The 141,231-nt window shown below is 47.5% G+C and overlaps 1 protein-coding gene across 1 annotated transcript; it reads left to right on the top strand.

Moving 5' to 3' along the window:
* The first annotated feature begins 20,850 nt into the window (after window positions 1-20,850).
* On the top strand, window positions 20,851-105,537 carry LOC144143340 (amine oxidase [flavin-containing] B-like). Its single transcript, XM_077675108.1, has 17 exons — window positions 20,851-21,138; window positions 21,641-21,799; window positions 32,671-32,803; window positions 47,161-47,255; window positions 51,011-51,148; window positions 51,865-51,975; window positions 56,921-57,012; window positions 60,869-61,010; window positions 64,174-64,234; window positions 69,454-69,542; window positions 72,050-72,209; window positions 79,055-79,151; window positions 80,452-80,563; window positions 89,523-89,620; window positions 94,408-94,519; window positions 95,628-95,690; window positions 105,342-105,537. The coding sequence occupies exons 1-17, from the start codon at window positions 20,851-20,853 to the stop codon at window positions 105,486-105,488; spliced, it is 2,097 nt and encodes a 698-aa protein (XP_077531234.1). The 3' UTR covers window positions 105,489-105,537.
* Window positions 105,538-141,231: the final 35,694 nt, after the last annotated feature.

Below are 141,231 nucleotides of genomic sequence, written 5' to 3'. Positions count from 1 at the left end.
ATGAAAACTTTATTACACACCAGTAAAAGAAGGAACGTTAGGTGCCCCTTTCCGCATCCGTCGGCTGGTATCATTTGGGACTTGGCGGCTTCTAGGGCGAGACCGGTGATCTTCCGGTGGGCTTCGGAGGTTCAGCTGAGGAGCAGTGCCTCCCAGGATGCTACGTTTCGGTGCGGTTTCTTGTACGAAGGACAAGTCCACACCATGCGAACAAGGTCCGTTCGACACTTGCATTTCTTACAACTTGGATGGACGACTTTGGGATGCCACCCAGCAAACCACGTTACGTCGTACAGATATCCTGGAGACGTCAGCAATCGACATTGCAGATGTCCAGGCGGCGTACCGTTGGGGCCGAAATTACATATATTCAATGTTGCTACAACGGCAAAAAACCCATTTAAATCACACGAAGGATAACGTAGAATAGACCTCTCTTGGTACTTTTATATGCTGTTTACGGGACGTTACGTTAGTGGTACGTCTTATGGATATTGCAGCGGTACGCTTGCAAGACGTATATAGATGTCTGTTCTACATTGTTCTTCTGTCTTTGGCACAAGCATTAGTTTGTTATATTCCTGACTAGTGTAGGTTAGTACGGCATTGCTGAGATGAACCTGCATTGCTGAAATTTACATTCTTTACACATTATTATGGAGTTTGGCTAGCCCCCTTTCCAAGGTTGCCGACCTGTTGTGGGCATTTATACTTCAAAATCATGTCTTGCCAGCTATTCAGCACTGTTTGCTATTACTTGGCACCTGGTTTCTAGATTAATGTGTTTCCATTTTTGAAGTTCTGCATACTGCATGAAGTCTCATATGTGAAGTGCCAAGCTGACCACACACTCTTGCAGAAGCACACGAAGCACAGCTCTAAACAAGAAATGTCGCATCGAAAACAAGTGGAAGTAAGTAACAGCAATCCAATCCTGTTTAGCACAATCGCCCTTGACACTAAGGCGACCACAGTAGCGTCATCTAATTGTACCACACAGCACGGCTGTACAGGCCTTCTGCAAATAAACTATCAGAAAAACAATTCAAAAAATTCCCTCGCACTTCCCCGAGGGGGAGAGTGTATAAGTGCGAATGCACGGTTGTTGATTGCGCGATTACGGTGGATATCGTGATCTTGGAGTGGAGAGGAGGCGCGCAACACCCGCAGTCACTGAGCGGAGAGAAGAGGAGGAGAGTAGCGCCCGCCGTTACGGCGAGGGCTACACGAGCGCCCTCACGCGTCGGAATGCGGAGCGCCCGCTACGCGAGCGAGAGCTCTCCCGCCCGAAGTGGAGAGGAGGCGCCCAACACCCGCAGTCACTGAGCGGGGAGAGGAGGAGGATAGTAGCGCGCGCCCATCTCCCCCCGTTGCTAGGGAAGACGAGGAGGAATACGAGGAGCGCGCGCACCCGCAGCTGTTGCTATGCGGACGATGGCGGCGGACGATTCAGGCTCGCTTAAGAAGTGCATTCGCACTTAAAATTAAACTAATTAAAATGACAGTCTCGCCAACCTAGCTGCAAGTAAGTGCAGCTGGGTAGTAAGAAGGCTTTCAAAGAACACTTAAAACACAAGAGTTCAGGTAAAACAGTTTATATTGACTTCCAAATTATGTAATATGCTTTCGCAACACAACCATTTATTTTGATTCCTATCTGCCCTGGCCTGGTACGCATTGTATAATTACAAGAATATTACAAATATTCATGACTATAAATTAGTCACACACAGCAGAAAGGTTGACAAAAATAGGAAAAAAAGCAAACATGTAAACCCAGGGTACAAGCACAAGATAGTTATGCAACTTGAAATATCTCACATTAAGTGAAATTGGTGAAAAACAACGAAAGAAAAGTGTGAAAACATAAAAAAATGATGGAATGGTGGTTACAAAAACAAAGCAAATTTACGAAACTAAATAGTTCACATCTAGTAAAAAGTTTGGGGAACAATAAAACAAAAGCAGCTTGAAAACACACAAGTGGTGGTTGGGGGTGCCATACAAATTTAAAGGGACAGACAACCGATTTCTGTCGCGTATATGTTCTCTAGCTCATATGAAAGCCAGCGTTTTATATAGCCCGGTAACCACAAGGAATTTCTAAACATAATGGCGGAAATAATTTTAATTTGGCAGCAAACTTCCTGAAATCGGAAGGGTGGCGGTTCGTAGTGTCGAAACTTGACACTACAATATGCGTCCCTGTCACGTGACCTGCAAACCTAGCAGCTACTGTGACTGCTGAAACGTTTATTTACGTATTGAAAACCTTTTAACACAAGTATTTGTACAAGGTTTAATAGTATATGTATTTCTAAACATTACTTTGAAAATTCTAAAGACACGCCGCCCGCCACCGCTGGGTTGCTCTCAGTGTGGCTAAATGAGCCACCGTGCCCAGAATCAAAGGCAGCGTTCAGTGAACAGACCCAGCGAAGGAGCTTTGACGATTCTGTCCGAGTCAGGGGCGTCTGTTCTGCCAAAATATTTGATTCCAGTTTCGAAATACGCCAATGGTAGCTTAAAAAAAATATCGCGCCCGGGGAGAATCGAACTTCCCGCGCCTCCACAACGTGAAGCCAGATTCTACCTATCGTCTATCCCAACAGATGGCGCATTCGTGCAAAATAGACCGTTGCATTAAAAACACACATAAAGGAACAGGAAAGCCTGTGATTCAAACTTTTTCAGCTGGGAACAAGTTTTTAAATATCGTTCTTTATTTCGCATACAGACAAAAGTATGTTCGAGCTACTCTATGTCTTGGTTGCCAGCATTAGTTTTTTGGAGGGACACATATGGCTCGTAGATAAAAAAATTCGATTTAAAAAGTTCTAGAGCGTTATCAGCAAAACCGTTTCTCGTCAATGTGCTTTAAGTGATGCCATTTCATTTGGGATAGAGAATATATACTCGACAAAAATCGGTTGTCTGTCCCTTTAAGCTACTTTAAACAAACCAACATCTAGGGAAATGGTTATGAACTATAGAAAAGGTGTGTATACAGAATTGACTGTACGGCGGCTACAAGAGCAGTAGAAATTTACGTGATGAAATGACTCACACTTAGTGAAATGGCAGGACAACAATAAAACAAAAAAACATTAGAAACAACTTATTGAATTCTGGTGACGAAAACAATACAAAGTTACACTATTTCAATATATCACGCAAAGAGATATGATATTGGAACTAACGAAAAAACGGGGAGCACGAAAATGGTTGAATAATTGTTACAACAAGACAGATTTAGACGACTACGTGATTCACACCAAGTGATACGCTAAAAGAACAATCACACAAAATAAAAACGCATGGAAGCATGGAAATGATTCAATGATGGTTCAATGGTGCATGCATCTATCATCAGTTATGGTAGGGATTCTTGAACAGTTTGCGTTCTTTGTTGTGGTGCCAGAAACTGCCAAAATAGTTGCAGACTAGATTGGTTGGAAAGTGAGTGAAATTGCATGGTCCAAAGGCTGAAAAAAAAAAATTTAATACCTCTTCTAGCAATAAAAACTAAGAAGCCACAGGTTGTCGACAAAGCTGATATTTGAGCAGGATGACTTACAATAAAAATCTGGGCCCTATACATTGTCTGGTAAAAAAACCGATGTCACTAACAACACGAAGATATCTAGTTACACACAATGCAGAATGCCACTCGCAGGTCGAAGAAAGCGTGCTTCTCGTTTTCCCAAACCAGGAGAACTCCTGCGACAAGTTGACCGTCAACAGTAGCTTGAGCCGGCGCCTTGTGCAGACTATTGCAGTAGCACCTCCCTTGCAAGCCAGTTCTTCTATCTAGGCATGGGTACAGGAAAATCTGTGTTGTTAATACAGCTTTTTAAGACTGGTGTAATACAGAATGGCCGCTTAACATTGTCCCTGAAAAAGATAGTGTGTGACAGCTGCATCTTACCGGTACTCACCTACGGTGCAAAAGCTTCCAGGGTCACTGAAAGGGACACTGAAGTGATATGTAAACATTGCCGGATAACTAGCGCAAATTGTAGTCCGGAGTCTCCAGGCCATGTTTCGACCACTCTGGGCGCGTTTACGCGATTTTATTTAGTAGAAAAATTAATTCGAAAATGCTGTCCTCCTCTCTTTACGCTCGCCCATTTTCTGTGACGTTTTCGTGTGACGTCGGGAGGAGCCGAGCTCGCAATTGGCTGCGCTACTGCACGGCTCGCCGGCCTTCAGGCAGAGTCAGTCGGCCCAGCGTTTCGTCCGCCGGCCGCCGACGGGTCGTCGCAATTCGTTGGCTCAGTTGAAACGAAGCCAGGACACGTTTGTGAATGGAAGAATGTGCCTTTCTTTACTTGGTTAGTTTCTTTCTTTACTTGGTTGGTTAGTTGTACACTGTATCTAGCTCCAAGTCAAGGTCGCTTCAGACAAGCGCTGCACAAGCGCACATGCGACGCTTCGCTGACTGGTACGCCAGTAGGAAAATATAAGGCCTCTTGAAGGCGGGAGAAGAGTCAGCGAAGTCAATATAGGTACTAAGGAAACAAAATCAAGTGATATTTTTACCGTAAAGCGTAAAATTAGGGTGCGGGAAGCACTTTTTTGCGCTGGGCGAACAAGCACAGCGGTCAGCAGCACGACTACGTATCTGCGAACGCTTTTCCGTCTAAGAAATGCAATTACTAGACGTGATATATTGTGGAAACTTGGAGGATGCTTACTGCACGAGCGCAACACAACAAATAGTCACCTAAGCTGCTTGAAATGCCAAAACTAAATAAAAGTGTAAACTGGTCATACAATATATACCTCATATTACCAAAGTCAGCAGATCCTGCCCCGTGGCCGAGTTGTCTAGAGCGTTGGGTATGTCATGGCAAGTGTTTTGCAGGTCGCGAGTTCGAATCCCTGCGGGTGCGCGCTTTATTTTTTTTTTATATAAGTTAACTTTTTCGTTTTCCGCCGATGTTTTCCACACTGAGTTCACCTTTTTCTGGGCCGCAACTTTCATTGCTCCACGAACTAGTTCACAGAACGCGCGCAGGCTGGCACTGGCGCGCTAGCGAGTTCTCGTTGGCGTGCTGTTGCCATAAGCACCGAGTGCTTGCGGGCAGTGGGCACAGGCCAGAATCAACAGACCCTTGTCCTGGTTCGAACACGCTTTTTACGATACAGGCATGAGTAAGGCAAGCTCCAAATACGGGGGAAAAGCGCATGGCATTTGAGCGTCTGCAGGGGCGCGGAGGGCGTTCATGCACTGCGTAGGCCTCGGCTAGTGAATGCTACAATTCCAAGCCGTCCTGGGAGGCTTATCTTACGCATTTTACAGCCGACAATATGGTAGAAACGCGGTACGATGATTATTGAGATATTGAGAATGACCATACAACAACGCCATCGGTTGTGTTTTACAGAACCGAAACCGAAACCGAAACTTGTTTGATTGCTAACCTTGGGCATCGTCCAATCACGGTGCTCCCTCCTCCCAACGTCACAGCTTTAGTTGGTGCGGCCGCCGCAAACCGCGCATAGTAGTTTTTCTTCTTTCGCGCTGTGTAAAATATTTACCGATTTGTCAACCGGATAAACGATGAAAAGTGGGCTAATTTGAGCCAGTCTACGCAGTGCAAGAAAAAATGGGAGCTTGACAAATTCACTTCAGTGTCTTTTTAAAGGTTCTAACTTAAATAAAGGACGACTTAGCAGGAAATAGAACGCTAGATGATGGGTGTAACATAAAGGGACAGGAAGAGAACTGAGGGGACTAATTTAATGTCAGCATTGGCACTACTAAGGCAACCTTAAAACTAACTATGACTGCTAGTGTGAGTTAACACTATTTATAACAACTATATTTCGTGAATTGGGACACTGAGGACGTTTTAGCCCAGCTACAGGTCCCATCTGAACTTGCAAAATATTTTCTGTGTCTATGCTAACTGCTTGGTTGATTGAAGTGACAATATATACACGGATGAAGCCATGTCCACAAAATGTGGCAAAAGGAAACATATACAAACCCGGACAGTGTCACTGCCATGGAGGAATACTTCCTGCAGCAGAATGGCGAGGTGGGCTAGTTGGTATATGTGCATAAATAAACCTTCAAAAAGCACATGACTGAGAAACTCGTCCTGTTGTCCTGTTCGCTTGTCCTGTTAGGCCTACACGTTTAGTTGAAGTATACGTTGTACAGCAGGAAGCATCGAAGTAGTGCAAAAAATGTTTACTGCACAATGACATTCAAACATAGTCTAAGTTGCACCAGTCAGCAGCCTGCAACATGTAAGTTATTAGCAAATGACAAGCCAGACACCACAATCATACTCTACCTTAAACCTGCGAAATCCCATATGCTGCGTTACTCTGATTACGAAGGTGTGGTACACACTAAATTCATTAGGCTGGAAATTACACAAATGACAGAAATTGGACAGCCATTTTTGAATATTTTTACTAGGTTCTGAATGGTTATTCTACGTTTGCGATGCTGCAGTAAGAGTACGAAGCGCTACCAGCGCTGCTCATACTACTGTACCAGTTACCACATGCGTGTATTTCGTACGTTACAAATAAATTCGGGTTGCACACACGTTGTTCATACCAACATTTAACGACCAATGTTAGCGTTAGAAAAGATTGAACACTCAATCGAAACGCCAAAAAAGCTTCCAGATGCCCTTTTAATGTAACGCTGTACGCTCGGAAATCACTCGATTTATTATTTTATTCTAATGCTAGACACACTGCAATCATTCAATTTACTGTGCTCGTTTTTTACCCGAAAACTATTATGACGGAAAAAACGACATCTGCAGAAACGAATTAAAAATCAAGAGTGCATAATATTACGCTAAAATTACACGATGTGCGTGTAACGCATACATGCACCCACTATCGCACACGTAGTTATATTCGCACACGCAGTTATATTCGCACTCTCCAGCTTCCCTTATTTCATTTCATATCAAAACATGCGGCTAGCAAAAGAGGACAGGACACAAACACTTCACGAAACACAGGGCTACAAATTGCGCGAGAATTGATTCTGTTTACACACGCAGCAGCCAGGTACACAGCAGCCAGGTACAAAGGTCTACCGACAAATCTGCACAACACGCAAAGCGAGTCACTCAAAACGTTATGGCTAACGGCTTACGCGGACCGAAGTTCATGAGCAACTCTGCTGCGTTATATGCATATGACAAGAAAACAAGGTTTACTAGTACTCACTTACCTTCACTACTTGGCAGTAATTCTTCGTCAGGTAGATAAATCCATGAGTCAAATCACTGAAATAACGAAAGTTGAAGGCGTGCACTCCTGTGCCGTCACCGGCCAGTAGCACGCGCATTGATAAAGAGTGCAGGTAATACAACTGTCGGACGGTCGGACTCGCCGCGCAGCGACTTTCCTGTCTCATGTTCGTCCCAGGGAAAGGTAGTTTCTGAAATGGCACCCACCTTGATAAAAACGCGTTGCTAACTAGATGCCCAAGTTATTGGTAAATACAGATGTTAGTTGCCAGTTATATACAAGAAAAGCTTGAGCGCGGGTTTTTGTCTTAAAATAAAACAGTAATTGCACGGAAAATCTAGATAACGGCATTTAAGGCAATTTCAGGGTCTACGGTGGAAATACCGTAAAAACCAGCGTATAATACGAGGTGTGATTCGGGCACAGCAAAATCAGAAAAAAGTTTTCATCCGCATATAATGCGAGGTAAAGCGCACATAAAATATTTATTTGCACTGCAGTTACCGTTCAGTCATTGTTAGTTTTTGCTGGCACTGTCTCCCGACGTCCGTTCAGTCATCGTCAGGTTTGCTGCCGCTGTCTCCTGAAGTCGCCTTCTCGGAAATGTCTTCCCAGAAAAAGTGGTCCTCAGTGCCATCAAGGAGGGCGTTCGAGATGCCGCATTTCTTAAAAGAGCTACTGACGAGCTCCTCTGGGATGCTGTCCCACGGATCCGCAATCCAGCCACAAAGGACTGCTGGAGAAACCCGTGTCAGCCATTCAGTAGCTGTCACTTACAGGTCTTCTGACCTCATCCACTCTTGGTAGCAGAACCTGATGCATTCTTTGAAAGGCTTGTTAATACAAACGTCTAGCGGTTGCAGCTGGGATGCCATTCCTCCTGACATGACAATGAGTTCGGTGCGCGGTTCGCGCAACAACGTCTTCACGGAATCGGCCAGGTAGCAGCGAAAGGCGTCCAACACGAGCACTGACGGGAATCCCCAACAGTGCTCCAGGCCGGCGACACCACACAAACTTTATCCAGTCAAGCACCAGTTGCTTTCTCCACCAACGAATGCTGCCTTCGGTGACGCCGAACTGCCGTCCTGGGGCGCAATTCCTGATGGTCTCGGCACATAAAATAACTTTTCTTTTAATTGCAGCCGAATTCTGTTTTCGTGCACCCGACCTCGTGATAGACTTACGGTGAACGTGCCGAGATCCTTCGCGTGGTCAAAACAATCAAAATGGCGCCAGCTGAGAGAACCAGCAGCCAGCTAACGCCACCGCAAAATGGCGCACCCTCCGCTGAAACCGAAGGTGCGAATTTTCGGCTGAAAACTTTGGGATCCACATATAATACGAGGCACAAATTTTACATAGTAAAATTTGGAAAAAAAACCTTATATTATACGCGGGTTTTAACGGTACAGCTGGCGTGGGTTTGCGGGCGCCGTAATTTTACGGTTTGTTCTGAGGCCGCAACCACTTGCAGAGTATTTTCCGCGCTTTCGCGCGTCGACATCGCCCCGTGTTGAAGGCGTCGGCAAAATGCACGGCGACGTGAGCTGACGCGGGACCTACCCCGATGTCTATGCCGTCTATGCTCGTCAGATATCAGCGTCGACGCAGCGCCAGAAAGCATCCGAAAGCAAGCGACATCGTCCGGATTTTATGTCCATCTCCTGGTTCGGGGTCATAACTTTCGCACAAATCAATCATTTTCTTTTTAAACTGCGGTAATCGGGTGCCTTGAGGCAAATTACAAGCTATTTATGTTCGAAATTGCGCATTCCTTTGTGCCTAGCTAGACTTTCATTGGGGAGATTTGGAATTTGGGATAGCTTTTTGTGAGATAAATACGGGAACTCCGGCTACATCGCTTGTAGTGCTAGCATGATGGGCTTGTCTGCAAGATCGGTGCGTAACGAACAATGTTTATCAACGACAGAAATCTAGCGGCGCATTCAATTTCATTCGCGGCTACCGTAGCTTGCATAGGGGGACTGATGATGCGCGATAGGTTTTCTTGGCTCAAATTAGGGAGCATAGGTTACATCACTTGCCGTATTAGGATCGGTGCGGATCGGTCCAAGATCGGTGTGGAAGAAACAATCGTGATCACTGCCGAAATTTATCAAGTACGAACAAAATAATCACTCGACAATATTCGTTGGCAGCCTGTGTTAGGGTACCAATTTCTTGGGTGAAATGTGACCCAAATTCTTGGGTCACCCGTGGTTAAGTGGTTTGGAGCTTAGGTGCTGGCGTTGTGTTTTGCAAGTCCATGGTTCGAACCTTGGCAAAACATCCCTGTTTTTTATTTTGTTTGGCAATAAGGATGTCATCGACTTTTTTTTCAAGGCAAAAAAGGTAGAGTACCTTGCCGTTTAACCTACAAGTGACGTTCGACCAAAGCAGCCTCGAAATTTGCTTTGCTCACACTTTAAATTTATGAAGCTGCAGTCGGTACATAACATCAAAGTTAAATCAAGTAACAATTAAAATTGTGCTAATTGCGTCTTCCTTCGTCATCCTATTTTATTTTGTTCAGGTTTGACGGCAAGGATCCCCCCACTCCTCCGCCGCCCCCCCCCCCCAAAAAAAAAGAAAACCTCTACAAGGCTCGTTTGCAACGTCCCTTGTATACGAGGTTCTGCACTAAGTCCCTGCCTCTGTCCGGAGGTTCGGTAGTGGGCTACTGCTTTGAAGGTAAAAGGTTCGAATCTTCACAGAAACTACCTGTTATTTTTTGGTGATAGATCACTTTTTTTACCGCGTAAACAAAGGGTACCAGGACACCTTGCGTTTTAATCTACAAGTGAAGTCTTACTCTCACCTCAGTAGCAAGGCAACACTGAAAATTTTGCTTTGCTCACGCTTTGAATTCATGAAGCAGTCCGTACATTACATCTAGGTAGGACATCAAGTTATAAGGAAATAAGTTGTTCGAAAAGCGGGTTTGTTCATGAGGCTGTGTTGTTTTGTTCAGATTTGACTGTGATAACAGAAATACATTTTTCAACATTTCAAAAATGAACGCAAGCATTCTTAGCAATGAGTAGAGTAAGGCAGTGGATTTTGTATGGCAAATCTAGAGTGCTAATTACCACCTTTAAACAATCGAAAATAACTAATCATAAACGATCAAAAATAACTTAAAATGGTGCAGATAGACTTGATTGAAACGTGCCCAGGAACGTTCGTGGACGCAGCGGTTGACGCGTGACTTCGCCGGTTCCATGCGTTTGCATGTGGTTGCGGCTTCTCGCAGCTCTCCTGCGTGATGGTGCGGCGCCGCCGATGAACGCCGATGCTCGCGCGACGCTGCAATCGCGTGTATGTGTGTGTGCGCGCGTGTATCGTATTGCCTGGATGGAAGGACGGCCGCTGGCACACACGAGTTATGATGGCAAACAATAGAAGTTCTGGGGAGCTGGCTTATAATTGAGTTAATGTTCACAGAGTTTCTGTGGAGGACTAACTGTAAAAATTCTCTAGTATTTTTGGAGGCTTTGATAAGTGGAAGCTTATTGAACTTTTATGGTGAAGTCACAGCAAAAATTCTACAGAGTCTTCATAGACGCCTTCAGTTGTTTAAGATAAAAGAGCTTCTATGGAGAAGTGACGGTAGAAATTCTACGGAATATTCATAGTTTGTGTTCACAGACCTTCTATGGAGAAGTGACGGTATAAATTCGTCAGAGTATTCATGGAGACGTTGAAGAGTTCGCTCTTAATGAACTTTTTTGGTGAAGTCACAACAAAAATTCTAGTCTTTATAGAAGCCTTGAGTTGTTTAAGTTCACAGAGATTCATGGAAAAGTGATTGTAGACATTTTACAGAATATTTATAGAGGTGTTGATGAGTTAGCTCTTAATGAATTTCTGTGAACAAATAGATATAAGAATTTTGTATATTTTTGATGGGGGCAACTCCATGAGCTGAGAGTTCTTGATGAGTTTCTGTCGTGTTTCTTGTGACTCCATAAAATCGCCATAAAAACTCTTCAGAAATTCATAATCCATTTTTGTGAGGGATGGACTTTCACTAAGCCTTGTGAAATAGCTGAGCCCAATGCACGCAGTGCATGCCGTTTTGAGATAACTTACCACAAAATGTTTGCTTCACCTCTTTAATAAGTGACCACTCCAGTTTTTGTCGCACAATATTTGAATATTGAAACCAAGCAGATCAGTGGTGCACAGTTAGAAACCTTTAATACTCCCACGGAATAATTTTAGGGACAAAGCTTTCAAAAATTGTGGTATGAATTGTGATGCTCCAGAAGTGGATAGTAAAGCTGAATTGAGAGCGCAAAAGGGCGCATTAAACTTAACAGCCAACAATAGCTGCCTCCTAGGCTAGTCATATGCACTTAGAACTCAAAATGAACTCAAAACGCACGATGTACTGAGAAATTAAAATGTGCTCAAAACACAAAATGATCTCAGAACTCAGAATGGGCTCAGAACTCACTAGGTCTCAGGCGTACTGAAACTCAGTCGGGCTCAAACTCACTCCGGCTCACTCGGCTCAAACTCACTCTAGCTAATACTTAAATGCCACACTAGCCTTGCGCTCACTCAAACTCACGCGTAAGTTTGAATCCAAATCAGTTTAGGTGAGTGGACTCATGAGTAGAGAACTGAACATTAGCAAAATGCGTATTTTTTTCAGTCCGTATCAAGCCTATTTAATATATAAGGACGAAGTATCGAAAGGAGAGAATTTTAAGCAATAGTTTACTGTTCCTATAGTCCCTATTTTGACTATATCGGCTTTTTAGAGCCTATTGTGACTATTGGTTTTTCGGCGACTAAAAATGCCTTTTTTGTTTTATGTATGCCTTTTTTGGATATTTTGAGTCGGTGTTCTCCAGGGACCATTCTCACTTCAAAAGCGCCAACCGGGGAGTTTGTTACACGCCATTTGCCTGAAAAATCCGCCCGTCGTGCCAAACACGCCGAGAAGCGCAAACCGCACCCAAGCCGCCACTACCTCGAACTTGCCACTTTCGCCGAGTCGGCAGAAACCAGTGCGCAGCGATACCACAGCCAAGCTCACCGACATCACCCCTGCCCGCACGCACTCTTTCGTTCTATGTCATTGTGATGCGCTGTGTCCGCAGACCAATAGCTAAAAGTTCTGCAGGTTTCCCTATCATAAGATAACTGCCGAGAATTCTGAGGAGCAACGCTGTAATATTCCAGATTGAATGAGATCATGGAGCTTCCCGAAGTACAAAAACGCTCCCCCAACTTCACTGGACGTTGAGCGTTGTTTCTTCGCACGCAGTTATCGCCTGAAAGGGGATACAACCAGGAAATCGTTGACAGTGGTGTAGTTTTTCATGGCTTTCAATCCTTTCTTTCGGTGGTGAGTTTCACTGAATTTCACGTAAACTTAAAAAAGGCAACACTTGTGCGGCTTATTTTCCCGAAAAAAATAAAAAACTTTGCCGCAGCACACGATTTTTCCGCAATATCACTGCAAGTAAAAAATGTGTGCTAAAATTTGCTTCCTAAGTATATACGAATTGAGCCTATACACGCATAACCTAGAGTATTTAGTGCCTATATATGCCTAAATAGCTATTTCTAGGGCCTAATATAGGCGCCTAAAACCTGGATTTTTCATGCCTAAGGTTCCGGTCTCTACTCAAGAGTGAGTCCGCCGACCTCTCGTGTGCGCCTTTTTTCCCACAGGCAAATCCCTGCTAACGGGCAATGAGCGACAGAAAACGATTTTGTTTCACCTACTGTATACATATACACATTTAATATACATACAATCAGCAATAGCGTAGCTAATCCCAGTCTATATGCTTAATGTACGTCTTGGGTTCTTCACCGTCGTCGTAATGCTCCTGGTGTTGATGAGGCTCATGCGCTTCCAAACCGTAGATCGTGCCGAGTTCAGGCAGAGTTATGCAGCTTTACTGTAAAAGTCTCGTGTCTTTGAAGTACGAATCATTCTAGTTCGAGGCATTAGAAAACGAGTACCACGGTGTTTTATTAGCGGACTACATAAAACGACGACGACACGAGACGTCGACAGGCTTAGCCCTTAAGGGGCTTCGCCCCTAAAGGTGTGGTCTCTAGTGTGAATCGTCGTTTTTGATTTGACATTTATTCTCTAAGAACGGTACATCAGAGGAGTGACTTGTTCGAAAGAATCATACCTAAATACGTGCTACCCACTCGACATAGCTGGTTGGAAACGTGTTTGGTGTTTCGTCAGAGCCCGCGTTCTTCCTTGCGCGAAGGTTCAGCGTTTAGTAGGCATCGTTTAGGTACAGCTACTTGTTCAAGGTGGTTTCCGTTGGGGGGTTCGTGGTCATGTATGCGGTGAAAACTAATGAGATGTTCTAAGGGCTGAGATGTACTAAGGGTCGATTGTTTAGGCTGTTTTCGAATACATTTTTCTGGATTAAGGAAGTGTTTTAAAACTGCGAGGAACATGATTGGAATCGTTAAATTTGGTCAGCCTTATCTGTGATTTCCTGTTAGTGGTAGCAACGGAAGAATATTCCTGCAGGTGTTGAGTTTATCTTTAGCACGAATGACGACCCATGGAACGCACGGGCCGTGCCTATTCGTTATTTTTGTTTTCACTGGCAGGTAGTTTGGAATGCAGTGCGGTAGAACATCTTTAAAAGCTTACGTAGGCAGGGAACGCACACCATCGCCACGCGCACGCCCCGCTCACGTTTTTGCCGGCGTCCCGCAGACGAGCTTCTCGTGCGGGCAGAGCATTCTCCCTTCCCCCCTCCCCCACCACACACTTTCGTAGAGCGCTCACGGCGCCACGGCGAACCCGCCATCCCCTCACAATTTCGCGACACTCTGCTCCTGTGCTTTCTTTCACTATTCGGTCTCGCAGTCGTTCACTCGGTTACGACGGCAACGCGGCTTAGCCCAGAGACAGGCGTTAAAGGGCTGGGGCCTAAAGCGATTGTCCGCGATAGGAAAACGGCGGCCGATTCGCACGTGAAAGTTAATTTTGCAACGACGGAGTCGCCCTGGGTATGCAGAACGAAACCGCGAGGGGGATTCACGGTAGGAAGGAGCCTAATGAAGTAACAAGGAGAGAGTAAGTGTCAGTCGTCTTACACGTTGGGCTACGACCGTGCGTTAACAAAATACGAGAAAACCTCTTTTGTCGATAGGTTATTATCCACAGATATCTACATAAACGCTCAAACGAATCATTTTAAAGTATTCCCGTGGTTCATCGTTTCAACACCAGTCATCTGGTTTTAGATCATCTGTCGTCTGCTGTGCCAGGTTACCCCGCTTTCCAAAATAAGGGTGCAAAATTCCTTGCGTAAATTTGTTGCTTTGTTCTTGTTTTACTTTTGTTATTCTGTCCGCGCGTGTTTGTGTTTGTGACCTGGTGTCATGGGATCGTTCACTGCAGAAGAAAAGTGCACACAAAACACAAGTTAGCCTGAATGGGAGTTTCTTGGCTGGAATACGTCTTTTAAACTCCTCACGGCAGGCGGCCTGCTCCCACGTGTGGTAGTATGATGGCGGAAAAACTGCCAGTTTACACCGGGGGCCACAAGCCGTAGTAAATAAGCGCATTTACCACGATTGTACCTCTTTACAAAACGCAGTATCTAGCTGTGATTACTGCGTTTGTCCTAATGGGAGTAAAAACTCCCACGCCTCCTCCATTTCTTTCTCCTCCTCCTTCACCCCTTCCTCCTCTACGCCTCCTTACAAAATGGCTGCCAGTTGGTGTCGTGTGTCGTGTGAGCTCCAGCGTCTTCGAAAATTTATTGCCGGTGTGAACTTGCGGCGGCACGAACGGATGTGAAGTGCTTCCCAACAACCGAAGCTCGTTGCGAACATTGTGAAACCAGCCTGGACTGACGTGCGACGGACTGCAACGTCGCCTCCGTGTCACCGACCTTCGAGATGACGGAATACGCCAGCGAGCCTAGGCGAGGCCTAAATGCAGTGATCGCTGAGAGTGGCTCGTTAAAAACAACGCGGTTGTGCCTCTGCGAGGTGGTTGAAGGTAAGATTTTCACGTTTTTAATTGTACGCAACATTTTGGGAGACTTGTGCCCCTTCTAGTGTCAAACTCAGCGTGTTTCCTGCGTCACTGCATGGGCGATTCTCCGCCACTGGAGGTGAGCGTTGTGCGTGAGAGAGGGCGCCATGCCCGGAACGTCATTGGGGAGGCCGAACGGTGTGAAAGCAATGCGTATTTGCGCGGGTCTCGAGCAGAACAACTCACTCATTCATATCCGCGAGCAGAATGAAAAGTGTCGGCACTGTGAACGGCTGTTCGGTGTTTTTGTTAGGCTGTGTCTTTGGCTTATTGGCAGATGGAGGTGAAGTTGGCCTGTCAAACGTCGCAGGGCGGTCGCGTTTCTTGAGAAGTACGTGTGGTGCCAGCCGCGCCTGCTACGAGGAGGGTGAAGGTCGGGGCCCCGTAGGAGCTCTCCGTACGCTACGCGCGTGTAACTATAACCAGCAAACGTCATTCGAGGGAGCATTCTGTAGAGTCGACAGACGACTACTTATTTGATTTTATTTTTTTTTTGAAGGGGGGCAGGCGCAGGCGTCACACCGACCGAAATTTTCCTTAACTTTCGGTGAGGGGAGAGAGGGGGCAGTGCGGTTGGTAAAACCTGAAGCTCGTTCCCAGAACACTACAGGCAAGAAAAAGAGGGAAAGGAAGCATTTTGAGAAGTTGGTCGCCACAAGGGACAGCAGCAGAGCACTTCGTTTTGACGAACTGGTGAGCGCAGCTGTCTCGGGCAGAAGTGCAATTTTGCGTAGCTTTAAATAAACATTCAGACATTACGGAAAGTTGGACACAAGAGTGACAAATTCGTCGTCTTTACAGTGCCGTTTCTTTTTTTTTCAGGTCAGATGCCCAATATGCTTCTGTATTTGTTACCGCAGATTTAAAGCGTTTTGCTATCCCTCTAATGAATGTGCTGCTGTGGCTTCCAGGGGAACGTGCCAGGGGGTGCGGCAACGTCAGCGTTTGGGAGGCAGGTGCAAGCAAACAGCGCACCGACGACATGCTGACCTCATTGTTTGCAAATGGCTTAAATTTTTTTTCGTTGAGGAGTGTTGTAGTAGATAAAGTCCTTACAAAGATACCTTGTGTTCTCGATGTAGGTGTTTCGTTGATTCAGTGTTTTTATTGTCTTATTAACGTGTTCACACGTATATTGCATTCATGTAATTTTTATGCAATAAATTGACTGTGCAGAAAACAAACTTTTCACGTTTCGCCATTCAACGTTTGAAGCGGAAAAAGACTACAAATAACGTGATCCCCAACGCAAAATAAAAATGCGGCCTGTGTCCTTATGAAGAACTCCCAAATACAATGATAAATTCCACTGCAGCGCATAGATATGAAGCGCATAAAAACACACACAAAAAAACCTCGAATGCAGGTCAACACTGCTCCCAACGCGCCCCCTGAAAAGTCCCATTTGGAGGAAACAATTCACTCCCAATGGTACCCCTGGAAACTCCCATTGTAGTGGCAGTAAAATGAAACTCCCATATATGCTACTGAAAAAACTGCCGAAATAATGGGAGTAAGGCGAAACTCCCATTGGAAGGAGTTTTGAAAACTCCGAATTGGTAGTGAGTTATGACACAAGCCATTTACTCCCATTCCGGCTTATTTGTGTTCTGTGTGTGGCCGCGTATCTGCGCGTTTCGTTGCAAATGTCGATAAAAGACGGTAGTCTTTGTCCACATTTGCAAAGTAAATGCCTCCCTTCGCTTTCCCACTCTCATGCTGTTCCTCATGCATCGCGCTCCTCCCGGGAGAAGTACGCTAACGGTACTTCAGTCAATTTTAAATTTACGCGTTCCACTCGTCCAGGATGGGTGCTTTCATGCCAGCGCTGCTGTACGCCGGAGACGCGCGCTAATCGAGGCACCCTACTTCAATATTTATAGAACCGCGTGGCCCTAGTCCGCGCGCGTTCCATGCAGAACATGGAACCTATCAAGTGGAACCTTTTGTTACTGTTGCCGCTTGAATCCTAAAATGCCTCCAGAAGCTATAGTGGCGCGGGCAACAGCAGGAGACCGTGTGTATTTTTTTTTCTGCACAAGGTGTAGTATTTCATTTCGCAGAAATCAAGCATCCATGGATTGTTTTACAAAGGAACACTATAAATATACCTGGTGTATTCATTTTCTGTCTAATATTTGCGTAATGTCTTGTTCTTGTTCAACAATGTTGACAAGTACGAACATATCAACCGTACTTAGACGTTTAGGTTTCGCTATGAGTATATAAGACTATTGTGCACGCTTCGTTTCACATCGGCCTGGTGGCTGAATCGTGTCACAGACACAGACAGACCGACATACAGACGGACCCTCCAAAATAAGTGGGTTTAAGTAGCCTAAGAAGGACTGTCGTCTCTAAGAGGCTTCCGTTGTGCGATCTTGATCACCGCAGCCGGCAATTATTCCACGCGGCCTAAAAGTGTTTTACTGCGAATATTGTGAACGTGCCACGAGTCGTTTCCGAGAATTCTCCTTTTTATTCTGCTTATAAAGAGCTGCTTCGACCACGAAAAGATAGGTGTGAAAAAAGGATATGTTATTTATTATGCGTAATCTCGAATCAAAACGCGTGCGCGACCGTTGGCATCCAGGGTCGACGCTTCGGTGAAGTCATGCACTAGATTCGCTATTGCAGTTCTGACCTGGTACGCGAGCGGCCACAGCGTGGATACTTTCTGCGACTACCCAAAGGTGTCGTGTGTTACAAACACAAAAATGCAGGTAGTCCATGGATGCACTCCTCCGTTGAAAGTTCGCCATATTTAAATGCCTTCGTGACGATGTCACGCGGCAGCAGGACTCGAATTAGGACGAGGCGATGATTTAAAGGGGCCATAAGGGCGAAATGCAAGACTCCTTCATTCAAAATACGGCGCTGTCCCTAAACCAATCATGCAATTTTATCGCAAACCACGAACAAATTTTAGAGATAATACAAAAAAATTAGCAGTTGCTTAGCTAGGGTATGCGAGGATATACGTAGCATGAGCTAAGGTTCAGCTGGTTATTCTTAGGTTTCCTGGTTGCCTATGATTAGCTGATTATCACGCTTACTGCTGCTCAAACGATTGTCAATCCAATCTAATCCAGTCCTGTCCGGTCCCGTCCAGTCCAGTCCAGTCCAGTCCAGTCCGGTCCAGTCACTGCTCCTCGCTCATGCGCAGCACGGCTCTCCAGGAGCCGCGCGAAACGGCTATCAAGCGGCTCCGCCACAGCGTCAGACTTGGCTACTGCGCAACGGAGGCGCACAGCTGGGCACGCGCCGGCGCCAGTGCGTCTGCCACGGCTATGGCGTCACTCCTCTGGAATGCGCAGACCGACGAATGTTCAGACCCAATTCTCTACACACCCGTACTCCAATTGGATTATATTTCCAATCCAGTCCAATACAATACAAATTAATCCAATCCAATCCAAGGCTTCTTGCGCTTCACGCTTCACGTTCACTTGCGCTTCACGTTCACAAGGTTCACGTGAAACTGCTCAACGTCGGCCAGTGTAGCGTAAGCAGTGTCTATTCCTCAGTCACTTTTCAGCAATTGTTGAATGACGAGCATGGATGTTGCTGACGTAGGTGAGGCTGGTGGGTCGCGCCCCTCAAAAAGGAAGGCATTGACCCATGAAGCGGAGCCCGTGCCGAGGAAGTTGAGGTCTGAGGTTAAGGAGATGATGTCGGGTGTTATTGATAGTATTAAACAGGTCAACGATGGTCTGGCGCAGCTGAATAAGCGTCTCACGGAGTCGCTCGCCTCGATCGATGGAAGTTTCTCGGAGATGCGATGTAGAATCGAGGCGTTGGAGAACAGGTGCAATCTGAGTGCCTCTCACGCACCGAGATCGAGATCTCAGTCTCCAGGTGCCCCGACAGGGAAGTCTGAGGCTCAGCAAGGTGGCTCGCAGCAACAACTTCAACATGGCGCGGCGAAATGAGACTTTTCGTGTATGGCAATGGAACTGTAGAGGGTATGCTCGTAAAAGGGCGCCTCTACAGCAGTATATTCGCACGTGTGAGGGTAGGCCGCAGGCTATACTATTGCAGGAGACAATGACGGAAGAAGTTTCTCTGACGGGCTACCGAGCCGTCTTCGGCGGATGTAAAACTAGGGGGACTTGCATTATGCTGGATAACAAACTGACGCAGGTGGTGCATGACCTTAAGATACCGTTCAGTTCCCTGGAATATGTCATGATTGAGGTGATTCCGAACCGGGTGACCAAGGGAAGCGTGTTTATTCTGAACGTGTACAGTGCCCCGAGAGATAGGGCGCAGAGGTTCAAGCTGCTTCTTCAGAAGGCCTCTAAGCTTGCCGGGAACCACCCGCTGATCGTGGCGGGGGATTTTAATGCTCCGTATCACGTGTGGGGGTACAAGCATGACACGGCCAAAGGCAGGGACCTCTGGCAGAACGCTGCAGAGTTCGACCTTACACTGGTCACTGACCCTGCCTTTCCGACGCGGATAGGGACGTCTCCGTGTAGGGACACCACCCCTGACCTCTGCTTTGTAAAGAACGCTACCAGGCCTAGTTGGTGCAATCTTGTCGAGGACCTCGGTAGTGATCATTACATTAACCAAGTCGCTTTTGAGGTTGAGGGTAGGCGCCCGAGGGAGTTGACCTTTATAGACTGGGATAAGTTTCGGGTGATCCGGGAGGAGAGAGGAGAAAGGGAGGAGAATATCGTAGGCCTGAACCGGCCGTCTCTGGAGGATTGGGTCGCCCAGGTGAAGGAGGATGTAAAGGAAGCTACGGAGAGGATCACTACGGATCTGGAAGTGGACAGTGTTGATAGCAGGCTGGCCCACCTGATTGAAGCCAAGCAGTCTGTGCTGGCTAGATGGAAGGGGCAGCGGCTTAATCGCAGGCTGCGTAAAAAGGTTTCAGAGCTGAATAAGCTGATTGAGGAGCACTGCCAGCTTTTGTCTAGGCAACAGTGGGATGAGATATGTAACTCGGTGGATGTGCAGGTGCACAACGGGAAGTCGTGGGGCTTGCTTAAGCATTTGCTCAGCGATTCCAATATGAGAGCTAGTCAGGGGCACGTCCTTGCTAGAGCTATACACGATGCAGTGAGGTCTGCCTCGAAGGAAGAGCTGGTCGAGCAGCTGGCCAACAAATACCTCCCTGTTGCAGCCCCGGATGATCTTCTGGTGGAGCAGACGTACACGGGGGACGACAACTTTTCCTTAGATGAAGACTTTTCTGTGGAAGAGATACGTACGGTTTTGCATAACCTTAACAGCAACTCCGCTCCCGGGCCGGACCGGATTTCGAACAAGCTTTTGAAGAACCTGGACAATAGATCGATCGAGTACCTTACCGGGGAGGTTAACGCTATGTGGAGAGATGGGGAGGTTCCGCAGCAGTGGAAGACAGCTCTCACGGTGCTGATTCCTAAGCCTGGCAAAGCCCGAGCATTGATAACTTAAGGCCCATTTCGCTCACTTCATGTGTGGGCAAGGTGGCGGAACATGCGGTGCTCAATCGGCTTACGAGGTACCTTGAGGAGAACGAAGTGTACCCCCACACCATGATTGGTTTTCGGGCCGGGCTGTCCACTCAAGACGCAATGAAGCTTATCAAACAGCAGATCATTGACGGGGGTAGTGGGGGCGTTAAGGCCATCCTAGGGCTGGATCTAGAGAAGGCTTTTGACAACGTTCGACACTCATATATTCTGAAGTCTATTTCGGATCTAGGCTTGGGAGCGCGATTTCACGACTATGTGAGGTCCTTCCTGTCAGGTAGGAAGGCTACCCTGAGGGTTGCGGAGATGGAGTCTCGGACACTGGATCTTGGGGACAGGGGCACTCCTCAGGGGGCCGTCATCTCGCCCACATTGTTCAATCTGGCCATGGTCGGATTGGCCAGGAAGCTCTTGGAAATTGATGGTATTAAACATACCATGTATGCTGATGATATAACCATATGGTGTCCTGGGGGTAGTGAGGGATATATCGAGAGTGTTCTGCAGGAGGCAGTAGATGCAATTGAGACTTATTTGGTCCCAACGGGGTTAAGGTGCTCTCCCGCCAAGTCGGCGCTGTTGGTTTACAGTCCCACTAGAAGGGGACCCAAGCCCAGGGGCTGGGTTCCCGTGGACAAGATTAGCATTCAACTTCGCACGAGGAATGGGGATATGATACCTAGGGTAGATAACATCAGGGTTTTGGGAATGCTGATTGAGTCTAATGGCGCCAACACGCTGACGATCGCGAAACTTATTGCCAAGACAGAGAATGCGGTTCGCTTAGTGAAGAGGGTGGCCAACAAGCAGAATGGGTTGAAGGAGGAGTCTAATCCGGCTTATGCACGCCTTTGTGTTGTGTCACTTTACCTATGTGGCGGCTATGCACAAGTGGAAGCCTTCAGAGAAGGAGAAGCTTGACACGCAGATAAGGAAGATCACCAAGAAGGTGTTGGGAGTGCCGATGTGCACCAGCAACGAGCGGCTTCTCCAGCTGGGTATACATAATACCTTGGATGAGATAGCTGAGGCTCAGGAGAGGGCGCAGATGGTGCGTCTCTCTACGACTAGCGCGGGTCGGCAGATTCTGATAGAGTTAGGTGTTCCTCAGGAGAGGATTTCGCTGCTTCACGTCGGTATACCCTTGAAGGCCCGTCAGCGGTATCAAGTGATGCCTATTCCTAGGAACATGCATCTGGAGCGAAATGTCGGTAGAAGAAAGGCCAGGGGGGCTTGCCTGCTGAGACTCATTCGCAATAAGAATCAGAGGGTTAGCTTCGTCGACGCTTCTTTTAACGAAGAGAGGAAGGCGTTTACCGTAGTTGTCGTGGATAATGAGGGCGCGGTCGTCAACGCTGCTTCTGTTCGGACTGATAGACCGGAGGACGCCGAGCAGGCGGCTATTGCGCTCGCCCTGGTTGACAGGAACAGGCCTTTTGTGTATAGTGACTCAAAGTCAGCCGTTAGGGCTTTCGAGAAGGGCTCGGTGGCTAAGGTTGCTTTCAGAATTATGAAGACCTGTGAGATCTCTCAGCACTACTTATGTTGGTTTCCTGCTCACCTTGGGGTGATTGAAGGAGCCCCTCTGAATCTCAACGAGTCTGCTCATGCGGCAGCGCGAGACCTTACCCTCCGCTCTGCCCCGCGCCACGGCGTGACAGCACTCCCTGAGAACAGAGACCCCCCTTCCACATACAATGAGGTAACTAAGTACTATCTTCTTAACCGCAGGATTTACGGTTTGCCGCATCCTAAACTAAACCGGGCTCAGGCACTTACATTACGCTTACTGCAGACTGGCACTTATCCTTGCCCGCGGAGGCTCCACATGTTTTATCCTAAGACGTATACGGAGCCTTATTGCATGGACTGTGGTGATTTAGCCACACTGGAACACATGCTCTGGTCTTGCGAGCGAATTGAAGATCCGGCTATCAAGGACGCGTCCAGGTGGGAGGCTGCACTTCGCAGTCCGAACCTGGACGATCAATTCTGGGCTGTCCAGCAAGCTCACGACGTGGCTGTGAGGCTTGGCCTTTCGGTCCCGACGTGGGAGCGGCCCGCTTAGTGGTTCATTTATCACTATTTGCAGGACCAAATAAAGTTTCCCCTCCTCCTCCTCCCGGAATCTTGTTTGTGATTGACGGCCGCCAAAATAATACATCGCTAAGATGCTAAAATAATTCTCTATTACCGTTTTATAGCACCACGTGAATGCTAACGCGCAGTTAACGCAATAAAAATTGCGCTTATGCTGGTCTATATGACGCATCTCATGCAACAGAAGAAGTTACTGCGGCGCAAAATCTGAAAATTTTTTCTATGCTTGTTTTTTTTCGGCTAAAATATGTCGTTCGTAGCTGGAATTTAGAGAGTGAAACACTGATGCTTAGTTCTTAGAAGTTAAACGAATGTAGAAATAAATAAACAAATAAATAAACAAATAAAAGATTATAATTATTATATATTTACATAATTACAATCAAATAATTAATTAATCGGGTTTCATTCCACGTACCGCCGGGCACCCACCGGTTTCTTTAATGTGTACAGGCGTCCCTGGTCGAGTGCGGACCCTTGAAAGGAGAATCCGTGCCTTGAAAGCTGCCTTTACCCTTGCGAGGGGCCTCTGACCCTTGTCCACCTGGCGGGGCACCCGGCCATCATGCCGCGTTGTGCCATTGCCGCGGGTGAAAGAGTCTAGCGGCATGTCCTGCCACAGGTGGTTGTGAGTTGAGCATCCACGGTGGCTGTGTAATGCACTATGTGGATTCGTTTGCCTTGATGGCACCGGGCACCTACTGGTAGAATAGGTACAAGTGACTCCCCGGCCTGGCGCTCGGATGTTGTGTTGGACTACAACGCTTGGGAAGTTCACCCGGCTGGCACGGGAAATCGCCCCTATGGAAAGGGACGGCTGCAAAAACGCAGAAACTGTTTTAAATATATAATAATGTAATTAATAAATAATAATTCTTCTTTATGGCCCACCTACATTTCTTTCAACTTTTCAAACTTTTTTATAAAACCAAAATGATTTCAGAATGTGTCCAAAAAAACACATCCAGTACTTAGAATAGGGAGTCAAAAGTGCCGCTGCCAAACATTCCAGCTATATGCCCATAACATTCTTTGAAACTTGCTGGAAAGATTTTTCTCTTTTTACCCCAAGTCTTGGGATTCTTTCAGTTCTGTAATTGCGTCACTACAGCGATGCAGCGGCTATTTGCCGCTTCCTTCTTGTTGCAGCAATATACTCATTGGATGGCAATTTCAGAAAAAAATCCAGTAAGCAAATGAGGCACTGAAGTCGGATAGTTCTCTTCCGACGAGCAAATCACGCTGCGCCGCTCCATGGTGTCTCTAACTACAGCATTGGCAATTTTTTCAGACACGATGGAAATAGTGAAAACGTTTATCGGAAGTGTCGAAGAATCCGTTTAAAGGGCGGCCATGGCTGCACGAACACTGTGGCTACGAATCGTAATTCGTTTCGTCATCGTCATTGGAGTTGGGTTAGCAGGTCCGAGTGTGCCATTGACGATTTATTCCTTCTCATAGATGCATTGTAGTGGAGCAGAGTTGGCTTCTGAAGACACAATAATGGTCTATCTACATTTGGCAGGTGATACGGAGTTCATTTTCTAGCATGGTACACATCTGAAGGTTGCATGCCGGAAAGCATCCCAGAAGTCCTTTCATACGGTAGTCTGTCTCGGCAACGCAAAAATTTCTGAGCACAGCAGTTTACCGCCTGCTCCTGTGGTTTCGTACACCGTCGGTCTCGTTGTTGCCGAGGGAACGTAGAAAACACCGAAGTTAGACGAGATAGAGAGAACAGGAAAGAGGAGAAGGAAAGTTTGGCGGAAGTCTGAGGGGGAAAGCGGTATGCCAAGGCCTCAAAAGACCTGCTCGGCAGCTACGCGCTGCGAGATAACGCCATAGTAGCGTGGGCCGTCCAGCGTTTGCTGATAACGCTATCACTTCCTGAGACGCGTCAGCTGTGCGCCGTCACCGCGGAGAGTGCAGTTCCTCAGGGCTCCCCTACGGGAAGACGGTGAGATTTTTGGACATTGTTTACCAAAATAAAAACACCGGGCTCATTTGAAGCAAAGCATAGACAACTTTTACGGACAGCGTCGAGAGACCGAAACAAAAGAATACACTCACTGAGTCCGTTCGCTAAGGGCAAACAGATTTTTCGAGTTTTTTAGAGACGCGTGAGAGGCCCATCTCGCGGCGAAGGCACGATGCTACATGTGAGCACGGCAAGCATCTCTGTTTTGCCGCAACCTGTTCAAGGTAAAGATTTATTGCACTTACAAGCAATAAACTTCGTTCGTCTTGAACAGATCCCCCATATTACCAAACTTGTCGGGTCGATCAGGCGGCTATCGTGGATCTCTCGTCGAAATATTGAATTTGCGTCGCCTAAGCAGGTTACCCATTCATTGTCTTTTTAATACAGTATTCTGCCTCATCAAAACATTGCAAAATTTTGCAGCAAAAAAAAAATTCCCTCCTCCGCCACCCCGGCACTATTTCAGTGGACCATTGCAACTTTCTTCTGTAGCGCACGATAGCCGATGGTTGACAAACACCATCGTTTCACGACACTAATCAGCGCGGACTGCCAATGTCGGCGGTATGACTGCGCTTTGAAGAACAGCAGAAGTTCGAGAATAGGAAATGTTGGTATGAGTAAGAGCAGACCACGCTGCTTTGGCTGCCAGCCTCTTCGGCCGCATTGCGCGCATCCACAATACCCCCCGAATTTACCTCATTGGGGACGCGGAAGTGTCTGATGCCGCTGATTTTACTCGCACGATTTGCGTAGCCGAGAGCACAGCAGCCCACTGGCATCAGAAAAGCCAACATATAAACAAAGACTCCACTTTTGCGCGCGTCTTATGCAGCCTCCCTGCATACACGCCGCGCGCCGGTCCCAATGTATTGCCAACCACACGCCCGGCCACACCCAGCACGCGCGCTCGCGGTGACGTCACGGCCACCGCGTGACGTATCCCGGGAGAGGTCCATTCTCTACACACCCGTACTCCAATTGGATTATATTTCCAATACAATACATTTCTATCCAATCCAAATCTAATCCTATCCTCCTCGCGCTTCCGCTGCACAGCCCATTAGGGTCCAAGCAAAACTGCTCATCCTCGGCCAGTGTAGCTTACGCTGCAGAAGGCGACCGTGAATGTAATGACGCGCCCGTGGATGTCACGACGTCCCAGAAAGACGCGCGCTGGGAACAGTCGGCTGGTCTGCCTACAAGTCCGCCTACAGCTTAACACTGCGGCGGGTATTCCATTGCCGCTCTCGTAAGCGGGGCAGGTTGAAATTTTTAATGCAACCCGCCTTCGAATCATTAACTCCTTTCTCATATGTGCTGCCCTGTTTGGGACTTGGGTCCCATTTTGTGCAGCGGTAACAAGCTATCGCTCGAGCTACCTGCGGCAGCCTGCGCCACTTCACGGCCGTGGCCACCACCTGCGCAGCGACCGGGCGGCTTGTTCAGTGCACTTTTCGTGTCCCCGACGCGTTTTCACGTGAAGTGTAATAAAATAAAAATAGAGCGCCTAGAAACGCTGCAGAACTTAGGTCGCGGCCAGCTGCACAATGAGCCAACAAAATTACGGCGCCTCCGCCCCCTCCGCTGCCAACGATCGGCTCGTTCGTTGCTCGAGAGTATAAGCTCAGACCTGCGGTTGGAGCAGCGAGCCGGTGAAAAACGCCGGCAGTGCGGAAGAGGCCAACACAAACTCGTGACACGCAGGATGTTGTTTATTTACGCCGAATCTTGGGAATTTCGATATCGCGACGCCCTCCGCTGGCTGCTCGGATGCGTTCGCACAATTTATAATTGATTGTAAACACGTTCTAGGCTGTATTTGCCGCTGATATTTTGAAGATGATGTATGTGTGTTCACACCAATCGATCTCCGAAGTTATCTCGCCTTCAAAATTATGTGTCAGCACCCCTTCAAGATTCAGCTCAGCGTAGGCTACACCTGCCACCATGAAGTAGCGGGATGAAACTGACCCGTGATAGAATTGCGGAAAAATAAGGGTTTTGATGGCACCCAAAAAAATGCACAAAACCGTACCCACTAAGAGCTTCGGTGTAAAACTCAAGCGCCATTTACATTTACAAGTGACTACTGGAAGAATTTTCAATCAATCAATTAAACGCAATCTGCACACTTTGACAAGTCATATATATAGGCGGACCAACCACAGGACTGCTGCATTATACTTGCAAGGTAGTTATGGCAGGGGAGCGGGCAGCGAAAAGGGAGCAAGCAGCAGCTGTTTTTTTCCAATACAGGCTGACACTGCGTTTTCCTGTTTTGGCACGACGCTCACTAGCGACGACATCGGCTTGCCGTCGCTGGATGGCTTGGTAAGAAATCAACAACGCGCACGTCACGCGGCATAACGATGATTGTGAGGGAAACATCCGGCCGATTCCTTGTTCCTTTGCAGCATGTTATTGTGCCAACATTTGCAACACTGATACCTGCTGGTGTTGAAGACACAATGGAATACCTTGTTCCTCAATGGCAAAACGTTGATACTGATGGTGATGGAGACACACCAGTACTGCCAAAATGTGGTACGTAGGGTGCGATTGCACTTGCGTTCGTCTCGTGTATAGACGTTTTTATTTTATTCGTCCTGGGTGCTTCCATTTCGTCAGTGGGCTGTGCTAGCGGCCTTACAATTGGCACATTCGGCTGGAAGATGAAACTGCGCATGCACAACACAGCTCGGAACATGCTCTGATCTTATCGAGAATTAACGGATGAAAATGTTTGTTCCCATTCTGGGGGCCGTCCTTTCAGCGTAACAATATGTCTCCTGTCAAGAACTTTGTCAAGAACAATCACCCTTGCGAAAGAAAGGCTGCCGTTATGCCGCACCGCTTGGGGCCACACGTTCTAGATAGCCTAAGCGACATACGCACAAACTATTCGTGAAGAATGTAAGCACGGCCAATTAAATTCCCGAGGACCTTGCTTTGTATGCTCAGCCAAGACCTAGAGAGATCACTGTGTGTGATCTCGTGTTGTTTGCTTAGTAAGGACAAGATCTTGAAACATTCAGGGGCTGGTTATGCAAAGCTCGGTTGTATACTCTTAAAATAACTATTAAAGAAAGTTGAAGTACTGTCGCACAGACAAGCGGCGAGGCAACCGTTCCGCCTATGTAATAAAAATGTACTCTGACAGGTTTAAAACTGCTTACGTTGTACGAGTTGTCAGTGGTGAGACAGATCAGGTATGTTTCTGAGGGCACACCCTTTCCCCATTCACTCCCTATCGTAAACACTTTTCGCGGGTAGTAGGCATGCAGCAGCTCCGCACAACTTCCACCAGCCTCCCTCTTTCTTTGCCACACCAATCCTCTCCCTAAGTCATGGAAGAAGAAAAACGTTAGGAGGGAGCATGACATCAGGCGGCCCAGCTTCGGCAAGCCAGCCTCCTCTGAAGCCGCTTTCTCCTCTCCTCGGTCTCTTCCCCCGCAATGCATTATGGAAGATAAACCACGCTCAGGGCCGTGGTAGCATTTAGTGCCTCCAGCTTGCTGCCGGTGGAGGTGGAGGCGAGCGCTGTCGCCGAAGGCGCCCTATACAAGATTGTTCGCCAGCGTTGCGCTCCAAGCCTCGTATCGTGGAAGTACCGCCGCTGTCGCTGTTCAAAGCAAGGCGACACTTCCATCGCATTCTCACGAAGCACCCTCACGAGCTGCAAGCTGAATTTCACTTCTGACGTTGGATCGCTCGAACGAGCCGCCGTAAACCTTCACGATCAGGGAGCGGCCTACGGCTGCGCGGTGTTTGCCAGGTGTGCTGTGACGATTGCGTTTGGCATTCTGCTGAGAGTAATCGCGCGTAACGATTGTTGTGTCGGCTGGGAGGTGGTGAGACTAGTTTTGGTTTCGCTCGCGCGCGCATTTGACACGTTCGAATTTTCGGTGCTCCGGCGTGGTGGTACATTTTTGCCTACTTCAGTGCATTGGAAAACAAAGGGTTCACAACCCTTACGTTGGGTGTGACCACCTCGCGTCAGAAGCAGTACGCCGGCTGTTCGTCTGAGGACCGCTGGATCGCTGCGATACGTATATGAAAAAAAAACGAATGCTAGATTACACTTGGTAGGGACCTTGCTGAATTGTGGACTGACTGCGCCTTGGCAGTAAACAGTTGATTACCTAGAATGCCTGATCTTTTCAACTTTGCCTGAGCGGCAAAGTTAAAAAAAAATTGCGCACACCTCCCCGCGAGGGGAACCCTGTGTAGATGCGACGCATCCTGGGGTTCACTTGGTGTTTCCGTTGGATTATTCTCAAATCGCGTGAAACGTGTCGGGAACGCGTATGATTATTATGTTTTACGATTATTATTATGTTTTATTGGCCAATCTTGGTCAATCTATCTAAGTGGTATGCTTGGGGCTCCATCATTGTTGCTGTAAATGGGAGCTTCTTTTCTTCTATTGCAAGTGTTAATCATTGCCCCATCATGCGTTGTATCAGTAGCATCTTGACGTAGTTTGAATGAGTCAAGGATATAAGGCGCGTTCGTAGCATTTGATGCTGTCTTGGTTTTGCTGCGCAGTGGGAAGGGCACCATGTACCTCGCGTTCCGCACACAGGGTCGTGGGATCGAAACCGGGCGCCGCTAGCTATTATTTTTTTATAGTGTAGGGGGAGGAGTGTGGACGGACAACGCCGTATGGATGGACAAGGCGAGTGAATGAGATCCAGTCGCATCTGAAAGGTCATCTCCACTTCTGCACTGCGGCGGCACACAAATCTCCAACTGCGGCGTGAACTTTGACGGGTCCGAAAGCTCAATAAACAAATATGTTTCTGCCTCTCCCGTCCGACCCCTTTGCCCGCACGATCAGCGTACTGCGCGTTTCAGGTTGCAGGCAGAGCTGCGCGCAATGACTCGTCGCCGAAACCCGAATATGTGGACGGCCCGGCAACCAAACGTATAGAAGCACCCACGCAGCGTCGGCGAAGGGCCACATGAGGGGCAAAGAACTACCGCTTGCCTGTCAGGTGGGAGTTGGACTCCCATGTGTTTTTCTTTTTAATTTTTTATGACGATTGTCACGTGACGCTCCCTCTTAAACGTTTCTTCCTCCATGTCCGAACTTTAGCTACGCAGGGTTGCTGTTAGGTCGTCACGATGATTAGTAATAAAAATTAGCAGTGGCTTAGCTTGGCTATGCCAGGGTATACTTAGAGTGAGCTTAGTTCAGCTGGTTATTCTTAGGTTTCCAGGTAGGGTTAGCTGATTATCATGCTTACTGCTGCTAAAATGATTTCCAATCCAGTCCAGTCCAATACAGGCCAATCCAGTCTAGTCCATTCCAGTCCGACAAATCCAATCCAATCCAGTCAAGTCCAGTCCAGTCACTGCTGCGCGCGCATGCGCAGCATGGCTCTCCACGAGCCACGCGAAACGGCAATCAAGCGCCTCCGGCGCAGCGTCAGACTTTGCCTACTTCACAACGGAGGCGCACAACTGGGCACGCGCCGGCGCCAGTGCGTCTTCCGCGGCTATAACATCACTCATCTGGAATGCGCAGACCGGCGAATGTGCAGATCCAATACTCTATGTACCTGTACTGCAATTGGATTGAATTTCCAATCCAATACGACCTAATTTATTCCAGTCCAATCCAAATCCATTCCAATCCAATCTCCTCACGCTTGCGCTACACGCCCCTTCATTGTCCACGCAAAACTGCTGAACCTCGGCCAGTGTAGCTTACGCTACAAAAAGGGCACCGCTATGCAGCAACGGGGAGAGAATGTAGAAATTTTATCCGGGTATTTGCTGTAACATTCGATAAAGAAATGCTAGCTGATTACTTTCGCGAAAAAATTGGCAGTGACGCAAATGCTGACGATATACAGGGTGTCCCAGCTATCATGCACCAAGATTTAAAAAAAGAGTAAAGGCGTAACTCGAAAGAAACCAGGTGCATAATGTTTGCAGTACTGTGAAGAAGCGGAGAGTAATTTTTTCGTTAATGAGACTTAATTAACTAATTGTAATTAATTATCTAACTCGAGAAATACTGTCCTAATCACTAAAGTGTCAATGGGGCACTTGTAGGTACCCACGAGGGGCATCTAACTGCGCTATTTTCACCGACGAACTAATTGCGTACTCATTTATTCTGACTGATAAAGGAAACCCGCGAAATATGAAAAATACCACGTGACGGCGCCTCCGCGCGCACCGTAAAGCAACGCCCTCAAACAGGCTGCCTCTGAGTTAGCCAGAATGAAATAGACAAAAGAAACAAAGAAGAAATCGCAACCGAGTTTGTTCTTTATCTGCACACGCGTCCCGCGAATCTTGCTGCTGCTGCTCCTTCCATGCATGCTATTATCAAGGTGATGCGCTGTCTCTTCGGGCGGGTACCACGCGAAGCAGTTGCTTTCAATCAGCTTTGTTTGGGGACGCTGCTTTACAATGCGCGCGTAAGCGTCGTCACGTGGTATTTTTCATATTTCGCGGGTTTCCTTTATCAGTCAGAATAAATGAGTACGCAATTAGTTCGTCGCTGAAAATAGCGCAGTTAGATGCCCCTCGTGGTTACCTACAAGTGCCCCATTGACACTTTAGTGATTAGGACAGTATTTCTCGAGTTAGATAATTAATTACAATTAGTTAATTAAGTCTCATTAACGAAAAAATTACTCTCCGCTTCTTGACAGTACTGCAAACATTATGCACCTGGTTTCTTTCGAGTTACGCCTTTACTCTTTTTTTAAATCTTGGTGCATGATAGCTGGGACACCCTGTATTATGGTGGTATCCCCACCCACACACGCACACCCTTAATACGCCTCGCCCTAACTTGAAGAGCAAATGTTGTTTTCGCTCGAATGAAAGCAATCTCTTTTCAGAAGAGGAAAAAATGCGCCTGAACCTCCAGGCCAGCGTTTGTTTCGCAGCGCGAGATCATGTCGTCGCTCTCATTGCACTCAGGGGTACTAACAACATCCCACTAATCATTCTTCTCCTCCTCTTGTGGAGGACCAGGTTGTTTCGGGTTTGCAAATAGAGCATAAAGATGATGAAGTGTTAAACGTGCGACCGTATCCACAAATGGTCCCCTTTCGCTTGATGAACGTCGCGTTTTGTGGAGAATCCGGGTGAATGTTCTTTCGACCGCTGCAACACCAGCGTGACTCCGGTGCGAAAGGCAGGAAAACAGCCCGCAGTTTGCATACTGGCACGGATACACCACACACATCCACACACGTGTACATACGCATAAATTGGCTTTAGTCATTTTCAGCCTGTTGGACGAACCAAAGCGAAAGCTTCATGTAGCCAACTCGCTGAACACACCAAAGGCTGCGCGAGGCAAACACGAGCCTCCCTTCAAATACAGGCGCCCGTATGTCAAGCAGTAACTTAGCGCAAACCAAACCTATTTGATAAAAAGCGGCCCGGCACATAACCCCAAAACGCGATTGCTGCCTGCTAATTTTCCATTCCTCCTCAAGGTGACACGAACACTGAAAAATTCTCCACAGGAAACAAACTCATCTTGTCCGTGATTTCAACCTCTCACGTTCCCCCGATTGCAATAGCAAGCGTAAAAGTCAATAGGCGAGCTCCTAATTAACGGATGCCGGTACTTCAACACGCCACAAACAATTTCCGTGTCAACAAGCCAAATGCGACAGTGCCGAAGCAACTTTAACAGTGCAACCGTATCTCAACCATTTAAAGCTTTGTTCCGGACGGGAAAAAATACATCCCCTGTAAACAACCCTACAATAAAAGGGGAAACCTAGCCGTGCGATTTCAGTCGCGGATAGACGCTTCGAAACGCTGGAATGAGTTCTGCACGCCACACGTCGACATTGCAGGAACAGCAGCAGCGGCCGGACAGCGACATCGATGCAGCGCTGCAGTCTTCTCTGGAAACCGTCCCGCCGCAGTCCTCTCGGCTTTCCACCGCCAGGAAGGCCTGGACGGATGATGGAAGGCCGGCGGTCCCCCGCAAGGAATGAAGCTTGCCTCCGAGAACCTGCCGTCACAAAGACTAAAGTGATCGTCATCGGTGCTGGCCTCAGCGTTAAGGACGCCGCACACTACCATTTGCGTGTGCTTTCAGGGGCAGTAAATATTGTTTCTCTAAAAAGCCATTCTTTCATTGTTAAATACGAAAGATCTTCTCAGAGTGCCCAAAGGCAAAAAATTTGAATTGCCTGTCTGTCTCTCTGTGTCTCTCTCTTTCTCTCTGTCCGTCTATTAAGACAGGACGGTGTTAGATTCCTAAAACGGCTGGCATGGATCACACATGCTCACATTATTTACATCGGAGGATACCTTACGCCATTTAAGGCAAAAGGAAAGTACAGTCATGGATAAATGCAACGCTATCGCAAAAGTATGAGCCAGAACGCAGAAATAGCGTACTTTCTTTTCACTCGGGTCAAATGAACGCGTGTATTGATTACAGTAAATAGGTTGTCAAAAGTGGCTTTCCATATATATGGAATCGCCTGGTATAATTTCGCTTAAATGAACAGTATTTCCCAATTTTGCGTGTATTGGATCATATTTTTGTGTTCGCATTTTCTTTTTTCATGACTGCACATTACCGAGAGTACGCATGTTGGGTTAGTTTTAAGGACAGACCAAAAAGAAAAAAACAGTGCGGTAAAACTGCTCGGGAAGGTGAGATAAAAGCAAATGATAACAGCTGGAGCTCGTGTTGTTCCAAGCAAAAAAAAATCAAAAAGTGAAATAAACGACGCACGCGAGCAGTTATAAGGGGGGAAACAAATTGCATCGAGCAGACCTAAACTGAATTTGGCATGAAGGGAGCGGAAGGGAAAGGGAGGAGCTTGAGAGGTTAGAACGTTAAGCGGAGTGGAAGGAAAGAGAATGAGAGAGAGAGAGATTAACCATTGTTAAGGCAGAGATGACTCTAATATTGTCTCAGTTTTTTTGTCCCTGGCCTCGGGAGGGTTCCCTTGTCCAGCAGCCCCTGTGCAGCGGCGGCAGCTACGCGAGCCCTCTGGACTATCTCTAGGGGAACGTGGTCGCTTGGTTCCGGGATCGCCAGCATGCCGGTCCAGTGCTCGGTGGAAGGGGATGGAAAAGAAGGGAGGGTGTACGGAAACATTCTTTTGAAAACCACCTACTGCGTTAGGGTCGCTGCAGTAGTACGAAAGAGTGCAGCGCAACAAACCAGGGCAATCCGAATGAGTTACATGACAGCGGCGACAAAAGACTCGCCTTCTGACGACCTTTGCAGAGGAGCAGCACATACCCGGAAGACTGTTTGGACTTAGAAAAGCAACGCAGTACGAAGCTTATGACACTGATTCTGATATCTTACTTCAGTCTTTGGCCGTGTAGATAAGTGGTTTTGGTATGTGATTTGTGAGCCCAAAGTGAAGCTTTACGGGTGATCGCATTTCCATCGGAAGTGATTTTTCCCGAAGTTAAGCCCTGCAGTGCGAAATACTTTCACGCAGCTTACGTTGAAGGCAAATGCTTACTCTCGGCGCACTTTGAAGCTGAGCCCGTTGCTCAACTAGTTTCCTGAGCTGTATGAACTTTCAGTTTTATACATATATATGGTGGTCACTTTCGAATACACATTATGAAAAATCTGTTTACATTTTTCCGAAGTAGCTTATCGAAGTAGTGTAATGTCCAAGGCAGTCCTTGCTCTTCGCGAAATACCCATTTTCTGCCATGGTTTTACTATCGTCGTCCGTTTTAGGAAAGCTGTGGACGCGTCCTTATCTTCTGCCAAGCAGTCCTTCAAAGCACTTAGATAACGCTTCTAACATTTTGGTGCGCCAAGAGAAAACTGATAGCTCTCCTCTTGAAACATTTTCAAACAATCCCCGCCGTTATCATCTTGAGCGATAGCAAGAGGCGCTTTGTGGCATGATCCTTTTGTTTCATGAGTAGAGAGATAATTTTGTTGCATTTCATAACCGCGTATATCGCAGCGCGACGAAGGTAAGGAAAACCTATCGAAATCTGGATGAAAGTCTTGCTGCGGTGAACGCACTTGCCAGTGTTGGCTGCAGCTCTGACACTGCTTCTACGCTGAAACAAGCGTGAAAAGATCTCAGTAAGGCCACATTCAGACCTGCTCAAGAAACACGAGTGTGTCTATTCCTTTGGGTTCATGCACGGGCTCAAGATGTAAATTTTGATGTGTACATTTTTCTCCGGGAAGTGGCAGTGTAGATACCACATCGCCATCACTTGTGCTGGGAAAGGCCGTTATAACGGATGTTAAACTCAAGGGCTGTTATAACGGCGGTGACTTACACACATCACAATAATCACATTCACAAGTAATTACGTAATCATTCAGATGAAAGGAAACAGGTGCCCGCATCAAGGATACTATTTATTTCTGTAAAACCCTCCCTGCTTGGCCCATTTTGTCCTTGGAGTAAACACATGCATTCACCGGGATAAATATTCTCCCGCATCACCAGTGTACATAAAATCGAAAAGCAGAAGTTCAGAGGCAACACAATACGTTACCACAAGTGAACACAAATGGATTCTACTCGAAAGTGCACTATAAAAAGCAACTGTCCATTCGGTACGGAATTACGAAATGATGGGTAAGTGTAACTCAAGGAGTGACATAAAGAAATAGTGAAACATTTGTGATACAAGAAGCAGAAATGATTAAAAAGACGTAAAACTTACCAGGTTTAGCAAATATTATGCAGCAGCATCGTCATCCAAGGCCATGGCGCCAACGAATTATAGACAGAAAAATCGGAAATCTTCTGGCTTTACAACGAATTCAAGTCTGAAACGTTCTGTGTATACGTACGCACTCAGGGCAATGTAATCCATAAGCTTCCTGAATTTACAGCCTGCTTCAAACAGTTACTAACATTCTTTCTCAAGCTAGACAAGTACCGAAAATATGAATTAAACGAACTTGTATTTCATGAAAAGGCATGCTTTGACTTCTTGCCGTTAGGAACATGCAAATGTAAGTCCTATTCGTCCTATTCGTCCTATACCAATGGGTATTTTGTGTGAAGAAACAGATGTAAATTTTGATTGAAATGTTCTTTTGCAATCGCGAGAAAAAAATAAATTGTTTTGCACAAGTAACAGAAAATCTTTTGCCCACAATCGATGCGGAAATAACCATATATCAGTGAGCTGTGAATTTCGGAGACAGCAGCATGGTCTCTTTCTAAATAAACAAGGTAAACATTTCACGCGTCCTAGCTAACCGTCTGCGAGGACGCACTTATCTATATTCTCTGTCGCCACCGGACGGTCAAGTACTAGCTTTTCCCTGAGGTCATAAATTACAGCATACTTTTCAGTGACAGATGACGCTGTGAAAAGAACTCCTTTATAAGACCACGCCATATCACTCAAAAATATTGAGTCTAAAAGATATGTATCTGCAGTCGATCAAAAAATAAAATGGACGTAGTTAAAACTACCTGCGTCCCACCTGCAGAACCAGTCAGTGCCTGCTGTCGAGTTAGCCGTGTTCGCATAGGGGTGTTTTGCAAGTCAGCCACTGCGGGCAGTGATCCCGACTCTGGAAATCCGCTGTAAATTGTGAATCCACCGACAGGCTTGTCTGATTGGCTTCACACTTTCGGTCACGTGCTTCCGGCTGACAAATCCGTTGTGTGTGCTTTCGTCAGTCTGGCGTTTCATTGAACTTGGTATACCCAGTCTTAAACTTCGCCTTATTTTTCCCCACTGAAAGCGCATAATTCTCGGCTGGTAATGAAAAACTAGACGCAATACAGCAGGCATGACAACGTAGAAGTTTCTTTGCTAATAAACTGCAATATGCCACGTGGATAGCACCATTTCTGTGATTTGGTGAGAAGACGTGACGTAATTCAAATAGTTGAGGGGAACGCTTCGGGCACATATTAGCAACTCGAACCTTTGTAAAAGTGACGTGATGTTACGTAACAGCTTGCTAATTGCGGAAGCCGTCGCCGCGACTGAGGGCAAGAAATTTCACTCAGCAGGTTGATTTCATTTATCCCGGAGGCAGCGCCTCGTTTCTGTGGAATAAGAAACCCGGCGGCGCCTTGTACGCCGGCCGAGCCTCACGACAAGATTTTAACGGCGGCCCACAGTATGCCGCATAGGCCCAAGCCGCGTAATTCTTCATGGCCAGCTTGGAGATGATATCTTCATCCGGAGCCACAGAGTATCATAATAATATATACTAGAGGGAAATCTGTCGTTGTAGAAGCGGGCCGCCGTAGGCGGCGCCATTGCCGCTAGCGACGCTCCTCTCCTACTTGGCTTAGCTATCCACATGGCTTGTTTTTAACCTCGAAGCCAAAATAAAGAAAAAAATGGTACTATTTTTTGGTACTATGTTACTACATGAATTTTTGAATGTTCAATTTTATAACACCAAAAGAAATTTCATGAACCTTCTAAACTAATATTGTTGCCTGTTTGCAGCTAGAGCCAACTTCTCAGCCTGTTCATGAGCCATGCCAAGGACAAGTGGAACATTCCAGCCCGGTACATGACGGAACGCTCGCAGAAGCGCGGCTCCCCAACAACGTGGCGCCAGATATCGCTCTAGTATATAATAGTACGAAACTATATGTCCGCAGCTCGGTTATAATCATTGATTATAACAGAGCAGTTGGAGCATCTGGAGCAATTGGATTGCAGTTGGAGCAACAAGATGATAAATCTCCATGCGTGATTGAGCGATTGCCAGTCACTGTGCAACTGAAGAGACAGCTATAGTAAAGCATAACTGCGCCACTTCTATACATTATAAGCTGGCTTCTTTAGCAAAATATTGTAATTTATAATATTAATATGCAAGTTATTGTGTTAGGGCGTTTTCCGTTGACACCAACAATAAAAGCTTCGCTTTAAAATTACTGTGACCGAACCGCCGCGGTGGCTCAGTGGCTAAGGCGTTGCGCTGTTGAGCACGAGGTAGCGGGCTCGATTCCCGTCCGCGGCGGCCGCTTTTCTGATGGAGGCGAAAAGCGAACACGCCCTTGTGTACGAGACTTCGGCGCACATTAAGGATCCCCAGGTGGTCAAAATTAATCTGGAGCCCTCCACTACGGCGCGCCTCATCGCCTGCATTGCCTCGGTGCGCTAAACCCTACAATCAATCAATCAGTCAAATGAAAATTACTGTGACCGGTTATTTCCATCTCTGCTATTTAAAGGAATAAATTCGTTTACTACGCCAGTGATGCCTTTTCATTTAGATGCAGGGCGTTACGCGGTTGGTGGTGTGGGGTGCTCGGCAGAGGCCCTTGCCAACTAAAGTGGTGCCTGCGGAGCAGATATGAGAGCTGCACGGTACTACAGCTCCAGCGCATCCCGTACGCTGCCATGAATCGTGCTGCTCGCTCGAATTCCCGCGTGAGGCACCGTCGGGTGCTGCTTTCGATACAAACTATGCGTTGCGACGGAAATCCAGAAAACCGACACGCACTGACTAGCGAAGCACCAGCATTCGTACTCGGCTATCTTGACAGCAGGTGCTGTGTTTTGAGGTATTGCGCCAATGGTAGTCCGCGCCGCTCACTTGCTCCGTTTTATTTTGGAGCCGCCTGGGATACTTCATGCCGAGGCGCGTGAGTGATATATAGTGTCAGCTCATCTTATCAGGGGTGGCCTTTCACATGATACATTTTATATTAGACGGGAGATCCAAGCGAAGTTGTGCAAGAGCGAGCATGTGTCGTATTAGTCTCTTTTGCTGCTCGTTTCTCTCCAAGAGTTAAAAAACAAATAAATTCGGGGAAGGAGCATGCCCGAAAAACTGATTCGGAACCCGTCCTTTGGCCAACATTACGAGAATTCCATTCCATCTCTTCCTGGAGGTGAAATGTTGATACCTGACCACTAGAGGGAGCCATCACTACTCTTCCAAACTTCAAGTGTGGTTAGAAAAAACTGCCAGAAATAGTTTTTTGGGCTTGCTTACACGGTAACAATAATTCAAATTTTAAACAAAATTTGGATTCACGGTATATATGGGCGGACCTCTCCCATTACTCCGGATCACATGTTTTTCCCGACAAATTAAATTAGCGGCACACCCTTCGCTCCCCACCCCCTCTCTCTCTCATCTTCGGCTCCCTCCTCTCCACTCGCTTCTAGTTCTTTGTGTCCGCTTTCACTGAGGCTTCCCTCACAGGTGACTCAGAGTAAGATGCTGCAAAAGAAGGTACCAACATATCAACTTAGTACAAGGCTAGTCAAGTAAGCCAAAAAGGGCAATCGCGATAACGCTACGCGGTGTGGAACCTGTGCAGAAGGCATGAGGGCATATAATGATGGTTGTAATACATTTGTAAGAGCTACGTTCGCTTATAAACGGTTTATCAAGTCGCATACCCATCGGTCATTTTGTCAAGAGCTTTAGTTGTCCTGGGACACTTTAAAGAGGCCATGAAGACAATAGGCAACTATAGCATTATAGCATAAAAGACGCATAGTGTTTTCTTTGGGTCCATAGCTAGGGTGTTGTTTTTGGACTTTGGCTGCGTTCAAGTGGACTTTGGCAGTTTGGATTTCGTACTTTATGAGGGGAAATTATGGACTTCGATTTAACTCTGTTTGCATGGGCGAAAGTTTTGCTTTCTAACCATCTTTATTTAGGACAGCGGCAGACCTACAAAAAGCAACATTAAAGCTATGAAGACCACCAGTTCCGCGTTTTCTCAGTGCCTGCATGTCAATTGTGAAGGTGACGAAATTTTTTTAACCTCGACAACATAATTAAAAAGAACTTTCATAGTTCGGGGTACACTCTGTTAGCAGGTACGTACCGCAGAAAGAACAGTTGATCAAGGAGGATTTCTGGGCCAGTGGTTCAATAATTTTTGAAAAGTGAAAACCAGAGCAGGGTAAGGACTTTGCCCTTACGAGGAGGCTGCACCAGAGACCGTACGTGTGTTTTTTTACCTCGTATGTGTAGTGTCCTAACTAGTGCTTTTCCCTGCTCAGAAATTGTTGCAGGAGCTACGCAAACTCATTTGCTGTGTGACTGTCTCGGTCCCATACAGAGTCCGTCGCCGCGCCTGGACACAGCTCCGGAAACTTCAGGCTGTCCAAGTACACTAGTGTGTGTTTGTGTGTGTGTGCGTGTGTGTTTGTGTGTGTGTGTTTGCGTGCGTGCGTGCGTGCGTGCGTGTTTGTGTGGTGTGCTTGTGGTGTGTGTGTGTGCGTGCGGGCGTGTGTGTGTGAGTGTGTGTGTGTGTGTGCGTGTGTGCGTGCGTGCGCGCGCGTGTGTGTGTGTGTGTGTGTGTGTGTGTGTGTGTGTGTGTGTGTGTGTGTGTGTGTGTGTGTGTGTGTGTGTGTGTGTGTGTGTGTGTGTGTGTGTGTGTGTGTGTGTGTGTGTGTGTGTGTGTGTGTGTGTGTGTGTGTGTGTGTGTGTGTGTGTGTGTGTGTGTCGCAGACATGGTGTTCTGATAGCCATCTCGGACACATGCAAACAAAATACAGTAAAAGCTCGTTATTTCAAACTGGAAGGGGACCATAAAATTGTTCGGATTAAGCGGAGTTCGAATTAGCGGGGGTGGCGCTAGAAAGAATGGACATCGTGGAACACTGCACGCGCAGAACACAAAGAGGCCACCTCTGGACTCGTTATTGCGAATTAGGCCCTGCTACTTGTTTGTGGCAGGTGATTTCGTAAATAGTGTCCATGAAGCTCGAACAGCGAACGGAGCCGGCGGCACGGCGCCCGCAGCGGAAGCGAAATAAGTTGTCGCAGCAGCGTAGCACGGGCGCTACGCTGTTGTTTTTCGGTTTCATTGTTTCAAATTTCATTGTTTCAAATGCTTCAGAAACACACTCATATAAATCGTCTGTCAGCGCTGCACGTCGCCTTTCCTCAAAATGGCACCTTGTGTTCCAATCGAAGCATGGCGAACGATTATTCGCTACTTATTAGAAGGCCGTCCTCAAAGAAAAACTTGCCGGTGTTTTGATAGGCCGGGGGGTGCTCTTAGACGAGCAGTTCAAGTCTACAGGAATGAACAAGGCCGGATTGCCGATGCCCAGCGGAGCGGAAGGACAAGTTCCTCAACAGAAGAGAAGGACAAGCTCATTGTTGCTGCAGCGTTTGAATATCTCTTTCATACTGGCGAAAACATTCGGAAATCCCAAAGTAGCGACTATTCTTATGGCTAAAAGAAGCAAATATTCTCTTGCAGTTCTTCGATTGGAAAGCGAGGGGCCATTTTGACGAAGGGCGACGTGCAGAGCGGAGCGACAATTTATATGAGTATGTTTTTGGATCATTTTATGTAAGAAAGAAAGCCCCCAAAAACGTAAATAATTTCTTTTATGAGTCTTGCAAATCTCCTATTTTATCCGTCACGGAAAGCAAGCTGAGAGGTAAGTTCAGTGGTCAAGTAGATACAAAATAAACATGATCAATAAAGGTTCGCAATTCATCTCGCTGGCATTTTGTGGTCGATAGCGGGGCAACCAGTAATTGTGCTTCATACACGCGTCATTCGGCGACGCCATTCGCAAGCCGCTAGTCTCGTTGTGTTAAATATATAACGCACAAAACAAAACTAAAATACAAAACATCCTGGTCAAGTGTTCCTCGGGAGGCAAGGAGGAGATGCCCCGAAGCCGGCGAAATCGTCAAATCAGGGCGCAAATGTGCCATCAAAATGAAAGGAATGCTATACAAAGGCGTTGCTGTGGGGTGCTTCAGTGACCATCCTAACACCGCTGCAGGAAGCGAAAAAATCAGCGCGCCTGCGAGTAACAAAGGACGAGCATGCACGGGGCGCTGGTCTCGACAACAGTCACCACGCCTCCAGATTGCGCACCGGTGGCTTTTGCCACGCGCTCACGTGGTCCGGAATATAAAGTCCACGCCTCTACATGCCGCCTCGGCTCTTGCGTCCGGTTGTCCGGCTGGGGGGCTCCATCAACACCCTTTTCCATCTTCCCACCTTTCGTCAACGAAACCATGAAGGTGGTGTCCTAAAGAAAAACGTTGCATGCATTACTTGCAGTGTAGATCGCACTGCGAAAACGCACAGCAGGAAAGCCAACTTTACTCAATAAGTGTCCAAAAATAGCACATCAAGCACCTCAAGAAGAAACACATTCCGTGGTCGGAATAGAACCTGAGTTCCTCGTATTATGAAGCCGTCGTCCATGCGATCACTCCATTCCGCCACTTCTAGGGGCGAAGCACCTTAAGGCCGAGTCTTGTCCGGCTCCCGGCGTCCGTACTCACGGCACATCACCGTGTAAATGGAAACATCTCTAAACAAAAGGTTCACAAACGGGTAACAACAACAAAATGCAAGGTTCACAAAAGGTTAGACAGAGAGGGGGGGACAGAAAGAGAGAGAGGTCCTGGAGAGGCGTGATCCGCATGCGTGAGGAGCATTGGATAGATTGGATTGGACAGGATTGAACTGGATTTGAAATGGATTGGATTGGATTGGATTAAATCATCATAGCAGCAGTACGCACTGTAACGGGTGATTCACGGTAAGAACGATACGAAGTGGTTCACCCACTCGTCATGATTGACTTCGTGGAAATGCGTGATTTTTTTTTCTTTTTTTCCTGCTTGGCGGCAAATGAAAACGAAGTGAACAGTACACAACGTAGAAACTCCAGCCTCAAGGCGGTTGAACTGGGTGGCGTAGAACTACTGAAACAGCCTTGGCGCATCCAGAATACGTACCCACTCAGGTTCTTCAGGCATAATTTTATGCTCTTCTCACAATAAGCAACCCTTTCAAAAAATACCCTCGTACTGTACAACAATCACCGTCTGAATGTTGAATTGCCATGCGAGGATACCACATAGGATTGCGACAAAGCGGCAAGAACATTTCATAGTGCCACCCCACTCATTTTCTACTGGCAAGAGCAATTTCGGCATGGTAGAAGCAGTTTGGATTTTAGGCTTTATCTTTGACTCAGGTTGCATAGGAGAAAGCTTCGCGTTGTAATCATCTTTCCTATCAGAACGGAGCTTGATTGTTTTAAAGCGAAGCCTTCTACCTCTACCAGCCAACGGTTTTTTCGTGGCGTGCGGGACAACTCCCAACGCGACGGACGCGGCGGCGGAAGGTGGCGGGTGGAGGGTTTCAGTCGCAGAACACACAGTAGATGTTGCGGCGAATTTACCCAGCGTTCCCCGCGCGCCGGAGCTGCTCACCTCGGCGGTCGCGTCGTCGGCTTTGTCGTCGGCTTTAGCGACAACTGTTTGGGCGTGTATTTGGTGTTGCTTCGTGTCCATTGCGCACTTCCTTCGAACGGCTTGATTAAGTCACTCGACAGCACGGCCTGCGTAACCAGGACCCGATGGAATTACATGGTCGTACGGCAAAGATACGTTAAGGATTGGTTTCCAGGGCCGGAAATAAAAATATAGAGACCAGATACAGACATCTGGCCGCTAGAGAAACGCCACCTTTAGGGCGCTGCTTGTCACGAATAGGACAGCGCTTTCTAAATTGCTGAGTACCGATACGGGTGTGTTTTAACAGGTATTAAAAAAATGAATGGAGCAACTGGTTCTGATAAATAGCGTTTATAAAAGTTCCGTCAGCTTTCTCGCAATTGTCAAAATTACGAAAATATTTTCTTTAAATCCGTATAAATTGTAATCACTAAGCTCACATTCCGGATTCTTTCGGTGTGTTCGCTTGTGTCGCGCGGTGGTGTATCCTCAAGCTACACCACCGCGGATGGCTAGGTTTCGCTGTCTCACCCTTGAAAAGACGCTCCTCTCCGTTTCCTTTATCCCGACTCACGGCCGGGATTCAGCGGCGGCGTCCGCCGCTCTAGCCCGGCCACGTATTCACAAAGCATAACCGTAAGGGACCACGCCGACCACGCCACCTCTCCCACACCCCCACCCCCAACAGCGACGTCACAGCGTGACGTCGCTGTTTGAGGCCCAACCACATCTAGCGTACTTTAGGCGTTTTCTCGCGTGGTGACGCGAGCTGACGCTTGAGAAACGCCGATGTCTACGCTAGCCAGATATCGGCGTCGACGCAGTGCGAGAAAGCAGCGGAAAGCGGGCAGCAGCGGTGGGGTTTTACGTCCTTCTCGTGCTTTGGGACCGTTCCTTTCAGCAGTAGAGAATCAATTTCTTTTTAACTTGCGGTTATCAGTGGCCTTGAGACAAATTGCAAGCTATTTTTGTTCGAAAGTGCTCATTCATTTGTGGCTTGTTTGGCTTTCATCGGGGAGATGGGTTATTTGCGATAGCTTTTTTGAGTTAAATAGGGGAGCTCTGGCTACGTCGTTTGTAGCATTAGCATGGTGGGGCTTGGCTGCAAGATTGGTGTGTGACGACCAAGCCTTAGCAACGCCAGAATGCTAGCGGCGCATGCCATTCCATTCGTTGCTACCGCGGCTTGCGTAGAGGAGACCGATTTTGTGTGAAAGCTTTTCTTCACTAAAATAAGGGAGCTGTAGAACTAGCATTACTGTCCTCGGCTCCAAGATCGGTGCGCAAGAAACAAGCGTTACCACGTCTCAAATCTCCCAAATACGAGCAAAGCAAATCACTCGACAGTATTCGCTGGCAGCCTCTGTTAGGGTACCAAATTATTGGGACTTTATTCGCCTTCTGGCGTGGTCGAGCAGTTGGGCGCTTGGGTGCTGGCGTTTAGTTTTGAAAGTCAATGGTTTGAATCTTGGCCACACTTTTTTTTTCTTTTGTTTTGCAATGAGGGTTTCATCGGCTTTTCTTTTTCACGGCAAACAAAGGGGGCCAGAGTACCTTCTGTTTAACCTACAAGAGACGTCCGACGGTAACCTCAGTATTAAGGCAGCCCCGAAATTTGCTTTGCTCACACATAGAATTCATAAGGCTGCAGTCGCTACATAACATCACGGTTAAATCAAGTAGCAAATGAAGTTGTGCTAAGTGCATCTTCCTTCATCTTCCTTTCTTATTTAAGTGCATCTTCCTTTATCTTCCTTTCTTATTTTGTTCAGATTTGACGGTAATGAAATGAGATACATATCGCAGCATGTCAACATTTGCCCGAAAATATTTTTTTTTGTTACGGCTAGGGTCTTGATAACTGCTGTTCAACAATCGACAATAACAGTTTAAAAGGCTTCAACATAATGGCGTGGTTAATACAAACGTGTCCAGCAGCGCACGCCGACGCGGCGGCTGGCGCGTGATTTCACTGGTCTCGTGCGGTTACTTGCGCTCTCCTGCGTGTCTGCGCGTTGCTGCCGTTCGACGCCGACGCTCGTGCGACGCGCGGTTTTGTGTCCATGTGGTTAGGGCTCTAACCTTTTCGCACCTATATGTTTTGGAAAGCAAACACTTTCATGAAAGTGAAGACAAAAATTTGTTTTTTTCTTTCGTGGTCGCGTTGCTTCGCGGCGGTGGATGGTTTCGCTCCGAGCGCGAGCATGACGTACCCGCTGGGAAGCTGACGCACGAAGTAAACCTTTGCATACCTGTTCTCGCTTGTCACTCTCCGCACTCTCTTGCGCGCCTGCAGACTTCGTCCTCCATCCCGTTCCTAGTTAAGCTAGCGCTGGGCGGGGTCCCCTAAGTGCGCGCGCAGGCGGACGCTTTTCCACGTACATGTGGTTACTGTTTACGTTCCTGAAAGCGAACACTCTCGATCATTACAGTGAAGTCGAAAATGTTTTTTTTTTGTTTGTCTTGGGTGGTCTTTTGGACTCCGTACCCAAGGGCAGAACGTTTGCTCCCAATCGGTCGAAAGCACACGCATACGTCGGTCACTCGTCTGCTGTTAACATAAGCGAGCGTACGTGTTGATCCGTTTTTATAATTGTGTCATTGCCGTCAAATCTGAACAAAATAATATAGGATAATGAACGAAGACGCACTTAGCGCCACTTTACTTGCGACTTGATTTAACCTTGATGTTACATACCAACTGCAGCTTCATGAATTCAAAGTGTGAGCAAAGCAAATTTCGGGGCTGCCTTGATACAAAGGTTACCGTCGAATGTCACTTGTAGGTTAAAGGGCAAGGTACTCCCCGATGAAAGCCAAACAAGCCACAAATGAATAAGTGCTTTCGATGAGAAATAGCTTGCAATTTGTCTCAAGGCAGCCGGTAACCGCAAGTTAAAAAGAAATGTATTCTCTGCTGCTGAAAGGAATGACCCCAAAGCACGAGAAGGACATAAAACGCGATCGCTGCTGGCCGCTTTCCGCGGTTTTCTTGCGCTGCATCACGCCGATACCTGGCGAGCGTAGACATCGGCGTTGCTAGCGCATCAGCTCGCGTCGCCACGCGAGAAAACGCCGAAAGTGCACTGCATGTAGTTGGGCCTTGAAGTTCTACCGCATGTGCGTCAGCTCCCCAGTACCGAAGTGCCATCGTCGCGCACGGAGCGAAACCATCGGCCGCCGCCCAAAACGATAAAAAAAAGAAAGAAAAAGAAAGCCACGTCGCATAAAGTCGCGCACGAAGAGGAAGTGACGTCACGCCATGACGTCGCTGTTTGGGTGGGGAGCGGGAGGGGGCGTGGTCGGCGTGGTCCTTTACGGGATAAGCTTTGGGAATACGCCCAGCCGTGGCCGACGCTGCTGCTGCGTTTGGGACGCCGCCCCTGAGAATTCCAGCTAACGGCTGTCAGAATATCTTATTTCACTCTTTGTAGAGCCACTTGCGTGAATTGAAGTGATCTCGCATGGGCAGTTGTAATTGTCATTTTAAGCTTTGCTTTCCAACCACCTTCACAGCGTGAATTGTAGCCAATTTCTTTTTTTAAATGCAGTGCATTTCAGTAACTCACGATGTCACCCGCGTTGACGTCCGTAGTCGTAGTCCGCACCCCTCCCCCTACACTATATAAAAGAAAATACTATCCGGCGCCAGGTTTCGATCCCTCGACCCTGCGGGCGGAACGCAATGTACATGGTGCTCTACCCACTGCGCCACAAAGCCGACACAGAATGGGACGCTACCAACGCGCCTTATATCGTTGACTCAATCAAATTACTGCTGACGAGCGCTCTCTCGTCAGCAGTTGCCACAAGTGCAACAACACTAACGTAACGCAAACTACTTAACGTCGTGCGCCCCCGGAAATGCTCTGCATTTGATCGTGCCCCTCGCGAGTGGGATGTTTCACACTTGATCGCACTTCCACTGCTCTCTGCGCATGCGCCCCGTCGCTATAGCAACGGAGGCGCGTCGTCTGCTTCCAGGACGCCGCGGCGCCAAATTGAAACGGGTGGTGAGCGGTGGTGCCGCACGCCGCTCGTCGAAACGCGCCGTCTTCTTTCATTATTGCGGACATTTTTCGCGCATACTTACTACTACCGTTTTTTGGTTGTCTCGTTTCCCTGGTGACCCTGTTGGTGGCGGGACAAGGTCTGTCGGCGGCTAAGCTACTCATGGAGCGCGGCGCCGAAGTGACCGTTCTCGAGGCACGAGAGAGGGTCGGAGGACGAACGTTCACCATCAAGGTAACAGTACCCACTTAGTGGGTTGGCCAAGGCTAAAGAAATAACAGTCTAACTTGCAAGCATAGGCAGTCACGGCGTCAACTTTGTTTTAAGGACGACTGTCTTTCTTGGGCTCCTTAAACGCAGACATTTTGGGCGGTCTGTTTGGCTGTCTCTCTATCTGTCTGTGATTCGATTCGGACAGCCGGATAGTGAAGTAAAAGCTGCACAATAAATTCATATACCCACAGCCCAATCTGAACGTTAAGTCTGGTGGCAATCTTCATACTTGTCAACACTGGCTAACATGAACTCCACATTACGCAAATATGAGGCAGATAATCAAAAGACAGGTGATATTTGCGGTGTTCTGTTATAAAGCAATTCAGTTTTGCGATTGAAAATAAAATACTACATCCACTTCAGAAAAGTTATTCAATCCGTCGCCTGCTGTCGCGAGCGCCACTACAGCCTCTGGCGGAATTTTAAGAAACTAAACAGAAACAGCGACGGAAGGCTCCACTAGATAGGTTGCACGTTCCGCTTGGAACGCACTTGGAGGAGGGCCACGTGGTTGTATAAACGTTGAATTAGGACGGCTCGATCCATGTGCGTGTCCACCGTACGGCAGCGCTGGCATCGGGCACCCCCGCCTGGAGCAGTGGAACGCAGTAAATTGAAATTTAGTTGAGCAAACCTCTAGCGTGTTTAACTTGGGAGGAGAGCGATGGGGGCGGAACAGCATAGGAGATATTTACTTGGCAAAAAGAGACATTTACTTGGCAAATTTTGATAAACGACTGCCGTCTTTCGTCGACATTTGCAATGAAAGAAGCGGGTACGCGGCCAATTTTGTCATTTAAGGCTGCAAGACGTACTGCCGAAGAACCGTGAGAAGTTACACATTACTGGAAATCGTAAAAAAAACATCAGCCTAAAGTGCTCCTTCCAGTTAAACAAGAAAATAGCATGCCCACACTCCAACAGTACAAACAAACTAAGAACGAGTTTTTATTAATCCGAACAATGATGGAAGATGCTATTCAATGAGAGGAACCATGGAATAATTTTCTGGGTTTTTTTTTCGGAGTAGGGTTATTGCATGGGAAAGAAATATTAGGATGCAGCTGTGTTTTACTTCACTTAAACGGGGAACTAGCATCGGAAATTCCGAATAGCAAGAATAAACTTTTGCCAGATTACAGCGCAGTCTAGGACAGCTTTTTAGTGCGGTAAATTCTCTACTATTTAAGCGTTTTGCCATACAAAAACGTGTTTTCTTTTTCCTACTGAAGTACCTCAAAGCTTAGATACCCTGAAGACATCCTTGGGCGTACCTATCAGAGATAGTGCCGCAAAACTAGGCGTCGCTCTTCATATCTGATGTTCACGGCATTGTCTGCAAAGCATTCATCATGTCCGGTGTACATCCATCATCACTTTTTCCACGCGAGAGGAGGATGTGAGACATGGAAATTTATGGTAGTCATAAATGTATTCATGATTTTTAATAGCTAAGCAACGCCGACGAGGCCAATCGCCTACGTTTGTGAAATCGACAATTCGTTTTTCAAAAAGCGGAGGACGGGCTCCGTTAGGTTCATCTTAAGCGCAGAAAAATACACAGACACAAGGAAAAATACACGGACACGGATACACGGAAAAATACACGGAAGACAAGAACAAGCGCTACTTCCAGCTGAATTTTATTGAACTACGGTGAAATATATAGCAGCGAAAATTCGAGAGATACAGCAAAGGTTACGATTATACACATATTAAAATAACTAACTCGCTTGCCACTGTCCCACACGTGTCTGTCATTACCACGACCAGTTCTTTTTTAAGAACGCTGCCTCCTTATCGGACAAGGCTACTGATGTCGTGCTGACACACTTCTAATCGCCTAGTAGCATTTCACCTGCCTCTTCTATCTCACTATCTTTACTATCTATACTATCTCTACTATCGCCCAGTTGCAGTTCAGCTGCCTCTACCATCTCTACTATTGCACGGTATCGCACATCGGCTAAAGAAAATAGGGCAGAGGGCTGGCGTTCGCGTTGTAATGTTCTCACCAATAAAGCTCGAGAGGCTCTGCAGAGATGCATGTACTGTACAAAAAGAACATACTGGCTTGAAACGTTGTACACCAAAACAAGTACGTGAAATGCGATAGAGGGGTTGCGTACCGTGTTCCGTTAGCCTGCGGAAAGGTATATGTAGGGAATACGGCACGGTACGTCAACTCCAGGTTACGTGAGCATCAAAATAATGTACACAAAAGAAGGATGGGAACCTGTATAGTCACTGCGGTGAATGCCCCAAGTGTGAGCCATACTTAAAACTCTGTGGTATTGTTTCACGACTCTGATCAGCGCAGACGTGAGATAGTAGAGGCAGCTGAAATGCGAGTAGGCGATTTCTAGTGTGTCAGCGCGACACCAGTAGCCTTGACCGATAAGCAGGCAGCGTTCCAAAAAAAGAACTGGTCGTGGTAATGACTGGCACGTGTGGGACAGCGGCAAGTGATTCCGTTATTCCAATCTCTGTATAATCGTAACCTTTTCTGTATCTCTTTTATTTTTGCTTCTATATATTTCACCCTGATTCAATACAATTCAGTTGGAAGTGGCGGTTGTCCTTGTCTTCGGTGTCCGTGTATTTTTCTGCGCTTAAGATGAACGTTATTTGATACCAACTAGCCCGAACGCAAGGCCTCCGTTACTTTGTCTCATGGTCGAAAGAGCTGTTTGCGAATAGTTACCGTGATTGAAATCAGCCAGTCTTTGAATACTATATCTTATTACTATTAACGGAATCCGGCAACGCAACTCTTCGTTGTCACACTTGGGAGTTTAGGTTAGAGATCCGTTTGGTTCCTGTTACATACGCGATTACGTAGCTATTCATAGGTGCGCTGTATTCTGTTGGTAGTCATCCCTTAATTGTGGCGTGACCTTTAAAATAAAATTACATTCAGTAATGGGCCCCGTCTGATCTTGTGTACCAATACGCTTCGCAGTGGAGGCACGTAAAGATGCAACTTTGTGGATGGATGGAGCACTAATATAAGCAGACAGAATGATTTTTTTGTAGTTTGTTTGCTTATTTACCTAAATATATGCTCAACGAGGGAGGCAAACGAGAGGGGAATGCTTACAAAAAGTACAAAGCAAAATGAAGGCTAAATATTATAAAGATAATGAGATAAACACTATCTCTTTAGTGCTGCACCAGAAAATTGGGGGTTGGCAATGAGAGCTGCTGGTCCGGGGAGATATTTCAATTACATTTCTGTGACTGCCATAAAAGTAAGAGCGCCAGCACGTGTTCTTACTTAAGAAGTTTTCACTTTATGATCAATCACGTCACAATATGAAAGAAAATTTACATTTTTGTAGGGAGCACTTCCCTGCTGGCGTTACAACATGGGTATGCTGTTTATCAAAGTTACGTTCCCGAAAGAAATTGTCGGGGTGGTAACAGAAAAGATAATTGTAGTATGTTTAAACCACCCATTAGTTCAACACCACGATTATTTGATAAACATTAACGGTTGGCGGCATAAGCACCGCATGGTTACAGCCACTGGAGGTTATGTCGCACAAAAAATAACCTTTTGCACAAGTTAGTTTTATCTCGATCGCATTCCAAATAAAAAGACGAATGAATAAAACTACAAGTGTGGTTTGCTGGCTTTTTATATAAATCTAATCATCTTTTTCATTCACATGGCGTGCATGCTTTTTCGGCCATCCGGCTCCCTCATGTAGAACGCTGCTGTCGACTGGGTGGACCAAGGTGCCTCGTACGTGGGACCGACCCAGAACCACATCCTTCGCCTGGCACATGAGGTCGGAGTGAAGACGTACAAGATCTTCGACGGCCTCAAGTCAATCAACTTCTCTGGGGTACGCTCAGCCTCACTGCGCGACTACTGAAAAAATAGTGCTTTAAGTCGTTGCGAGTGGAAACTGTTACAAGAGGAAGAGAGAGATAGTAAACCATTTATTCCATTGCTAGATGCCAGATTAGCTGGAATGGGGAGCATGAGGAATGGTTCTCTTCATATTAGGCCATTATGTCCGTAGGAAGTTTTCTGGTTATGAAGGCACACAGCCTATATAACGTTTGAAGTAAGCCCGGTTGGTTCATAAAGAGTTAGCGCAAAATAATGCACGAGCACTAACCTCAAAATGTGTGTAATGCGGCTGCTGTTAGTTCATATTGACATTCCTCACCCCTCGTGTTGTGTACTCTTGGTTTTAAGTCATGGTTTTCTGTGCCCTTTTGTAGTATCAGATAGGGTTTTGAAAGGACGTAAGGTATTTCAAGAGGAAGAGAGCTAACTCTGACATGTTCGGAAATTTCGGAGGGTGGCAGTATCATTAAGAATGCAGGATTGAATGGATATGCACCGGAGTACAGGTAGGTTCGGCGTAACGGCGTTGGTTCATAAGTGAAAAAACCGAGGCAACAAGACAGGGAACAGAAGCTTGGAACAATAATTTGGTGCTAGACGCGATGGGAGAGTAGAGCGATTTTTTAGTTGTGTCTTTCTTTGGTTGTGTCACTGAGCAACCGCAGCGGGTCGGTTGCAAGCGTTTGTCCTCTTACACATCTTTAGGGAAGGTCGTATCCATACGAAGGCTCGTGGGTGATCTTCGGCTTGCAGAACCCATTGGTTTGGTTCGACATCAACTACGTCATGCACAAGATGGACCACATGATGAAAGAGGTGAGTAGACTTCACTTCTCGCGGTAATTGAATGAATTCGGGAGCTAGGTCAAACAAACGAACACAAGTGCATTTTGCCAAATTGTATTTTATTGCTCGTTTAGGTTCAGGATGAAGTGTGATTGCCGTGAAACTACACATGCAGAATGTACTTACACTAGTCTCCGTTGAACGTATTGCTTGAAATGTGTTTAAATATTAATAAAAACTACTTCAAGAAGGTATAGCAAATGCACAATGAATCTTGATTTTACATTATTGTATTTACGAACGTACTGACAAGGATGCTGCCCAAAGAAGTTCGAGATAAAAAGAGTGGAAGAAACAGGACAGAATCGTTTCTCATTTGACTGTCGGATACAATTCAGTGAAAGGACTCTAAAGTGTAATAGCAAGTCAGCTTATATCTGTAGACTACTGTGTATGGCGAACACAATTATTCCACAATGGTTCCTTGCATACGATTATCAAAGGGACGCACTGTCTCTACGGGCGCGTTACAGGCGGATCAGTTGCTTTCAATCAGCTTCCTTGAGAGCGCCGCTTTATGAGGCAGGCGGGAGCGCCGTCACGTGGTATTTTTCATACTTCGCGGGGTTTCTTAATCAGTGATAATAAATGATACGAAATTAGTTCGTCGCTAAAATACCGCAGCTATATGCCTCTCGTGGGTACGTACAAGTGCCTCACTGATGCTTTAATGATTAGGAGAGCACTTCTTGAGTAAGATAATTAATTACAATTATTTTTTTAGGTCTCAGTAACCAAAATAGTACTGTCCGCTTCTCCACAGTACTGCAAACGTTACGCAATAGGTTTCCTTTTGGCAACACTCTTGCTCTCTTTTAAAATATTGATAGCTGGGAAACCTTTATATATAAGCGAAAGCTATAAAAACAGATAACATAACAGCAATTGACTAGAAACTAGAGGGCCAGCATCTTATTTGGTCAACTGCCCATGCATTTTTGTCTCCTGCGCTCATGTGGTTGACCACCCCACTCCACTGGTGTCGCTAAGCCTCGCACACGAAGGGTGGGCCTGGTGGGCGAACTTGCCTACATGCCACCACAACGAGATGGCGTTAATATACCTTTCCTGATCGGTGCGACAAAAGTGACAGCCTACGAGGCTAGGCTGCCACGAAGATGGTGACGATGGAGGGAAATTGGGCTTGGCGCTCTCTGATGTCTTTGTGGCATTTTGAAACGTCACGAAATGAAATGGAAGGAAAACAAACAATATAAACATCAGCAATAATTGTTTATTTCTTAGGAACCAAGACATCGTTGGCAGTGAAAAAAATCCGAAACTGCTGCAAAAAGCGTGATCTTTCTTACAGTGGAAAAGTTATTCAGGCATTAGTGAGGCTTTATTTTCCTTACTGAACTTTAAAAATATGGCTGCAAGCATTGCGGTGGTCATGTTGCTGTGATTTGCATAACCTCGTTGTGCTGGTAGAATACCTTAAGTGAGGCGAGCTAATTTAAGTTGTATTAAAACTGCGAGTGACACTTGATTCGAGACGTTCTATACCACAGTAATTACATCCATTCGCTGCATACGTTCCCCTCAAATTGAATTCAAATTATCAAAACCAAAATTCATAAACATTTATCATTCTACTCCGACCTAATAAAATATCACCAGTACATGAAATCCCGCAAAAACATAGTCGTAGCAGCCAACTGCTCGATGAATCTAATGACGATCCCGCTTCTTAGGAGACCTATGCACTAAAAATTCTCTCTACCCGTTCGTTGATCTGTCACTCAATCCGAAAACTGACCCGGGCAAAAAACAGACAAAAGAATGTTCGAACACGAAGTATAAATAGGCAAGATCGTAGCGAACTAGTAAACATTCTACTATGTTTCGTTTCGTTTATTGCATCTTTATAGACCCGAAGACATTACACAATGTGGGGGGGGGGGGGTGTTGCAACAAATACTTTGTGGAAGTTTACAAAGCAATGTGAACAAATTTCTAAATAAGCATATGGCAGTTTGGTGAAGGATGACAACAAAAGTGAACAAAGAGACAAACGAAAAAAAATTGTTTGGACTGGGAATTAGAGTTTGAAGAGCACAAACAACTTGGCAAAAAAATTTATACATTCAGTACGCTGGTAGCATATATATTTACATCCACGGGTTATTATCAAAGTCGGATTCCAGTTTTACACTGAATGATGTGCGGTCAGGTGTGGCAACAATGGTGTCGGGGAGGTGATTCGAAAGTGTGATTGCATGGGGGAAAAGGGAGTCGTTCATTGCGGATGTACGGCCGTTGATTGGGCAATGGGGTTAAAATGGTTAATGTGAGAATAAGTTCCGTTTGGGAGCTTGAAAAGATCGTGTCATGACTGCGGGCGGAAAAAGAAACTGTGCAGGAGGCATAGGCGTGACGCGAGAGATGGCAGTTGGATTTAGTGTTTTCGGGCGGTGACGCTGATTTCTGTAGAGAACTGCGAGGTTATAAAGGAAGCTGCGCGGTTTTGGACTGATTCTAGTTCGTTAGCGAGATATGCCTGGGATGGATTCCAAGTGGACTATGTGTCTCGTACATGTATTCTCGTTATTATTATTATTATCCACGTCATTAGTACTAGCGTTCTAGTTCATTCGTACTACACAGATATTGGCGCTTAAGTACCAAATAAGTAGTAACACGTTCAAACCTAGACGAAGGGAGGGGAGACAAAAGCAATCTCTGAAGCAAAATATGGCGATTGGATCTGTACCAACCCAGCTTAAACAAACGTTCGGATAAGATAACCAATAATACGATCCAAGATAATCCGATAACCAAACGTAACAAACATAACAAACCTTCTTTGCCTTATGAAATGGTTGGAAAAGTGAGAAGAGGACAAAATAAAGGTGGCAGGAGGAGCATAATTACATTGTTTCGAAGTCATTTGCACCGACACAGGAACGCCACGCATTTTTTTGTAAAAAAATGTGGTTCTTGTCTTTTCCATAGGAACCGGCAAAAAACGAAAGTGAAATGTGCCTTCCCACGAGCAGTTGAACGTTTAATATGCATCGATATGAAATGCACATCGTTATTTATATTTCGTCGGTATGGCACCATTATACGCATCAACGTTAGACACTGGATTGCACGCGCCGGAACATTGCGTAAATCCGACAGCAACCACAGGCGCTCGAAAACCGTCCGTGTGAACAAAACCAAAGGGGTTGTCAGCGAATCGTTTGGTGAACACATGGTCCGCTGCAGCAAAGGGAGCAGCGAACTGTGTCACGAGCGCGACATCTGCAAGTCGGCTTCTCCGCAGCACAGGCTACGCATCCCCCGTACACGTAAGCGCTGCATCGAGGCGCCCACTGTCGGCGCTCATAAGCATCATGATTCACTACTTCGCTTCGCCTCACCTAGACGGCAGTACCATCTGAAAGGAAAGATATAAGCGCGTTTGTCGTCTTAATCACGCGTCTGTTCATAGCGTAGTTGGTACTTTAAAAAAAGACCTGCCCGTTTCACCAGATGGTATACGCTTTCTGTCTGTACAAAGTGATAGCAGTGTGCCGTACGATCTTATCATGGCCCTAGGCCTGCATGCCATTTGGAGGTCGAGGATGGCCGTACGCCATGCTGATTCTGAAGCGCTCACTGTGAGCAAGTACTTTGCACAAAGTATAACCATGCTGTACGAGATCCACAAGCTACAAGACCCTGACCATGAATGGCTGCCAGTTTTGGAAGAACTGTGTACTTTCGATGTTTATTTTAAGTTTTTTTCGTCAGCCAAAGCATGGCAGACGGTTTTTATACTACCCTTGACTTGATGTGTGTTTTGAAAAACGGTAATAAAAAAAAATAGCGCAGTCGGGAGCGCGTTTCGTACTTCCCGTTGCGGCGAAAGAGCTTCCGGCTCGAATCCCAGTGCAGCCACGTAAATTGAAGTTTTTGTGGCGATATCATTTCCGTGGCGGATATGTCGTCATGATTTCTTGGCGGACGCCGGCGTAAAGCACTTTCCTGCTAGCATAAACACATTTCGTGTCTGCAAAGCTCAAAAAGAATTCGCTGCGTATCTGATCACCTCTCTGCAAATGTCATGCAGACGCAATAGTCTACCTTCGTTTGTGCACGTCAATGCCTCTATTCTCACCCGCGCCCCCCTGTCACGATCGCCTGCTATCGTTTCTTCTCTCCGACGATAAGCGCGGACGAAAGTTGCTGAAGCCAATTCCGTCTTCGCGAGTTGTACGGCTGGTGCGACATCAACTGAGCTATTTTGTTGAACTTTTTACTCTGCCACGTGATTCTGGCTCTTCGGTTCTCTCTTTGTATGTTTATGTCAAAGTATGGTTTTCGACATGGGAATTATAAAGCGAACATACATTTTTAATTGAAAGAGCACTGAAAATTGTTTTTGAGGGTTGATGTTTTGCCTCGATATGCCAAGTGTTTTCATTTTGCTTATGCTGACAAGAACAAACTTAATTTTCAGAATTATGCGTTTACAAAGATTTCGCCTACATAAACTTGTTCAAGCATTTCTTCCGATTTTGGCAGAAAGGCTGAATCGAGGGACGGGCAGACTGACATACAGAGAGACCAATATTTTCGGTTTAGGTAGCCGAAGAAAGACTATCGTCTTTAAAAGCTGGCTTTGCTGTCAAGGGTATCCTGTCTAGGAGGACGAAACCTACCACGCAAAATATTACGCCTGATGTACGACCAGCAGCTTCAGGACTCTAAGCATTCGGTCTAACTGTCCCTGGTATAGCTTCTCACGAAAAGCTTATGAGTGGTCATCAGTGGATGCTCAAGCGGCATCAAATGCATATTCACTGTGTACAGCACACGCACAGGTCAAGCGGTGAATTCGTCGAACGCGTGCGTGATAGAGCAGAAGACTACAATCAAAGGTGTGAACAAGGTGTCTGTGATTTCGCTTGGTATACATGCGCAGGTTCCACCTGTTGATCCTTGGAACTGTCCTCGGGCCGCACAGTGGGACGACATGACTTTGCAAAGCTTCTTTGAAAAGGAGTGCTGGACAAAGTGAGTTGGCGAGCCGACGAAGCTGACCCGACCGGGGTAGTAACGCTTTCTCACGCATGGTTTTCTTTCGGGCAATCCACCCCTGTGCAACTGTTTTGAATTGTGGCACTTGCGAAATAGGTTTAGCTTGAGTTCGAAGGTGGAACAAAATTTACTTAATTGAGAAGTATTTTACAAAACATTATTGATAGAGGGCGAAGACTAAGTGCGTTCATGACCATACAAATACCATCAGGCTATAGCTAGCAGAATGTATATTGGCGTGTTTCGATTGTTAGGCACAGAACCTGCTCATATTATTTGTATGACAAAATGGACCACAAACCGGCTCACAAAACCGTGCATAACTCAATACCGGCAAAAGAGTTGAGTTCCGTCAGGCCTGCTGGGCAAAGAAAAAAACTACCAAATGAACAATAGGATCAATTACAGTGCAATATGTAGCCCTTTCATTCATCACTTTAGCAATGCGTTATTGTTACACCAAGGAGAAACGTTATTATCGCAGTCATTTGGAGGTGGTGAAAAGTCGCCGCGCGTTTTATATCAAAACACCAAAACGTAGTTGGTGGATAAGTGGCTGGTCATTCGTGGCCAAGCAATGCCCGCACGTGGGTGACCTACGGCCGATGATGGCGTCGCGTGAAAAACTGGTGGGTGGGTCACGGATAAATAAACTGTGCCCCACCAATTGCCAGTGGCCGTAAGGTGCCTGGTAGGATCATACACAAGGTCCTAGATAATGTCGCACCGCAGTGGAAGTAGGAAAGAGAAAACGAGGGTGAGGACCTGCTAAAGGTGAGGGGCACGTAGAATGCGTGTGGGCGCAGGTGAGCGTATTGCGGGGAGAAGATGCGAGGTTAGGGGAGTGAGGAGATGCGGAAGGAAGGAGGGAGAGTTGGAGAAAGTGGGATGAATGAGGGCTGTCGAGGAAGACGGGGGAAGAGCAGAGCGAAGGTAAGCGAAAGACAGTTGAAAGAGAAGACCGATGAAGGAGTGGGGAAGGGAGACGGCATTGACAGGTGCGGGCGGATCCGGAACGGAAGGTAATAAGGGGTGTCCATAGCAGGCGAAGCAGAAAGGCTGTTTTATTTCAACGTCAGCCGAAGCGAAACGGGCAGATACGCGGTCATTTTAAAGCAAAGCTACGTACATTCAGTGGTTTTAGCAGAGGACGCGCAAGTTAAGCCTTTCACCAGAGACACAATACCGGCGACACACCACTCGAAGCGCATCGGGTGATTCGGCGGGCCCGCTGTCAGCGCTGCGCACAAGGCCCCATTTTAAGTCACTCTGCTCATATCGCGGCAGCTCCCGTCGCGGCGGCGACGGGGCGGCCGCTCAGCTGATCGACAGCCGACAACCCGCAGACTCCCACGCATGCGTCGCTGGGGCGTCTCGGGCGATGTGACTGATCTTTTGCTGCATTCGCTGAGAATGAAAGCAAGGCAGGGCCTCCTACGGTGAACGTTGCACGGGACCCATCTGACTGATTGCAAAGGTTTGGGCGCAGCGCTGTTAAAGGGATAAAGGGACGCAGAAGTGAATTTTTCAAGCTCCTGTTTTTGCTTGCACTGCGTAGACTGACTCAAATTAGCACACTTTTCATCGTTTATCTGGTTGAAAAGTCAGTAATTATTTTACAAAGCGCGAAAGAAGAAAAACTACAATGCGCGGTTGCGGCGGCCGCACCAACTAAAGGCAGTGACGACGGGAGGAGACACACCGTGATTGGACGATACCCAAGGTTAGCAACCAAACAAGTTTCGGTTTCCGTTCTGTAAAACAACGTGCTTCACATCCGTCGGCATTGTTGGATGGGCATTCTCAATACGTCAGTAATAGTAGCTCCGCGCTTCTGCCAAGTTGTCGGCTGTAAAATGCATAAGATTAGGCTCCCAGGACAGCTTGGAATCGTAGAAATCTCTAACCGAGGCCTACGCACTGGCTGAACGCCCTCCGCGTCCCCGCAGACGCTCAAATGCCATGCTTTGTTCTCCCATATTTGGAGCTGGCCGCACTCATGCCTGTAATGTAAAAAGCGTGTTCGCACCAGGCCAAGGGTCTGTTGACTCTGGCCTGTGCCAACTGCCTGCAAGCAGTCGGTGCTTATGGCAACAGCACGCCTATAGACGAGAACTCGCTAACGCGCCAGTGTCAGCCTGCGCGCCTTCTGTGAACTAGTTCGTGGAGCAATGAACGTTGCGGCCAAAAAAAGTGAGCTCAGCACAGAAAACATTGGCGGAAAACGACAAAGTAACTTATATAAAAAAGAACGTACCCGCGCGGATTCCAACTCGTGACTTGCAAAATACTTGCAATGACATACCTAGCGCTCAAGACCAGTCGGCCACGGGCGAGCGCTGCCGACGTTGGAAATATAAGGTGTATAATGTATAACAACTTTACCCTTTTATTTAGTTTTAGCATTCCAAGCAGCTTAGGCGACTATTTGTCGTATTGCGGTCATGCAGTAAGCGTCCCCCAAGTTTCTACAACATTTCATGTCTGTCAATAGCATTTCTTAGACAGAAAAGCGTTCGCAGATGCGTAGTCGTGCTTCTGACCGCTGTGCTTGTTCGCCCACCGTAAGAAAGTGCTTCCCGCACCCTAGTTTTACGCTGTACGGTAAAACTATCAGTTGATTTTATTTTCTTAGTACCTATATTGACTTCGCTGGCTCTTCTCCTGCTTTCAAGAGGCCTTATACATCCTACTGGTGTACCAGTTAGCGAAGCTTCGCATGTGCGCTTGTGCAGCGCTTGTGTGACGCGACCTTGACGTGGAGGTAGATACAGCGTACAAACTACCAAAAGTAAAGAAAGGCACATTCTTCCATTCACAAACGTGTCCTGGCTTCGTTTCAACTGAGCGAACGAATTGCGACGACCCGTCGGCGACAGGCAAACGAAACGCTGTGCCGACTGACTCAGTCAGAAGGCCGGGGAGCCGTGCAGTAGATTAGCCAATTGCCAGCTCATCCCCTCCCGACGTCACACGAAAACGCCACAGAAAATGGGCGAGGGTGCAGAGAGGAGGAGAGCATTTTCGAATTGATTTTTCTACTAAATAAATTCACGTAAATGCGCTCAGACTGGTCGAAACAGGGCCCAAGGACTCCGGACTGCAATTCGCGCTCGTAATCCCGCAATGTTTACAAAACACTTCAGTGTCCCTTTAACGGACCCGGCGATCCACGTGATGCGCTGCAAGGGGTGCGTTGCCTGTGCGCTGAAATGAAGGTCAACGTGCTTCCGATGCCAAAACCGCTGGAGGTGATAAAGCTTTGTTTGAAATTAAACTTTGTTACGCGACCTAACTGCAATGGTGGCAAAGCTATTATGTGATATGTTTTACTGTATTACATGTAAGCTGGGGGACGTTTGCGGCCACAGAAAATAATAATTAAAGCAAATATTAAACTCCAAAAAACATATCGAATAACTATTTACCAATATCGTCATTAATTATTCCCCCATGACAGTCGGAGTTGTCTGGCGGGGACTCACAAGGGAGCTGCGATGTTGGTTGTATACCACTCAAACGAAAAGCCCAATCTCACTGGGAATAGGGTTAGCCCCCTTTTGATCCGCGAGTCAACAGCATCTGGTTCAACTCTGATACAAATTATGATCTGCGTACATGTTCGCCGGGCTTTATCTACCCTATTTTCTTGCAACATTCTTTTCTTGGAGACTGTTACCGAGTTTTGCGTGTGAGTACAGTTTGATCTGAGTAGTGCCGGTTTCTGGTATTGCCTCGTCTAGAAAAATCTACTCATAGACGATGGCAGCAATGTACAGCATGCTTGCCGCAGTGTGTGTCTGAGTGACGTAGTGCCCTGGGGTTCATGCAGGGGCGGCCGTGACTACCTGTGGGCCCTGGCTCTGGCGCTGCGGTCTGATGAGCCGAGGCAGGTGTCGCTGCTGTGGGCACTGTGGTACGCGAGGTGCTGTGGAGGGATACGAAGGATGAGCAGCAAGACCAATGGCGCGGAGGTACGCTTGAAGACGGTCGAATTTAAGCAGGGAATCATTTGAAGTAAACACTCGACAGCAACACAATGATGAGGAGCGAAGCCAACTATGGGCTTAAAATAGCGAAGCTACCCCCAGACGTATAAGGTGTACCGCAGTGCAAGGCTCCAAAATAATTTTGACAAATTTTATTGAAAAGTCAATATCACGCAAAACCTTCGTACGCATTGCAACAATGCGCACCTTTGGATTTACTTTCAATAAAAGTTTGCGCAACTCACGTTGGGCTTGTAGAGAGGTTTAGAAAGGCTTGAGAAATTGCAGCTTCAACCGGAGAAAAACGTATAACGAAAACACGCATTGCTTTACATAGTGTTAACGCGTTTTTCTCCGCTCTGAGACAATGGAGCCCAGCCTGCCAAGCGTGTCTCGATCGGAATTCCTGAGTGGTGTTTGCTGGTGGGTCGATTAAATTTATATTTCTAACCAATGAAGCAATAGGAGTAAGCAAAGTAGAAATTATATGATCCCTCTCGAACAGATGACAACGCACATGACCGGTTGGGATAGCCTCAGAGATGTCAAACAAACTTTATATTTGTATTGGGAACAATGTTCAACACCCAAGCTTCTGTTTGCCGTACGCCGCAGTAGTATAGTCTCTGTTCAGGTATAGTACAAGCTTAACACACTTTGATACGGGCTACTATACCTTTCGGTCACACTGCACACCGCGTTTCCTAACTACGGATCAAATCTGGCTGCGTTAATAAAAACTTTCATTTCATACGCAGAGATTTGTGTCTTACACGAATGGTCACCACAGTTGAAGATGAAGTACACTAAATAGGGACTTTTCGAAAGGAACTTCTTGGTAGGATAAATAGCAGACGCCTGGTAACTTTGCTCAATCAGTCGTCATGAGAATTGCTCTAAACAACCCCTCTTTTGTACGAGTGCTCTGCATCAAGACGTTCAAAAAGTAACGTCTTCTTATGGTCAGAAGCAGATGCCTGTTGACGTTGCTGAAACAGTCTCCATGAGAATTACCCTTAAGCAACGATTCTTTGGTTCCAGTGCTCTGCATCAAGACTTTCTAAAAGTAACTTCTGGGTGGGACAATGGCCCATGCCCGTTAACTTTGGTCAAACAGTCTTCAAAATAATTACTATTAAAAAACCTCTTTTGTTCAAATAATCTACTGTAGCGATGGTAACACCGATGCGCCTCGACGCGTCCATGTGTCCCCACTCATTGTGCGTATTGTTTTGTTCCACTCTGTCGGCGGGAGCGAAAAAAAATGGACGCCACCGGCGCCAGGTATTAGGCGTCCGCGATTTGGGTGCGCTCGCTTCCCTCATGTAGTGCGGCACACGCGTCTTCAATTTTCGAGCGCAGCGCGCGGCACGTGCACTTTTCTCTTCGATTTACCGACGGTGCAAAGAGTGCAGGATAAGGTCACGGCTCTTCCTGCCCTTCCACGGGCTGAGGTGCAGAAGGAGATGACAAAAGTACAGGACGCGTTATGCAGTGGCGGCGCCTGCACTGAAGTGGCTGCACTAATAATGAATTCATGCAGAAACTGCAGGCCAAATAGAACAGACCTATTGCTCCCTGAGCATGCGTTGTGGTAATGCCATTCTTACCTCCTGACCGTCAGTACGACCGAAGGGTGGAGATAAAGGCGCTCGAATAGTTGGCGCAGAGCTTTTCAGTGCGAACCGGTTGAAGGGGACTGCCCGCCACCCGAAGGCGCTGACTTCAACGAGTGTGCCTAGAGCTGCGACTGCACGCTGCCACACGAACACTCTCTCCCGTGGCGGTTTCTGGGAGCCAGAACTCCACGCACCTTTTCAGCCAACCGTGCGGCGGTTTGGTACCTTTTCGTACTTCGGACCCACATAAGGGATCGTGCCATATTGCCCTCCTTGTGCGCTGCGTTCTTTTTAATTTTAACGCAATAGGAACTCTATCTTGGATTGGTGCGTCATCAATAATTGTGTATACGTGTGAATATACATTTCTTCCTCATCTATCTCCTTCGTCTTGTCATCGTGTGCCTCACACCTCATTCACGAAGACACAACCAACATCATCGATGAACGGAACTTTATTTCTACCAAAAGGACAATTCTGTCAAAAGTAACGAAATACAAATACCTGGGTCTCTGGATTAAAAAAAATCAATCCGGGTTAAAACACATATATTATATAATAACAACTTCACACGCATACTTTTCTTCATAAAACATATTCGTCTACTCGCTGACAATGCCAGCGTCCATCCTGCATTGGAGTATGCTGTGGTCATATCAAAACCAATACGGAACAGTAATAAGCAAACACTTGATTTTGTTAGAAAAAAGGTTGTTAGTTTCGCGTATAACCCATCCGGGCCTGCATCGGATACTCTTGAAAAGCAAACTGCCAGCTATTCTGGACCGAAATCAAATGTTGCGGTTGGAATTTCCAAGACGGCCACTATGTGGTCGACACATTACATATTTTTCAAATTTCGCCTGGTTACGCGAAAGACAGACACGCTGCGACTATACGCCACGGCAGCAACCAACTAATCGTTTCAGACATGTCCTTTTTTATGGAAATAATTTACTGTAATAAAAATAAATACGAAATGTTCCTACATGACCATTACCGGCTTTGAAGATTCTTTGCACTATTATATGTTATAATGGTTTGTAGTTTCCTTTTGTTTGTTTACTGTCTGTTTTTGAGAATTCCCTCTATTGGTAATTGCTATATACGTTTGTGCTTTGTTTCCTTTAGATTGTTGTTTGCCACTTTCCAACGATATTCCCTCATTTATACCGCCCCAACCAAGTTTTTGAAAAGATCGCAATAGCTATAGATAGTTAAACAAATGAATAAATCTGGTCTAATTCCCAGTGGCGCGTGCGATTGATTTACGGCTCAAAACCAATGATGCGCAAAAAAACCGTAATGAGAAAAAACTTTTATTTCCTTTTTGTAGCACGTTCTTCGCGTATCGACGTTGAAAATTATTCTCTGGCAAGCCCGTTTCTGTGTTTCTCACCAGAGTCCCAAGGACATTTCCGCACATTTGTAACCTAATTATTAGCGACATGTTTGTTCCTTTGTCATGATCCAAGCATGACGCGTGCGAGACACGCTCTTCGTTCTTGGTGTTTTGTAACTCACACAGGAAAGAAAATTCGAGAATGGCGCCATGACCGTTTGCCAGAGGCTGCTAAAGCTGCTTGAGGGTAAGTGAACGGATGTACCTCCAGTTGCCAATAAGCGATGTACTTGGGTGCCCCATCAATCTCTTTAGCTGTCCAGCTATTTCTCTTATGCGCTTTTTTACTGTTTCAGTGAATTTTATTTTTTTCTACAACCAAAGTGAATATGGAGCTACATATTTTCTTTCAAGCAATTCACAAATGTTTTGTAATATTTTTGCACAAAAAAAAGATGTCGACAAAACTTTTTTACGCATGTCGCGGGCTGCCATTTGTCCCACCTTTGGTCAAGATGCATAGCCACTATTTCAATTACAAATAAATTATCGTACTATCAGTTTCTGAGGGTGGAAATTGTGGAATACACAAGCGTTGACTTAGTAGCCCGATGTTTTATTTCGTGAAGCTGTAATATCTGAATCTTGCATCTGGTATTACAATTATGTTCCATGTTGCTACTAGGTACATTTTGAACTTTTAGCTCTTCATGTGGCATTTTTGTCAGTCAGCTTTGCTGGCATGATATTTCGCAGTTGGTTCTTTCTGTCCCCTTTCAAGGTTATATATAAAGAATCAGACTGTTAGCCCACTAGCAGTTATGCAAATGCCTTGCGCCTAAAAATAATGAAAATGTTGGATTGGCGTTGTCAATGAACTTTTATGGGCGAAGTCCTTTAGGGTTTCGTGATGTCGGCGACTGCTGTTGTTGTCGTCTAATGTAGTCAGGGCACTACAACACCGGAACACTCGTTTTCTATCCCCTCACGCTAGAACGTAACACGTACTAACGGAAAATTGTAGAACGCATAAAACCGGTTCAAACTACACTAATATGATATCAAGATTCTTGTAGACGTGTTCGAGCAGGGCGGGGTCGACGAACAGCCGCAGAGTAGGTAATCGCCTGTGGCTCGCCGGGTGCCTCGGATGGCATAGAGGTGCTCAAAGCGTGTTGAACCTCTTCGTGGATGACGTCAGTCAGGGAAGCCACTTGCGGTAGCGGCGTCGTCGGAAAAAGCTTCCGAAGCTCCTCCCTGATCACTGCTCGGATGGTCTCGCGCAGTGTGTCCGAGCTTGTAGCCCCGGCACCGATCGTCTCGGAAACCAGCCCGTTGACCGGGCGATCGTACTGCCTCGTTCGAACTTCCAGAGTCTTCTCCATCACGGCCGCCTCAGACGCGAATTCCGCCACCGTCTTAGGAGGGTTGCGGACAAGGCAAGCAAAAAGCTCCTGCTTTACCCCTCACGTGAGACACCTTAGTTTCTTTTCTTCTGTCATCTCCGGATCCGCACGTCGAAACAACCTCTTGATCTTCTCAACAAAGATCACTACCCCTTCTTTGGGGTGTTGCGTGCACGTTTCTAGCAGAAGTTCGGCTCGTTCCTTTGGCACGGCGGTGGCGAAAGTTTTAAGGAATTGACTGCAACACAGATTTTGGCGGGCCAGTTTGTGTTTGTGTGATCTTGCTTTCGTCTCGTTCCTGCGCTGTTTGTGACTCAGTTTTAAGGAACTCGCTCCTGAAGAGAGTCCAGTCAGTCAAAGAGCGTTAATGGTTCTCGAACCAAGTTCGAGCTGCATCCTCCAAATAGAAAAAGACATGCCGAAACGTTTCTTCGTCATCCCACCGGTTAAACATCCTAACATGCTCCACTTTCTCCAACCAGTCCTCGGGTATCTTCCGTGGGTGATCCTTGAAATGATAGGTGGTTCCCGGCGTTGCTGCAGAACTACAGGATGGCTCGATGCGTTAGTCATCGTGGATGCGTTGTTCATGGAAACGGTCGTGAATTCTTCCACCTTCAATTTATCTGGCAGTAGTCCAAACTCCGGCTCTAGGCCTTGCTGTCGGCGGCTGGAACGATTTGGGCTTGCTTGATGACTTGAAGAGGGTTGAGGGTGCATGTACCCCGCACCTCCACCAGATGTCGCGTTGCCGAAGACGACGCAGTTGTCTTCAAGAAAAACAAGTTTATTGGGCGAACTTGTGCTCCTCTAACAACTCAAATAATACATAGGCGGCGAAGCAGCAGCCAGCAAAGTGACGTACGCAAGCGAGCGGCGGAGATCGAATGCGCGGCGTCTGCTTTGCAGGCTTTTATCTTTCGGCGCAAGGTGTTTCTGGAACCGTCGATTCACACACAGAGCATTGTAGATCACAGACGATTATATTGGGCTAGCTATGTTAGGGCGAAACAGTCTGTTTATCTGAATGTGATAGCCCGTGCGGCATAAAAGTAAAGAGTGGAAGACGTGCCTCGTTTGGAACGCACATAACACAGCCGGGCGTGGCCCGGCAGTAAAAACAAACAATAAATAAACAAACCCATACATGATTCGGGGCAATATACTGGCTTATAAAGCGTTCTCGAATAAATCACGGCGGGTATCTTGTATTCTAGAGGTCGTTGAGGTTATGGTAATAGACAGGATTTAGTAGAATTCCCCAAAGTGATTTAGGTTTCTGCAAAGAAAAATTTGACTTTCACCTCAATGCAGCCGTGCAGCTAGATAGGAAAGCTGTACAGCCATATTTTACAGCTGTACAACTGTACAACTATTGCTACAATGTTTTGGTGCACTTGTAAAACACTTTCTTGAAGGGTTCAGCACTCGCACATGTGAATCATTTTTTCTTGCATTGGGCACTCCAAGTGCTTGCCAATTAAGCTTATGTGTGATCGAACTTTTTGGTTGGCTAAAATCATTAAGTAGACTAGCAAGTTTAGAAGTCGCTCTACGGGCAAGTTTTATTATGTACTACAGTCAGAGAGGTCGATTGGAGTCACTTATGCGGCTTACGATGTGGGCGTAATGCCTCATGATCGTACTTTTTCTCTTGCGTATGTTTTTTTTATTTAGCATTCTCACTTTCTTACGTACAGCAAACAAAAGGAATAGGAACAAAAGTGGCCAAACTGCACCCGTCTGGGTTCCTGACTCCATGCATTCTGCATAACAGGGAAACAGAAAAGAGCTCAACTACAATATAAACACAGAGAACGTAGACACGATTTGTATAGGCACTAGAGATTAGATATAATAAAACATATATTGTGTACAAAACCGCGGTTACATTGCAAAACAAAATCGGAAGCAGACAGCATCGCACAGAAAATACAAACGACGTCAATGATTTCTTGAAACAAATAGGAGATGGGCACTCCTCACTTATGTCCATTAAGTCCTTCAAGAGCGTAGGATAACATTGAATGCCGTAATTTGTTCGGATCTTAGGCGTTTTGTAATTACGAGCTCTAAATACAAAAAACTGATTTCTGGTTAGATATGCATGTCCTTTTTTACTTTCCTTTTTGTGTGAATATATGTACATCGCAAGCTTGCGCTTGTGAAGCTGGAAAATATCGATCATACCATAATTGGTGCAAAAAATCTGCAACACTATCCGTATATCTTAAGTTTTCTATTGCTTTATAGATCTTTTTGTAGTTGAAAGAGTGCGCGCAAATTGGAATCAGTTGTTGCGTCTTAAATTAGTAGGCAATTCAGCAAATTAGGCTGAATCATGCCTGAATATATACTAGTTCTAAACCTTGCAGAAATTTGGTTCATTATCTGCCACAATGCGTCTATTATGAGTGACAATTTTATCTTCATATGATCGATATATTCATTCCAGGATAAATATCGTTAAAAAACACGCCTAAAACTTTAATAGTGTTAGTGGATTGTATTATGGCATTGCGGAAGCAAATTTTAAAATTTTCTGACCGGATTGTATTTTCGGCTCTGAACAGAACGTACATTGTTGTGTTGATATTTAACTGCAATTCATTAGCGCACAGACAGTCAGAGAGTTACCCTAGCCAACAATTCGCCTCTCTTTGTGGTTTCATTAGGTCACTTCCACAAAAGAAAAAATTTGCGTCTGCGTTCAAAACTATTTCTTGCGTGTAAAGAATATTGGGAATATCTTTAATACAAAAGACGAAAAGGAGAGGAGCGAGTATCGATCGTTGGCGTACTCCCACTAATATCGCACGAAAATCGGACGACGTGGCACCTAGCAATACAAACTGCGTACGATCTGTCAAATAGCTTTTGATTAGTTTTTGTGCAACTCCTCTAATGCCACACGGACCTATCTTGTCCAATAAGATGTCGTGTTTCGCGGAGTCGAACGCCTTCCTGATATCAAGGGAAAGTCCAACCGTACACAGTTTATTCTCAATGTTTTCTTTCAGCTTTTCCTTAACTCCTAATAACGTAAACGCAGTCGACTTTTTCTTTTGGAAACCAAATTGTTGAGAAACCATCACTTGCAAACTTTCTAAGTATTCATTTATTCCTGCCAAAATTACTCGTTCTATAATTTTGAAAAAAAAACGTTAAGAATCCAAATTGGACGGTAGTTATTTAAATCATCTTTTTGACCACCTTTGCGAAGAACCGTCACACGGGAGATGGAAACAACCCGTCGCGAAGTATCACAATTACATACATGACTAAATGGTGTTGCAATTGGTCCAGCCTTGATTTTGGTACAGCCTTGATTTTGTAAGGGCCTGCTGCGCTATTATTATTCAAGGAACCGATATTTTTTGAGCTTCTAAATCGTCCGACGGACTTAAAAAGATGCTGCCTTGAACATGGGAGTTAATGTATGTTACGGAATCACGTTTTCTTGTCGTTTCCAAACTAGCAGATTCCACCAACCGCCGTTGAGGTTAGTGATTAGGCCTGACGTTTGACAGCCCTACTATCAAACATAGCAACCTTCTATCCAACATCAAGTCCATACTACAAGCTGTGGTACCCTTTGACGGCGTCAGACCTCAAAGCAAAACGTCAGACCCAACGTCAGTAAAAACCCTCGTCTCCACGTCCTACTACGTCGAAAGCATATTGGGTGCTCCTTTGGCAACAGTGACTCCATTGTCGAGGCTTTATCTTGTATCCAAGAAATCCCGACATGCAGGAAAGAAGTGATCTCGTTTAAAAAGTGTGTGCAGTACCACAACGTGACAAGTTATACAGAAACCGCACACTCTACACTCTGCCAAAGGATGTAGCGAGTATCTGATAGCCAGTAAAAGGCTCACATCTGGTGTCTCTTTAGAAGCAATAAGGTGAGGCCACGGACTTATCTACGAGCATCAGCCGCCGTCATGCTCAGAATTATGCAGGGTGAGATCGTTTGGTTGTTTCTAGCCAAGAGCTGTTTGAAACTGCATTCGAATCTGATTACTCGTGATGTGCTTATGTTGCCAACGGTCGTTTTCAGGCAAGGTAAAGTTCAACACCCAAGTGTGCGACCTTAAGCAGGACGAAAAAGGAGTCGTCATTGGTGCCCGTGATGGCCAGGAGTTTGAGGCAAGTGCTTGAGCATATTCGACCCAGTGGGTCTGTAAAATGTGGTTGTGTGCGATAGCCTGTCGAAAGTTCGGCTTTTTTGTTTACGTGTGACGAACCCATGTGCGTTTAAAAGATTTTTTTCTTATTTTTTCAAATATACTCAGGAAATTTTCTTTATATTCATTATATTCAGGAAAGTATATCCAGGAAAACTACAAAAGGTGTATAAAGAAAACCTTGAATAGATATTTAATTTTGTTCCAAAAAGGTTCTACATTAGGCAGAGTGCCAAAAGCGCTTCTTTAGGAGAGTATTACTTTGTCGCCTTGTTCTCCAAGAAGCCAAACAATGTGGCATGTACTTAAGGGGACACACACTGGATTTTTGCGCGCAAACGCCGCACGCTGAGCGAGTGTACCCAATTGCCGGTCAGATCGAACTTCGCAAGTAGCGAAGAATTATCTGCAACTCGTTACTGAGGATCGGAGCTTTAGATTGCCGGTAGGCATGAGAAGGAGCATTTTTCTCATACGACGGAGTTGGTTATTCTTCACTCAACGACGGTTCGCCAACGGTCGCAGTCACGGGTGTCTGTTACACTGGAACTCACAGGCGCCCATACTAAACACCGCTTAAATGGCATCACCAGAAATAGTTGGCGGGTGGTAATAAAATTTCTTCTTTGAAAACAGGCCCTAAAACACAGTTTCGTGTAAAAATAAAACACAATTTGGGGGACAGCAACTTTAGTAGGGAAGGCTACAGAACGCCAGTTCTGTCCGACAATTAATAAGAAACTAAGTTGCTGCTGGGCAACTGTTTTTTTTTCGAATGGTTGAATAGCGCATTACCAAAGCTTCCGGCAGTCTAAGGCAAGAACTAAGTTCGGACGCTGTTTAGAGCGAGGTTGGTGGTATGCTTGCAAAGGTCCGAACGTTAAATGCTACAAAGAAAACAGAAATACACTGTTTCAGGTCCCCAGCAGGGTATAGGAGCCCACCCTTCCAGAAATTAGGAAATATGTAAAGTACTGGTAAATTAAAAGGACACGTACAGCTCGGAATATACCTGCATCTTACTTCGCAATGTATCTCTTTACAGTGTCATCGGTAAACGTGCAACAACATCGCTTTAGTTTGATTAACCTTCCTGTATTCCTCAGCGCCGTCTCCGACATTCACGAATTTGTTGTAAATAAGCACCATACCATTTGCTCAAAGTTTAGCAGTAACAAGCATAGGACGGGATCGACGTGAAGCGACGGTACAAATAGTATGCATTCCGTTCCCAATTCGTCCATCACAAATACTTTTCGTAATATATCTTTGCGAGGACGAACGAAACGCAGTGCTCTCGCGAAGCCTGGGATGCTATTTTATTTTCCGCTTGCTAGTTATCACTACGCTGGTCGCTCCTATGACCTCACATACGTGGCCAACACGCTGTCTAGTCGACCGCACTGTGCTTTGCATTTTGTCAATGTTGCATCGGCGGGCTACCAAAGCGCAGTCGCCGCTGTTCAACAGATGCCGCGATTTGCTTCAGCCAAGTACCAAAGCGCGGTTGGTGGCGTTTCCGCCGGCACTGACAAGCTGTACCAAGCGCTTCTCTCACCTCGGCTAAGTTTGGTGGTCAGAGGGACGGTACCCTGTCTTGTTTGAATTTGTACCAAGAGTAATAGAGTTAGCTTAAAATGAGAATGTTGCCCCTTCTCGTGAATACATAACCAAAGAGGTCCCTCCGTTACGTGACGCAACTGAGATGCCCTCATGGAGAGGGGGCATGATGGCGGGCAGAAACATGCTGCCAGGGAACTGGCCATAATGGGCCTGATATGAATTAGAGTTCTTATGCAAGTCTTCAATGCCACACGTCGTAAGAGGATGAAACGTAGCAACCAGTGGTTGCACATTCAAGGAGGTTGGTAAAATGATTTCTATCAGTTCTTGTTATAACGTTGTTCAATTCCCCCCGTGTGAAATCAACGGCCGTAGGAACCACAAGTGGAGCTCTGCGAGATAGCAGCGCCTGCGTGACTAAGATACCCGAAAGCTGAACGCTGGGAAACTGGGATTCCGTCAGGAATGGAACAGCACATTCCCTTTTGCGCGTCACTTGAAATGTGCTGGGCGTGATTGTGTATTTTTTCTACGCTGCTTTTTTAGGCGTTAAAAACAAGAAGCCGTTCCTAATTCATGGATGTGGTACCGTTGGTGATACCACAACACTGGTGCGCTTAGAGGAACTTCTTGGTCTAAACTGTTCTTCGTGTGTTCCTCCGGTTCACTTTGCTCTGCCTCCACAATTTTAGATATCCTATATCGTCTGTAGTGTGATTAAGCGCGGGGAATCCCCCACAGTCCAAATGTTAGCTAGAAATGAATGTCCAAATAATCCAAAATATTTGCGCATTGCGTGGCAAAGGCAGCCAAGCATAGGTGAAAGTTGTTCATTTGGGTCCTGCATCTCAACTCCGACTAGTGCTACCTTTCTATAAAAGCACCATGAACATTTTGTGGGCGCAGGCTGACTACGCCATCATCGCCATACCGCTGCCGATGCAACTGAAGCTCCACTACGAACCGCCATTGACGCCGCTAAGGAACCAGCTAATCCAGCGTGCACCCCTTGGCTCGACGATAAAGATGCACCTCTACTACGCGCAGCCTTTTTGGAGGGAGAAAGGTAAACCACCGTTTTCGTGCTATGTGATGTGCTGAGCACTACATCTTACTTGAGCAAAAAACACGTTAACTATTAGCTTTCGGATTAATTATGCGAATTTTATTGCACTCTTGATGTTTGATGTGCATTTCAGGGTGTGGTGTGTAATTGAGAAACGCCCCAACGTCGTAAAACGCTGAATACTGCCTTGCTAATTATAAACCTTCAGGTATGCTTGCATACTGAGCATTCGTCTACTGGCGGGAGTGAACCATCTTAGCATATATTAAGATCTTGGGCTGCGTTTAGGTGTGACCGGGAAGATGTGAGTAGAGGTGAGGCTCACTTCTGATGAGGCTGATTACGTGGGCGAAGTAGGCATAAAGTAGTGATTCGGAGGTCGTTCTCAACTGTTAAGCTACACATTTTGTGCATTATTTGATAAGTTTAAAAAAAAGCTGGCAGCTGATAAACGCGTGAAATAACAATACAAACCACTGAGCTACGCTTTCCAGTTCTGTGTATACGAGGCATAAGACCATGCGTTACTATGTTTTGGCCATCTTCTATTGGTGGACTGTCCTGTGGTTTTTATTTAAAAATAACTTCAAATACAAAGCCTAAAAATCATTCAAAGAAGTCTGCACTATGCGCCTTGGCAGCATTGTTTTAATTTAGTTTTACGTAGTTGCAGAAATCTATATGAACCACACCGAGATAAGCGCGTCATCAACGTGCTACGTTATTTTGGTCCCAATATGATCCTGAAGCAATGCGCAGCAGCGGAAGTTTTGCCTGACACTAATTCTTGGCAGTTGCTCGTATTCAGTACACGCGTATCCTTGCTGCCAACTGGAAATAGGACACTTAAAAATCGTAGCGGTAGTCAATATCAATGTTATATTTGATGCAATGTATCTTTATATTTGTGTTTGTGCTTTAAAATTCGCTGCTTACGTACTTTTTGAATTACCTTTGTTAGTGATCCAATATATTATTTTTTTTTTCATATGGCCGTCAAGGTGCTCAAGTTTTGCCTTTACTTCTTAGAACTACGCTATTTTTTTGCAACCAGACTGCCGAAGAGCTGCGGCTATAAGTGGTCATTCGCATCTGCACGCATTCAATTACTATATTCCATAACCAGAACGTGCCTACAGCGCGAATTGGAGTCTTCTCGGTCACGGCTCTCAGCTGCTGCGTCTAAGGAAGTGATGGCGTGGTCAGAAATTCACGGCGGCGCGCGCCACTACGCCGTTATCTCGGAACACGTCCCCGCCACCCAGCGTGTTGTATATCGGGTTTGATGCTCCCGCCCAAATGTCACAGGGTTTCGATGACCCACGCAACAAGGAGGATGCGAAATACGTCCACCAGTTGCCTCACTCGTTGTTAAGTACTCCCTCGTGGGTGCTGCAATGCGCTAACGTAGCACTCACTCGTGGGTTCTCTTGACGATGTCCTCGGCGTGAACTGCATCTCAGGAGAGGACCGTGAACTACGTCTGAGTAAGTGAAAGCACATAATAATGAAGCCCAGATGGCACGGACCGCTCAGGTGCCATCTGGAAGCGCGGCGCCACGCCCAGCGTGTCTCACTGCCTCCCCTCACACTTTTACGATGCGTCGCCGCCGAAGAGCATCTCCTGAGGTCTAAGCATACTGTTTGCACTATCACCACATCCCGCCGACGTTTTCTTTGAATCTTTCTTTGCCCGGCGCCGATGTAAAACTACAGTATTGGCCACCATATTGCTATTGACTAAAAGAAGCACGACTGCACCAGTTTAAAATGGTCAATACGCTTGATGACTACCAACCGCCTTCAAAACACGTCATAATTGCTGCTCGGGCGGGAACTAAGATATATCAGCCATTTGACAAGTTGAAGGTATATTGAGGGAGGAATTTGTTTTTGCCTTTGTGTGAGGGGGAACCCCGTAGGGTTTTTTTTCGGAAATTCAGTGGCGACTGCGTCGTGCCAGAGTGCCAATAACGGGACGAGGCGTTTGGAAAGAACATCACAGAGCGTATAATGGCGAAGAAACGCCCATGCAGCCAATTACAACTCAAACCCACGCCAAGTTTCAATGACCCTAAGGAATTCCAAACCTGAAGAGCGCACAAAGGAAAGGCCTCACCAAAATGTTCGCCGTGATGAGGCGCTGTACGCAGGGCCTCGTGGGTTCTCGGAACGATGCGAGGGGAGGTGTGAACGTGGTACAATGACGCCGTCACGCATGCCGGAACATCAACGAGGAACATGCACCGTTGTCCTCGTATACAACGGCCTGCTCGGCCCCCGCTCTCGATCAGGCACCAGGTAACAGCCAGCAGTGGAACAGCAGGTGGCTGGTCGTCCAAGGGCGGAGCACACCGAAGTTGCGGGCCTTCACAAATCAGCAACCGCAGTTCGGCACCAGGACGCCATTGCGGGGCCTGGTAGACCCTTCTCGAGCTGGGTTCGCAAAAGCCCGACGGGCTTGGGGTCTTTCGCCTAGACGTCGCGCTCCTCTCTCACCACTCCTATGGGCGTTCTCCTCCGGTTCCAACCAGCCCATCCCAGCTCCTTGCTTGTGGCCTCCTCTTACGTCATCCGCTCGTGTCGCTTGCCACTTCTTGTTCTCGGGGCGACTACACTAAGCGCAATCCCGGCAGCCCGCATTCACACCACGAGCACCGTATTGGCATGTTTGCGCCTCGTCGTCGTCCTCGCTGTCATCACAACAAGCGCCTCACCTAACCTAGGCCACACCCTCCCTGGACAAGTTTTTTCCAAAAAACAACTGCACATGGACATGACAAAAACAGTCCTGGGTGGCCGTACCGGAGGGCCCGCATTTTAGCCTCGTCACACACACGGGGAGACCTTCACACTCACATGAAAAACATCACGCACAATTGCACACCAGAACTTAAACACGTGTCCCCCCAAAGAATGTATAAGGACTCAACATCAAAAGTGTGCAAAACACCTACGAAGTAACAACCGTAAATGAAACACGGAACGCCTAAAAGTACACAGGCAGTGTGTAGCAACACTAAGCGGATGCAAATATTAAACATGTATTGGCAAGGTACCGAGGCTCACGGGTTACCACGACAAAAGGTAGACTGTTTGAGCTTCTATGTTATCAAATCCTATGATTGCAGCTACACATGGCCTGACATCTGCGCCTACATCCTCTTACCGCTAAATTACAGTCAGAGTAGTTTTCTTGAAATCCCTAGAATCTGGCGACAGGGAGCCGGCGCCATTGGGGCTACTCGTTCGAAAGCTTTATCGAAAGAACGTCTGTATCCATCCGATCCATTTTCAACTTTGTGTTTCCGAAGTGTCCTTGCGCAAGTGTGGCGCGAACGGACGTACTTACACACATGTACTACTATTCTAGGGAACTTAAAAGCGTCCAAAACCCGAAGTGTGGTCTTTTTTACCTTGAAGTGTGTACGTTCTTTACAAAAAACGGTTTACACCCAACCGCTTGCCGGCAGCTTCCTTGCCAACTTTCTCCCAAGTTTCAACACATCCGAAGGCTTCCGTCTTTTTCTTGTTCAGAGCGAAGCTCCTCCAGGGTTCAAGTCAATGGTTGGGCTCGATAGCCTGGGGATTTCCTCCTGCGCGGGGTAGGGATTGGAGGCATCGCAAGCACCTGGAATATTGCCCGTGATGACGTCATACATTGGAGTGTCCATGCACTTCGAGGTGGCCTTTCCGAGAAACAAGGCGATAAAATTTCAACCAGTTCCTCTAGGACCTCGACTGTCTTGCCGTTTGCTAGGTGCAGCTGAGATGTTGTACTTGTTACTGCCGAATCGGGAAATATGGAACGACGGACCCCCAGCGTGCAACTACCTGTGGCTCTCAGCACCTACACCTCCCAAACAGCACCTCAAATCTAGGCAGTGTAGAGTTTCCTTGTTGAACCACGCCCATAAACTCGCACTTCCTGCTCCTCCTAGGAACAGGCATGATTACAAAGTTTTTTTTTCATATTTTTCTTTCAAATGACACCTTTGCGTCCAGTAGCAAACACACAACATGGCGTAACCACGCTTTCGTCCGGCTCTTTCCAAGACCAGGGTTCCAGCTTTTCTTTAAACCGCAGCATGTTAACTTGATGGTTGGCCTGAAGGAAGTGATCGGCGCCTTCCGTCATCTCTAAGAGTTTTTTTTTCCAGTCTCTCTCCCTAAGGAATACTGCTAAAGAGCTGTGGCAGTTTGTCAGGAATAGTTCGGCGGCAATTAGGTCCCGCACTGCGTCATAGCTGTTAGCGGTCGCTGACTTCTCCTCCCAGCGGTCGAAGAAATTCTTCAGATACCTGACATACTGCTTCGCTGTTTCACCGCCTTGCGGCTTTGTGCGCCGGAACCTCTTCCGGTATTTTTCTTCGGTGGAACGGGACTGTCGCAGTGGCGCCACTTTATTCTTATTATAGTGGATGGAGTCGCCCAGAGACAGCCTCCCACAGGCTTTCAAGGCCTCGCCTTCTAGGCAGATGCTGAGAACCGTGGCCTATTTCTCCTTCGGCTAACACTGTCAGTTTGCGACTTGCTCAAAGCTCTTCAGGTAAGCATATAAATCATCGCGAGCTTCATTGACGACGGTGATAAATTTAGCGCATTTACATTAAAAACGGCGCCTTATGCGGATGCCGCGTCAGTATCAGTGGGCCCAGGGTCTTTATTCTCCCCGATTTCAGCCAACGTGAGGATTACTGCAAATTTATTTCCTTCCTTTCTTCTATGTGCAGCTGGACTTGTGCAGTCTCGCACTTTGCAGCTCGCTCACCTCACGCCATCGTGGGACCATCGTCCCCCCACGCCCGCGACTCTGCATCACGCAACCCGAGACGTTTTTCTGCGGTGATTAAATCTTGCGCGTTCAATCTGGACTCATGCTGGGGACCGTCCGCGCCGTAACCTTCCGATGCTCAAACGTCCTCCTCTGGCCGAGGACGCCCCTTTGTAAGGAAAACCCTCGCACGCCTATTTTCGGGTACTCAGTGGTGACTGCATCTTGCCAGTGTGCCAATAACTAGACGAGGGTGTGCGCAAGGAACATTAGAAAGCATATATTCCCCAAAAAAACACATGCAGCCAATTGCATCTCAAACTCACGCGAAGTTTTCCAGACCGTGAAGAATACCAAACTTAAAGAACACTAGAAGCAAAGTCCCCAACAAATGTTCGCCGTGATAAGGCGATATCGGCACGGCTTTGTCAATTCCTGCGACGATGCCAGGCGAGGTTCGAAGGTGCTAGGATGAAGGCGTCGCACGTGCCAGAACGTCGACAAGTAAGATGCACCGTTGTTGTCGTATACAACGGTCTGCTCTGCACTCGTTCATGATGAGGCGCCAGGTAACTGCAGGTAGCGAACAAACAGTAGGTAGTTGGTCGTCCAAGGGCGGGGAACGCCGAAGCTGCGCGCCATAACAAATCAGCAATCACGCTTCGGCCCCAGGATGCCAAGGCACCCGGTAGACCCTTCTCTGGCTGGGGTCCCACAACACCGACGAGCCTAGTCTCCCACATAGACGTCCACTTCTCCACCCAGCGCTGACCACTCCTACTAGAGGCGTATACCATCGTTTGCAGCCGGGCCTTCCCAGGTCCTAGCTTTTGGCCGCCTCTGGTTGGCCCCCGTCATCCACTCGTGTGGCTTCCTGCTTCTTTCTTCTCGGCGCAACCACAGTAAGCGCAATCTCTGCGGGCCACAGTCACGCCACGAGCACCGCATGGGCATGTTTCCGCCGCGACGTCATCGTCGTTGTCGTCACAACGAGCGCCTCGCTTCACACCGTGCCAGTGTTGTGTCCTGAAACATTGTCTGCTGCCAAATGTCTCAATTCGCTCGTAGTTGTAATACTTTTTTCTGCCTAGGTGCAGCTCTAACATGCCAGCAAGTACTAATATTCAGTCGCGCGAATATGTGACCATGGGAGTCATAAATGGGGAGGAACAGTTTTCCCTTGCACTTGAAGTACATGTCTAACACGCATGTTCACCTGTTCCTTCAAAACTGCGGAGGCTGATAAAGTATACAGGCTGATTATGCAGACCGTTCAGCTGTTCCTCCGAAACTGCGGAGGCTGATGAAGTATACAGGCTGCTAATACCGACAGTAAAGTGGATAGGCCACAGTAGCGTCTTCACACTGCTTGTTCTTTGCTGATGAAGTCGATTGATCTTGGAGCGTGTTAGCTGACATACAATAAAAGTTTTATATGGAAACATTTTTCTGTGAGCATCACACCCAAGAAAGTTACGCTGTCAGCGTGAAACCTCACGTCTGAAAAAAGCTGCATTATTAGGTAAATTTAACATGTGGTGTGTCTATAACTATAGGGATGCAGATGATAGGAGTCTCTAAAAGTTTCTAGAGCAATAAAAATGCACCACCGCTAGAGTTAACACTGCGTCTGTGTATGCTACCGAAGCAGACTTTAAACTGAGGCTCGGATGATATGCACGGGGCATTAACACGTTGACATCAGACTGGTGATATGCCCCGGATAAAAGTCCCCCCATTCATGTGTTTGTGTAAAGGAGATAAGCCGACTTTAGGGAGGCCAAGTGTACAGCAGAGCAGATGAAAGACAATTTTACACATAGGTGTGCAATTATCAGATTTTGTGTACCGTTCCTTAGTACATTGTCACGCGAGGCTATGTACGGGGTTTAGATAAAACAGTTCAAAAAGAGCACACATACACATAAATGTGCGACCGACGTAATTTCTATATTTAAGCTGTCGTTGACATCACTGAGAAGCTAGGGTTTCGACAAGGGCACGCCTGTTAGCAAGAACTGCAGATGCGTATTAAAATTATGAGTGCAACCACCTTTGCTTCAACCTGCAGGTTACAACGGAACCGTGTCTTGCAGCGACAACGGACTCTCCTTCAATAACTCCGCGGATGACTGCAGGCCGGGCTTCCCACTGGCTGCACTGACCGTGTAAGATGGTCTCGCTTTTTCGGCAAAGCCCCACACGGAGCCGTAGTTTGCTTCCCCGGGCTACGAGACAGCAGGTAACAAAAGGAGAATTTTTCAGTCTACGAGACAGCAGGTAAAAAGGGGAAAATTGAGGAAGTGATTCTGCAGACTTCAGCGGACGACGTCTCTTGATACTGCACGTGTTGTTGTGCTTCTAAAGAGTGACGCAAAAAAGCTTAGATGCCCCATGATGGAAAAAACTGCTGCTGTCGTTGTAGTCCACGGCACAGAAAATTACCGAAGCTGTAACGTTTAAAAACACATCTGAGGTCATGTGACCACTGACGCGGTGTTTCAGAGTATAAGCTGAGTGCGTTATCACCAATAGACCGGGCTTGTTGCCAGCGGCGAAGCAAGAGTTCACTAAGTTCGCGTAGCGCACACATGAATGCGCGTGACATGTGAGCATGACGGCACGTGAGTGGAATAGGGGCACCCAAGCTGTGGAAAACTTCGATTTCGGTATAGGTGTGGCATGCCATGGCACCAGTCTGCCTATCGAAATACGTCTCAATAAAACACGAAGAAACGAAAATGAAGAATCAGATATAAACCCAGTGTAGCAGTAAAGAAGCACTTGTTAAGTATTCCCCGGATGTCGCCTTGAAGGCACTTAAGCGTGCTTAGTTGCCTGGCGGCCATTTTTCGTTGAAATTCAGGCTCCTGCTTAGCCATGCGGACTTTGCTACTCATGTTTATTCAGTGTGACGAGTACGCATTTTTGGGTTCTTGATGTTACCCAGTTGACCATTAGGCACCTGAAAATTCCTCATGTTTTACACGTGTACTGTAAATTGAACCTATCAAGAGATGTAATGCTGTTATCATATCGCGAAACACTGCAACGAAGGTTTGCAACTTTATTCCGATTTAGTTTACTTGTAATGCTTATTCTGATTAAGAGCATGCAGATTTAGTACAGGCTCTAGGGAATCGACGCTCTCTATCGCTAACGGCTGACCGGAATTACATCTGCCATCGCTCTCGCTCAAAAGAGAGCACTACTCTAAGGCTGCCAAACTGTAACTCCTCGTAGCCGCCATAGAAGCTGAATAAACGCGGAAGATCTACCCCTTAAAAACCACGAACGACCGTTTTTATGCATGTTGACATAATTTAGCACACATGGGCAGCAAAGCGCACTAACGCAAACGTATGTTGTTTAGCTCAAACCCTAAGGGTCTTATTTCGAGGCAGGTGTCGATGAACTTGCTCCTCAGATTACATGCTCACTGTTATCTTACTTTGGCGCTATGTCCAGGTTTGCGATAGGTGACAACGCCTTAAGGCTGCAAGACCTTCCGGAGCAGATCCGACCCAGGCTTATTGCAACCGACCTGGCTAGAGCGTTCGGCGACGAAACGGCCCGTCATGTGAGACTTCCTTCTATGTGTACAAGTAGTGAAGGGCACCTAACTAGATAGACAGCTTTTCTTGGAACCAACACACAAGTGCTGTGCATATGACCCTGGAAAATTTGAAGGGGTATATTAGCCAGATATAACCCTATTTCAGTTATTTAGCAACTAGTTAACGTGGTCATGCGAAATCAGCTTGAGCAGCGTAATTTGAAAATTATAATTACAGGGGCGATCCAGAACTCTGCAGTCTGATCATTACGCTTCTTCATGATGCATAATCTTGTAACCAAACCTAGTGTATCACTAATGGCACTCCAGCTTCACTAACCGCTAGAATATCAATTAACTATAAGGTTATTATCGCTGATATAGATTAGTGAGCGTTTAAATTGTTTATGGGAGCTGAGTAAACGTAAATAAAAAAAACTCAAAGGAAACTGGTCGTTACTCAGTCCAGAAAGCCGAGAGCTGTGGCTGAAGATCACATGTGGCGTCCTTTTCAAAATTAGCCAAATCAACTTGAAACAAACTTTAGAAAAAAAACGAATGTTTATTACCGGAAGTAAATGCAACGCTGTGATGAAAGTGGTTATCTGACATGTTTTACATGTCTTGTAGGGGAATTTTATGGCCACAAGTAATAAAAAAATGCAATGAATTTCGCGATATTAGGTGGATAAGTTAGAATTGCATTCGCACGGAATTGAAACGTTCAAGTTGATGCGGCATTTTTTCGAAGCCTTATTATTATTGTATTTGAAAAATAGCCCGATGGCGTTTCGGTGGAAAAAGGCATTAAACATGTGCAACAAGGCTTCAAGATCATAAGCACTGTACATGATGAGCGGGTGAGTCCCCTTCGAAGCATTACTAACTCGTTTCGAATTCTTCCATGCGATAATTTTCTTGGGCAAGCCTAAAGACACGCACGAAGTAAGCAAGCTTTTAATTGCCTTGCTATAAGTTTCCAAGACGCTTCACAGAGGGCTGCTCATATCTTTTTATACACCTAAATAAAGTAACTCGTACCCACAGGGAAGGGGGTTTTGCCAGAGTTTGTATGCTGATTCTAATTAGCAAAGTACTAAAATGGTAAATATGGGAGTAAAAATAACACTAATAACTATATTTACTCCGTACGGAGCGCGGAACACGGGATAAAACTATTGTTTCACATCTCTCAATTTCAGTTCGCCGACGTGTTCTTCTGTTCACTTTGTGTTGACGTCTAGGGACACGTCATTTGCCTATCTCTATTTGATGTTGGAACTCATAATAAGCTGGCTCCGAAAAGCAAAAAAAACTTCTGAAAACACCCCCAAAACAGCACGAACAGTCATGCAATCTCCCTTGGGCAACTAGATTTGGTCCATATTGATTCGTGCGACATCAGCATAGGGCTCAATGTAGATACGAACCTTATTCTGCGACACGTTTGCAGGGCGCTCGCGGACCTATTTTCTTGCCATCTGGAATCCTATTTTCAACGCTGTAAATTCACCTTGAACTGTGAATTTGCCGAAAGCTAGGTCTTATTGTTTTAAGTTTTGTTCACGTGATTCCGGTTGACAAAGCGTTGTATGCGTTTTGTCATTTTGACGCTCAATGAATTTTCCCCGCACCAGTTCTGAAGTTTGCCTTATTTCATTCTATTCAAAGCGCATGATTCTTAGCCAGTAATGAAAAACAAGACGAAACCCAGCGGACACGAAAACCTAGGCTGCCCTTTTCTATTCAGCAACAATGCGGCTTGTATGTCACACCCTCTCTGGGATTAGCTGATAAGAATTGAAGTAATATAAACGGTTGGGGCGAATACTTGCGTCACATATTGGCAACTTCAGCCTGCGTAGAAGTGACGTGTTGCGACGCAAGCGCTTGCAAATGGCGGTGGCCGTCCTCGCGAAATAGCGCTAAAAATTTCACTGACCTTCGGCGCCATGAAATTCCCTAAAATTTGCAGCCGGCGCAGTTTTCTACGAGCGCATTTTAAAACTGTTTTATAGCGAAATAAATTTGTTTTTTTTCTCTTTCTAAGTCAGCCGTAACGGAGCCTAAAAATAGCGTGACATATTTTGTTTTTATGTTTGGCATTGAAATGAAAAAGATTTGTATGGCGTAACAGCTGTTATGAATCGGCCAACGACCACGCAGGCAGAGAGACGAACACTGGTTAACACGTCGAAGGCTATATTCAACAGGATGGAGGACAAGCGCAGGACAGTAGATGGTGGGGCGTTACAGTCAGGACGAGCTTGGGTCACACGGACACACAGCCAACAGTTAGAAGGCACACAAAATAGTCTCGCAGTTCGGCAGGTCCGATAGCAATGCCCAAGAGGCAAGTCAGCTCACGCTCAGTCTCGACGCGTTTCTAGCCGCTCTACAGCAGGAAGGGCCGCGCCCAACAGTCACACTGGAATGTCGCCGCACCAGCACCTCAATAGAGAGTTTTAGCTGACCATTTCTGACGGACCGCTCCGCTCCCATAGCTAGCTGGAGCGTCATTGCGCATGCGTGGCGCGCAAAGGCGCTGGCGGCGATACCGGAGCGGGGCCCCGCTCCACCAACCGTCGGGGCAACTTAGTGGTCCGTCGGGGCAGCTTACGTTACCGTGCGGAATATCAACATGGCTGCACCACGATGCGAGCGCACACCCGCAAACGCCGTTTCTTTAGTTGAAACGCGAGCGACGAAATCACAAAAGCTCTTCCGAATAGGCAAAGGTGCCACACTCCTCATCAAGCTTTAGTACGGAAGCGAAAAACGCCGACCGAAGCGCGGGGCTGCTTTTATGCAGCACCGAGAAAAACTGACTTGTCTTGGCTATTCCAAAGTTTATCGGCTTCTTTAAAATGATTTAGAACCATTATACCGTGTAAGCGACGACACTGTATTAAAACAGTGAAGTAACGCACTAAATACGGTACTTTACATTACTTCAGCGCCCAAATTTCTATTCGTCTCTTTTCTTCGCGATGAAGTTTTGGTTTGCACACGTACAGGGCACGGGGCAATCATTCCCCGTCGAGGAAGACACGGTTATCGCTTCGCTAAAAGCCTTTCTGCCGCTCACGCTCCGGTTGTGCTTAGCGGGCGGTCGGGAGCATAGCGGAGCGTCAAAAACGGTCAGCTCAAATTCTCTAATGACGGCGCCCAGACGAGCTCAGGATAGCGACGGTGCTGCTCAAGGTGGCCCGTGGACCAGGCGACTCACGGGGTAGTTTCGACGTAACCGCGCCCTGTTCCGTCGCTTGTCTTCCAGCCGTTCTCCTTTTCTCTATCCAGCTTCCGCGATCATTTACGCGCGGCCCCTTTTACTTGTCATCGTCGCTGTCGTTCTGGCTGGCTCACTTGCGCGGCCAATCACTCACGTGGCCATTCACCACAACAGCTACATAACAGGACAGTACAAGCCTTCCACTACAAAGAACCCAAGGCATGACATTTGTCCACAGTACACCCAGTAAGCTTGCGGGTCACATGAGTGATTTCAAACAAAAAAATAACACGAAAACCTGACTGTTTTATGCATTACTGTGCTGGATGAGTTGGAGCTGGACGAATATGTGAATCGGCGGCATCAGTACGCTCCGCCGTTATGAGGCGTAGAGTTCCGCTGTCCTTACCTGGTGACACAACCAACGCTCACGGCCGTCTTTTTCTGCGATCACGAAATAAACTTATAACATAGCAGCAGACCATAGCGTGCAGAGGGTGGTGACAGCCGGGTGGGTGGTAACGCAGCGAGGGTTGCATTTAAGCAGAGAGCTCAACTATGTCACTAAAAGCGTTTTGAGGAAATAAATAGATACGGTAAAAAATTATGACGTCTTTTTTAGTTCAACAGCCGCGGTTCGCTCGTTTTTCTTTGACGTTACTTTATCGCCCTGTGGTGTTTACGCCAATTTTGACCTGAAGAAATGTGTTTCGCTGGCCAACCTCAGCTGCCGCCGTAATTTTCATAATACATGGCAAGTATTTTTATATCTCTTGTGTACAATTTTTGATAGCTTGGTGTTGACCTTTACATGAATAACGTCAACTTATACTGAATGTCGTCATAGCTATACCTTCATTACGTCACTGATTGCTTACATTTTGATTACAAAAAATCATGGCGAATGCACCATGGATTTATGCAGTGGAGAATAGGGACCCTGTTATCTAGGAGAAAACTATGAAGTTTTTTTTTAGTCGCTCCAGTTTTATCTGACTTAACATCCGTTTATGGAAATGGCTATTTACCAAAAACGAACGCCTCAAATGTGGTTGATCTTAAGGCCACAGAGATGGTCAGTTCGTAATACCACTGCACCTGATATTCCCTCTGGTTCGGAGAGATGCAGCGATTTCCAAGTGGGGCTAAGCTATCACTTGGTTGGCGTTTCCATTTATGCGTCTTTGCATTCCAAAGTTTACGGCCAGATGCACCGCGTGACACGTGGAGCTTGCGGTGGAGCAAATGTTTGTTTCGGTAAAACAAAACGTATGTTTATTTATTACGAAGGACTTTGCAAGTGAATGTGTTCGGTCGGTATGATGACTGGATTGGAATAATGTAAATATGTAAATTCGAGTGTCAAATCTATGTTACCCCGTCGGGTATGCCCATCTTGTTTTCCGGAGGCATGGTGTTTATTTACTTGTTTAAAGCTTGGTCACGAAAGTCTTTCGATTTCCGATCATCTATTACCACCTATTTCTACGCTGTTTGTTGTAACAATAAATCAGCAACACTAAACTCTTTGCCTAAGCAAACCGCTCCTATGAGCCCTCAAACTTTGCACGAGGGACGAATTCTGTGGTTTATTTTGTTTAACTCCAATACCTGCTGCCGCCTGCATATGAAAAAAATAGAAAATATGGCTGCGGCTCAGCTCGGCTAACATTTTATATGCAAAGCAACACCCTGGCTAAGTTTTGTTGAGTCTTCGTTTCGCTTGGTTAAACCTTTGCTTTAGCTGTAGTGCCGACACGCCTAAAAGTCATTCGGTTCCGTGCAACGCTCACAAAAGGAGGCCGGGCGAGCACGGCGTTCATTCATGGCAAACGCACCGCTCCTCTTCGTCGGACGCGAGACGAGTAAGTTTGCCCGAAACGACCCAGAGCCGCATGCATGGGAGGATGCGAAGGTGGTTGGCTACATCGGCCGCAGCGGCTCTGGCGACCGCTGTCGGCCACCGCAGGCGCCAACAGAGGGCCCGGCGAATCATATGCGATGCGCTTCGAGGGGTGTGTCGCCGGGGGTGTGTCTCCGGTCAAAAGATCATTTGCGCATCCTCCACGCAATCGCTGGACGAAAGTAGTTAAGGCTTGCTTTAAAAACTATTCGCAGCCCAAGATAAAGCCGGTGACCATATCGTATAAATGACCGCCTCACAACGGTGGAGTGACCGGGCGTATTAGGAACGAAACACGTGATGCCGGTTACCGGGATGGCGCTGCGAAAGGTGCCCGAAAAAAACAGAATTCTTCGCTTGTTTAAGTGGTCACGCCGAGTTACTTTGGAGTAACTTTGGAATAATCCACCCTCCAGTGAACCGCATTGCCCGGTTCGTTCTGAACTCACCAGGTGGCGCCATCGTTGTAAGGTGGCCATTTTGCTAATATGGTCGCCCGATTTGCCATTGGCGAAAAGGTAACCCGTGAGAATTTTGTAGGAGGAATTTTACAAAAAGCTACTTCACTGCCCGGACGTAACGTTATGAACGCTGAAGTTATCCTCTAAGTTTCCTGACGTACTCTAATCTCAAGGGTGAGCTTCACAGATATTCTCAAAGCCAGCAGATTGATTCCCGTTCATGCCGTTTCATTTTTGCGATTTTCCACGGCTGGCTCACTCTACTAGAATGCTTTGTTACTCTTGAACTTGAAACACTGCCACTAATCGGTGGAGCGAGCGTTCTTCACGTTTCACGATGTATTTTTTGTTTATTACAAAATGAAAGCCGCCGTCTATTAGAAATGCAAAACAATGGAAAAATCACTTGCGTATTGATGTAATTCCTAGAATTTGCCTTCTGTTATTTTTTCTCTCAACAGTGATTGCTATTTGCAAAGAATTTTGCTGCTAACAATGCAGTGTCAAGAATTTTGCGTCAAAATCAATTCCGCACCAACAACCGCTTCAGCACTTCGTCCACGCTGCATCGACACCTCACCATCTAATGCTGCTAGCACAGACGTTCCATTCACAATGGCCGAACTGTTAGCTGCGCTTAGGTCGGTTAACCGAGATTCGGCTCCTGGCCCTGACGGCATTACATACGCAGCACTGTATCACCTGGGCAACAAGGCCAAAACATTCCTACTTGCCATTTTCAATCGTTCCTGGGAGTCTGGTTGTTTAGAGGCTAGCTAGAAATTGGGTCTTGTTGTACCTGTTCTGAAACCCGGAAAGGTACACACGGACATCAACTCTTACAGACCGATTACTCTACTGAGTTGTGTCGGTAAACTTATGGAGAAAATGGTGCTCCTACGCCTCAATTGAGACTTGACGAACAGACAAATATATCCTCAGCAGATGTCTGGTTTCAGAAAATGCAGGAGCAGCATTGACAATGTCCTTGCCCTCGTGAGTCATGTCAAGCGAGCCAAAGCCTTGAGCCAAAGCCAAACACCGCATCACCATTGCAGTGTTTGTCGATGTTAAAGCAGCGTTTGATTCTGTGTCGCACGAAGCTATCCAGATAGCCTTGAAGTCCGTCGGAGTTCAAGGCCGAATGTATGCCTGGCTCTGCAATTATTTATCCGACAGGTCACTGTACATGTCTACTAAGGATGGTGACACTGGACTTCACACTGTGCGTCGAGGTGTCCCCCAGGGAGGAATTTTAAGCCCGACGTTGTTTAACATTTCCCTAATTGGAATCGAGCAGTGCTTGCCACCATCCGTTCAAATTTCTCTCTATGCTGATGATATATGCATTTGGTGCTCAGGAAGCAACCGGCGGATTTTGCGCGCAAGGCTTCAAAGGGCGATTAATTCAATGGCAACCTTTTTGGCAGTACGTGGCCTCGAAATAGCGCTCGTCCGTGTCCCCTTCGTCCTGTGTCTTGCCTACTGCGCTATACGGTGTTTAGCTCGAAATATCGGCGGAGGAGTCTGCTGCGATAGCTTTCACCAGGCGTGATCTCTCCCGGTATCTTCTTGAACTCGGAGGCGTTCCTATATCTTACTTTGACAGCCACAAATTTCTAGGAGTGACTTTCGACAGGAACATGACGTGGTCCCCACATATACGACAACTGAGGCACAAGCTTGAGGCGTACGCATCGATCTTTCGCATGATCTCCAGCAGTGCGGGAGGTTGCTCGGTGGAGTCTCTCATCAAGCTCTACAATGCACTCTGTGAGGGATTGCTTCGCTACAGCTTGCCTGCCCTCGAGCCTCTCACAAAAACAAACTCACGGCTACTAGAAGGCTTACAAGCGAAAGTGCTTCCTGTGTGCCTTGGGGTACCTAAAAATACTTCAACCCTTGGGACTCTCAGGGAGAGTAGGCGCCTCTCTCCAACGGTTCTCTGCCACCAAGAACTCCTTCGTGCACGCTTGCGGTTTGTGACCAGGACTGTTGACCATCCGCTGGCTTGTGACTCGGAAGCCGAGGTACGTGCCTTATTACCAGCAGTGTATCAGAGCCCAGCAGAGCATACCCAGCCACCATGGAGATTTGCCTCCTGGAAAATAACATTAACCGTTCCCGGCATCCAGAGCAAAGCTAAGTTGCCTCCGCCTGCTCTTAAATTCTTTTCATTGGAGCACATTGCTACTACCTACCAAAATTACACTCACATTTTCACAGATGGATCAGTGATGGATACGTCATCTGCCATCGGAATATGGATCCCATCAACCCACACAAAAATTACCGCAAAACTAGGTCACAAAACTTCGTCGATGGTTACTGAACTTACGGCCTTACGTGCTGCATTGGAACACATTTTAACTGCTCCAGTTCAGGCATGGGCAATCTTCACCGACTCTCCAGCAGCCCTTCAGCACCTCATGGTGCTGCCACAAGAGCAGCTTGCTCAAGAAATTAATGGCCTGCACAAGCAGGCAATAAACAACCACCACATCGTTGTTCTGCAGTGGCTTCCATTTCACTGCGGTGTGGCTGGCAACGACGAAGCCGACAGAGCTGCTGCATCAGCGCATTCCAGCCCAATTATTACGCCAGTGCCTTTCACAAGGCGAGACGGAGCGACTCTGGCGTCATCGCTTGCCAAGAGTTCTCAGCGATTGCTGTGGACAGACCCAAATAATACCTACTATCCGTTGCACACAATAGACCCAGAGTGTCGATTTCGGATGCCAAGTGGTCTGTGCAAGCGAGATAAAGCTGTCCTGCATCGAATAAGACTGAATGTGGCGTACACCAAGCATTTCCTTTTTAAACTACGTCGAGTTTCCTCACCTCTGTGCCCTACCTGTGCAGTTCGCGAGGACCTGAAACACGTTCTCTGCGCATGTCCTCGCTACGAACTTGAGCGTACCACGGCAACGCTTTCTCTGGGCCTTCCCGCGTCCGCCCAGATATCTTCGAGTCACCTCCTTGGGCCCTGGCTTACAACCGGCATGGCAAGTCGCGCAACAACAGTGCTCCTAACGTTCCTCCGGAGCACTGGACTTATCAGTGAGCTATGAACTCTCAGACAAATGACTATATCGCCTGATTGTGTGTGTGCTTTTTGTGTGAGTTTGTGTGTTTGAGTATTCATGTGTAAGTGAGAGTTTTCATTAATCTTCATCACACCTTCACCCCCATTTGGTGTAGCAAGTCGGGCGCCCCACCTGGCTGACCTCACTTGTTCATTAAAGATGTTTCTCTCTCTTCTCTTAACGAGCTGTGTCGTGGGCTGTTACATGTGATACCCTTGGGACAATTGGCTCTTATAGCGTTTCGTTGGAGGTGAGTGAGCTTTGCATTAGCAGTTTCTACTCTCGCGCCAATGCTTCCCAGCCGCTCCACTACGAAGAGAAGAACTGGCTGGAGGAGCAGTACTCGGGCGGCTGCTACGTGTCTACGTTTCCGACTGGGGTCCTAAGCAAATACGGGAGGTGAGTTTCGTTGATCGGGTTCGAGGCTTACTGCCTTGAGTGGGAAATGCCTCTGCGGGGTATCGCCATGAAGAGAAGAGGGAATAGCGGACTCTATTTGCAGTGGCTACTTCAATCTTTGTGGAAGTAGAAACGTTCTGTTGGACCGGACCTTTAAAGGCTCCTTAAGGGCGCTTGGTGACCGGCGTACCGATGACAGCTGTAGCCCTCAAGTCAAAGCTGCCTAGCACCGCATCCCAGCGCACAGCATTGGGGAGAGGGGGTTGTGGGGACTGTTCAGATAAGCTCGAGCGTTTAGACAGCTCCACAGACACGGCAAACGGGAGATGAAATAATGGAAGGTCAAATTCGCTGCAGATGGTAGCCTCGCATTAGACCGTCATCATCATCATTATCATCATCATCACCACCAGCCTATTTACGCCCATTGCAGTGCAAAGGCCTCTCCCATAATTCGACAATCACCCCGGTCTTGTGCAAACTACGACCAATTTATCCTCGCAAACTTCTTGATCTTATCTGCCCGCCGTCTGCCACTCTTGCCTTCTCTAGGCATCCAGTCTGTTACCCTTAATATGCAACGGTTATCTTGCCTTCGCATTACATGCCCTGCCCACGTCCATTTCTTCTTAATTTCTACTAATATGTCATTAACAAGCGTTTGTTCCCTGATCCACTCCGCTCTCTTCTTGTCCTTTAATGTTACACTTATCATCGTCCGTTCCCTTGCTCACGGAGTCGCCCATCTGCATCTCACCGCTGCAGCTGCATCTTACGGGTACTCACCTACGGGGCAGAAACTTGGAGGCTCGCTGAGAGGGTTCAACTTAAATTGAGCACTCCTCATTAGAACGTAACGCGCACTAAAAGAACACACCGGGTCGCTGGCGGTCGCCCCGTGCAGAGGCGGGGGTCACTCGCATGCCACTTGCCGGGTGGTACGTAATCGAAGCTCAGCCGCGGAGATGTAGTACGAGCCGAGATCGCCCACTGAACAGCCTTCGAGACAGTGGCGCCATCTCTCGGCCCAGCGGGGTACCTTCTGCTGGAGTGGTGGACATGAGTTGACATTGCTAGTCTCTAAACAACTCCGCTGTGAAAGGCCCCGAAAGAATCCAACAATCGTGCAGTTGTTTTCCTTCTTACCGCCCAGGTTCAACTAGTTCTGATAGCACCTTGGCCACTGGGGACTGTGTTACTTTAGATGTGGTTCACGCAAGGCGGTCTAGCGAGACCAATCCCAGAGCGAGTGTTCGGAGCACGCTGAAATACCGTATCAGTCAGTTTGGCCGGTTTCTGGGGAAGTTTCCCCAACAGAGTTGGGAAGGGCAAGACCGGCATTTGGGTTTCTTAACGAGTACCTAAGTGCATTGAGGGAGTTTGTGCGCCAGTGTTCAGAGGTAATTTTAAGGTTAGTGGGGGAAATTAAGGGGTGATGTATTACGCCTTTTTGGGGTTGGGGAAAGATTTATGTACTTACACGTAAGCAGCCGGCGGTTCTTGGTCAGAAGGGCCCAACTGCTGCGGCGTGGCGCACCAACTGCAGCTCGCGCAGCCGCCTGGTCCTTTTTGTTGCCTTTGATGCCCCGGTGCCCTGGAATCCTTTTCATTACGCGCTTTCGCCGCGCGCCCTGGTATTATTAACGGAACACTGGAAAAACCATAAAATTTTGTCAGTTTGCCCTCAGGATCGGTTGTAAGTGCACGTTCGCACATGGATGAACGAACAGATTGAGGGGAAACCCCCAAGGTGGAGTAATTTTCTGCGATGAAAATTTGACATCCACCTAAATGCAGCCATACGGCTACAAAGGAAAGATATACAGCTTTCTCAGAAACTTCGCAGTTGAAGAAAAATTTGTCCTGGTCCAGGATGGTTCCTTCGCACATGGATGCTTGCGCGAGAGTCTTAACCACCAGGCCCGGTATGCAATATCCCCTCCGTAATGTGCCTCTGGGCTGGAGAAGTGCGTGCTACGGCCATGTTCAAACGTAACCATTGAACTAGGAACTTATAATGCCTGAAAAGAAGACCCCAGGACGAAAACGCACTCACGGTGCATTTTCGTGGTGTAAGCACTGGAGCACGAGTGCGTATACCTCCTACAAATAGCCTCGCGTAGCAAGCGATGGGTCACGAAGAGCTTTAGTGAGGAGAACCTGAAGATCGAATGTAATTAGCGGATGGCAAGAGAATTTGCTGCGAACATTTAGCTGTGGGTGGCTATTAGGGTCGAGTGAGGTGTGTTAATACTTATACACAAATTCTTCGTAATGCAGAGCGTGCATTTGTTAAGCTAGCGTCGTTGGTTTGCTCAACTCTTTGCCCCTGATGTTCCTGTCAGTGCTTCACTAATGCTATTTTTTCGTATAATTGCCGCAATCCAATCATTGTGTTTGTTTACTTATGTTTATTTTCTACCGTCTGGCAGCTCCATGCTGTTTTATCTGTGCAAAGTGAAGAGCGTGTTCTATGCTCTGTGTTTTTTATGCCTAGCATTTTGACCTATTGGGTAGGAACAGTGTTTTGCCCTGCCCTCACTAGGCTAGAATAATCTTGATTGAACATCAGTTCTGTCGAAGTACTTCGATGGTGTCAGAAACAATCGTTGCGAAAGAGAAATGCACGCAGGGCAGACGCTGTGCCATTTGTTTTGCGGACGCTCATCTATGCACCTCACACGGCTGATTGCTTCGTCGCCGCTTCCGTAATCTTTCAGTTCGTATCGGAGCACAACTTCGCTCGAACAAACGTTATTTCTCCAAGAACCTGCGTCGTTCTTGGCTACATGAAAATATTATCTCCCGCTCTTGTAAGACGTAGGTATCAAAGCCAAGCACCACTTCCCCCTCCCCTCGTTTTCTAGTGGACTACTTATCCATCGGGACAAAGATTTCCTTGCGGTTCATCATGGAATTTCATTTTTCATGGGCAAACCTTACGTCTGTCAAAGCAGCCTTGCTGAATAATAGTCCATCATGCTTTGCATGATTTTCTCAAACACAGACATAAACAGAGAAAATACAGGTGGTTGCAAAGATCACCGGGGCGTTCGAGCGGGGTGAGAAAACGACTCTACCACAATAAATTTACGCACCTATTCTTTGGGTACCCACTTGTGGGAGTAAAAGCAGGGAAATAACACCCGCACAGTGCCAGGTGTGAGGCCAGGTGGTTAAATTCGGCGCTGTATGCTGTATGCGCTCCCTGTCTATAGCTGTAGTTTTCTGCATAATCATTGTGATCAATAGCCTGTATTTGTTTTCATTATTCCAAAGGTGGCTATTCATATGCCAGAAGGAGAGAAAGCTTACCTAACCAAGAAACTACAGAAACTTTGAATGAATAATTTTCACAAAGGCGTAATACTAGGTAGTTATTGTTACCAAGACGGGGGAGGAGCTCACATGGCATACCGCGAGTTTATTTAGCACATGCTTTCGTTTTCGCGAGTCATCACGTTGCACTTCGGGATAATGTTTAGCAAGGCCATGAAAGGACAATACAAACTTCTTTTCTTCGAATGAAGTAGCCACCGGTAGCCCAGTGAGCTCCTGTTCTCTTCTGGAGAACATCGTTTTCACCGAAGCACCTACGCACACAAGCACGCGCGTGCACTCACTCATTGACGTATCTCCGCCACAGCAGCGACACATCCTGACACGAGAGGAATTGCGTGCCGAGCCCATAACTGGGAGGAGTACAGGCAGGGTAGACGTACTGGTGCGCTTAATTATTCATGAGGGTGCTTTGTGACCCCTCAAACAAGCTCACAACTAGCGTAACTCTACCAACCAGAACGCACATGCACCTAGCACGCTCTAATGCTGTACTTGCTCCTGTTAATGCGGCGCTCCGGTGGTTTCACAACAGAAACCTCCATCTAAAAGGACAGTTGCTTTTACCATTATTGTATCCACCTGCACGTCTCCTCGGGCCTTTGCGACATACTCGCTGGTGGCGAGCTCGTTGCAGGGCGAGTACCTCACGCCTCGTGTAAGTCGCATCAGCCCAACCAGCACGAACGCACGAAGAAAAGGAATCAAGCCACACAGGCTCAACAAATGATAACTCACCGGCTACAAGTCTTCATTAACAAACTGGGGAACTGGAACTGAAGATCCTGTCCCCCTCGAATCTCACTCGAATGCAACTTGCCTTCCTCACCAACTCAGAAAATAGAAAACCGAACAGAGTTCCAAGAAAATATGCCCAATGACCCCTGAAGAAGGGTTGGGAAACGCGAAGGATGAAGCAGCAATAATATTTAATGATGGAGGTAGGGTTAGTAAAGTACCGGGGAAAGAGTGTTTTTAAGAAAGAAACGAAAACAAATCTAACTGTTTTTGAAAACAAAAGGAGCTGGTGCAGCCTTAGGCTCGAAGTAATCGCCACTTACGCAAGTTCACAGGTCGACGTTACTGTTTTCGCTGCCTTTCTGGCCGAAGTAGATGAAATACTCGCAGTTATCTGGGCGCCCCATATTACGCGCGGAAGTCAAAACCAGCAAAACCAACGTTGTGGTCAGTAAGATGCTTAACATTTGTACGCCGATAACCAATATAAGACAAATATTCTTCTTCTGGACGCCATTTTTCTGTGATAGTGTTTTCGTCAAAGCCACTTAAACTTTGATAACTTGGAGTTTCGGTGCTGATTCTTCAGTCGATCAGTTCTGCTCAGCCTGAATTTAGCTCAGCCTCAGCTAGATCGAATTTGTTCTAAAGTGGCTAGTTTACGTTGATTACTTCAGAGCGGGATAAAATAAGATTTCTTGTGCTTGCAGGACCCTCCGAGAGCCCTTCGGCAGAGTATACTTCGCAGGCACCGAGACAGCTATCTCATGGCCGGGTTACATGAACGGTGCCGTGGAGGCCGGAGAGAGGGCCGCCAGAGAGGTGCGAAGAGAAGCCACCTGTTTGTTTGTCTACAATGTTGCCTAGAGCGTTCACAATATGTTGCACCCTACTTTGAAACAGCGTAACATAGAACAGAAGGCTATGGTTCGGTAACACAAGGCTAGCGTTGCATCTCTTGTGACGCTGTTTGAAAGTCGACATTATGCACATCAATCAAAGAGACGAGCCCACCGTTCTTCTGGGGCTACATCTTATGTGGTTGTCACAGAGTGGCTGGTGGTGCAAGTAATAATACAGCAGTCCCGTTACATAGCAAAGATTGTAAAGGGAGCAAAATATGGCCAAAAGCGTTTCCTATTGGTCTTTCGGCAGCAGCAAGACTTGGGGTTTCACGTCCCTGACCATCGCGCAACAACGGGCGATTCCGTTATGTTAGGCTTCGTGAATGGCATGCAGAAATACGCACTGATGCAGCCGCTTCAGATGCGAAGGCGAACGTCGTACAGGTGCCGAAAAATCGCTAGAAAAGACTTGTGGAAATCTTATGCACCATTTATTTTTTTGTGTTTTGGAAACGCTTAATCAACGCTGCCTAGCGCCAGCCAACAGGACATGGTTGAAGAGAAGATGATGGACTGTATTGTAACAACGCCGATGAAGATACGTCCCGCCGCCGCGCAAATATATGAATAGTGTATGAGAAGCATTATAAATGGCCTGTACATGAACGCACCTTCCCCTGTATCCGTGCCAACAACCTTATCTTAGCAAACAGTACTGAAGTTTTTACACTACGGCAATTATCATCTACCTATATGTATAAATACACCATACCGTATGCAGCGAATGTTAACGTTATTGTTTACTGAGCCGAATTCGAAAAAACAAAAGCACCTATTCACGTACAAGCGGGCGCCATTACATAAAAAATGTTAACGCGTGCAACACGGACATGCAAAAGACCGGCAAAGTAGCCGCCCTAATAACCCAGGCCTATCTTTTCAGCTTGAAACCATTGCGCAAGAGCCGGCGGGATGAACAGTTGGGCTTTCATTACATAAAGGAAACGGAATATAGAGGCTTTCCGTTTTTAACTCCAGTTCGGGGTCCTAATATTTTCTATTTGCGTCTTTACTCCAAACGTAACGTTCTCCACGCAATGAAGCTTCTGCCCGAGAACCAGATATGGATCGAGGAACCGGAGTTCAAGGTGCGTACAAACTGCTAGCGTACTTTGCGCTCACCAAGTGCTTATGTAAGTCCTTGTCATAGGCTGTCAATAAGGGGTGTCCACGTTTGAGCCATAGGTCATGACGTGGCCTTGTAGAAAGTCTACCGAGCGACATAATTGCGTGCCCGCAGACTCTGGTGTATGCGATTATGTTTCACACCACGCCTCCAAGAAAATAATTATGAGTTATCAATTTTCAGAATGAAATTTACACTTGAGTGCTAACGAAGTGCAGTCCTGAGATCCCGACACCATCGCAGTTCGCGGCAAGACTGGGCGGATTTATTGACAATTGCAGAGTGTTTTAAAGCGAAGCTTTAGTGTCCTTACTGATGCCGTCGTCTAACAATACGCCCTGCCCTAAACCGACCTTTCTGTGCTGATGTTGATGAATGATCGTGAGTAAAGTGCAAAAAAGGCAAAAGCTCTAACTTCAGCCCGCGAGTCCGTAAAGATATTTGGACGCAGTGGGTCCGTCATGGCCAAGGCGATGGCCACCTGCTCGGCCACCGCCACTGAGACCTTCCTGACGAAGGCAGAGTTGAGCATCCCGCCCGGGTGGTCTACGGCGACACCACAAAGCAATCCGAGCGGCCGTACTGAGCCGCGTCTACAAAAATAGCGAGCTCAGGACTACCCGCGACAGAGTTCAAAAGAGATCGAGCCCGAGCCTTGCGGCGCCCTACAATGTATTGTGGATGTACATTTCTTGGAAAAAGGTCTACCCTAAATGTATCCCTTACGGACGGTGAAATCGACACTTTACGTTCATTTACCATCATTGTGCCACAGCCAATTGATTCCAGGATGTGCCTGCCGCCCCGTGACTACAAGAGGCGCACCACCTGGGCCGTCTGTTGAGCCTCTATTACCTCCGAGTGGGTGTTGTGAATGCCCAGTTGCATGAGCTTTTCCGTGCTGGTGCTGACAGGCAAACCGAAAAAATGCCTAATGCTCCTACGCATGAGTGTGTTGATTTTGGCCTCCTCAGATTTTGACCACTCGAGCGCCGAGGCGACATAATTGATGTAGCTCTTGAGGAACGCATGATAGAGCCGAATGAGATTGCTCTCGCTCAACCCTCCTTTGCGGTTCGAGACCCTGAGAATGAGCCTGATCATGCTCTCCGTGTTGGAGGTGGTGCGGGCTATAGTCTGTGTATTACGACCCTTTGATTCTAACTGAAGTCCGAGGACCCTGATGCAATCGCACCAAGACATCGTTCGGCCGTCCCGTGTGTGCATGGTGATAGGGACCCGCCCCAAAGAAGTAAGGCGCCTAACTCCCTCCGAATTGGCCTGTAATGTGAAAGCTCAGACAAGGCCGGTGAAAGGCTCATGCCTGATCCAGTTGAAAATTCTTGTGTGATGTCCAATGTGCTCTGGAGCGCCTTCTCCACCCCGCCGTCAGACTCGCCCATACACCACACGGTAATGCCGTCCACGTATAGCGCATGGTTGGTGCCGTGCACGGTGGCAAGGCGCTAGGAGAGGCCCTTCATGGCGACATTAAACAGGAGAGTAGAGATAACAGGCCCTTGTGGGGTGCCCCTCGCGCCCAAGGTGAAGTGTCCGTATTTATTCCGACAAATTTTAATTGTAGCTCAAGGAAGTAGGGCACATATGTGTGGAAACGATGACCCAGTCCTATGTCCGAAACGGCCTCGAGTATGAACTTGTGCGAAATGTTTTCAAACGCTTTGGCGTGATCCAGGGCTAGGATACCCCTAATGTCCCTTGTATAGTCATGTATGATTTGACGTTTCATTAGGAACATTACATCCTGCGTGGACAATGCAGGCCTAAAGCCCACCGTGTTGTGGGGAAACAGTTCTTTTTCTTCAATGTACCGCGACACCCGATTGTGAATAGAGTGCTCGGCCACCTTGCCCACGCAGGACGTGAGCGAGATCGGTATGAAATTCTCGGGCGCAAGGGGCTTGCCCGGTTTTGGGATGAGCACCACCGAGGCGGTCTTCCAGAATTCGGGCACGAGTCCCGTTTCACAGATTTTGTTGATCTCCCCGGTTAGCTTAACGATGAACTTGCCATCCAGGTTACGTAAAAGCTTGTTGGAGATGCCGGCCGGCCCCGGGGCAGAGCATCCGTTGAGCTCGAGGAGGACCTCCCACATTTAAGACTCAGAGAACGGGGCGTCCAGGTCCTCAACCGAAGCCTTGCGGTAACGAGGATAATCAGCGTCCTCCGAGATTCCAGTGGGAGGTATCTGTCCAGCAGCTCTTGAAGGAGGGCCGCTTCCGACACTCCGTTTCTTTTTTGGCTCTGAACAAGTTTGCCAATAGCCAATCTTTGATTGCATTTATTCTGCAAGTCGTCAAGCAGTTGCTTCAGGAGGTTCCACTTTCCCCCCACACGTATCTTTCCGTCAACCGAGGAACAAATACCTTTCAACTTCTGTTTCAACAGATCCTCAGAGCAAGCCTCAATCTCTCGATTAAGCACCGCTATCCTCTTTCGAAGCCTGCGATTCAGTCTCTGCGTCTTCTAACGAGCAAGAATGGAATTTTCAGCCTATAAGAGGTGCGCAAGATGCGCGTCCATCCTATCCACCTTGAGATCCGTTTTGACAACCTTGGTCACAGCTCTGGCATCCTTCTTGAGCCTTAAGAAGAGGCTGTCAAGGCAGTCATACTCCTCCCGGTCCTCTTTCCACAATTTCAGGAAGGCATCCCAGTCAATTATTTAAACTCCTTGGTTGGAGGCGCATTTACTTCTCCTCTGTGTGTTTTCAATTACTCGTGTTTTGGTGCGTTTAAATTACAGCACACTGAATAAAATGCCCTTAAAGTAGTTGCAGGATCTAAACAAAGTAATATCCGCTACAACAAGCCGATGTATCGGCTTCCTTTTGAGCGAGCAGTCGAGTTCTTGGCGACGTGGGGCAGTATACCCTAATGGGCTGGTGTTGATGGTCCTTAGCGTTCTTTCTTCTTGCGTACCGTTGACGAAGAAACAGTTCGCATGTACACCATAAACACAGAATGCTGTTCATCCTACAGCCTGAGGTAACTGTAAATGGTTGCTTCAGCGGGAGCATATGTAAGACAACGCCAGAAGCGCAGCCGACTCAGCTGACACTGCTGGCCGCGCACCGCCTTGAAAACGAGTGGAAATTTTATTTTGTATTTTCTCAATGTAAATTAATCTTGTTCAACATTTTACGACATACGATTTACGAACGCCAGGGTACACGTATATTAGTGAGTAGGTGAGGCAATAGCGTCAAATAAACAAATGAATGGCAATTAAACGACGCGCAAAACAAGCACCAAATGGCATGTCCGCTATTGCAGAGAGGTGTAATTCTATATTTACATAACATAACACAGCAACGTACACAGTGCGCGGCCCAAATATTTACATGCGATCGTCACTCACTGTGTTGGTTATATCTACCGCAGGGGTCGGCATCTTACTGCGTGCGGGCCGAATGTGACCCGGGGGGCTGTATTATGCGGCCCCCAGCACGTCGTCAGAACCCCTGTCACTTACAATCTGAACGCCGACACGCCAGGTTTGACCTTAACTAGTGTTAGACGGGGACAGAAGGAGAGAAATTTAATCGCATCCAGCGGCATTGTTCCTCATATTCCCGCTTTGCTAAATTATTGTCAAATATTATTGGCAATGCGCTGATTTTTTCCTCTTTGCCTTCAAAGCCTCCCTCCGCCTCCCACCTGATTTGCCATCCAGCCCTCCGCCATGTCGACTTCATACAACTTGGCACTACACCTGAATAAGTTGCGGACCCTTATTCTTGTCGCTAAAGAGCGAACTGGGGATATAATATGCAAGAGAATAATTAAATAAAGTGAGAGCAAACAAGGAATGGGGACAGTTCGCCCGACCACTCTGTTCTACGGGCACGACATTCGAAATCACAAAACAGGGTTCACGCTTCTGACGCTCGCTGCATTTTCTCACTTAGCCACGCAATAAAACGGCCAGCTAGCACTGCCCCATTTAGTCGTAACGGCGACGCAAGCCAGCAGTGTTTAATGGAGGTACACGCATAGTGCGCATGCACGTACGCAAAAGCAGGGGGCACCGCTGCAGGCGAGCCTACAGTCTGCCGGACTCACAAACGTTTATGCACGATAGTCGCTGATTGCGTTACATCTTTTTTTTTTTTTGATCGCCTACTGTTGAAACGTCCTTGTCACCAAGTGTATTAGTTTAAACAAGAAGATTTCACTTTAGATTTCACTTAACGCAACCATCGAACGGTGAGCCTACAAGTGGCAGAGCGCGGTCACCGTCCCAGCACTTTTGTGGACGCTGTAAATGTACTTAACGATGTAAAGTTTTTTTTCTAAAGCCAAGGTGATCGACGGAAGAGATAGGACGCGTCGGGCATGGGTTGGAGACCATGTCGCAAAACAATCCGCAGAATACAGCTCATTTTGCTTCTGTCAACACGGGATGCTATGGGACCCCCGCAGCTTCGTACTAGCCGGAAGTACTGCACCGAAGTCGGTTTCGCAGCATCCCCTGGCAGTGCAGGAGCCCTATGGCAGTACGGCGCATCGGACGGCTTCGTGGCCGGCGTCGTGTCTCGCAGCCGGACATCGCCCTGATGCGCCGCTGGCAGAGCTCTTACGCCAAATGCGCGGTCCTTGACAGGACTGCTTTCCGTTGTGCCTCGAATTCGAGGCACACCCTCTCGACACACACCCCGAGGCACACCCCGAGACACACCTCGACGCTCATCCTCTCACCCTCGACATGCGCCTGGCTCTACTGGTTTTTCCAGGAGCCGGAATGCGCCGTTGCAAAGAGGTCTTTTCCGCGGATCATCAGGGCCGAATAAATCGGTACCTCTTCCTACGTCAAGACTACTACAACAGCTCTCATATGAAAGGGGAGTTCAAAAGGGCGTCTTTTTGGCCAATTGGAAGGCGCAAAAAATCGGTGGCTCCGCAATCGTATTAAGTGCATCCAACCGGGTCGAAAATCTGTGTCGACCACAGTATCTCCAAAATCGATGTTTTTAATACATGTAGTGCTATCTGAGATGCCTATGCATTCGGCGGAAAAGCGAGGTGGCCCACAATCGCCTTTTCTTTTTGCACTCTTGCTTAGAGCCTTGATGTCGCAGTGTGCTCCTTTGCAGAAGCATTCGGGGTTTGAATATGCTCGGAACGAAACTCACACTACTGGCGCATGCTAAAGATTGGGCCTTTTTCTGTAGTTATAGACCAAGTGATGATCAAGAATTTTAAATGACAAACACATTCGGGTTAGTTTCTGGTGCTGAAGAGAAACTTTTAAATAGCTCTGGACTTTGGTTCGACTCGTGGTCAACAACACTAACGGCGTATGCCGGCACCCAATGTTCGTGCGTACCACGTAAATATCTTTGCGTTTCGCTGGACTCCTACCGACACAACGCCCGTTATTGGCGGGGAGTACTGAAGCCCTTCGTAGTTACCGCAGTCTTTAGCTGCGTATAACCGGTTGATTTTTGGAAGGGTCCAGACATGTAAAACGTTCTTGGCATCACAATTGCTATATGTAATGCAAATTTTTTATTGCGCTCGGAAACAAAAAAAAATGGTTCCGTCGGGTTTTCGCAACGTTTGTGCGCTCGTGTATACCATTGAACCATGTGCTGGCGGGCTGGCCTTAACCCATCTCTTTGTAGGGCAAATAGTTGTGCGGTTCTTCTTTCAGTAATGCACCCAACCTTTAATTAGAGCCCTGTTGCTCGTTTACATCTAATCTTGTTGCACCATCATCATTCTCGACCAGACTTCGTGAGGGTTTATATATGAAGGGTACACATAAATACTAGGTGTGGTGGTTCGTTTTTCCCCCATTATATGAACACTGCGTGTCGTATCGTATTATATGTCCACTGTGTGTCGTATTAAACAGGCTTTTCCTAGCACCACTGTATAGAAATATTTTCTCTAATTTGTCGTGACCAAATGTGCTCTTATGTGTCCGTATAACGCCGCTTTCTCCCTCAAAAAAACGGTCTTCTTCAAACTGCACTACAAAGCTTCGCGTGTTAATACGTGGCTTCACAACCCGAATACTTTTGTGTCTTCTGTAAACTGGCGCGTGTGCAAGGTTCCGGAAAAAATAGAGCATTGCTTCATACTTTGAATGATGCCATAGTATTTCGGGATGGCCTCCAAAGAATTTTTAAGAATTTTGAAATGACTTCACATGGTGTATGGTATCCCATATCGCCAGCAGGCGATGTCCAATGTGAAAGGTTTTCTTTTCTAATCGCTCTGCACAGTTTATGGAAAACGCAAATCTTGAATAGGCACGCTCAGCCAATGGTTTCTTCGAGATCACACTTTTACCAAATGATCATTATTATTCCAGACGTCTACGACCGAAATGATTCTCGCTCTGAATGGTATCTCATCTTTATTAATTGTTTTAAACGAAGCGCAAATAATTGTTCATTGTTTTTAGTTTTGTTTTTCATCTTGCAATCACCTTATTTGTATGTGTACTTAGTTGTAAATATGTGTTGTAAATATACCTTTTCCTACATTGACGTGTAGTGTAAAATGAAGGAAGCTCACACTAAAGCGAAAGACTTGAAGGTAGCGAAGAGGCACACAACCTTCACGACCATCGCGAATGTTTAAGCCCACTACTGTAGCCAATTTGCCTCTTCTTCCGCTGCCGCACCGGCCTTCACTCCATCATTGTTGCTGTAACTATGAGCCTCTTTCATTTTTATGGAAGTGATAATCATTGGACATCACGTTGGAGGAGCGTACGCTATGACGTGTCTATCTCGTTCCGAGTTCGTGTTGCACGATTACGGCAAACATTGGAGATATTTTTTTGCCCATCTTTGCCGATTCCCCTAAGTGGGTACATTTGGCTTGACAAACATGCGCAGAGGACGCAGGGTGGTCGTCACGAGGCGCGCCTCCACGAGCGGTCGGAATGTTCTTGGTTTTGTAAACTGCCCGGCGGTCACCGCGAGCCCGCGCTCAAGTGCGTACGCCTGGCTATTTCTTGGTATTTCTAACTGCTGAGACAAAACTTTACGACTTGGTAAAAAGCCTCGGAGTTAATAAAAAACATTAAGGCTAAAAAGTTTCAGTGGCCTTGAGATATAGTTCTGGCTGCTGTTGGCGACAGCCTGGGTTCGAGCCCCGGTTGGTCTAATTCTTAATTGTATTATTCCACAGTTTTTTTTTCTAAACCTACCTTTACGTCTTGATTTTGTTCATAATGGTTTATTGGTATGTTTTAGGTCCCATTAGTATCGGGGCTCCGCATATGACCACGTTTAATTACCGTTCTACATGGCGCGAAGAGACATGTCCCTTGAGGCGCTGTGCAGCGAAGCGTCCCAAAGTACTCCTCCCGGCCAGTGCTGCTACACCGTTCATTTTTGATATCCGAACTACGTGCCGTGTACCCGGTTTTGATACTTGCATAGCGAAGATTCACCAGACTTTAGTGGCGTTGAATGCGTTTGAAACTGGCTGCTTCTTGACGTCTTTCGAACTGGTTTTGTGCAAGGAAGCTGCTCCCTGAAACAAATGTCGTCCAATGCCAGCCTTTGTGACTGCCTCCTTGTTAGCTCTGTTGTCTGCGCTTTGCCGGTTGGGAATGCGCCTTCGACCAACTCCTGCTCCGAATGTTTGTTTCTGCAGGAAGGCACAGTTTTCTGTATGACGGACTCCGATGCCTTAAAAAAAAAGTAGCGGAGTGCGTCTTGCCTGCTTATAACAGTACAGCTGTTTAAGCTGTTGGCCGCGCCTTCCGAATGCAGAAACAAATACCAAGAAAATACCCAGTGCACGTCAGCTTGCGCCTCGGGAGGAGCGCCCGGTGTTGTCGAGGCTTGCAAATGTGCAAGCGCCACGTGAAGGCCTTGCAAAAAGTAAAAAAAAGGAAATCTTGACCTGATGTGTCAGTCATGATTTGAGCAAACAGCGTCGCCGACAAAACGACTGTCGCTTGCACCTGACGTGACTCGCTCCACGCTGCTAGGGGCGACCGCCTGCACAGGAGCCCTCGGGAGAGTGCCGCCCTATATGAATGAACGTTTTTTCCTCGCTCCGCTCCTCCTCCTCTTCATAACACTCGATAGCGACACGACAGCGGTGGCAGAGGGGTCTCTGACTCTCGGCCGAGCACATGGGGATGGGGCGAGGAAAGAAGATCCAGACGCTCGAAGAAGTGTTGGGTTATCAGGAAGTGCGCCGTGTTGCCATGCGACAAAGCAATCACCCCGAAAAACGAGAAGTTATAGTAGTGCAGGTCTTCAATGGCGAGGGGGAGCTTTACGAAGATTTCGCGGCGGGGTACAATAGGCACTGTACAAATTCAGCACCTCATACTTTACTTTGCGCTTGATTTGGTCGTCTATTGACGAGTGCAATATCTATACATGGGGTATATATTTCTGAGTGAGTTATTTGGCGGTGGTCGAGTTAAGCTTTGTCAGACGCACACAGCTCTGCTGTGACATCAAACTTGTAGGGTCTCGAAAGCTGGCTTTGATTTTTGCTTGCAGATGTGGGACACTCCATCAGGGTGTTTTACGTTTTTCAAAAAAAGTTGAAATTTATTACCCGAATACTTGCTAGTCTAAGCAGTTTCAAGTTGGGAGAAAGCTCCGATGCGGTAGCATTCAAATCGGGATCCCAGAAAAATCAAAAGAGAAATTGTAAGTGGAACTAGAGGGTCAAAATCGTCAAGGAAAACTATTTTGCGGTGCTTCCGCCCCTTTCTCCAAATAGATGTGCTTTCATTTCTGTAAAGAAATTTCATTGATGCTACCCTACATACTCGTGTTCCTACGTAACTGTAGTTTATTTCTTATACGCGGCCAATGTTTTATGCTTAAAAAAAATTTAAATGCAAATATTTATATCGCTACTGCTCAGCGCGGTGTCTCAATCATCTCGACCTTCTTTTTTTTGTACTGCTCGGCAGCGAGCTACATAATTTTTTTTCCTTTCCTACTCCACAGACCACGAAGGTGCCATGACGTGCCATGATATACCTTCCGCAGAACTAGGCACTGTCAATTATTTTCACTATGTTCGATGCCCGAAGGAGTTAATTGTCGACCTTGCACTGAGCGCACGGCAGGGGCCAGCGCTTGAAGCCCTGCCAGCGCTCTTCGTCTTCTTGTGATTGCGGAACACAAAAGCTGCTGCGGACTTAGGAACGTTTTAATTTCAAGAAGTGGTGTGTGGTTCCAAATATTTACTATATCTCGTTGTCTAAACACGCTGTAGTAGAAAATTGATCATGAGTCGTCCAATCGACAATACGTTTAAAAAGCAAGAAATACCGATCTAACTACGCCTAAGCATTCGTAAATAATGATTAGTGTTCCAAGCAATCAACTATCTCCCTCGTCCCGCGGTGGGCATTTCTTCATTTTCTCTACACAAACCTACCAAATACTGCGCCCAGAAGGTCAGGAATGCTGTCCCCACCACACCGCACCAAGGCATTGCAGTGTCTCGGTGTCGTGTGGTGGTCACAGCATTCCCGGTCCCTAATTAGCCTTCACTGCCGCACTGCACGTGCCCAATGATATGTGAAACCTCCTCTGAACGTACTGTTTACTTTGTGTTAAAGATCGTAATTTTTGCCTTTGGATGTGCAGGGCGTAAAGGCGGAGCCATTCCAGCTGTCGTACTTGGAGCGTAACCCTCCCCACGTGCTGTTGGTCGCAACCGTCGGCGTCGTGGCTCTATCCTGCGTGATAGGCGGCGTGGCCTACGGCATACCGAAGCTCGGCCTTTTTGGCTAGGATGTGCCTCAAGTTCGCGACGTCGAGCCATGCAGGCATCGCTGTCACCACTAGCAATGATGTGAGTTTTAAATAAAGCCTACTTCTTTCGAATACGATAAAATACCTGAGCATGCTGTCTCCTGATTGCTCAACATTATCATCCCCTTATCACCGCCTCCACAATATCGCCATTATCACCACCCACATGCTTCCCTTCACCACCAACACACACACACACACACACACACACACACACACACACCTCCTCATAGAGCTAAACGATACCTCAGCTTCAACAACAACTTCCATAGCCAACGCAATAAAAGCACTTAGAAACTCAATGCTATTGCTTTCTCTCCCCTTCTCCTACTGTGGAACGTCTTGAAGCAGAGAGAGCGCTTGCGACACTACGATTTTCGACACAAAATTTCCTCGGCGCGGTCCAGTCTGCTTACGTGCTTTTAAGGCGAAAGCCTGGTGAGATGTATTAGCAACTTCTTTTAAATGCAGAGCATTTCTTAGCCTCGCCTGTTCCTGCGTCGGACGGTGTCAACAGTTCCGCGTCCGCAGCAGGTGCGCCTCTCTTTCCCTCCTCTCTCTCAACAGCAGCTGGCGCGCGCATGCGTCGTAGTCAGCCCGTTCCCTCCGTCGCGGTCTCGGCGTAACAGGTGTGTGATAGCAGCGCGGTGGGGCGTGGAAGGGCGCGCGCTGCTTGCGCATGCGCGCTCTCCCCCCCGTACTGCTCTCCCTCTACTGCGCGCGCTGCAAATATAAAGCGGCTAGCGGTCGCTCGTGCTTCAGTCACTGCGTTGCTCCTTCCTTCCTTGGTTGACGCTCGTACCCACGTTTACTCGTGTCTGCTACTCCAGCATCACGTAAGAAGCGATGGAAGCAACACTGCCTTCAATCAGTACTGAGGCCCCAATGCTCTGCATTTACTCGTGTTCCCCTCGTGGGAAGGCGCGGGAATTTTTTTAATTTATATTACATGCGCCTTTTTCCTCGCTTTCGTTTCCTTTTCTTTTGCCACGGATTACTTTGAACGGATTTTTTTTTTCTTGTTGCGTGTTTGCGTCAGTTTCTTCTCTTTCATTTGTTCGTTTTAGTGTGCAAGCAGACTAGAACATGCCATAGCCTCCGTAGAATCGGGGTTTTGCGAGGGTGGTGTGCACCTGTCCTACTCTCGTGACATCACGTTCAGGCTTCACGCTGCACGCACTATTCTACAAGTGTTACTGTTAGAATCCACAGTGCTACGAATTTTGCGAACCGGGCACGTTAGTTCCACAAAGGTCCGAATTCCGGGCCCATCCCCCAAGTGGCCATGTGTTACGAAGGAATAGCAACAAGGAAAAGAATTTTTCAGGGTTGTTTGTTTTATTTCATTTTGCTGTTAACCGTTCTTGTTGTACTCAGTAGTTTTTTTTTTTTCTTAGAGTTCAATCCCCCGCAACCCTCTCTTCCTTCGCGCCCTTCCCACTCCCGCTTACCCTCCCTCTGGCGTCACACGGTTGCTTCAATTCTTAGCTGTCCCTTTTACTCGCTTTCCATGTTCTGCTTTCTACCACACGATGGTGACGCCGAACAAAGCCCGTTGAAAGGTGTTAAGATCGCCTCTCACAATAGGCACGCGGCGTTCGTTGTTTTGTAGAGAGGATAATTAAAAGATGCAACACGCCACCAAGCTATCGGGGTATTCGCCGTCACAACCTCGACAACGTCAAAGAGGAAGGCAGGATTATCTCCAATCCAGACACGGGGATATGCGCCAAAGACGTGCCAGGGGAAGGAGATGAACACCATAAGGTGCATGCGCAAGAAACGAGCTGGGCTATCTCAACGGTCGGAGCTGCGTTCCTATCGGCTTCACCCCTGCGAATACACCACGTCAACCGACTATCGGTGCGTCGACTGTCTCCTTGACAGCATATGTTATTCGGATAAGCTATCCTGTCAGTAACGTTTCCACAAAAAATTCACGCTACGCAACCCCGCGAGGAAGACCGTCCGCCGCGCTGATGATAAACAAAACACGGTCATGCAACGCTTCGCTCGGAACTGCTTTGCGAGCAGACGATAACTGAAGCACACGCTCCGGCTGCAGACGGATAGACGTGCGGTAGAAACCTGCGGAAGCCGTGTCCGCCAAACCATCTAAAAGAAAGGCAACGTCTTCAAAACACGTCTCCACTGATTATATTGCGCACACACCCGCTGACAGTCGACTGGTGACGGTTGATGGTGCGGTCGCCACCAAGGCTTCTGTAAAAGCTGCCCGCCGCGTAAAATCGCAGCGCAGACTACACTTGCTCCCTGGCGGTCATGGAGCTAAATCCGCCTTTAAATCATCGCAAACGGAGGTCTGTCGCCAAACGACTGCACAATTAATGCAAAGCACTTTTCGACAAAGAAACAGGCTCGAAATTCCTATTTCGTTTAAAATACCCGTCGGGCCAAAAATGTGCGTGCTACGGAGACCATAAATATAAACCACTCCGGAGCAGCGGCTACCGTGGGCGTCCCGAGTTTAACTCGGCCGTGCAAAATCATACCAGAGTTTCCTCCGAGTTCTAATGTTAGTCAAACACATCCAGCCCCTTCAGGGGCACGGCGTAACAATCGGAGCCACACCCACACATGGCGTCCGCTTTGTGGGGGCGTAGCGTTGTAGCCACTAAGTCGGTACTTGATGCCCCTAGCAGCGAAAAGAACTTAGAACAAAACAAAAATGAAGTCCTCAGGCCACCATCAGGTAGCGGTGTCACAGTCACGAGGGTGTTCGATCTGAACTGGAGTACAAGCCGACAGTAGAGGCAAAAATTACACGATTTTTCCATGGGAGCCTTCTTCATACACCGCGACAACATAGTCGATAACTAATGACAACTTCAGCGCCTAAAACGCACTCGCCAATTCTCAAACACGCTCTGATAAGCGCCCGCCGTGCACACTAAAGCAAGCCGTAAACCAAAGCCATATTTGATAGTTGGGAGCAGGGCGCGTTCCATTCGCTGCAGTGGACCCGCTTGATTACGTGGTTTGCACCTGCGCAGAGCTGCACTGGGACTGCCCTCAGGTCGCGTTGCAAACATAATTCAGTGGAAGAACAGAACACCGAGAAAAACGGACCGCCCCTTACCGGGCGTGGCTAACAGCCACGCTGGGGATTTCAGAGTAGCAGTGGGGTTATCTAGTTTATGCTCGGGAATGAGCATTGCAGAGCGATTTCAGATGGTGCTGCATGCGGAACATAGCAGGCGCCGTAATCTGTCAACGTAAGCGGCCCCAACGCAACGCGCTGAGTATGCCAGGCGTGCTGCGCACGATCCCGGCGGTTTCGCTCGAGATGTATCGAATGCTCCACTATCTCTACTTTCATAGCCTCAGCAGCTGGAAACTCTGGAGTAGGCGAAACTCGGGCCTTCTGGAATAGCCCCCAGGTGGTTACTCTACCAGTTCTATGGGACCAAATAGCTTGTCATCACTGGTTTAGGCGACAAAGCAGAGTGTGAAAGGCTCTTTGACCCAAGTGACACAGGGTGGTGTACGTAACTCCGCCTGGTGCTGGAATAGATCCACTTTGGCACACAGCTAGCGCCGCGTCGAGCTATCCCATTGAAAACTCGACGTCCATGCGGGAGTTTCCCGATGCAGGGATGATGCGTATATCCGCCTGACTAGACGAAGCTGGGCAATTGGTTTTTGTTATGCAACGCTCCTCCGCTACGTAAACGTCTCAGCGTTTCTGATAAAGGGCTAAAGCACTAAAATGCCAACGTTGCTGCGTCGCTGTTCTAATGCGTTTCAGATTTGAGATGGGCGTTCCCGGGAATCATATTTCTCGCAAAACGTTTTCTTTCGGACTTAGCCGCTAAGACAACTCTACCATATATGCAGTACAGCTCCCCCGGTCATCCTTCTTTACAGAGTCGCAAGGCGCCAAATTTTTGTCGGGCTCTGCCAGCACAGCGACTGATACGAGAGCAAAGAACGATAGAGCGGAAGAGCTCCTAGAGAGGAGACAGCTGCCTTCGAGAGTGAGGAGACATACATTCCTAACGCTCCATGTTGCGACGGAGACAAGTTGGAGACACGTTGCTCTGACCAGTTACGGTCTGCCCTTGAATAAAGACATAAAAAAAAACAAGTCAAAACTTAGTTGGCCACCTGTTATGCCTCGACGGGTTGACTGCCACCACATCTTGTAGGCGTTGTAGAGTGGATTCTGCAGTCAGTACGTGCGGCAGATGGAGAAGGAAGAGAAATTCTGGAGACTGAATGCCAATATTGGTGCGCAACAGAAGAGCAAGTGGCGCCCAATGACTTCTGAGTCAAGGAAAACTGACCACGAAGACGATTATGCCAGTAAACACAGTTGGCCTATTGTACGACGGACGTGCGAAAAACGCCGCCGCGTCACCGACCGTGTCACCGCGCGTACGCGGCGATGACTTGTGTTGGCTGCGGGAGTCTAAAATTTGTGAGCGAATGACTAAAGAATGGCCTCATACCAGAGAGCACGTATACATGTACCTAAGAGACCTCGGTATATATATCGCCAAGTTGGCACTGGTTAGCGCGAATGTCGAGCTTGGTCGTGTTGTGGGGACGCCATTGGCTTCCAAAAATCTAAAGGACCCAACACTTAAAACAACCATGATGTATTCGTGGTTGCGGCTGTGAAGAACCAGCAAATGGGCTGCAATCGTCGACTTTAACCAGCGTCAGGTTTGTGAAGGTGGTGCACAGCTTCACTACCTTCGCTAACGCGTTAGTGGGAGGTTCCTTTTTGTAAGGTAATCCCAATCGGGTGTTTATATAGTTAGCTGTGTGGGTAGTGCGTGCGTGCAAGAAGAGACACTGCACGTCGACCCTATCAAGCTTCGCGAGCCGAGGGTTATTTTATTCCTTCAAACTGTGCCAAAACTTCGCGAATTCTTTATTGATTTGTGCATTTCATGGGTTATTTAACTCCGGCTTTCCGGAGGCAATGTAAATTTCCACTCTCTAATCCGCTCAAGGCAGTTGGAGCATCCCCTCTTTCACTCCGAGAATGGCGCTTTCGGTTTTGCCTCGCAACCTAAGTAATTACTGACCGCAAAACAAATAAAACGTAAGTCGACGGTAGTAAGCGATAGTGAACTGACTGGCGTTGGTTTTAGCAACATCCAGGCTGTTGTCAAACCCACTTGAAAATTGCCGCTGGTAGGCCCCACCACACACTCCACAACGACCAATCATCGTGACCAAATATGCATATTTGGCTAAAGATGAAGCCCAGCCTGAAATTAGATGAACATAGAGTATCCGCGGTATAACAACAGCGCAAAGCGTGCGTCTGCGCTCTTGTCACCCCGCAGGTAGTACTTTTTGTTCTAATCTCCTCCCAGGCCTCGTCGTTCGCCCAATTTGCGCTGTTCGTGTTGAGACGGTACAAGAGGGCGGATAGCTGCTCTGGAATAAAAAACGAACTTCGGTGGAAACTGCTTTCCTCGAGCCGACAAAAACTGCGGTCAAGGTTATTTGAGATATTTCATGTCTGATATATCATAGCATATAATACCCGATACCATATCATTTATTGTATCACAAGAATAAGAAAGCAGAATAATTTAAGGAACCTCATTACCCTTCATATTCTGACACCCCCCGCGTTGGCTCACTGGCTAAGGCGTTGTGCTGCTCAACACGAGGACGCGGGTTCGGTTCCCGCCTGCGGCGTCCGCTTTTCTGATGTAGGCGAACAGCCAAAACGCCCGTATGTACGAGATTTCGATTGATTGATTGATTGTAGGGTTTAACGCGCCAACGCAACGGAGGCGATGAGGCGCGCCGTAGTGGAGGGCTCCGGATTAATTTTGACCACCTGGGGATCTTTATCGTGCGCCGAAATCTCGAACACACGGGCGTTTTTGCTTTTCGCCTCCATCAGAAAAGTGGCCGCCGCGGCCGGGAATCGAACCCGCGACCTCGTGCTCAGCAGCGCAACGCCTTAGCCACTGAGCCACCCCGGCGGGGTGTGTACGAGATTTTGGTGCACGTAAAAAAGACCTTGAAACAGTTTTTCAACTTTTTTGAAATCTCACATGCTTGCAGAAAGTAGCCACCCAACACACACAGTACTTAGATTAAGGGGTCACAAAGTACCCGAGCCAAAGATTACTTCGCTATGCCCATAGATAACTTCCAAACTCGCTGAAAATATTTTTCCTTCTTTGCCGGTCTTGACGTTCTTCAACGGTTTCAATTATGTTACTACGGAGATGTGCCGGCTGTTGGCTGGGTTTCCTTCAGTTGCAGCAATGAACGTATTTCGATAGCAACATAAAAAAAGGCCACAATGGCAAAGCAGAAATGGAATGCGTATCGGGTTCGACGAGCAAACCACGCAGTGCTGATACGCACTGGCGATAACTAGCTTTTGTAGTGGTTCCAGACGCGAAGTAAAGAGTGAAAGCGCTTATCGAAAGTGTTGCAGGGTCCCCTGAAAGATCCCCAGATGATCAAAATTATTCCGGAGCCCTCCACTACGGCGCGCCTCATCGCCTCGGTTGCGTGTGCGCTTTAAACCCTACAATCTATCAATCTTAATATCCTGATGGGACCAAAGACGACGAAGTTGTCTTGAGGGAAAAACAAGAATATTGAAGAGAACTTGATTGATTGATTGATTGTAGGGTTTAACGCGAAGGCGTAACGCAGGTGATGAGACGCGCCGTAGTGGAGGGCTCCGGATTAATTTTGACCACATGGGGATCTTTAACGCGCGCCGAAATCTCGTGCCCTCAGGCGTTTTTGTTTTTCGCCTCCATCAGAAAAGCGGCCGCAATCAGAATCGAACCCGCGACCTCGTGCTCAGCAGCACATATTGAAGCGAACTTGGGCTTCCCTAACAACTAAAAGAATACACAGGCGGCGAAGCAGCAGTCAACAATGTTACGTGCGCAGGCGAGTGTCGCCGAATCGAATGCTGCCGCGGCAGACGGGCGAGTATTTATCTTTCAGCACAACCGTTTCTCAAAACGTCGAGTACTACGAGAACACCGGGAATCAAAGAGGATTATTTTAGGCTGATGATGTCAGGGCCAAATACCCGCCCCACCAAAATAAGATAGCTCGTGCGGCATTCAAAAGAAAGCAAAATGTGCTCTGCTTTCGTTTGAATGGCCCACAGGCTATCACAGGCTATTTCTACCACCGGGCGCCGCAGGGCACCGCGGGATGGTAAAAATAACACAAGTATCTAAACACATTGCATGATTCAAGGCAATATACAAACTGGTCAGGTTTTTAAAATAAGGGTATTGTTAACCAGGGTGGACCTATTAGGTAAATCGTTCCTGTTATAATCATTAACGTGAAAGTAGTTGTATCTGTTCCGGCGTCCGGCAGTAAGCACGCAGCGTTGAAAGAAGAACGTTTATTTGTGGTAGCGGGCCGGTATATATAGCGTGAGGCAGCTGCATTATCACAGCCAAGCGGTACCGAAACAGTGATAGGCGAAAGGCAGATACAAAAGGCGCATGCGCAGTTAACACGATACATCTCCCTCCGTATGACAGAACTTTGACAGAAATATACACGTGACTTGGTTGAAGTTCTCGTCGTAACCAAGGCGGCTGGGTTTTCGCCTTTGCCGGGTGGACTTCCTTGGTTGGTGTTCTAGCGTTGGGGTTGACGTCGTCGACTCCGGTGAACTTCTTGTTGACGCAGGTTGTACCGTTGACGGCGACCATAAATTTTCCTGGAACATGTCTTCGTCGGGGGATGAGTCTTCCGCTTCGTCCCTCTGGAAAGATTCACGTGTGGCGAGAAGGTGTTGCCGGTTCCGTCGAAGCACCCGACTGTCTTCTGTAAAGACGCGATAAGACCTCGGCGCCACCTTATCCAAAACACGAGCCTTGCGATCCCATGTATCCCCACGAACTCTTACGACTGCATCTTTGTTGAGTTCTGGCAGAGGTTTCCCTCTCGACGACTTGGGTTGGCACGACTGACGCCTGAAGTCCTGGCGTCCAGAGCACGGTCTGAATTCGGGCAGCCGATTGCGCAATTTCCTGCCCTGCAGCAATTCTCCTGGAGGTCGGCCTTCGTCCAGCGGCGTCGAGCGATAGCTGAGTAGACCAAGCCAGAAGTCCTACTTCCTTTCACCAGTATTCTTCATGGTTCTTTTGACAATTTAAACTCCTTTTTCTGCGAGCCCGTTTGACCGCGGGAATCTTGGACTGGAAGTCACGTGCGTGAAGTCATATCTGGAGCAAACAAAGAGAATTCATGGGATGCGAACTGGGGACCGTTATCAGTGCAGACTTGTAAGGGAATTCCATATCTAGAAAAGATTGAGCTAAGTTTATTTATGACGGTACCCGTCGTTGTGTCCGGTAGCTTTTCGACTTCAGGAAAGTTCGAAAACGCATCAAACACGCACAGGTAGGAGCTCCCGGCGTACATAAAGGTGTCAACGCCAATTCTGTACCAGGCATGCTCTGGGGTTGGCCTGAGCAGTACCGGTTCACTTTGTTGCCTGCACGCGTACTTTTGGCAAACAGCGCAGCTTTTCACTAGATTTTCGATGTCTCCATTCAGACCGGGCCAGAATACCAGTCGACGGGCCCTTGCTTTGCACTTATTTATGCCTAAATGACCTTCATGAATACGACCCAGTATTTCAGCTCTCATAGCCTTAGGGATGATGACCTTTGTTCTTTTCAGGACAATCTCTTGAACTTCGGTCAACTCTGAGCTGAATGGTTTCAAGCAGCCTTGTAGTTCTTCGCCGTTTCTCATGCAGCGCAGCACAGTTCGTAAATCTGGGTCAGCAGCTGTTTCTTCAGCTAGACGAGCAAACATTTTCTTGCTTACCAGGTCTGAAGACACGCTCACTGCATGAACGTCAACATCCTCCGTGAAGTCATCCATAGCGCCCGGTGCCACTGGCGACAATCTAGATAACATATCAGCCAGGAACAGCTGTTTACCTGGGACAAAGTGAAGAACATAATTGAATCTGAGCAAGAGCAGAAAAAACCGCTGAAGTCGTGGCGGCATGTCACCAATTGCCTTCGAAGCAATTGCTATCAGCGGTCTGTGGTCCGTCTCAATGACGAATTTGCGGCCGTATACGAAGTGAAAAAACTTCTCGCTCCCGAAAGTGATCGCCATTGCCTCTTTTTCGATTTGTGCGTATCGTTGCTCTGTCTCGGTCATGGTGTGGGACGCGTAGGCTACCGGCCGCCAATTGTCATCATAACGCTGAAGGAGAGCCGCACCGATGCCGTTTTTCGAAGCATCTGAGACGACCTTTGTTTCCCTAGGAGGATCAAAAATGGCTAGCAACGGTGCAGTGCTCAGTAAAGCGCAAACAGCCTTCCATTCGCGGGCATGGTTCTCAGACCATTCGAAGACGGTGTCTTTCTTAAGGAGGCTTCGCAGGAGCGTCGTTCTTTGCGCCAGATGCGGTATGTATTTACCAAAATAGTTGACCACCCCTAGCAGTCTGTGGACGCCGGCTGTGTCAACTGGTTGCGGCATCTCGCTTAATTGTGTTGTCATTGCGGGGTTAGGTCTGATGCCGTCTCGGCTTATCACGTCGCCCAAGAAGTCGATTTCGGTGACCCCGAATTTGCACTTAGTAGCATTGAGCGTTAGGCCGGAGCTCTTGGCCAACTGCAAGGCTGTGCGGAGGCGGGCGTCGTGCTCTTCCCTCGTGCTACCCCATATCAACATATCGTCGATATATATTCGCACTCCTGGGACCTGGTCGAATATTGCATTCATGGTTTTTTGAAAAACCTCAGGTGCCGAAGCTATCCCAAAAGGTAGCCTTAGGAAACGGTAGCGCCCAAACGGCGTTTCAATCGTGCACACCTTCGAAGTAGCCTCATCTAGAGGAATTTGATGAAAGCCCGAGTGTGCGTCGAGGCAAGAGAAAAACTTGGCACCGGCCAGATCAGCCTCAATGTCCTCTCTTTTTGGCATTTGATAGTGCTCTCGTTTTAAGCACTCATTAATGCGCCTGGGGTCAATGCAGACACGCAGTTTACCATCTTTTTTTCTCGCGGCGACAAAGGGGCTCACCCAATCCGTCGGTTCGCTGACTTTGACCACGATGCCTTCATGCTCCATGCGGTCCAGTTCCTCTCGCAAGGGCTGGAGCAGCGCCTGGGGCACCCGTCGTACCGGTTGGACCACCGGTGTTGCATCCTCCCGTAGAACCATGTGGTACTGGCGTGTTAGACAGCCGATGCCCTGAAACAACTCGGGAAATTCTGTCATCACTTGGATGGTGCTGCTTGTATTCACTACGTCGACAGTACGAGAGACCAGTCCTAAAGCTTCGCTCGCCGACAGCCCCAGGATGGCCTGGGTGCTCTTCTTAACAATGAAGAAGTCGAAGTAACCGGTGTGGCCGTTCGCGACAACTTGTAACGTAGTAACACCGATATGCTTGATAGCGTCGCCACTGTATGAGCGCTGAACAGAGGAGCTTTCCCTTAACCTGGACTTTGATTTTAGGCTTTGGAACACAGACTGAGGCAACAAGTTGGCTTGTGAGCCTGTGTCAACTTTAAGAGACACTTGTTTGGAAGCCACTATTGCGTTGATCAGCCAATCAGCTTTGCTGCCAACGTTGACATCGAGGATGTCAAAGTCATCTTGCTCGTCCCGTACTTCACTGACTTGAGGCCCTTTCTTGCAGCAGGAAGCAAAGTGGTTAGCGTCCCGGCACAGAAAACAAGTTTTGCCAAAGGCTTGGCATTTTCCACGCTCGTGTGAACAATGGCACCGGGAACACCTGAATTGTCTACGTGCCTTAACATGTGCAATTGCTTTCTCGGGTTCCACCCTGCATTCCTCGGCACATTCGGAACATTGTTCACACGCTGCACATTTGGCCTGCTGGCGCATCTTGATCGGCGCTACTTCCTTCACTGTACCAGCCCAGGCATTATTTTGCTCAGCGCACACTTCGTCTGCCTTTCGCTTTTTGTAGCGCGAGGTCTAACTTTGAGCATTTTCTCGCGCAATTTCGGATTAACTGTTCCAAAAACAATCTGGTCCCTGAACATGGAGTCACTCAAGGTTCCGAAATTGCAGCTTCGTGCAAGCCGCCCTAAGTCCTGGGCGAAATGCTCAAAGGGTTCCCCCTCCGCTTGCGTTCTTGAGCGGAAAACATAACGCTCGTATACTTCGTTCTGCTGCTGTTGACAGTACGCCTCAAACTTGCTCGTAACAGTTGCGTAATCTTCCTTGCTTTCGTTCTCCAAGAAGGCTACGTTGTTGAATACCTCTAGGGCGTCCTCTCCGGCAACGCTGAGCAGGAGTGCTGTCTTGGCTGCCTCCGACCTCGGTTCTTTCGACGGCTCCGTTGCCTGCAGGAACAGCTCGAACCTCTGCTTGAAAAGGCTCCAGTTCTTTGCTGTACTTGCCGAGAGCACCAATGGCTGCGGTGGCTTCAGTAGTTCCATCATGAAGGTGCACGGCGACGCCCCTCTGCCTGTTGTCACTGCGTTGGCAAACGTAATCCCACTTCTGACACCATGTTCCGGCGTCCAGCAGTAAGCACGCAGCGTTGAAGCAACAAAAAGAAGAACGTTTATTCGTGGTAGCGTGCCGGTATATATAGCGTGAGGCAGCTGCATTATCACAGCCAAGCGGTACAGAAACAGTGATAAGCGAAAGGCAGATACAAAAGGCGCATGCGCAGTTAACACGATACAGTATCAAGCGCTAGTCTGCTGTCAAAATGAAGATTTGTTGATGTCCGTTATGTAATTCCGGTGCTCTAGTACATTCGGGGAATGCTGGGCAATCTTCCAATATAGAAACGAGAAAGAATAAAGTTGGTCACGATGGTTGGATGTTCTGGAGTACTGGGGTAAAGCACCCCTGCGGAGATCTTTAAGAGTGAAGATTACATATTTCACAAAAAAATAGGGTGATTGTGGAAAAGTCGCCTCCGCGGGAGCTCGCAGATTACAGGTCCATCACCGCTGGGCAGCGAACAATTTGAATAGTCTGAAGACCACCTCCTGAGAGATCACCAGCAACATTGCCGGTGTAAGCAATGATTTTGTCCTTTCCGTTGTTGCTTATGTACACCCGGCGTCTAAAGTTTTTTATCTTAATTTTGGAAACGACCTTCGTCTTGGGGTGTTCGATCTTTGCAGGGAGCTAGTGTTCTTCGCGAGGCATACGTGCTGCACTTAGTCTTATTTTCTCCCATTCGGGCTAAAGGTATGCGGGCACATTCCTGCATTGACATCACCAAACAAAAATTGGCCCACCTTGCAGTGGTGGCGCATGACTGAAGAAATAGCAGAGCTGGGGATCGACCAAGCTCCTCGCCACACTGACAGCTGCTCCCAGGAGCTGTCTGGGAGCTGTCTGGCTGCTCCCAGGGAGCAGCCAAACCCTAGCAATTCGAAGCCTTTTTTAACGGCACTGTAAAGCAAAGACCATTGTAGTGTGTACAGTCTTATAATGGCTAGGAATTGTCGTCATCCCTTTCGTCGTAGTCGTTCAACGGCACGCCCCATAGGACAAATCCTCTTGTAGCACTTCCAGGCCTAGGTGGACCTCCAATTCTTCATCAGCTTGTCGGGCGGCTACCTCCAGGTATGGATCGCGAAGCCAGGGCTTGAGAGATTCGTCGTCATCTGCTTAGGCGCGGCGGACCCGTAGCGGGCCGGTCTCCAGTCGACGAAGACAGCGAAGGCGGGAGCTCCGCATGTGGCATAAGCCCACCCGCAAGCCTGGACCACGCTAGGTGGTCACCGCGAGGCATGCACTCACGTGCGTTAGCTATTTGTGTTTTTTCGAAAACCACTGCCCAAAGGTCGCGCCCGGCGCCTCGTGACGGGCATTCAGGCGGTTGCCACGAGGCACGCAGTCACGCGCGCTCAGGGTTTTCTGTCCACCATGAACGGATTTGTGGTGGCCAAAACAGCTCTGCTCCTAAAGGGCCTTATAGGAAATGTACGTTTCTACTCGCCTCATTCTTACCACCGTATTTATCCTGCTGAAGGTGCTCATGTGGCCTGGAGTACATGCTCATGACCAGAGATGCTCAATATACACCGGTTGCGCAACTCCACATAAGCCTCGTGTATCAAAAGCCGGTTGCGCGGTTACCCTCCGTGTTTTGAAGAAAACGGGGGCAAGCACGCAGCCAGTTATTTAACCTGAAATCTGTCGAAACGAAGCTTAAGAAGCATTAGTAATCCAGTGCTTGCGGCTGCTGGCGTATACCAGAAAATGGAAACACGTAAACACATGCATACATTACCCTAACTTATGTTTTCTAGTGAAAAAGCAAGCGTTAATTTTGCAAGAAAGTTAGGGTAGTGTATGCATGTGTTTACGGGTTTCCATTTTCTGGTATACGCCAGCAGCCGCAAGCACTGGATTACTAATGCTTCTTAAGCTTCGTTTCGACAGATTCCAGGTTAAATGGCTTGGGTGAGTAGGTGCACGATTACAAAGTCATTTGTAAGTGAGCGCTCGTGTTTGTAACATTCTTCTTCTTGTGTTTTGTCTCAGTTTGCGCTGAACAGGCAGGCCCGCGCCAGCTGTATTCAGAAGCGGAGTTTCGCAACCAGTGGATATATAGGAAGACTGACTATAAAAACTGGGCCTAAGTCGAATGCCGCAGCAAGTTCAGATGGTCCAACTTTATGCAGTTCGAGCTCTCGCACAGTCCTGGTGTTGGTGGTGTGCGCATGCCCTGCATCATGCGAGCTGTTTGTTCGATGTCCATCAGTTACCTTCGTTTGTTTTTAGGGTCTCTATATGCCCCGGTATAAATAGGACCCTTCTCTGAGCGCTTTTTAGCTCTTTGCACCATCGGCAATTTTCTGCCATGTGCCAGCCGTTTTGTTTGCCATTTGGTGGTTTTGACGATGACCAGATCTCCTTCTTTATGAGTCATCTAATGCATTGGCTATAGATCTAAATGTAGACTCATACAGAACGTCAGCAGCGTGGCAACCGCTCCATCACCCCATTTGGCTCATTCCGTATAGCGTTAAGATAAATTTCTTCTTAGTAATTATTCTCCGGAATACAAAGAATACTTCGTGGTCGCAGCATCTACAGGCTCTTAGAAGTCCCGGAAATTTAAAAAAAAAATTTGGTCGATTCCTTTGTCACAGGAATCGGTAAAACACCAAAGCGAAACGTGCAGCGAAATCTGCACCGAAATAAGCATGATTCACGGGTCGGCGGCTGTCTTGTAGGTGTGCTTGGCGAGCCACGTCCTGCTGGCGGCTCGCTTCGAAAAAGGGGCACTGATGCCATTACCATGACGGATGTGACGTCAGTGAAAATTTGGTGTATCCCGGCACAGAACAGTTTTGTGTTAAAATATATAATTAGAAAATGAACAGCCGTAAGAGTAACGTACTTTTTAGAACTAAAAGTTGCTTCCCCACAAAAAGACCCTGTATGCAGGGGTGCAGTCTTTACAGGGAGCTTGCTTTGTTACATTGGCTTCACTTCCGTGCCGGACAAGTCGTCATATAAATCTTTGTGTATACCATAATAAAAATTTTCGTGTTAAAAAAGTACGATGCTATCTTACGATGCCCTGCTCCTTTTGCGAGCCGCAGATACCCCCTGTTTCATTCGTCTTGCGCATACCCCGTCTTGGCGATGCCATTTGCGCTTTAGTAGTGGATTCACCGCTATTACATGGGCCAAGACATGCAAGAATAGGGCTACGTCATGTCGTGGTAGCGTGGTAAGCGAGTGGCTTTCAGTAGAGTTGCCTCCTTTCCCGCGGTGAAGATCCGAAGCCAAACTTAACTTGTTTAATGCATGGCGAGTAGAAACCAGCGATGATACAGATAGCAGAGCACTCCAATGCTTACAACATGGTGACTCTAACGGCCAGAGGAAGTTTCTCAAAGGTGGCCCGGGATGCGCTGCCACGGTTGGGAATCACCAGATTAAGTAAATGGAATTCCAAACCGTCCACAGGCACTCGGCGTGTGGCTAACAACACCACAAGTGCAAACACACAAAGCACCTTCCACGGGCCTTACTACTGTTTCAGAAGCCGGAGAGATGAAGGGGTAAGGGAAGGGTCTAACGCACCTCCACCCGTTGCAGAAGGCTCGATGAAACCTACAGCAGCTGCAACCAGATCCCGCCAGTTTCCGCAAAGGACGCGAACACGAATCACCCGCCCCGAGTGGCGCGCAGCACCCAGTCGCCGGCTTGGTGAAACAAGAAAGCTCGGAATGAGCTGGCTTCACCACCAGACACGAAACGTCGTAGTGCACAAAAATTCGCCGGTGTATCGCGCGCGCACAGAGAGTAATGCCGAAGCACACTGCGCCGATTCGGAACACCGCCGAGTGCGCTTGCACCTTTTTTGTGTCAACGATTCGCGCGTCGAAACCACGAGACTGCGCCCCAGCAAACTCCTGGCGACTGGTTCTCGCGGATCGTTTCATCTTCTTTTTCTGGCTCTTGCTAGAAATTACCTTTCTCATTTTGACGGAGAGGGCCACGGTAACCTGCGGAATGACGATGTCCAGCGCTCCTTAGAGCCACGTCTTGCTGTCCTCACACCCAATTAGCGGGGCGCTGGTCCCTCCACTCTTTTTGGTTGGGTCGTCGTTTTCTTTGCTGAACGAGTCCTGTGTTCTTTAGCATAGCGGCCTCCTGTACATTTCTTGTCATCTTCATCGCGAACTGCCGCTCGAACCACAGGCGTGTCTTTGCGTTCTTTACGCTTTTCGTCGCTCCTTTGGACACTTGACGATACCTCGTCGGTGGCTTTCGCCGGCATGCCATTGCGTTTAGACCTGTCCGTCTGAGCTGTAACTGGGGCTTTTTCCTTCACCGAGACTTCAGCGATAGTGTCTAGCCCCTTTCCCCTCTACACCAAAATTCGCAAAAAGGCAACGTGACCCTTTGTAGCTTTTGCCAGTACAAATGTGTGCTACGCAACCACCAACACCGGAGCGGCGTTGTGGAGAATTGCAGCCACAATTTTGTTACTTAGACCGGGCAAACCTGAGGGTTTGCCATATCCGCATTCTGCAGAAAGACGAAGAGGAAGCGTCATCTCGGGAACCAAGGTGGGCGACGACTCCTAAGGTAAGACAATATTTAGTGCAGTAGGTTTTAAGCATTGGCCACGGAAACACTTCCTTTAAGCCCTTCGTGAGGGGAGTCTCTTATTAGGCAAATCTGATATTTTAAGAATGACGGGTACTGTGAGTGCGCAGATACGTCGCCAACTTCTCGACGAGAGGTAAAATTAACAGTACTAGTGGGCGGCTGCAATTTTGTGTGGTCTTTTATGCGGTCATCCCCGCCTGAGTTACGTCTTACAGGACCTCTAAGCAGAACCCATGAAATTCTTGGTGCCTGTACAAAATAAATGTGCGTCCCCTGATCACCGTGAATTCATGTATTTCCACAGGGCGTTAGGTATCGAGGAAGGGTGCATTACGCTCAATGGTATCGTCGAGAGCCGATAAAGGCTAGTGGGACAGGAGGCAAGGAGTCTGTTACGGAATATTATTGGGTGGAATTGATGGAATGTGAATGGCGAGGTGACGGTCTCTGCAGCGGCGAAATAATTTTCGGGTCCGCTTTTAAAGCCCAGCGGTGATGCCTCTATTATGAACATATGCTATACTGAAATGTGGTTTTCTCTATCTGAGTCACGTGCGCGGTGTACGCAAGATGTGCTGCAGGAAGTTTTACCAGCCGGCAGCGCGTACTGTCGTTCCTTTATTTCCTTTGCGGTTTCTATAGTTTTAACATTGGTCTCATGGCATGGACGGTGTACACCAGAGCAATTGTACGAATCACGGTGGTGTCATGTGTCTTGATGGGGTGGGAAGAATAACACGACGAGATCGGGTGATGTGGGCAGACTAAGCAAGCCAGTATTTATTGCAAACAAGAAAGCCCCTACGAAACAAAACTACAAACACAATACTACGCAAAAATAGCTTGAAAAACTTCAGTCTGCTTACGTGCTGTGAAGGTACACGAACCCAACGGCACTTATTAACACCTTCGCTGCTGCCACAACGCATTTGCATCTTTGTATCTTGCTCTCGTTCCTTGCGTTTTTGTGGGAATTATTTCGACCGGCTTCTTTTCTGCTACACCATGTATAGACCTTATGCAAAAACTGGCGCCCTCTGGCGGGTACCGCATGTGCTTCCGCCATGTTGCGGGATTCCCGGATCTCCGGATACCGCAGTATACATCATAGCCAGGGGTTAGCAACGCACACGTCGGCATTTATCGTTGTCCAAGATGCCTAAATACGGCCGTGTATCTTGCTGTGCACAAAGATGATACGAGGACGTCCACGAAAAGAGCGTACACATCTTTTTTTTTTATTTCTCAACAGAAGCATGATTCGAACCCTGAGTGAAGTCACTTGCGGGTGTCAAATTCCCTTCGCGCAGTAATATTATAGCTAGATCGCATGCATAGTCAAGAAACGAATAACACGTGCAGGACTAAAAAGGTCCCAAAGTGAGCTATTTTCTAGCCCTGTATTTGCCGCCAAGCACTCCTGCCGTCTGGTAGTTAAGCCGCACTGCGTCGGTCAGCTGGTACTTCATCGTGTGGGGTGAGATTTGAGTCTGCCGTTCATGCTTTGCGCGCCCGTGTTTTTTTTTATTCTGGACGTTCGGTGGGCTTGTATGGAAGTACTACGCATTCTTTTGTTTGCCAAACGTTACAGGAAATAAGGGATCCGCGAGAGTTGCAACCTTCACGTAGCACCATGAGTAGCGCAAGTAACGTACGTTCAAACAAGAATGGAACGCTATAATTCAGTTTCTAAGACTATATATGTTGAATTGTTCTTGTTGTTGCTGTTAAAAAACGTTTAGTAACTCGTGAACGTTTAGTAAACCGTGTATCGGTCATTTACCGCTCGTAGCCTGCTGTTCGACCGTAGCCTATTTTCCCAGGGTGAAATTTTTCGAGCGGAATTTTCTAAGCGGTAGTGTGCACTCAGTTTTGTTGACCAGGGCGCGGGCAGGGGACGCTCAGCGGTCACCGCGAGGCATGTTCTCACGAGCGCTCGGTATTTTCTCGCTCTTGAAGGTTTTCGCAGTTTCTTTTTTTTTTTTGCTAAAGCTTTTGCGTGTGCTGGGGACGCTCGGCGGTCACCAGCGCTCGGCAATTTATTGGTAACTTAATTATTCATTGGCAATTTATTGGTAATATATTGTCAATGCTTAAAGCATTGCACGCCACTCGCGCTACGCTCTACACAGTACGGCCAGCTACAACAGCGACGCTGTAAAAAATGCCAGGTATGCAATTTATTCTATAAGTGTTTTTTTTTGTTCGTTTAGCAGGTTTCCTCTGCGTCCCAGAGGATCCTTAGCCCATACCTATATCGCGGAGTGCCCCCCCCCCCCCCCCCTCTCCATTTCAACCTCAGGGCAGCCCACACCGGCTCGAAGCGTTTCAGGAATGACCTCCTGAGAAAACCGCAGGATGCAGGATGCGAACTGACACGGATGTACTTTCAATGTTTGCGTTATCAACACCCCCCCTCCTCCCCCCACAAAAAAAAAGAAACGCGACAGCGTCCAAAATCTTCCCCTGCCGGTGCCTCCCTGACTGCTTTTTCTATGCATAATGCGTATTTACGAAGTGGCTCGCAAATGTGGGCAACAGAGACAGGTCCACAGATCACTCGTCGCTCATTTTGCTGCGCTTAAATCTGAATATAGAAGGATCGCCAAGCCCAGAAAGCCCCTCACACGCTCCGTCCCAAGCAATCCCGCGACCGCCATCCCCCAACATGGCGTCGCGTGCTCGTTTCGTTTTTCTTCCGGTAGATGGCGGCACTTTTGCATAAGGTCTATAGCGTCTATTCGCTTTCGCTTATTCGTCTTACGGCCTGAATTCACGGGGCAGAGACCTAGTCAAAAGACGTACGACTCTCCATTTCTGATGCCTGGTTGACATAAGTACAGCTATGTATTTGTGTCCGAAATAAGTTGAAATTCAAATTCAAGTTGGTCCTCAAGCAGGCCGCACACGCGATAGGTCCCTTGAATTATCATTCTTCGCGGTCGGTGTCCAGTACTACTCACGTTCCATCACGTTCTGGTGCCAGGTGGGACTCACCTTAAAAGTTTTGGTGTGGAATTCATATTCGTGTTAATTTTGTGAAGCGTGCCCAGTCGCCCTTAAAGATCGATATCCCTAGCAATTCCCCAAGTCTGTGTGCGTCGCTGAATACTATCAATGGCAACAATTTATGTACTCCGCGGGGAACGTCACCACACCTGTTTTTTTACCTGGAACCCCGATGTGTGTGTGTACCATACAGGGAAACAACGTTCGTGTGTTTACATTGTCGCCATTGGATGTGTTCGGACCGAAGACAGAGACGACGGACTCGTTGAGCATCGGAAATTGAACGTTTTTTTTCCAGTTGTTCTCAGAACACGCGCTGCATGCTTCGCGCTTTTCCGCGCTAAGTCGCTCGTGACAGAGTGTGGAGCAGGCACTACATCTGCCGTCGTAGACTCTAATAACAAAAAATGTATAATCTTTTTCAAAAGTTTGTAGGTGATACCGATGGTTTCTGGGCCACACAGAAGTGAAAAACATGCTTAACGCTTAACTCAAACAAAAATATTTTATGACAGTAAGAGAGGAAGGTGTTTTCTCTTGTTTTTCGGTATAAACCGTTTCAATTTCGCTTCAGAGGTCAGCTTGTACATTGAATTTTTAGCGGTCTATGCATTTATGGCGCAGAGAAAACTCTGACAGAGACTACGTTCTCGCTGCGGGGGCCGGACCGCCAGGCCGGATCTGTTGCCCTATCAGCCTGGATACCGCGCTGAATGAGGAATAGAAAATACCCAGAAAGTTGGCGATCCGCCTTCGTGTCATCTCACTCGTGTGACGCCGAGGCCTGTGTCGTGCCAGTCTGGAAAGGTATAAAGTGGTGGCGGTTTCTTTCAACTACACTTTTGGTGTTTCAAATACGAACGAGAAATGTCTTTAAGTACTCCGTGAAACAACGTGTAGTAATCTACGACGACAGCATGTTCGTGCCTTTTGCAATGGAACATGGCGATTGGAAGCTGTTGTCCCGAATGATATAGGCAGCGTCTCCGTCCTCGAATTCCCGATGGCTTGGAGAACGGAGACTCAGCCGTACTGGAAGACTCATAAGTCATGTCTGAAGCCTGAATTGGAAGAGAGTCTAAGAAAAATCTAGACAACCCCGATGTATAACGGTACGACAGGAGGGCCAGATATCGGTACTCACTTTCTAAAAATTTTCTTTACCGTCAATAATATTCATTCCGGTTGCTGGCTGCTGGCTTCATGGGATAATCTGTACGTTTTAGCAACCGTGGGAAAACTTCTGGATGAGAATTGGGGTCCTTTTTCTGTCCAAACGACCTCAGGGATCCCATACCGCACCAAGGAACTCTTGGCTGCGTTTAGCACTGCGACGCTTGCCGTGAAACCTAAGGACACTATTTCGTGAAACCGCGAGTACTAATCTACAAGGACAGCATGTTCGCGGTTTTTGCAATGGAATATGCGGATCTGAAGATGTTGCCATGACCGATCCAGTGTCGCTGTAGGCATAAGCGTTTCAGAGTTCGCCACTCTGTGGTGGCGCACTGTTCGCAGCTTGTAACCGTATGTTCGGCGTGCATGTGCCACCCAGGCCACTATACCCTGTCACTCACTCGTTCCTTGCAACGAGGCAGTCCTAATGTTCATCATGATGTGGGCGAAAAAGTTGGATGGAAACGCCCGAGAGATTACAAGGCGGCGGTCGAAAATGAAACTTTTGTTTAAAATGCTCCATCTTGCCCTTTCCCTAAAAATGGCATAAAGTGCACTCGAAGCCTGCCGTCTATTTTCTATGAAGCCAAGGGAAGCGAGACATTCCTTGTCGTGGACCTGGGCTTGTCGATTCTCTTCAAAGCTGCGTTCTGCTGACGATGAGAAGCATTTGTACACCTGCATGCACAAGAGAGTTCAACAGCACTGACCAACTTGGGATGAGCGATAAACCAAGGGCCTCTGGAAAGTGTGTTCGAATTGGCAGCAGCTTCACCTCCATATAGTTTAAATAACACAGCTAACGCTTCAACTGTATGTGCATGATCTGAATCCTTGAAGGAAAGTGATCTGGTTCTTTATGCCCGAGTAGCTCCTCAAGGTCTTGATGGTCACATTCCACCGCGAAGAACAGACCACCAAGCTACTAATCGCATCGCGTTGTAGCCACCGTATTCTTTTCTGTCTGGCTGTAGCGGGCTTCTCTACAACAAGTGAAAGATCTTCAAGTGAACGTTAAAGCTCTGCAAGAACGCCAAGGTTCAGAGCAGAAACAAGGTGTCCAGCCGTATGAACACGAATCTGCGAATACCGCGATCAGAAACGAACGATCATATAGGGCGACGTTGCAGTACAGCTAAGCATCTCTTTGACCTTCTTAAACGCCGTATCTTAATACATTCCCAGAGCCCACTCACTTTTTTGTTAAGTTAACCTCGGGCGGCCGCAGTCACGCTACAGAGGTGCGGTATGAAGCGACCACCGTGATTGTCCGCACCTAGTACGCAGCATACTCCGCTGGTACCTGTTGGTGGCGGGAGAATTTTGATCGTCTTGTCTTCGCCTGGGTCTGCTGACACTCCGCTCTCATTCGAGAGTTCAAGAGGGAAAAATAAGCCCCTCATTAGCACCCGTACCCGTTCCAACCTCTCCGCAATAAGGACTATTGGTCGGTATTCCCCATAAGTGGCCCGGCATTGCAAGGTCAGAACTTCGACCTCCAGTTTTTTAAAGCGTGCCTGCTCTTCTCTTCACAGCATTTTTACAAGTATTCAGAACGTTGGATTGGGAACAGGTGGGAGTAAGGGTTAATTGAGAATACCTCAGTAACCTCAGATTTGCTGATGACGTTGCCTTGTTAAGTAACTCGAAGGACAAATTTCAAAGTATGATTACCGCACTGGAAAAGCAGAGTAGAATCGGGGGTGTAAAAGTTCGTATGCATAAAACTAAAGTAATGCCCAATAAACTCGGGAGTGCACAGAGGTTTGAGATAGGTGGCGAGGCCGTGGAATAGGTAAGCGAATATATCTACTTACGCCAAGTAGTGATCCCTTATTCCTGCCATGTGGCAGATATATTTAGGATAGGAATGGCGTGGATTGCATGCGGCAGGCTTCCTCAGATAATGAATGGCAGCCTACCATCGACCTTGAAGAAGAAAGTGTATGACAGCTACATCTTATCGGTACTCACTTACGGGGCAGAAACTTGGAGCCTCACTAAAAGGGTTCAACTTAAATTGAGGACGACTCAGCGAACAATGAAACGGAAGACAGGTGTAACATTAAGGGACAAGAAGATAGCAGAGTGGGTGAGGAAACAAACGGCGTGTTCAGGAGATATTAGTAAAAATTAAAAAAATGGTTGACTGCAGGGCTTGTAATGCGAAGGCAAGATAACCGTTGGTGATTAAGGGCACCAGAGTGGATCCCTAGAGAAGGCAAGCGTGGAAGGAGGCGGAAGAAAGTTCGATGGGCAGATGGGATGAAGACGATTGCGGGGATAGATTGGTCGCAGTTAGCACAGGACCGGGACAATGGGAGATCTATAGAAGATGCGTTTGGCCTGCAGTGGGCGTAGATAGGGTGGTGATGATAATGATGATAATGCTCTAAAGAGTTTATTACTGCGGCCTAATCTATAACGCATCGACCAGGGACGCCTGTACCCATAAACCTAAAGAAACCGGTGGGTGCCCGGTGGTACCATGATTCGAACTCAGTACCCCCCGCATAAGAGGCGAGTGCATCTTGCTGTGCCTCATAATGCCCATGCAAATGTTGCACTTGTAATAAATAGGTTGATAGCTGCGTTTCTGCTGTCCCCTTGGTGCTAGTCTTCTCTGTAACTTTATGTGCTTTGTAACAGAAAACGCACCTAAAATAATGCGAACCCAATTAGTCTTCTCCATGCAGCAAAAGCGCAGTGATATTACACAGACGTAAGGCTAGGTTGTCTTAGTAGGAGAGAGAGCGAGAGTGTGTAAACGGGACTTCACCCCCTACTCTTTATCGCGAATTCTGTTTACCGTTCTCGCGCCCTTCACCCTCTACCACCCACACTCCGCGCAATAGACGTCGCGAGGCGCTCGGCGATGAAGGGAAGCAAAATAAAAATGTGCTAGTTTACAGCGCCAGCGGCCGAGCAGGGAATGAGAAAGTGGGAAAAACTTGTCTTGTATCTTTCCACCGTTTTAAGCTTAATTCCTGTGAGCGTGTCGTGCTTTGCACGGGTACTTCACCCTTCCGCTCATAGCGCACGCCGCACAGAGGGCATAAGAGGGCCCATTTGAGCGCTGTAGCGGATAGAAGTGTGGCGAAATGAGCGTATGCAATTTCTTCCAATCCCACTCCAGAAAATGACAACTTGCCTAAATTCCATTTTCTTCAATTCTTCGAAATGCGAAAACTTCACTCATTTCAACTCCGGAAATGGCCGGGAAGTTCAAATTCATTCCGGTGATTTCTCAACGTAGGAAAGGCACCTTGATAGTTTATCAAGCTACCGATGAGGACACCCTAACGCCGTTGTTATCAGACGCAATAGGAATTTTTAAAAAAATCCAGGGAAGCTTGCACTCACGCGCAAATCTTGAAATGCCGAGCTGTTGTAGATGGTCATTGGCGGATGTAAAGTTGAGTTTTAGTATGTCGTTGTGGTGCCGTGGTTGACGTCGGTCGCATGGCATTTCAAAGAACATATGTCGAGCAAGGTCAGAGTGAGCTCGTCGTTTAGGTGGTAGTTTTCGTGCGCCACTCTGCAAGCGTGCCTTATAGTCTCTAACGGAATCTTACCACGCCTAGAATCTCGAGGCGCAGCCTCTTCCTCGGCCACGCCAACTATCCGCGAGGTTGCCATGTGGAGTCAATGATCACCTACAGCAGCTTCTATATTCAAGTCGGGGCCTGTGTTACAGAGCGCATGCGTACGACGACACGAGGACGAACAAACGGGGGGCGTACGATATGCGGTGTCTCTCGTTCCTAGCAAGTGTTGCCATAATACGGTGAACGACGAGATTTCTTGCGTGTGTGCGTGTGCGTGTGTGCGCTCGCGTGTGTGCGTGTGCGTGTGTGTGTGTGTGTGTGTGTGTGTGGGTGTGCGTTATCGTATGGGTGTGTGTGTGTGTGTGTGTGTGTGGCCTGGCCAATTTTCCTAAGTGGGAATGCTTGGTTGGACCAAGACTCCTGTTTTACAAACGGGCTCACGGGCACACGGCGAACACTGCAGTTTTTTTTGCCAATATTGGCCAATCTTCGTAAGTGGATCTTGATGAACTTGCGCTCGTGGCAGATGTGCAAGAGCCCTCCACATTTTCTTGTTATTTTTAAAACTGCGGACACCACACAGCAACAATTTCCTCAACAAATTTGCTGTCAAAATACGCAAAACTCGTCACCAAAGTCGAGGGATAGTGGCTTGGTAACGCATCTCGTGCAGTACAACGTGACTACTATTTCCCATAGGGGCTGTAGGCCCGCTAGATATTGTAGTACTTGCATGGTCAGAATGTTGTAACGGCCTGCGATGTTCTGAAATTGTTTATGCGTAAATGCGTTATTGTTAATGATGACGTCGATCATTTTTGTGCTGGCGAAAGTATTGTTCAAGAAGACAGTATATTTGCTACGCAGTTTTCTCACGCGTCTCGGGCAGTCAGGTGTATGCAGAAAACTATGATTTAATTCAGGGATAACAGAACCTCCGGATCTACTCGTACTAGTTGGAACAGCGCAGCACTCAATCAGCTCGATCACCATATCCGCAGCAGTGGGCCGCACAGATCGTCAGCACTTGCGCATGTAAGGCGCCCCTTGCAAGCGCGGATGGGGTGAGAACTTTATGGGTTTGCCTGCGCGCGGGTACACAATGTCATCCTTGTCGCAGAGCTTATTTACGTGCGTCAAGTACTCCACTGCGCGCGAGCTAAAGTTTAGGCTGTACATGAGTATTCGCGACCTTCTTGTGGGGGGATTTCGATGGGAAGCACTCTGCCATCATAATATGTTTATCCATTTAGTACCGTCTGGGATAATGCATTTATTTGCATAGTAATTTGCGTATCAGTTTTTCTTAACAGATTGGTAGTTCTTTCACGCTTTTAAATCACGCCGATCTGGAGAATGCGTTGCAGCTTTCTACTCAGCCATAACATGTACTGAGGCCTGCATTTGTAATTTGAGCATGCTAATTACGGAACTTGCGATCAGGTAACCAGCAAAGTACGTTCTCCCAAATGTCCTCTTTGCATGGCAATGCGAACATGGGTATGTTGCGAGTCGTATCAACCGAAGGAAAAGATGTAAAGAAAAAATATAGCGATACTAACGAAAGGTCACCTTAGGTGGCTTGCCACAAGGGTTGAAACGTTTGGCGATTTGTAGCCACCCTGGCGACTTTTAGATGCTCGTGGCGACTGAAATTTCAGTGTGGAGACTTAGGTACTTTTTGGCTCCTCTGCGCGCTGATAATTTTATGTATAATTCCGCGCTCTTCTGACACTTTACATGTGAGAAAAAGTGCCTTATTTGGACTTTCAGTGCTTTCAAAATTTAAGAGAGAGAGAGAGAGAGAGAGAGAGAGAGAGAGAGAGAGAGAGAGAGAGAGAGAGAGAAACTGGAATATAGACCAGCCACCTCCGTAGTCAAGATAACAAGGGCCAACGGAGTTAGTGTCGCTCCAAATACACCAATGTACACAATAAAAACACTAATGTACAATCTGCCTTGCGATTCCAAAATGAGGGGGCGTAGAACAAAGCGTTCTGGTGAACTGAGTGGTCGTTCTGCTTCTTTCTTTCTCTTACTTTGTTAATTACGCTTATGCCTCATCTATGGTCAGTTGGCACTTACCAGACCAGAACAAGGGTCGGCACCCGGACGGAAAATCGGTGAGCAGAGGCAGGGGGCTTTGCAGGCAAAGAGAAAAAATCAGCGAATTGTTAAAAGTATTTAATAATAATGGACCGTAATCTGGCTAAGTGCGAAGATGGATGACAATGCTAACTGGAAGCAATCAATTCTTTGTTTTTGTATCCGGTCTTACCCAATTTGAGGTGTATACTGGCGTGTCGGATTTCAGAAAGGAGGTGGCAAGGGGGGAGGGGGGGTTGTGTCGGTATTCGGGGGACCACATAATACTTCCCCACGGGCCGAAGATTGCCGGCGAACAGGTTGCTGAGAAGATAAACAGAGTCAGTGGCGATCGTAAAGAAATATTTCGGCCGTACATCTTTTATGCGGCGATTTTATGTTATGTGAATCTTCAGCCTTCTTGCACGTCCGCGGAGTTTGTGTCAGGCCTAGATAACTAGAAGTGGCAACAAGAAACTGCCTCAACATTCGCAGCTGCGAGTTGCACCTCGTCGAGTTTTGAGCTCCCAGATGGCGACCGGCCATTCGACATTTCGTTCGTGTAGCGGGGCTTTTGTGGCAGGATGGAAAGACGGCGCCACATTTTTAACTACCATATTTTCCCGATTATAGCATGCCCCCGATTGCAACGCGCCGGTAAATTTACGTAAGAACATTAGAAAAAAATATAGTGACGCGGATTCTACGGCGCAGATGTAAAAGACCTGACACCACATACTTGGTAGAAGGCATTTCGTTTGACGCACGCAGCTGTAGAATCAAAATCCCTTGTGCTTCAGAATCTTGCTTATTCAGCTCCTGCTGGCATTAGAACTGAAGCCCTGAACGTTCATAGTACGTTCAATTTCAAGTGCCTTGACCCTAATTTTAGATGTGACGACCGTTGTTCATTTGTTGCTAATTTATGAATTCCACCTGGAAGTCTTTAAGCTCTCAAAAACGTCCGTGCTCACTGCCAGTGAAGCCTTTGCATGAAAATGTGGCCCTAAGTAGGAACGGCACATAATGCGCCAGCAGAAGATGAGGTAGCCTTCCTAGACAAGTAATGTGTAGGAGTGTTTGTCTGTGATAACGTTTGGGAGCCGTCTGTTCTTTTTTGGTTTTGGCTTAGTTTTTGCTTAACTTACGAGTCTTCCTGATAAACCGTCCCTATTACTCTTCACATTATGTTTTCGTTTGTGCTGGCCATCACGGGCGTGCGCAATGCTTGTTTTCTTTGCAAGTATTTAAAAAAATGTTTCGAGTGAGCCATGTTGGTGGACTTACTGCGCACGCGAGCCGCTGGGCGCAGCAGCGAGTTCGTGGCAGTGAGCTATGAAAAGGGTCTAACCATCTATTGCCGACAGACGGTTAGAAAAAATGGCGGAGGTGTTCGCAGGCAAAGCCGAGAGGGGAAGCTTTGTCTAGCATTTCCAGTATGAGAGAGCTCCTACATGAACCGGTGTGATTTTCTAGCCGCAAACAGGCGCCAGTGGGGCGGCGTCGCCACCCGTACCTTTCCACCACTACAGGCGCCAGGCGTCTCGCCTCGGAGCTCGGCGAGGCGGCAATGCGGCCGCGGCGGCGACCACAGTTACAGTTACGTGGGCTCTCCTGCTTCGGCTGGCTTCCAGAACATAGCGATAATATACTGACTCTAGAGGGAAAGCGCGCCGCTGAGCCAATGCATTGGAACCGTACGACACATAGTGGCAGACATGATACAACGATTTGAAGGTTACCAGCTGAGCTTTTGCTTACTAAAAACGGCGAAAGCGATGGGTTGTAATCTTGCAACGTGCTACTGTGGCGTTTCCGCGTCCGGCTAGCGAAGCATGCCGGGATTAATTGTGACATGGCGGACCGCTGGTGAGGCGGAATTTTGTGAAAGCGGCGTCGACAGCATTGGGTAGTTTATCTCCTTAGGTAGGTAACCGACGTGTTTTCGGTTTAGCGTGTGACTTATATGCACTGAGACTATTTAAGCAAGATTGGGAACGCTCACACACCACTTTCGCGCAAGCTCGAATGCGACTGATCGCATGCGCGAGGACGCCAAGGGCTCAGCTGATCCGTACTGGGGCGCACAGAAAAATGAATCTCCGTCATGATCTCTATGGATTCTTGCGCTGTGCCACTTTATTTGCAATTCGGTGACATTTTGCGAGTCGCTCAATGCTTTTCAAATGAAGTGAACTGTGGCTTTAGCTGGATGTGGAACCTTTATTGACACCAAAAAAAAAAACGTTATCGCATGGGCCAACATTGATATTGCCATGAGTCGCTGCCCTTTGAAGCACAGGAAATAAAGCGCGCGGTCGATCGCAAGCCAACGGAGTGGCAGAATGCATGCCAAGGGAGTATACCAAATACAGACAGCGGCGTGTCCCGTTTCCCTTTCTGTCTGTATTCGTCAAGTTCTAGCTGCTTTCCACAACTTCAAAGGGAAAGCTTGCGGGACTGAATGGGCAATATTGAATCGTCAGTAATTTGCCGCACAGAGCGCGCGAGGAGAGAACATTGACGTATTGTGACTGATTAAAAAAGAAACTGCATTTCGTTCCCTATGTTTTCGTTCTACCTTCACGAACGTTTGCGCGAAAGTTCGAAGCACGGAGAGCTGTATCAAGTTCCATGAATAAAACAACTGGAACCGAACGATTATAAAAGCTCGTTTTATTTCTCTTCCAACGGAAACGATCGCTGGCTGCCAGTCCGTAGCGTGTAGTGAACTTGCGGTAGTCAAGGTCAGATCGGAATCACTGTTCCGGCGTCAGTTCAGGGCGCAATAGATCAGGTGCTTAACGTGAAGAAACGAATGACAACCTCGCAAGCGCCCGGGGAGGCACTTGCTCAGCGCGGGCATCCGAGTTGTACAAATTTTACACGTTTTGCACGCACGCAGATCTGAGCTGGAGACTGCGCACACACACGGCGCAAGTCTGGCGCAAGGGTCTCGCCACTCCCTAGCACACTTAAAGAAAATCGAAACCAAAACTGAACTACGCACTTACTCTTTGTTCGAAAATTAGAGTTTAATTACACTAAAAGTTTTTTAAAGAGCTAGCTTTAATTACTGAGGCAATTATTTGTAACAATTCTGTTTCAGTTCTTTGTTTTAGTTAAATAATTACGGAACCACTTTTTAGAGGGCTGAATACCATTGATCTGGCAACCATGGTAATTGTATCATGTCAGCGCCCACGATTCGTACGGTATCGGAGCTCGCTTTACCCCCCTGTTCCAGAACTAATGCCGCCAATGCCTTCTAAAGTTGATTCTCTTTCATCGGTGTGTGGAGGGAGAGGGCGCACAGTTTGTCGTATACGACTACGCGCTGCGGTGACTTGCGGACCTCAGTCGACCGTCGACGGAGTTCCCGGCAAAGGCGTCCGTGTGTCTAGACAGGGGGACACTATTGCAAAGGAGCTGGGGGGGGGGGAATATAGGGGAGGAGAAGGCCGGGACATGCGGCGCGCCAGCCCTTATGCGAAAACGAGGGCTGCTTCGAGTCTGCGTCCGTGTCGATGACGGCGAGTAAAAGAAAACACAAAAAATTGGCCGCGTATCTGCTCCCTTCGTAGCGAATGTCGTTAAAAGACGGTAGTCTTTCTAGACATTTGCCGAAGAAAATGCTGTTCCTGTTTCGTCGCGCTCATCCCACGGTAAACGCACTAAATGTTGGCTCAAGGCGATTTGAATATAGCGCGTTCCACTGCTGCACGCCGGGTTCCTTGATGCCAGCGCTACAGTACGGAGGAGGCGCGCGTGAATCGAGGCAGCCAACTTGAATGTTTATAGAACCGCGTTGCCGTGCTCCAGAAGCGTTCCAAGCAGAACGTGGAACCTACATGGAACCTTTCGTTGCTGTTTCTGCGTGATTTCTCATATGCCGCCAGGAGGTGGCGCGGGCAACAGCAGGCGCCGGTTTTCTGCAGTATCATTTGCTATCGAAAAACCATGTATACATAATTTTTTAAATAAAGAAACAATGCGAAAATCTCTTGTGTATAAATTTTCGGTCTTATATTTGCGTAACGTCTTGTTTATGTTTAGGTTTAACAAAGTTGACAAGTATAAATATATCAACCGGGCTTAGATGCTCACATTTGGCTGTGAGTATATAAGACTATTCATTTTTACTTTGGCCGGGTGGCTGAATCGAGTCGCAGACAGACAGACGGACAGCCAGACGAAAATTTCGGAGTTTAAGTGTGCCAAGAAAGACTATCAACTTTAAAAAGGTAAAAGGTGGGGAGAAAGCCGGTGCCGGCATGTGGGCGCCACCGTGGTACAAAAAAACTCATAAGGTGTAAGAGGTGGTGGGATTCAGCGCGACGGATACCAATAACATAGAATCGCGGTTATGCGATTTGAGCCAAACGTCAGACATAGTTGCAGTAGCCGCGTTGTTCATGAATGTACCCTGCTTGTAATCTGTTCAGCCATGTTAAAAACACTGCTTTTGTTATATTCGAGGCCTTCATTTATCTAGATGGCCGGTGTAGCAGCTCATATGGGTTGCGTAAATATTTTGTCTACGAAAGGTGCGTCACGTCCTATCTGCTACGTCCTATCTCGCGTGGTCATCGATAGGCCGTGATCTTATTTTTCGGCACATTGATTGTGTCGACGTTGGAGTGGGTTCAGATTTTTACAAGTACTAGTGCATCGTTTTTTTTATGAGCGGCATTCATCGTTCTCCCTGTCTTCAGTACAAACATTCTCGGGCATGAAATACGTACTGATTTGACCTAAAATGTACATATCTTAAGAATGGGGTGTCACTTTTTTCTGAGTATATACTCGGCTAATATAAACACATGTCTTGATATGTCACTTTAACGCGGTAATCTTCGCTGGACTCTTACGAAATGAACAAATTATTGCAAATTTACCTGAAGCCAATAATCCTAACTTTCTTCTTAATTGCCCATGATATTTCGCTGTGATTCACAAAACAACAAAAAATGAAACTTTTGACAGCGGTGGAAAACAAAAGAAATATTCCAGTTCGCAAGAAAAGCTCAGAAAAACTGTTGCCTTATCTCAAAATACTGGCTAGTGCACGCAAATACTCATATCGCGAAAACGACACTAAATTTGCGCAATCAATTCGTTCCAGACAGCGCTCCAAACAGTTTATTTCCAGAGAGATCCCAGCTGAAACGGGCCCAGAGTGAGAGTGTCCCGCAAAATACTGCCACGAAAGGATAGAAAACGGCAAGCAAGATGGAGGAATGCTACAAGAGGGCATGACCTTTAGCGCTTGGCAGGGACAAGGGGAGGGAAAGGGGCGGCGCCGGGCGGTCAGGTTAGTACGGGCCGCCTGACTTCAGCGCCGGCGTCCTGATGGAGACGAGATGGATGGCACCCGCCTCCCTCCCCTAACCCCTCCGAAAACGGCGCCAGCCGGCCACAGAGCAAAGCCGCACCTTGATCCTGAATTATAACGCCTTGCGCGCGCGGGACACCGATAGGCCTTCATGTCGGGAGTTGATACGAAATAACGGTGAGAATATCAGTCATCCGATACACACACGCACAGGTACGCACCCACACGCGCGCACATGTACAGGCACGCACACACACAACCACGCACGGACACGCACGCGCTCGAACACGCATGCACGCACGCAACCCGTGCGCACGCACGCAGACACACACACACACATACGAACTCGCCTCCCGCGCACACACGAACGAAAACGCACGAGCACGCAAGCGCGCACTCATTCACACACTCACTCACCACTCACAGGTTATGCTATCCGATTGCTGAGAAAGCGTACTATTCTTCACACCGCACAGTGGTCCCACTACCTCTACGCTAGTCTACGCCATCGCCATGCGCACGACGCCCTACATACGGCACACAAAATATAAGGAACAGAAGACTGCGAAGCACTTTTCACCGAATTAGCGCACCAAGTATGACGGTGACTACAGTGATTGGGCTAACCACCTCGCGAAATTCTAAAATAAAGCAGCAGAGCAGAATTAATTTAGCCTTCATAAGTATATTTGACGACAGTGCACGGACAGAATGAAAAAGCTTAATGCGGGAGCCCAGGTCCCGATTTCAAGTTCAGCAGGCAAATTCACAAATGTATAGGCAAATGAGCGTCGATGACAACGTAGCAGCGCGAACACCGCTTATTTTACATTTCGTGATTATAGGATATAAAATATGTTTCACAAGTTGCACGCAACAGTAGCGATTCGGCCTCTGCGATTCGATAACGGACGATTCTTGTGAATCTGCAAGAACGGATACAAAAAATCACGCCATATCCACGGAATGAATGATGATAAGTGGGGCGAAGCTCGAGAGGGGGAGATCATCGGTAACCGTAACTCTCCCGTGAAAGTTCGCCCATTCCATCATTAAGAAAGACGTAAGACCGTACATTGTACAAATCAACTTTTATTTTCGGAGTCAATGCTCCCAGGCCCAGACCTGGTGAAAGACCCCGCGCCATCGAGGACTACCCCGCACCTCCACCACAATTTGTCACGTAGGATGGGACACAACGGTAAAGAAAGAACTTATATTTAAGGCGAACTTGTGCTTGAACAAGACGGGAGGAAACGAGCAAAGGTCCTTGCGTCTCGTTCGATCTCCGAGAACGACTGCCTGCGTTCGTGGCGTGATCCCTTGCGTGATATCCCCCTCGCAGTGCACGTGCGCTGGCGCCTCCGTTGGCGAACACAGACAAGCTCGCGCACCCGGTGCCGAGTTTGCGCTGCCGGTTACAGCCGGTTCTTGCGCCTGCAACGCGGCCCATTTTGCGACATCTCTGAAAGCATGCGGCGGTCACGTACCACGAGACACAAGGGATGGACAGACCCATGGCTTTAGGAGCTCCGCCCCTAAAACTTCAGCTGGAGACAGGAAACTAAACAAAGGGTGCAGTCGGCAGCTCATAAGGACAGATACAATGTCAGGCCCTTGTAAAGGAGAGCTACTTCGTTTGCTGAACGTTGCGAAAGGTATGCGCATCGGCGGATATGAATCAGTGCAACATTCATGCAACTATACGCTACGTAAACATTTTGGTGAATTTCTCAATAATCCTGCAGCGGTAAAGTTTTCAGGTGTGGCAAACAGGTACAGCAGCAAATCACATGCCTCAAGGGGAGCACCGTTACTGCCGTAGACGGATGTCTGACGCCAGGTCCGCGTGGAAGCGAGCATCATAACAGACCGCCGCCGTAACAAGCAATAGCAAACACTTATACGTTAAATAGGCCAAGGCCTGTAAATGGGCTACTCCTTCCACAACACGCACTTTGCCCGTTCGAACCATTTCGCCAATGTGGTGCATGAATCCGTTAATATATTCGACGCCATTTCAAACGGGTATGGGCACTGACATTTTGTGCTTCAGAACAGGCGTTGCAGGAGTTGCAAGCAAGCCAATTATGTAAACATATTCGACAGAACTCTGTCTGCTTGGGGTAAACTTAAGAGGCAAATACACCAACCAAGGGCGTGTATTCAAAGCGGTCCCAACTTTTCGGAGCCAACTCGGCTCCTTCATCAGGGGTGACTATGTACAAACAAGAAGCAGTGGTTTTATAGGTGTCTTCTTCTTCTTCTTTTTTCTTACTGGATTCTTGCCCTTGTGCGTCGGAGGCTGTTGCTGTAGGTGGTGGGAAGGGCTCCGAGGGAACTATTCAGGCCTTGCCGGTTCGCTGGTAAGTGCCAAGACTCAAGCAGTAATCTTTGTGAGTAATTGGTTTCGGTGCCAATCACCTGCGCGCCGTCAAAGTTAATCCTGTGGTCAGCTTTTTCGCAGTGCTCGGCCAACGCACTGCGCTGAGTGTCGGACTTGCGAACGTCGTTTTTGTGTTGGCGGAGGCGTTCCGGGAAGTTCATGGTCTCCCCAACATAACTAGCGGGGCGTTGTGCGCAAGCAATTTTGTAGACGACCCCTTGGGATTTTTCTTTTGGCGGCCGCTCTTTAGGTAGAGGAATGAGCCGTCCAAGATTTCACACTGGCTTGTGGGAGATGACAATGCCTTCCTTGCGAAGCATGCGGGATAACGTTTCACTCGTTCGTTTAACATAGGGAACGGAAATACGGGTGGGTCGGCGTGCGGAGGGGGTGGGAAGGCAGACGGCGGAGACAGGAGAGGGTTGTTGACCGGCGGCGTCAGTGCAGAGGAATTTCCTTGGTTGCAGCCCGGCTGAGGGAGACGGCATTTCACGCGTCGTATGAAGTTGCTCGTGTATCCATTTTTCTTCAGGTCAGCGATTACGGCTTTTTCTTCTTTCTTCCGGTCCTGTTCTGTTGAGCATATAGTTCTGGCTCTAAGTAAGAGAGCTGAGACCACAGATGATTTGTGGGAATTTGGGTGGCAGAAATCGAATTGCAGGTAGCGGCCGGGGTGGGTGGGTTTCCTGTATACTGTGAAATTTTGTCCGTCTGGCTGTCTTTTTATCAAAACGTCGAGGAATGGTAAGGTGCTGTTCGTTTCTTTTTCCATGGTAAATTGGATGGCCGGTTCAATCGAATTGAGCTGCGACAGGAAGTTGTCTGCTGTTGTTTCTTTGATGACACAAAAGCAGTCGTACACATACCGGAGAAACACCTTGGGCTTTTCGGGGAAATTTTCCAGAGCGGTCCTTTCAGTTTCTCCGGTACGAGTGCGAGTGGCGAGCGGGGCTCACCGCGAGTGGCGCTCGCACTCGCGAGTGTTGAGCGGGGCTCGCGATGAGTGGCATTCGCACTCGCTCGCACTCGCACTCAGCACATAGAAACGATGGTGATGCTCACTCACCACTCACGCATGAGTGGTGAGGGGGGGGGGGTAGAGGGTGAGTGCCCTTTTTACTGAGCCTGCCAACCTATGGTGCTGATACATAAGTACCTGCGTCAACATGACTGGTTCAAGGCAATACTACATTTACTCGCATAATGATCACACTCGCGTAATAATCGCACCCCTGAATTTTGTCGTCAAAATATGACTTTTTCCCGCGCAATGATCGCCCCCTGAACTTGCCGCAGCCATATGTCGTATGCGTGTCAAGTCGTGCTTACGATGGTCGTGCTTACGTTATTTTTCCTATTTCAAAGCGGACATAATTACGTTATTGCCGCGGACTTGATGATATTAGGGATATCGCCAAGCGTGAGTTCATTAATGGTGCGGAAGAAAGTCTCACCACATGCACATAATGTACTCACAAAACATATAAAAAACGCGCTCAGCTTGCTGTGTCGGCCGCCGTGTCTTGATGTCCCACACTGTGACAGCAGCAGCCACTTATTGGTAGACCTGTTCTCACCTTACAGCAATTTCGTTCCGGCGCGTTCCGTAATTCCGTAATTCTGGCGCGTTCCGTAATGAAAACAATGCATTTTGCATCACTCGGTCTCATTTGGTGGTCAGTGGAGTTTGTATTATGTTTTTATTTGTTATGTTTATTATGTTTACGAGATTTACCGTAAACATTCTAACCCGCAGCTTGCGTTTTCTGCGCTAAAACGTTTTCCCGAACAATTCACCTCGCATAGAGATCGCACCCCTAACTTTGCATCATATGTTTGGAGAAAAAAGTGCGTTCATTACGCGAATAAATACGGTAGACCACTGTGATTAAGGGGATGCAAAAAATGTTAAGCGACCGTATTTTCTTTGTATTGCGAGAGGCGGAAGTTTGGGGGACGCTTTTATGGCCGACACACGGGTAAAGCGGGAATAAAACAAAAAAATATACCGAGACGCTTTGTTCTGTACTGACTCCACTAAAGCTGTTAGATATTCCTGGAGCGGGTGGTATATATCAGAGGCATACTCTA

Source organism: Haemaphysalis longicornis, unplaced genomic scaffold (genome assembly GCF_048455015.1).
Source record: "Haemaphysalis longicornis isolate Haplotype H1 unplaced genomic scaffold, Haemaphysalis longicornis Haplotype H1 scaffold_6, whole genome shotgun sequence".
In the NCBI taxonomy this organism is placed as follows: Eukaryota; Metazoa; Arthropoda; class Arachnida; order Ixodida; family Ixodidae; genus Haemaphysalis; species Haemaphysalis longicornis.
Note: the sequence above shows the minus strand (reverse complement) of the source record. Positions and strands in the feature narration are given on the sequence as shown.

Bases quoted from the DNA above. Each gene is read 5' to 3' on its own strand.
- LOC144143340 (XM_077675108.1), top strand. From the start codon at position 20,851: ATGAAGCTTATCAAACAGCAGATCATTGACGGGGGTAGTGGGGGCGTT. The intron at 64,235-69,453 runs GTAAGTGAACGG...GGTCGTTTTCAG, and splicing joins GCTGCTAAAGCTGCTTGAGG to GCAAGGTAAAGTTCAACACC. The intron at 89,621-94,407 runs GTGAGTTTCGTT...TTGTGCTTGCAG, and splicing joins GTCCTAAGCAAATACGGGAG to GACCCTCCGAGAGCCCTTCG.